The sequence below is a fragment of the Sinohyriopsis cumingii genome, chromosome 15, assembly GCF_028554795.1.
Source record: "Sinohyriopsis cumingii isolate HCF-2022 chromosome 15, ASM2855479v2, whole genome shotgun sequence".
NCBI lineage: Eukaryota > Metazoa > Mollusca > Bivalvia > Unionida > Unionidae > Sinohyriopsis > Sinohyriopsis cumingii.
Window position 1 is genome coordinate 15,353,180 of NC_142975.1, and position 144,179 is coordinate 15,497,358.

At 37.7% G+C, this 144,179-nt stretch overlaps 2 protein-coding genes and 1 long non-coding RNA gene across 4 annotated transcripts in view; all 3 read left to right on the plus strand.

The window, feature by feature from the left end:
* Window positions 1-22,345: 22,345 nt before the first annotated feature.
* Window positions 22,346-79,228, plus strand: LOC149781301 (lysophospholipid acyltransferase 5-like). The gene is made up of 13 exons (XM_089935389.1): window positions 22,346-22,576; window positions 30,042-30,149; window positions 32,582-32,688; window positions 35,377-35,508; window positions 37,037-37,144; window positions 42,395-42,468; window positions 44,291-44,399; window positions 45,661-45,747; window positions 59,003-59,169; window positions 61,141-61,288; window positions 65,175-65,333; window positions 73,029-73,147; window positions 77,751-79,228. The coding sequence occupies exons 1-13, from the start codon at window positions 22,495-22,497 to the stop codon at window positions 77,770-77,772; spliced, it is 1,422 nt and encodes a 473-aa protein (XP_089791515.1). The 5' UTR covers window positions 22,346-22,494; the 3' UTR covers window positions 77,773-79,228.
* A 43,218-nt stretch (window positions 79,229-122,446) lies between these two features.
* Window positions 122,447-129,849, plus strand: LOC149781302 (podocan-like protein 1). The gene is made up of 4 exons (XM_089935391.1): window positions 122,447-122,465; window positions 125,800-125,868; window positions 127,159-127,206; window positions 128,145-129,849. The coding sequence occupies exons 3-4, from the start codon at window positions 127,186-127,188 to the stop codon at window positions 129,516-129,518; spliced, it is 1,395 nt and encodes a 464-aa protein (XP_089791517.1). The 5' UTR covers window positions 122,447-122,465; window positions 125,800-125,868; window positions 127,159-127,185; the 3' UTR covers window positions 129,519-129,849.
* A 5,468-nt stretch (window positions 129,850-135,317) lies between these two features.
* LOC149781303 (uncharacterized) overlaps window positions 135,318-144,179 on the plus strand; it is a 37,789-nt gene continuing 28,927 nt past the window's right edge. For both annotated transcript variants that reach the window (XR_016414670.1, XR_016414669.1), the window contains exons 1-3: window positions 135,318-137,126; window positions 140,152-140,363; window positions 143,389-143,600. This is a non-coding gene — a long non-coding RNA (uncharacterized LOC149781303). The remainder of the gene's footprint in view (window positions 137,127-140,151; window positions 140,364-143,388; window positions 143,601-144,179) is intronic.

A 144,179-nucleotide genomic window follows, 5' to 3' on the forward strand; every position in this document is an offset into this window, starting at 1 on the left:
TTCGTTTAAACGCAGAAGCTACTTCAGCAGCTGTTTTTGTTGATAACGACTCTGATTCTTTATATCTACTTGCAACATTAAGGACAGTTAGCGCGTATTGGTACGTTAATCGGCGTCTTCCAAATTTGATAGCATCATGTGGTAGAAATAAAATATCAGCCTGATGAACTTCATTAGGGACGCTAACATCAAAATGCGCGTACTGAATTGTTTTATGAGGTGGTAGTTAAATTTGCCATATTGCCTGTCGGGCTAACCATTTTCAGCAGTTGAACGTTCGACACCTGCCGCCAAAGCGAATTTACTAATCTCTGCTCTACCTTTCCAGTATCCTTTTGGGGAATAATAAATCGACTCCATTATTTCAATAATCGAATGATTAATTACCAGCCTAGGAAACTCCGTTTCCCAATACAAGTTTACACTTCATTGCAGATCTCACCGACCAATTAGCTAATGATTCTTTGAAAGATTTATTTTTTATGGAATTTAGCGCGTGAATTAATTTCACACCTGCGATATGCCGCTGCTGAAGATCTTTACTTTTATAAGCTACATCATGAGCATGATACGCTTTATCAATAGTATTTATTAGATACTCACCTGGTTTTGGTTGGTCTTGGTTATCAAGTCTGATATCAAGTCGGGTTCCAGGTCCACAGTAATTATATCCTGAGATGTATTTTTCTCCTGGGTACTTAGCCCACGGAGTTCCTGGTAGTTTAAAATATTGTTTAGATCAGATATAAACTTAAATTTCTTTGTACCGCATCGTTCACACTTACCTGTAACCGATGACCTGTTATTTTTTGTTGTAATAGTTGTTAGTTCACCTGTGGGGGTACGCGTCCTGCATTTCACACAATATAAATCCATATTATTTAATATATTTCTATAACATGAATGTAGTTGATTTCTCAGCGACAAAAAAACAAGAGCCGGTTAAACATCACGCAGCGTTACCAAATTCTATCCGAATGATCCTAATTGGACCGTCCGGGTGTGGTAAGACGCAACTATTGCTTAATTTGATAATGAGGTGGTTGAAATGGGATAAATTGTATTTACTTGCTCCGTCTGTAGATAATCAGAGATGCTACGATGTACTTAAGAATTTTAATGAAAACTCAGCGCTGTTGGATGAGCGCGGTGATGATGTTATTGAATTTATTACTGACATTAATGAAGCACCGTTTGTAGATGATATTGATGGGTGTATTAACAATTTAGTTGTGTACGATGATGTGATGTTGGATAAACAGTCAAATCCAGCTAGAATATTTTCTCTAGGAAGACATAAACACACAGAGGTAATTTATGTAACCCAGCGATATACACAAATACCAAAACTGATTAGAAATAATTGTAATATTCTTGCTGTGTTTAATGGTGTTGATACACATACTTTGAGAAATATTCATCAGACTTGGTGTAAGGTGATATGGATTATAATCTTTTTTAAAAATTATTTAGTTATGCACAGTAAACTCCGCATGGTTTTATCACGATAAATTGACATGACCCAAGGTCGAGATACCGAGTCGGTCTTGATAAAGTTTGCAATTGATAGCAGTAACGAATGTGAAGTCTCATATTTGGCACTCGATTGGTAACTCTTTCGCTTCAATCATTACGAACCTTTTCTTTTCCAAATCGAGGAAGGCTTATTTTTACGAATAGAGAGTGAGTCAGTTATAGGTTGTTCGCCCTCTCTGCTGCTCGCTCTCTCGTTCTTCGCTCTTGCGTATTTACCTGTTTTTTTTGTGCATGTGTATTCTTTATATACGTTTGTGTTTCTTTTGTTTTATGTTTCTTTCTTTTCTTTGTGCTGTTTTTGTCTTCATATACTATTACATATAAATATGTTCTGTTCATATCAGCTATCTCCTCTAGGCTATGATTTCATCAAAGTTCATTTCGTAGTATCTGTTTTCTGGGTGGAATGGATTCTCACTATCTTCTTTTCTCATTCTTTTGTCTTTCCCCTGCTCTTTGTCATTTTCCTTAAACTCTTCTTCTTTTGGTGTTTTCTTTTTTCTTGAGGACTTCTTTGAACTTGTTATATTCATTTTTGGCGGCGCGTTCTTTTGGGTCTTGCTGATTCTAGGTGTTACCTTAGGCGTCTCGGATTCATTCGTTTTCTCTCTGAATGATGCCTCCTTCAGTTGTAAATCTTTGCTGCCATTGGGCTCATTCTGTGGTTTTGTTATGTTCTTTTAGTTTTTCTTCACTTGTCATTTTATTATTTGTTTGTTCCTCTTAGGAAAGATGGTGAGCTCACTTCCATACATTTGCACTTGTATTTCTCCTTCTCTGTCTCTTTCTTTCCCTTCCTGTATCCGACAGTTTCTTTGTGCGAGGCTCTTGGTACCACATATTTTATATTTTCGGTGAAAAATTCTTCCTTCATACCAGGTCTTGGTTAGAAGACCGTGTAAGCAAAAATAATGTCTTAATTTTTCTTACCTGTTCTTTCTCAGTTTCTATGATCCGTACTACCGTTTTTATCTGATATCCATTTTATATTGCCATTCTAGCGCCATATGTTTTGATGTTAAATTTTTTCTGGAATTTTATTATTATTACTTTTAATGGAATTCCAAAATGTAGACCGTTAATATGTCGATTTTCCGTCTTCTGCTTGATCTTTCTTTTTAGAGGTGGCGGCGTCACTCTTATGACCTTTTGTCTTTTATTTCCGTGGGAACATACATCAATATTGCCTTTTTTCTTTGGGGCATAAGATGTATACTCATCCGTTTCCACTTATATTCACGGCTTCTGTCTCTCTATCTCGTCTAATACATTTCTTATATTCAAAATTGCCCAAGTTTCTGTCATTGCGGGTCTGTCATTAGGCAGGATGTCCGAGATGTCATTTGCTTGGATTGTCTCCAGGCGTTTCGACACTAATAGCTGCCCTTCCTCTGTTTCTGTCAAATGAGTATGTTCCATTACTGGCATTTAGAAAGATTTTGATTGAAGATATTTCACACTATTTTCCTTTATAATATTTTTTATATGTAGTCTTTATGATACTATCATGAGATATATGTAGATCTCTTCCTTCACGAACTGGTGTATGCACTTGAAAGGTGCGTTTTACTCACTTATTGTTCCTTGATTTTGTGAATTCCACTTATTCTTTTGATTCCATTCCTTTTTATTTTATTTGTGAAAGATATTCCTGCAAACGCATTGGTTTGGTTCCGAAAAGTGTTGGGATTTCTTTTCTAGACGGGAGACTTGCGAAGGGTTTACTTAATTGCACAAAACGATGGTTAAAAACTCTACTCTTCTCCTCCTCAATTCCGAGATGTTTTGAGAACAGGCGAAACCATCAGACAGACAGGTCTTGGATTATAGACGTGTGCGCCAATAAGGCATGTACGTCTTGTTTATGCCCACACCGTTATCAGAATTTATGATGAGTGGGAATCGAAACCACACACACACACACACACACTCATCATAGTACAGTCACTATATCGTGCATAAGACGCCAGGTGAGGATTAATGTCATGCACATGACCATAGCCCGGTTCCGTGCGTATAGGCTCTTTGGGGCATTTCGTCTTTGGGGCAGCAGCAGGGAGGGCGAACCGGCTCTAAATGGTTCACGTGTATTTCGCCAAAATACGGCTTCCTGGGGAATCAGAAAAATCGTATTAAAAAAATGCGATATTCAGCGTAAAATAACTCCATCGATGACAAATTGGTTTACCTGTTATCGCTGATGTTTTTTTTTTCTTTGTTGCGTCGAAGAAAAAATGCGCGATTATTCGGTGACAAGTTGGAGGCTAGCCCTCCCTGCTTCTATGAATTAAAAAATTGCTATATCAAATAATGGCCAATATTGGAGAAGCGTATACTACTAGATTAGCTCGAGAGAAGCTAGAAACAATAAATAAATTTCTTCCTGTAAGGGATTCTGTCAAAGAAAAACTTCGAGCAAGACAAGAAGCGCAGGTTGAATTTGCAGAAGGTGCAGAACAGTTATTTAAACCCGTTACAAAAGATACTAGTAAAATTGTGACGGGTATCGTAGGGGATATCGAGGCTGGCAAAGAGGGTATTCTTCACTTATCAAAAAAACTGCGGAGGCTACGGCTGAAGCTGTAGAAGCTGCCAATAAAACACGCGCTGAAATCGATGATGCTAAAAATGTTGTCGATGAACTACCTAAACCAGAAATAAAAACTAGATATTTTACTCAGGAAGTTTACGCGGAAATAATGAAGGATCCTGTTAGGGTCGCGGCGACGGGATATAACTTAAAAACAACATTTACTGAAGCCACAATTTCATAATACTGCAGAACACGAATGGGACGCAAAAGTATTTCGTGAGTTTAAAGATATTCTAAAAATCAGCAGTAAACATAAACCCGACTATGATGATTTTGTTCGTCAAGTTAATCAACTAAGGAGTGTTTCAACACCGTCAGCGAAAAAGCCTCGGTCACGGAGACGACAAGCATCGCCCGACCCGGGTGAAAAATCCGGTGATGGGTTTTCAGGAAGTGGTTTTATTGATTGTCCTAACAATATCATCAATGACGTGCAACGGTTAGAAGTTCTCATAGGAGGAAAGCGAGCTGGGAATAACTCACCAGAAATAATTAATGAAACCGCTGATATCTGTCGACGATTATATCAGGGTGGTATCATGGATGCTAGTATCTACCGAGAACTTATTGATGAGCTTGTTGATGACTATCATAGTGACTAGTTGTTAGATAAATGAATACTTAAATAAAATGATCATACACAATTCTCATCGTGGACCCGTACCAGTCTATGTGGTAAACTCGCGATTACCAAACTATAAGGCAACTTACGGAGACGGACTTGGTGATGTTGTTCAGGGTTTATCCAGAAGGATACCCTCCAAAGTAATACCAATCGCAAAACAATTATCAATGAAAGCTATTGACGTTGTTCGTGATAAAGCTCCTGGCGCTATTGGTAACATTGCAGTAAAGAGTTCTTGGCAATCAAGGACAGACTAGCACGATTAATACGCAGGCCAAAACCACAACCAGTCAAATTACCAAGCACCGAAGTGATGCCTGCAGATGTCAGTAAAGTAATAAATCAAGCCGCAAATCAAAAACTAGCAGAGTTGATAAATCAAGGGGCTGAACAAATAAATACAAGTTTTATATCGGGAAGTGGTCTTCGTTTTAGAAGATAACAAATTATAATAAAATGTTTAAACGTGTATCTGACCCAGCATTTGACATCGATGCACCAATACTCGTGTTGTGAGATATTACTCGTCAGAGAGATTTTGGAGTGGAATGTTCGATGCTATCAGCCGGATAAGCAAAAACGACCCTGTGTCAGTGTGGTTGTTTAAAAGTTCCGAAGACGGTGAGTATGATCAATTTGTAAGACCTAACGGCGAATTATATCGTAAAGAATCTCTCTATGAAGAAATGAGAAAACTCGCACAGAGATACTCAGAAAATACTGAGCAGTTATTAACTAATTGTTTTACAGTTGCGTCAGTTGCTGCCCACGCCGCGAGAGACAGAAATTCATGGAGACCAACACACGCTGAGCTCCTTGAAGATGTCCAGGATAGTTGTATCGAATACGGACACGGCGGTTTGTGGAACACCGACCATAATATCAGCTAGATGATTTCCGTGGACATGGCCGCGTGTTATCCTGGAAGTGTTCTTGGGATGGGCGAGTGTGCTGGATATTTTAAAAGATTTGGTCATCCTTGTCATGAGATGGTAAGAGTATCAATTAATGGTCCATTACCTGATTTTGACCTGACAGGATTTGCTCGTGTAGTGTCGTTTGAATTCACTATGAATCTTCATCCTTGCTGTTATATTTGGTTTGGCAGACACTTCTCGGAGAAACGTTGGGCGCCAATAGTGTTATTACGATATATGCTTGACAGTAAAATATTGATATCGTTGGTTGTCAGTGAAGCAATTATATCATATCGGCCGCAGACTTCGGTTTGGTTACCAACACCGGAGCATATCAGTCTCGATGAAGTCATCGAAGAATATATCCAGACTTGTCCGCGGATGTCATTGTTAATGATGCTCCTAATATTCTTAAGATTAAACTCAACAACAGTGAAAAAACAGCAAAGGATTTTGGTAGAAGAATAATCGGTAAATTTACTCAGGGTGGTGCATATGATTATAAACGGCATCACTCACGATTGATTATGGATGATGTTGAATTAGATTTTATAATTAATGATGCCACTGCGAGAAATATACTTTGTAATCGGGAAGATGCTAACTTGTCTGACGGAACACGGTTAGGCACAATTGTTAGTTACATTAATGGAGAATCACCTCAGTACACACATCTAAGATCTTCGATGCTTGCTTATGTTTCTATAAATTTGCTATCGATGATAAATAGATTTCCTGACACTGCAGTTAGAGTTGCAACGGATTCATTTTATATCGATAAAAGATATTCAGAATTACTGGCTCGTTTCACAAGCAATGATGAATCAAGGAGTTCATGGAGAATAAAAAAGGAAATGTTACATTGTTATTGTGAATCCGCTGATGTTGCGGTTAAAGATAGTTATTGCAAATCAGAATTATCAGAAATGTCGTCGGCACCGTCTGTGTATGATCCAGTATCCAGACACAAAACCGTTTATTTGAACGGGCCGGGTGGTTCTGGTAAGACAACTCGAGTGATTGAATTATTTCGACAGAATTCAGATATGATTGTATTAACACCAACACACAGACTTGCCAGGTAGATGAAACAACGACTAGTTAATTCTTGTACTTATCACAGCTTTTTCAAATACAGCGGTGGTGTGTTGACTTCAGATCGAATGGGAGAGAAATATATTCCAAAAGTTCTAATTTGGGATGAAGTGTGCACAGTGCCATTAGAAACATTAAAAACATTTCTCGATTGGTTATTAACAAAAAATACTGCAGTGGTTATGGGCGGCGATCACGGTCAGCCACCTCCGTTTGTTGGACCATCTCCACACGATTGGTGGAAAAATTTTGTTGATTATTACGAAGTAGTGACTGATGATCACAGATCTCTTGATGCAGAATTAAAGGAATTTAAAACAATGATCAGACTACAAATGAATAAAAGTCAGTGTGAAATTATGCGTAAAATAATTTCAGAAACTTCAATGAGCGAATTTTGGAAAACATGGAGACCAAACGATTTGATAGTGGCAAGTAGAAAGATAGTCAGAGACACACTTCAACAGCAGTTATTTCAATTACACAAAGAGAAGTTTCCGACGTTGCCAGTGCCGTTGTGTTATCGACCAGCTGATTCGCCGTTACAGAATATCGACGTTGATATACCAGGGCAGTCAGGGAGGAAGCAGAATCTCGTATTAAATGATATTGTCGCAGTTGATGTCAATGTTGTTGAAGATGCACTGCGCGCCGATAAATCTCCGTGGACGCTAGGATACGCAATGAAGATACATTCATCTCAAGGACTGACTATCTCTGATACAGTCGTTTGGATCATTGAATGATCGTATCGAGTGGTCAAACTTAGCTTACTTGGCTGTGTCCAGAGTCAGAAGAATATCTCAGCTGCGAAGGATTGTCTTGGATGAGTCAATGGCTGATGACAACGATAAATGTCAAGTGGATATAATAAGAAAAAAATAACTGGTTACAAACAGAGTGACAAAAAAAGTAATCGCAATTTTGACCTTGATGTTGAATTTATCATGACACTAAAGCAACAGCAGAATAATCACTGTGCAAGCTGTAATTGTACAATTTTGTGGCAGTATTTGAGTAATGATCCAAAACAATTCACCGTAGATAGAAAAGATAATCGTCTTGGTCATACACGAGAGAATGTGATGCTGACCTGTCTTGAGTGCAATCGACGTCGGGGTGCTAGTTAAGTGATCTAGGCGGTAATTGTATGTCCTCGGGAATTACTTGTAGTTGCTCACGTGTAAACCCACGTTGAGGAGCAGTTCAATCGAGTTTGTAGATTGCTGGTCTACCAGTAGATCTAGTTATGTTAGATATCTTGTGTGTGGTAATACTCCAAATAGGATCAGTCGCTCTTGTTTTACCTTTTTGAAGTTCACCTGGTTCATATAAATATCTCACTGTGACATCGCCCAGTATTGGTTGTGCTGAAAAATCACGTCGCTGTGGTATATGTTTTTTGGTAATTGCGTTAATAGGTTTCATGTTGGTTGTTCGAGTAATTTCATTATTTAATGCAGCTATCACACCTGGTAATCTTGCAACCCATTCGCGTGATCTCTTGTCCTGAATGAATTCCTTCGCATATTGATATCCAAATAACCGCTCAGCAAGTGTTCGATTAAATCGCTCAACAATTGCCTGATCACGGTGAATTTCAGTACGTCCTCGTCTGATGGTGACATTATGTTGCTTCATCAGCGATGATACTGCACCCCGAAATTCTTTGCCAGGATCAACTTGTAACAACTGTGGCCATTGTAGAGGTCCTCGTTGATAAATTCGTTCAAACGCAGAAGCAACCTCAGATGCTGTTTTAGTCGTTAACGGTTCTGCATCTTTGTATCTACTTGCAACATCAACTACAGTTAACACGTACTAGTATGTAATTTGACGTCTTCGGATTTTAATAGTATCATGTTGCAGAAATAATATATCAGCTTGGTGAACTTCATTAGGAACACTAACATCAACATGTGCAAAGTGAATTTGTTTAGGCGGTGGTTGGTAAATTTGCCTTATTGCCTGTTTGGATAACCAATTTCTAGCAGTATCGCGCGTAACTTTTGCTGCTTCAGCGAGTTTACTAATTGCTGTGGTACCCCTCCAGTATCCTCTTGGGGAATAATAAATCGACTCCATTATAATTATTTACCCGCACCTAGCGCTAACTTACCTTTCATTGCAGATTTTATTAACCAACTAGCTAACCTTTCCTTGAAAGATTTATCAGTGATGGAATTTAACGCGTGAATTAATTTCACATCCGCGAGATGTCTATGATGCAGATCTTTACTTTTATAAGCTACATCATGAGCATGACACGCTTTATCAATAGAATTTATCGGATACTCACCTGGTTTTGGTTGATCTTGGTCATCAAGCGCGCCATGCATTTCACGCAGTATAAATCCATATTCTTTTTATATTATTCTAATGGAGATCACTGACTTTTCTGCTGCAAGGAAACAAGAACCAGTTAAGCATCACGCAGCGCTGACAAATTCTGTTCGTATGATTATTATAGGTCCATCTGGAAGTGGCAAGACGCAGTTGTTACTTAATTTAATAATGAAGTGGATGAAGTGGGACAAGTTGTATTTGGTAGCTCTTTCAGTTGATGATCAGCGATGCTAGGAAGTGTTAAAAGATTTTAATGAAAGTGCAAAATCGTTAAATAAGAACGGAGACGATGTTGTTGAATTTATAACTGACATTAATGAAGCGCCAAGTATTGATGATATTGATGGATTTATTAATAATTTAGTTGTGTACGATGATGTAATGCTGGATAGACAATTAAATCCTGCCAGGATATTTTCCAGAGGCAGACACAAAAACACAGATGTAATTTATGTAACCCAGCGGTATACACAAATTCCTAAAGTGATCAGGGATAAATGTAATATTCTTACTGTCTTTAACGGAGTTGATACGCACACGTTACGAAATATTCATCAGACCTGGTGTAGCGGCGATATGGACATAAATAAATTAAAAAATTTCTTTAGTCGTGCTAAAATAACCCAGCATGGGTTTATAACAATAAACTTACACGATCCTAGAACACGGTATCGAGTTGGTCTTGATAAAAAAATTTAATTCACAGAAGCAGGGAGGGCGAGCCTCCAACTTGTCACCGAATAATCGCTCATTTTTTCTTCGACGCAACAAAGAAAACAACAACATCAGCGATAACAGGTAAACCAGTTTGTCATCGACGGAGTTGTCTTACGCTGAATATCGCATTTTTAAACGATTTTTGTGATCTCCCAGGAAGCCGTATTTTGCCGAAATACAGGTGAACCATTTAGAGCCGGTTCGCCCTCCCTGTTGCTGTTGCATTTCGTTGCTAGACGAGTGGGAATCGGTCCACACACTCGTATTTGAATGTCCGACTCGGATGGAGGGTAGAAACGTCAGCCGAAACCTTAATTGAAACGTTAAAGTTGTAGAGTGAACACATTATGCCCATTTATACGCTGAGACATTCCCTATTGCCAATTCTGTGTAAGCCACAATCGTAATTAAAGTCACGGTCATTAGTTGTAAATTGTCCTATATATTTAATTTAGAATTTTGTATACAAAACGTACTTTCAATTTCCGAAAATTTAAATAAAATAGGTCATAATGACCAAATGAATTTTGTTCAGCCGTGCTAGGTATATTTGGATTAAATTTAGAACGGCGGATACAAGATCATGGTTGTTTATAGGAGTCTTACTGTATTGGGATTTCAAGCTAAATCGAAATCTTTTGATAAGAGGCATGTGGTTTTGCCCTTAAAAGGGCTGGGGTTACACCTCAGAAGTCGGAAACAGGAACGGTTGTAAGTGTTCTGTTCTGACGAACTTCTCTTTCATCCGTCGCTTGTAGTCAATCACAACAACAATATCGCCCAGCACCATGTATACCCACTGGTGACGATATTGAATGTGTTCGATCTGTATACCATGAACTTTGTAGAGCTCATTTACCATTAGTACCAAGATGAGCAGAGAGTAACCAAAGGGTCTTTATGGGTTCTTCTTCTTCTTCTTCTTCTTCTTCTTCTTTTCCACCAGTGCCTGATCTTCTTCACTACATTTTTCTTCTTCTTGTCTTTTTTTCTTCTTATCATTTTCTACTTCTTTTTCAACCTTATCATTCCATCTTTTAATCTGATCCTTTTCCTCAGTGTCCTCCTTTTCTTCTTTATCATCTTTTATAAGCTCCCTAAATATTTTCTTTCCTTTCCTTAAATTATTGATTTCTATTTTCAGTCAGTGGGAGCTATAAGTCTCATGTTCCATCTCTTCCACCATCCTTATGGTATCCATCAGCTCTTGCAACTTGATCGTTTTGTCTACAATATTACCTGCCATCTTTATTATTCAATGTTGAATGGCGCGAATTACTAACGCTTTGATTTATATTCTCCATGGCCAGCTCATTCAGCATGCGTCGTGCATACTCCGGGTACATTTGCAGTTCAAACAGTTTTGCAATTCTACTCATTTTATTTAATCTTGATACATCAACGATGGGTAGCCAGACTGGTAAGTCGGTCGTTTTTATTAGTTTTCGCCCTTACGGACATGTACGACTAGTTAGTGCCCCGTTTGGGGCTGATCGTTTCGAGGGGGAAGGAATAGTGCCACTTCCCCAAAGTATTAGTGCACTCACAGAGTGCTGATTGATTAGCCGACAGGTCGTGGGACAATATGTCTTTTTCGACCTCTATGAAAGACTATCTCGAGTGGGATTTGACCCAACACGCACTCAAGGTAAATACATGTCTGTGTGTCGGTATAACTGCAGGATAAGACGCTTCTCGGGATTGGGCACTGGTCTTATGACGTCACCCCGGTTCCTTGCGTATATGCTCATCGAGGGACCTGATTTATAGACGAGTGGGAATCGGCCCACACACTCGTCTTTTAATGTCCGAGCAGGCAGGGAGGGGGGGGACTCATAGGGAGGTGTAAACATCGCCGGAACGTGCCCGAAACGCCAAAATTAATATTACTAAATTCAACTCAGTTTCTTGTATAATGGGTATTCCCTATTACCAATTCTGTGTTAGTCACAATCGTAATTAGAGTCTCGGATTCAAGTTTTAAATTTTTATATCTTAATTAATTCCAAAAACACGTAGTGTGCATTAATACTTTAAATCAAAAGAAGTTTAGGTCTGAGAGAAAATATAAAATGTTTTGAATGTCAAGTTAGGTATTGTGGTTTTGATTTAGAACGGTGATCAAATGATCATATTAGGTTATCATAGTGTTATCAAGGCGACATTTCAAGTGAAATTGAAATCTCTTTTATAAAATGGCAAGGGCTGAGGTTACCCCTCGGAGAATGGATACAGGAACGGCTGGATATTTTTTGGAGGGCTGAAGCTTTCCCTTCTTCGCCCTGCGTATCCATCAATATCGAATAGGTCTCCCAGGACCAGAAGATTCTATTGATGGTGATATTTGATTGGATTGCACTCGATTGAACTTCAGAAGCTCATTTATCAGCCTCGCCAAGATTGGTATTGGGCAGACACAAAAAGAATCCCCCCCCCCCGGGTGCTGATGTCTGCGAAAGCTTCCTTAGCATCTTCAAATTTTTTCATGCATTTCTTTCTTAGTTTTCCACTGTAGTAGATTCTTGGGTGGGCCGCTAGTATTGTCTGGAGTGCCTTTAGTGAAATATGTAGCTGCGTTTGGCATTTTGTAATAGGTAGGAAAGACCCCATTCGTCAAATTGGTTGGTTACATAGTTCTTCACGTCTGTTTGAGTTGTGGCTTGGTCAGTCTCGGTTGGGCCACTTTTTTGTTTCTTTGGTCCCAGTTTTTTCGTAGCTGCAATTTGTTTTTCTTGCTTTTTATCTGGTGTTGTTCCGGTTTTAGGTCTGGCATCAGTAGTTGTTGACTTTGATGTAATTGCGACTGTTGAGAGTGTGGTAGGTTGTTTCTTGGTACGCTCACTAGTTTTAGTTGTTGTTTTTGTTTCCGAGGATTGGTAGATTTACTTCTAACAATTTTCCCGCTAGGTAATTTGGGGGGTACTGCAGTAGGAGATATCGGTATAGATACTACTGGGGTTGATGCACTCGTGTCCACCTGCTGCGCTATGCTTGGTAATGTTGCTGATACCGATCTTCTTAATTTCTTTAGGTCCTTGATTTTATGCGGTACTGGGATAATTGTAGGAAATGTTTCCTTTTTATCCTCCCTAATGACTCCATTCCACTACTTGGTCTATGACTTGTGATCATCTCCATGCCCCGCTCATGAACCTTTTTCCATTTCTTGTAGAGACCTCAGCTGTTCTTGTTTTCAGCTGAATATTTAGAGGTTATTTAACAGTTGTTAACATCATTCCGTGGGTGTGGGTAGGAGTAAATATGGAGGCGACACTGGTAATCACTTTCAGTTGGGTATATGTATTGACACCTCTACAATTGTTTCTGATGTATTCTTCCCATATTAGCAATAGCGTAGTACGCTTTGCTTGTGCACGAAGGCTCCATCCTGTGGAGATTTGGAGGTTTAACCCTCTTATCGCATTTAACACTTGCTGTGGGAATATGGCTTCCATCGCTGAGTCTTAATGCTTCACGTGTTGCTTGCTGCTTCGTTAGTCGACGACTATAGCCAGACTGACGATCGCTCCACTTTATATCTCTGAAGCACGGTCGTGAAGGAAAACACCCCTTTAAACAAAGACTAACATTACCCACATCACCACCAAAACAAGGACCGCGCGGACCGTAAAGAGACACTCATGTTCACTCTTTCCCCAACAAACACACTTTATTACCATCCAGACATACACCTCTAAATCGAACAAACACACACTATCTTAAAATATAGAGAAACGAAATGTTTACAGGCACACTTCTATCACATCACTTACAAACACACACACACACTATCTCACATGCCAACGAAACGAAGTGTTTATAGGCACACTTCTATTTTTTTACATAAAAGGTCACACTCACAGACAATTTTGGCAGTAGAGTAGTATGTCTTTTTCTAGCTATTCGGAGTAGTGTGGTTGGTTATAAATTGTTAGACAATCTCTCTTATCACCTGGGATTTCGCTCCCGTCTGACTGAAGACTTTCCTACGGGATACAGCCTGCTTCTTTGAAAGGAGAAGGAGAACTCTCTAGCATCCACTCGACAGTCCACAAAGCCTCTGTCTGGCTCCTGCTCTTGATGTTGCTGATGTTGGTGCTTCTGAAGTCTGTAGTATGTACTTCTCGGTCCACTCTTCTTGCTCTTGTTTTATTTCTTCTCTGACAAGCTCTTCTATCAGGTCTTGTGCCACTTTCATCGTCCTTACAGTTTCAGTCTATTCAGGCTTTGGCATCAGGTTTTGTCTGACACCATGCAAATGGACGTGTACTTCATTCAGCTTTGCTGGTTTGGAAGACATCGTTACGAGTTGACGAGTCAACAATGGATGGTCAGAATGGAGAGCGCCACGCTTTATATTTCTCAAGCGCGAACGCGATAGAAAACATCCATACGGTTTTTGGTTGGAACTCTATAGCTCATCTCATGGTGAAGAATGGACAGAAGTAAAAAAGCATAGATAGTGATAAAACAAATTGTTAAAACGAACCACAAACAATACTTTTTGATACATTTTTATTCAACCAACAAACAACCAACAAATAATATAACATCAACAAATTTTTTGTCAAAGAATGTTTTCTGGAGATGGTTGACAACGTTGTGAAGTCAAGTTAGTTTTCCACTGATGGAGGTCATTTGGCCATTGATTATCTCTACGTTGCCTAGCTAAAGACAAGATATATCCATAATGGTCACAAAACAATCTATCTACTTTTTCATAGTTTCTAGAAGAGTATTGATCAAAAAAGTCACTAAATGATACAAGGGATATCCAAGACTGCGTTGATGAAGACAATACACACAATATTGTCCACACACCATGGAATATGTGCTTTGTAATTTCACATTGTTGATCATGTCGTCTGGGTATTTCTTCTCATAAAATCGATCATGTCATCTTCCAGAGGAGATAATCCATACGAATCAAAATACTCCACACAGGCATCGTGGGGGAAAGTATACGACTACCCAGTGGGTTCCTAGGAGATAAATTTCGTCCGTGATGATGACATAAACTTGAGGGTCTTTAGGTTTGCGATGAGGAATTCATCTTTAGCGTACAGCACAGGATTTTTAGTGGGTGGTTCTGCTTCCAAGCTATCCTCCCATTCCATTTCCAAAGATTCTCTACCAGTCAAAGAGGTATAAAAGTCTTCTATAGCTTCTAATAGTCTACAATGGCTTCTCTCAAACTGTTGATTTCTAGAGTGTTGTCGAATTCAACATACAAAATGGCGTTCACCGTTTCGGTTAGAGTTTCTGCAAAGTGAAGTTCCAGACGCAGTTCATCGGATTTTATAGAGTGGAAATGTCCCTCGTCGCTGCCTTGGTTTGGAGTGAAATCAAAGGACCAAAAAGCATAGCCTCTTGCATAATCGTCGTACGAAATGCCGTTGCTGCTGTTAGTCCCTAACTGTCCTGTGAGGTAGTACAGGGACAAGTACGATCTCAGGTAATTCTTCTCGGCAAACTTAGGTTCAAAGGGTCTGGTCCACAAGGTCTTGCTATCGCGACTGACTTCGATCTTGGACACTCTGTAGTGCTTAAACTCGAAAGTTTAAACAGTGACGGCTGTACTTGTACTTGTTGGCTTGGGCGATCAAATGGAAAATGGTAAATCTACGATTCAGTCTCAGATGGATATCTATTTCGTTCAGCAAATACCTTTCTTATAACCACAAGTCCAAATGTAAACGATCCATCAGTTCTAAACTACGTCCTTGCAGGATTTACTTTCGACGGTCGTTAAAGTCCACATTGTGAGGATCGTCAGCTACTGTAAGGACGGTTTTGTTAAACGTGTCCAAATTCGGTAGGAGCTAAGGTTGTCAAAGAAGAGAAGGGATGAAATTCTACAGATTGGGATTATTGCATCGTCATCATAGTGGGTGGCATCGCAAACAGATCCAGTTCCAACTCTTGGTGCATCATTTTTTTCTCCGCTGTTTAATTTTTTTTAAAAAAAACGTGTTTTCTCTGACGGTTCGTCCTTTCTTGGTCATTCTAGCTCTATGTGTGTGTGTGTGTGTGTGTGTGTGTGTGTGTGTGTGTGTGAAGTATTCAGGAGGGGAGTCTTCGTCGTCTCTTTTTACCTTGTCCTTGCTCTGGTGTCAGGGAAGAAAGAATGCCTGACTGGGAAACGTCTAGTGAGTTTCTCGTCGGCCCAAAATGTCTTTTCAAGTTTGAAGCAAGACATTTTTATCTGATCTCAGGAAGACTTCTTTGGGATTTTGTTTGTCGATGATCACATTTATAAGAAATACTTTGCCTTGTCTGGTCGTGCCAGAATCGCTTTGAAAGGAATGACACGCAGTAACGGTGCGGCTGTACATTACGATGTACTCCACCACATCAGAGTACACAACGATCACATTTTATCCTTGATTCAGTTCTCCAGTTAACAAAAAACTTCATATTTTCAAAGTTTTGCTGTCCGAAGGATCACTCGAGGTCAGAGAAGTATCTGTAAGAGGATTATTGTTGTTTTGGTGGTGATTGTTGAGAGACGTTGGTCGAAAACTCCGGTTGTTATCATTAGAATATTTCCGAGAAGGACTGGATAGACGGTAACTGATGAAAATGCTCAGTACAATGGTCTACAATTGTTGGTCTCCTTGTTGAAAACTCAAATTGACAATGGCACTTCGTCTTCCATTTTGTCAATCGTTGTAACTAGGGCAAGTAGAACGTTCCTTTTAATACTTTTCCGTTTTCATGTTTTCTAATGTATAGACGGCAGGATGACGACCACGCACCCGTCCAGTGACGTGAAACAATTCGGTGGTCCAGTTGGGTAAGTAACCTTTGTCGAAAGAAAGTGCTTTTGGTTTTGCCAATGCGCACTCAATCCCCTGTTGTCAACAATCCACCTTTCTTGGGGACAGCCACAGTCAGGGTCGTACCAAACAGGCGCTCAAAGTCGGTCACCTCGTTGTCAGGAATCACTTTTCGGGGGCACATTCGATGCTTTGATGGTAAGATTGATTGTATACTTTGACCAAGTGCGGTAATACGCCGATGCACTTGAGATGTACGTTGAGTGTTTTCATGCGTAAAATAATTCCACATGCGTTCTTTCAACGTGCGATGAAATATGTTGCACGATGCTGGCTTTGGTTTCGGGATTCTCGGTGGTGAGAAAATGAATGTCTCATTGCGTCAATTCTTTTTGGAAAGCTTGGTTTAGAAATTCTGTGCCTTTGTTGGTTTGCCATCAAAGAGGGTGACGACCACTTTGTTTCAACACCAGTTTTAGAGTTTGCACTAACTCATTGATCGATTTGGAAGTCAATAGCATGACATGGATAAATTTGGAAAAGACGTCGATGACACAAAACAAATATGTGTAGCCACGATTGTAATTGGCCAAATGAGAGACATCGGCTAAATCGGCTTGCCATCGACGATCGATGCCCTCCATTCGGGTGCGCTTTCTGGAAAGTTTTCGTCGAATGGATTATTATAAGGTGTACGTAGCATGTTCTTGTAATTGTCATTGCACTAGAGATAAACGGACACTTTTGAGTCGGGTTCTGTCAGCATGATAATATTTATCAACTACTCCGTATACCGCAGGATGGGCTGGATCGTAGTAAATGCTGGCTAACAAATTTTCCATCCTGACTCTTTCTGTCTTTCACTCTTCAATGTGTCACCCACTCTTCACGGATGCTACTCTGGGTAGGGTAAGGTGGCGTTTGTAAACGCTTTTCGTGTCCGACGTGCCGCGGGAGTAGAAGTCGAAGGCAGTGGTGGTGGTAATGGGATGGCTTTTGTCTTGCTTTCTTTTCTCACTTCTGGTTTCCCTTCTTTCTTTTTCACGTCTGTCGAAGAAATAGTGGGCATCATCATTTTAACCTAATCTTTAAGTTATTCTCGTTTAGGTGTACGGGGAGGGGTCAGCTATGACGCTGAGATCTTACTAGGGATGGGAGCCGCTGATGGTGTTTGAAAGACTTTTCGTTCCTCTTCTTCCGTATGGTTGCGTCTGTCTTGGTCACTGGAGGTGTTGGTGATGGAATTTTCATCAGGGTCTTATAATCTTTCAGAGTTGGTCGAGCTGTTTCGTCTGAAGCTTTCTGGTGAAAGAGTTGCATCGTTGCAACAATTGACCGTACCGTTGCCATTTTTCCGTTTTTGACAAATCGCTGAGATCTATTAACAATTGCAGTTGGTGTTCTAACTAGCACATCTCGGTCAAATGAAAATTAGAAGGTAAATGAGGGTTGGTTATTCTTGCCAATGATGATGGAATTCAAACTATCTTTTGTAAGGGACTAAAATCATGTTTTCTCCTTCTATCAGACTAAAAAGGTCAAGTCTGAGATCTTTTGACCGCATATATCTCTTTCATCTTCTTGGTCTTTTTTTTAATATTGGACGCATTTGTGAAGCAGCTCCCATCATGAGTCGTATAGTCATTGTTCTCAACACTCCTTTTACCAAGGGTGCTAACAGCAGATGCACAAATTATAATCTTTGCACCTACATCATCTTTTTCTTTTTGACAGATGGGTATTTTCGATTGGATCATTTGGCGAAGAACGTGTCGATGCTTGGCTAAGAATTCTTTCCAATATTGAGACAAAGGTATCGTCCTTTCAAGACATTCAGACAACATTCGCACACGGTATCGACTACGTCTTTGGAGGCAGTTTGAATGAGCTGTTTTCGCATGGGTGGAGGGGCTTTGGATAGACCGGAGAACACGTCTTGATATTTAGCTAAATGAGGATGAAGTCCTTTTCTTTTCTTTTCTTTGGGGGTAGAAGAGGGATGGTTTCTAGGGGGTGACATCTTTGTTTGTTCCGGTGCACAACGAAATAAATTGAAGTCGATGACTTTGCACACGTGCTTTTATCTTAGTGTTTTTAAAGTAGTATTTTTGGAGGAGATGTTTGAGTATGTGACCGGTCTGTTTGACGAAATGACTGGTTATCGTATTATCACCACAGAAAAATCCTCCCCTTTGGTTACTCCACTTTTTCTTTGGACGATGGAGCATTTTCTCAGAGAGATGTCAATGCTTGGCTAAGCGTTTTATGGGATGCGGGGTCGAACGATGAGCTGTTCTTTCTTTTTCCCTTTCCTTTTTGAACAGGGGAACGATGATGGTGGTGGTGTGCACTTCTGGCGGGTGATATGTTTTTGCGTTTAGGAGCACATAACACTGATACCCATCGTTTGCCCCAAGTCTTTTTTTATAGTGGTGGAATGCTTTGCCACTGATTATCGGTCCGTCGTATCATTTCCACGGCATGCATTATTTGACGTTAAAGGGTTCGCAAGGGACTAAATCGGCTCAGTTCTTGCATGGATAATCACGGTAAACTCTGCAACATTCCCGATCTCTCTTGAACTTTAATTTTGGGGGATGATACTTTGTTAGCAGCTGACACAGCACCTAAAGAGGAGGATGATGTCGCCGCTGAAGAAGTTCCTGGAGACACCGGTTTCCATTTTTTCATCAAATTAGGAAAGTCGGGTGTCAAATTGGGCTTGGGTGGCAACACAAGCAAGTCGAGGCTACTGGAGGTGTGGTCACTGTCGCTGCAGGTTGTGGTTAGGGAATATAAGGTTGCGTCATAGAAGCAGTGCCTCTCTTGCGGGTAGAAGCTGAATTCTGGGGATATTTCTTGGGACTTTTCATTTCCCTTTTCCGTGGACTTTTCTTTTTCTGGGGCTTTGACCTGGTCTTGACACACTGTTCGTTTTCTTCTAGGTATGTTTGGGTCGGGGAGTGGCTTTTTTCTTGGTTAACAGGGAGTGACCGATGATAACTACTAGAGAACCGCTACCTCCAGGTTTCAGGGGCCCCGAGTGGCCGAGTGGTCTAAAGCGCTCTTCGTTACGGATCGCTGCCATCTCACCTCTGTCTGCGGCGGTTCGAGTCTAAGATTCAGCCAATGTGGGCATGTGAGAAAGCCTGCCAGTAGCTTCTCGTGGGTCGGTGGTTCTTTCCGGGGTTTTCCGGGTTCTTCCTCCACCATTAATACTGGCCGCCATGTATAGCCTATCGTGCTGAAAAATGGCGTTAAACCCCACAACAACAACAACAACAACCTCCAGGTTTCAAAATCATTTGCTGTTTGGCTTGAGTGTCGATGTGGGAATCTGTCAGTTGCATCAAGGCTACTTTGTTTATATCCAAAGAGTGTTTGGGTTGATGAGCGATGTGAATGATGCCTTGAAGTAATTGACCTGCTGTCGCCGTAAAACATCGTAAGACTTCTCTGAGATTGGCTTCTGAGGTACGAGCACGTATTTGTGGATTTTGTTCGGAACTAATGCCGTATAAGCCACGATTCAGTTTGGTGGGAGGATGATACTGACGGGACGTCATGTTGACGGTGTGTGAGACAGACCAAGCGTGCCCGACGTTTTTACAGATTTGTTTAGTCGACGGGGACGTGTACACAAGCCTCCGTCTTTGCGCCACTGGGGAACAGATGGGTACGAAATCGCAAGTATTCGGGGGTAGCGGGTTTTAAATCCACAAGTAAATAGCCGTGATGGGTTTGAGTCGTACGCATCAGTCAGCCAAGGAGTTCCTAACTAATTGGCTAAGGCTTGCATTTGCGATTTATCTCTAGGGCTTTTAAACAAGACCACGTAATAAGCATTGAGAGTGATGGCGCGATGGGCTTTACTTTGTTGATACACATTTTGGGTGATGTGAATGACACTGGCATTACAAAGATGCCATACGCGCGTAAACCAGTTTCTTGTCTTCTTCGCCTTCTCCTAAGATGTCGTCGAAGATGACCAGATGAGTTTGGCTGGGGTCCGCTGAGGTGGACGATCAATCAAATGATTTTTTTGTTCGATCAAACGTTTGACAAATTCGGTTTTGCTTGAACCTCTAGGTTTAGCTATAACATGTTAAAGGTATGCAGAAGATACAAGGCCTCCCAGCCAGCACGATCTAAGTTTTCGTCGATGACTCTGAAAGCTGATGAAGAGGGAGAAGAAAAAGCAGATATAGACTCCATTTTGTCGTGTCTTTTTTAGCAGGATACATTCGTCCCACCACGATGGCACGGACTAAACACATCTTGTCTTGAGGGTTGCTAATTTGAACGAGACACTCTTTGGTGATGAGAATTTCGTCCACCAATAAAACTTTTCTGCGTTGACCGGTCCCTTTTCTATCGGTGAGGTGAAATTTATCGTTGGATTGCTGCACGTGTTGAATCTTGTTGATGACTTTGGAAGTTGTCAATTCTGCTGGGCTGCTAAACTCTATCCAAACGAGGGACTTCAAACTGTCGTGATAAATGGAGAGTCTCAAGTGATCGTCTTCTTTGGCTTCACATTCTCATTTCTGTGTGCTTAACAAAGAATCCTACAAATCGGCGATGAACTCCCTCTGTTTTCTTCAGTGATACGTTTCACTTAAAATCTTTAAATTTCACCGTGTATGTGTAGGCTGTTGTTCTAAATTTTCTAGAGTAGCGTGTATACGTCTCTAGAATGTGGTAATAGTTTTGCGGTGTTATTGGTTGTGGCCGTTGGTTTGCGTAGACTCTCTGGGTCTGGATTCTGGCTCACTCATGTCATCTTCAAAATCGCTGGCATGGATATGAGCCAAGACCCGGCTACTGTGCGAGTCGATATGTCACATTTCTGCCTCTTACTTTCTTCTCCTTTCTTCACGAAATGGTGCGATCGTTTCATCTTGATTGCAAAAGGTCAAATGACTACATTTCAAACGCGATGGTCCCCTAGATATCAATTTACGGTTAGTGTTTTCCCTAGATAAAGGGTCAGTGTCTTCCGTCAGAGTATTAATTTCACTCTCAGTTTTTAATTTTACCATTTTTAGTAAACACCACTAAGTTATCTTCTGTTGCATCTGGAACTCGTAGAATAACATCTGTCAACGGGATATTACTCGTCTTTAATTGTCCTTGTTTATCCAGAAAACACCCACTTCATTTTGGTCCACATTGCAAGACTCAAAAGATTAGCGAGTTCATCTTTGACCTCGTCATGGGTTGCATATTTAGATAAATCGCCATGAGGTTATCCCCGAGTCTCACTCGGAGCAGATCTTCAGTAAATATCTACCATTATACTTTAAGATCTGTTTAAAATGTTGGACCGTCTGTTTGTATAAAGATATTGAAATAACACTGGAAGGAGTTTCAACAATAAATGAACTGTACGCACTTCTAAATCTTTCATGTTATTCCTGGAGCTTTGTAATGGAAAAACTTAATTGGTTTCAATAAACTTAAACGATTGCATACGTTGTTGTGTGTACTGACATGTCCTCTAATCCCTGTGACGTTAATCATACTGGGGTTATTATGATGTTATAAAAGAAAATCAAGCGCTCGAGGACAGTTCAAAATGGCCAGTACATGTACTTTGTTCGTAAGTTTAAAAAAAAAAATCTTCCTAAAGCGTGCGAAGGAAAAGACTGAAGATATCCCGATTGAATACTTTTTTTCCCCCTTTTCTTCAGGATACTAATAAAATACAACGCGAAATATATATATTTAGGGCTTTAGCCAGCAACTCTAGCGCCGTAATTGTTAGATTTTCGTATTTATTTATTAGTCACAATGGAACGCAAACGTCACTGAAATTTGATAACTCAAAACGAGGTCGACACCGGTGTTAACAGTCACTCACTGGAGAGTAGCTCGATCGATTAGATGGACGGAATAGTCAAGACCGTTGCTGTCAATCTGGGCACGACTGAGAGTGCGATCCGACTTTTAACCTCCCTCTTTTTAGGTAGGTAAGACTGCACATAGTACTCATCTCCTTCTGCACTCTGATTTATCTACATCGTTAGAGCTTAGTATTTGCAGTCTTGTTGATGTATATACGTGACCTTGCTTTTGTACCACGTGTTTGTGTTATTAAACGAATCAGCAGACCAACAAGTCATTTTTTCATCCCTATCGTTCCTAATGACAGTGCACATGCTGGTAAATACTACTTTATAGCAACCAAACTAGTTGGATACTACATACTTAATAAAAAAAAATATATTAAACCATGGCAACTGTTTCTTTAGTTTTTAAACTTTCAATTTAAAATTCAAAGTTTAGTTGTAAACAGTTTTGAAGTATATTATTTTAGTCTACTTAAATTTAACTTCGGTCGATGTATAGGTTTGGTTTGAGTCTTACGGCACAGAAGCGCACAAAAGGCCCAAGGTCAAACACGTCAGAATAGCATACCATGCAGAGCTGGTCATGCTACAATACTGGTCAGTCAGTCACCTGACTTAAGTGCATTGCAGATAACTGACTGACCTTCTTACCGTTGTAAACCAGAGATATCCATATTTGACGTAACGCAGATTTGGTGAATTTGTTACCCCTCTCTCCCCCTCACATTTCATAACAAAAACACAGACCATTATATGACATAACAAAGCTTTGGCCCACCAACCCCAAACAGCTATCAAAAGCTTGAAATCCTTTTGTATAGAACAACGCACAACAGTACAACACTGCATTTTGAAATTAGTTAATACTAAAAAAATAATCTTGTTATCTTGATCTTTAGACCATTGAAAATTGATGTACGAGAAAAAAAATTATGAATAGGAAAGACTTAAATCCAAGAAATAGAGTTGTAGACATATTATCTTATGAGTTTATTTCTTAATGTTCTCATTTCCAATGGTGTTATCACATATCTGCGTAGTGTACATTTTATCTGAAGATAGCGCTTGTCTTTTTTGTGACATCACATTTTTTCACAACCAGCTATCCCCCAATGGTTATTCAAGTTGGACCCTCCTCAGAACACATGATGTTGTATGTGGACTGCCCCATACATGGCATATTCCTAGACAGTGTTGGGAGTAGTTTGAGACCCCAAAATGGTGGGTGGGTCAGTGCATATGGGCAAAAAGAGCTTTGATGAGTTATATCATGTATTATTGTAGGAATAGAAAAAATCCACAAGATAATAGATAAAATAATAAAGGGATCAAATATGAATATTCAAATCAGCATTTGGAATGTGTTTCATGTAAGTGGTGCAGAGGTCCCACTATGAGTCCAGGACTACCATTTTGGTAAAAATAGGAGTCCCACCAACAAAGTTGCAGTCCCCTCCCAGAAAACTTTGCAGTTTTGAAGAACTATTGGTTGCCATTGAATTTAATTTCTTTATTCTTAATGACACTGAGATATAGCTGTTGTTTGTCCATCAGAGTGAGACCAAAATTTTGTCAATCCAAACACTTAGCCAGGCATCACACACTTTCTTACGCTTGGCTACTGCCCCATCTGAACTAGCATTTCTAGCAACTTAAGCACTTGCTAATGAAATATTTTCCTATTTGTGAAATCAATCCAAACGAAAGATTTTTGTCTTTTTTGTTTATAATTTGATACAAAGTTAAGCTCTGCATCATTATGACATGAAATCACACTCTCAGAAGCCATGTTAGATAAAAGACTTCTGTAAGCTGGTGATACAGCTGTGTTTACTGTACTGCAGTGTTCCGTTAGTGAATTGTATTCACTCGGTGTTTAGTAACTGTTACAAGCCATAAACAAAGTTGCCTGGTGACACTGAGAATATTAAATTTTTAGTATGTTCAATTGTGGAATTTATTTCCCTTTTGTGGGTTGTTTGTAGTAGTTAAAAATGACTGATGTGGTACGTTGAGTGTGAGCCGACTTGCAGACAAGCCTAAAGGTCATGTTATTTTATTGTTTGATTCTGTCAAGCATCCAGTGAGATTTTATTGATGCAGTAGAAGTTTGATTCTCAGAAATTGTCAATAAAGTTCGATTATTTTATGATGAACAGTCATTATGACTTTTGTATTTACTTTTCTTTAATTTTACAGTCAGCAGAAATTTTCTTTCAGTGCTAGAAAACAATACTGTGGATATTTTTAAAAAATATTACGATACCTTAAAAGAAAAGAATACTATCACACAAAATGATATTGTTTTCATGTGTCAGTTTTTTGTTTAAAATATCAGAAACAAAAATGAAATTTGAAAGACAACCCAATATTCTATCATTATATATATATTGTAATAGTATTAATGACAAAGAGACCTATTTAAAAAAATGTATTGAAACCTATAAATTTATTACAGTGTATGAATGAAGGATTTTTGTTGTTGTAGGGTTTTAACACCATTTTTCAGCACACGATAGGCTATACATGGCGGCCAGTATTAATGGTGGAGGAAGAACCCGGAAAAACCCCAGAAAGAACCACCGACCCACGAGAAGCTACTGGCAAGCTTTCTCACATACCCACATTGGCTGAATCCGAGACTCGAACTTACGTAGACAGAGGTGATATGGCAGTGATCTGTAATGGAGAGTGCTTTAGACCACTCAGCCACTCGGGGCCCCATGAATGAAGGAAAGAAATAACATAACAACCTTGCCAGATCCATATGTATTGATCAAGCAAGTAACACACATTTTAGGGGCTCCGAGTGGTCTGAAGCGCTCAGCATTATGGATCACTGCCATCTCACCTCTGTCAGCGTGGGTATGTGAGAAAGCCTGCCAATAGATTCTCGTGGGTCGGTGGTTTTTTCCGGGGGTTCTTCCTCCAACAATTATACTGGCCACTATGTATAGCCTATCTTGTGCTGAAAAATGGCATTAAACCCAACAACAACATACATTTTACATTTTAAATTCGTTTTTGGATTACTTTGTGACATGACGGGTTGTTATGTGTTATGGTTAGGATAGGGTGCTTCCAATATTCTATTTAAATTGTTATGAAAGTCCAACCCAGGCTTGATTTTGGTTGGAAATTTAATTAGTGAAAGATAGATGTAGATAGCCCCCAGTCAGCAATGCCTATGGTTAAATGATTTAATATACAAAAGAAAGTGAAATTCAACAAATAACAATCTAATGATAATTCAATAATCAAATGATTAAAATTTTCAAAGTACTCTCCTTCCGCTTGAATCTGTGATAGCCTATTACAACATTTGATTAGTGTGAGATAGCTTTCCACTTGTCCTGTATTCTACTCATCTCTGTAATCTCTCCTATTCCTCCAATTCCTTCTCTTCCTCCCGACTTCCTCCAAATTCTTTTACCTCCTAGACTTCTCTATACTTCTCCTCCTCTTCAACTCTGACTGCTCTGCTAGTCTTACTTCTCTCTCCCTTTTTAGAGACTTGGGACTTAAATGAACCGGAAGTTCTGTCCCCCAAAACTTCCTTTATGAAGCTTTGTCTTTCCTTAGAATCTATTCTCTAAGTTTTACTGCCAAATTATGAGTGGCTTTCTCGGAGTAACCCTATATTGCTCAGCATCTTCCTGGGCGAGACTAAATTTTCACTTGCTAGTTAGAAGTTATAATTTGGATCGAAATTGTTATCACACCCTCCATCTCAATTCCGATTTGATGTTGCTTTGACCTGATCCAATCAAACTTAGTGGACAATGTCCTTCTTGCTGTCTGTCCAAGTGGGGACGGATTTAGAACATGTCCTGTTTTCCTCTTGCCAGTTCCAGTGATCTTGGGACAAAGCTGAAACACATAAGTGGAAAGTCGCTCAGTCTAATGCCTGTGCCAAGCCAAAATGTTGGGTCTTCTCTCTCGTCACAGTAACCATGCGTAAGGAATTAACTCTAGCCAGCGGCAATGTTTAGACATCAACCATGGATTGGAATAATACCTTGGCTTATACACGACTTACGAACTGGGACTGAGCAAACCTGACATACTTTGATGGTTAATTTAAATCAATAACATGAATTATTGCAATCAAGCTTAAGCTTAACGTATAGTTACCAAAGGTTTAACCAACCCCTCGCCCCTTTTCAGATCTTACAGAATGGGATTTTCAACAAGATGTCTAACAATATCTGTTTAGTCCAAATTAAAAATGGTGCCACTCAGACATTCTTTGTCCACCAAAGCAGCTAATTTGAAATCATTTTATTGCTGAAGAATACCAGAGATGGTTTTAACAATTAGCAGTTATATACATGGGAGATATGGTCTCGTCTTGAATTCCTTGAAATTCTTTTCGTCCAGTATCCGTTGTTTTCATGTGACGTCACAAAACGTGTGTATTTCCATATCCGCCATTATGAGTCCCTAGCCCCAGCACCTAATAACATTGTTCTTCCTGCATAATTACAAAGGCATGTCTCATTTTCTGTAAGAATATAATAATACATCTCATTCTGTTGTGCCTGTCAACCGTACAAAACTGAATGCGTGACTTTTCTACTTGTTTTCTTCAAGTAAAACATTTAAATTTCAACCATCTTTAATTCTTTCATAAACAAACAGATCGATCAATAAACAAAAGTATACACAAATGGATACACAAACAAATATAAACATTAATGATTTTCAGTTTTCATGGGCTGAAATCAGTCATTTGGTTATCGTTCAAGTTAAGAGCTAATTGTTAATATATAATTTCATATTTCTAAAAGCATTTTAGGAATACTTCGTTTTGACATTCAACACAGTTATGTTCCGTTAGGCATGTGTTTCGTTTGAACACACTGAAGATGAAACTTCTTTGAATGGTTATCGCTTTCATTCATTATCATCCTACGTCCATCATCTCCACCACAAATACAATATGTGGCCATTATAATTAAATTGGTTTGTCTTTGACACAAACACCTATTGTAATGAAAAGTATTTGTACATAAAAGTTCTGGCATAAAAGATGCTATGAAATTTTAATTTGTAGCTGATATTGTATCCCGAAAATCATTGTCCTAAAATATTCTTTACAAGCTGTGTGTGTGGGGGGGGGGGCCGAGTGGTCTAAAGCACTCTCTGTTACGGATCACTGCCATCTCACCTCTGTCTGCGTGGGTTCGAGTCTAGGATTCAGGCCAATGTGGGAATGTGAGAAAGCTTGCCAGTAGCTTCTCGTGGGTTGGTGGTTCTTCCCGGGGTTTTCCCAGGTTCTTCCTCCACCATCAATACAGGCCACCATGCATAGCCTATCCTGTGCTGAAAAATGGCGTTAAACCCAACAACAACAAGCTTAGGGATATGATATGAAACACTTTAAAAATGTCAATATTGTCTGTTTGTAAAAAGAAATAATTGCATTTCTATTTCATAGCAATATGCACGATCATGGTTAAACTTCACTATTCCATCTTTCAATATAAGCAAGGGAACTTAACAGCTTTGTTTTTATTTTCATGCTATATGGCCCTTAATTTTAGGTATAATCTATGTATCACTTCGATGAAATAAATGTCCTTATCGACAGTTAAATCAAATTATTATCTTGAATATACATGATGACTAATGTTGACAGAGGTTTGTTAGGGACTCGAGGTGTGCGCGCGTTGCTTTGTGGGTATTTGCGTACTCAGTTGTGACGTCTGTGAAAACAACACATAGTGTCGGTTACTAGGACAAAGCTGTGAAATTATCTGTAAGATCCCCCAAGGTGTAGATATGGTTAACACATTGGAACCTTGGCTAGCAAAGATGTAATACCACCTGCTTATGAAAGGTTACTGTCTCAAGATCCAAAATTGTCTCTTGACCTCTGCAAGTTAACATTTACCAAGACAATTAAGATGAATAATTTTGTGTCAGTGATGTCAGGTTCAAGATCAAATGCTACAAGAATTCATTGTGGAGTTTTGAACATCACAGGCAAAATGAGGTTACAGTGGCTTAATTTTCATACTTTATTGGGAATTTTGAATGTGCCATGGTGTAGCAAATGAGAACAACATTCTGTTAAATTCTTGGAAAGCCAACTTTGTTTTGAAAGGAGTACATGTACCCACCACCACTAGAAATAAGGTCACTCTGACTAAATATGTTTGGTAAACTGTCATTTATACAACAAAGCATGCCATCGTGCCCTTATCAACTGTTCTACATGTATGTGTAAATGTTACATATCAAGCTTCTTTCGAACTGTCATCCCATCATTGTACTTAGTAAATGTTATATGGAGTTTTAAAAAGATATCTTGTGTTAAGTTTGGTACTCTCAAATAGTCATAATAAGCAGACGTTAAATAGACACAATAAAGCAGGCATTAACACATTAACCCCTAGCGACGAGTTAACGTGGCAGAAGGTAGTAGCCTACTGCCGAACTCTGTAGCGTCATGGTCATGCATGATACACTAAAGAGGGTGTTATTATAGAAAGGTAGACAGATGTAGCTCAACAATGATAACAAATACATGTAATCTGGAATAACTAGTTGCACTACAAAATACAGTTCAAAAAATTTTGGACCCGATTTTTTTCTACCCAAAATTCACCTGTGGTCATAATCCGATTTTGTGTCCGGATTTTATACTTTTTGGTCCCAGATGTAAGGCAAAGCAGTATGAACTGCAAACAGACAGATGAACCTTTGCAAAAAGTAGGATAAGATGGGCATTTGGAATAAAGAGTGGTCTCGATACAAAAATAATTGGCTCCGTATAGCAAAAAAAAGAAGAAAAAACTTTTATCCTTCTGTTCATGCGTGAGCCAAATAGCCAATGAAAAATGATGTTTCTAACACAACTAGGCAGTAAGTTATTGAAATATCACCTGGGATTTGATGTTTTTGGATCTATTCAGAAATAGCTTTCAAAATGTGTTTCCTACTCGATTTTCAGGCAAAAATGACAAAAGCCTTCAGGGGTTAATGTGTTAAAGATATTTTACTCTCAGATAGACACAGTAAAGCATTAAAGATATGGTTCTCAAATAGACATGATAAAGCAGGCATTAAAGATATGGTACTCTCAAATAGGCACAAAAAGTAGGCATTAAAGGTATGGTACTCTCAAATAGACACAAAAAGTAGGCATTAAAGGTATGGTATTCTCAAATGACACAATAAGCAGGCATTGAAGGTATTGCATGCATCCATGTGTTGAATCTGTTATGAAATTGGATTGAAGTGGTTCCTTTTGAAATACAATAATAATAATAATAATTATTTATAATAATAATAATTACAAATGTTGCACTTTTCAGATTGTAGATATTAGATAGTGAAGAGAATTATAAGGATGAAAAAAGGAATGAGTCTGAAAAGAACTTGTCAGATTAAGTTACTTGTTCTTGCCAAATGGCTGGAAAAATGTATAAAGCTGGGATGTTTGGAAGGTTTGACCAGATGTTGCTGAAAGATTAATGTTGAATATACTTGTCATTTCTACTATTGTTTAATTAATAAATGCTTATATCTAATATTTTATGTGGTTCATGTATATCTGAATTGTTTAATTTACAGGCTTCCCACTGGGTTTCGTGTACCGAGCTGTTATCCATCGAAAACCATCTCATGTCCAGCACCTCTACTTCACTTTTTGTGGCCTTGCTATTAGTTACTTTAATTTTGGTAAGCGTTTGAAGCATAAATATAGTAATAATATTAATATTCTAGCCAATAAAGTGCATGATGAACAGGTAATGCAGTGGTCACATGGGAACATTAATTTTTGTTGTTGCTTCTTCATGTAAGTGGGAAAAGCACAAAACAATAGTCAGTCTGTTACTTGCTACTGTGTATTTTGAACCCCAATTATTTTGATTGGCTTCTTGTATTATTTCCTGATTGTGTGGAGTAATCATTACCAGAGGACAAAGTACATTTAAGCTGATTAAATAGCAAGAGGATCAAAGTTCAAAAATCTCAGGATAATGTTGGATAGATGATCACAACAGATAAAGTGATACATTTTGAGATTATTAATAGAATATACAGTCAAGCCTGCCCTAATGGTCACCTTTATTTGATAGTCACTTTTCCGTTATCATTTCTCCATGTGAAATTTACACAGGAAAAGTAATGTTAAATTGTCAGCTGTTTTGTGGCTAGTGGAGAGATATTTCCTAACTACACAGTGGTTTCTTACTGTTTTAGATGATCACTTGAAGTGAGTGACTGACTGCTTTATGCAAATGAAGCATTTTCTCAAGAAAGGTCTTCAGTGAAGACATGCCATGTGAATTAGGCCTTCAGTGAAGACATGTCATGTGAATTAGGCCTTCAGTAAAAACCTGCCATGTGAATTAGACCTTCAGTGAAGACATACCATGTGAATTAGGCCTTCACTGAAGACATGTCATGTGAATTAGGCCTTCATTGAAGACATGTCATGTGAATGAGGCCTTCATTGAAGACATGTCATGTGAATGAAGCCTTCATTGAAGACATGTCATGTGAATGAAGCCTTCATTGAAGACACGTCATGTGAATTAGGCCTTCATTGAAGACATGTCATGTGAATGAGGCCTTTTGTAAAGACATGCCATGTGAATTATGATGCTCCATCTGATCAGGTGCAGGACTCACACCAGTTAGAAGAATTTTTATCACAATATCTCAACTTAATTTCTTTCTTTTTTTATTTCATTCTTATTCACTTTATTTTTTAACCCCACTAGAGAAATATTGTTTTGTAGCACATGATCCTGCAGGGCTAAATTGTTTGAGAAAAAAAATGAAAAATGCATTCTGCTTTTAAATTGAATTTATGTTAATTTGACTTAGTATTGTGCCTTTCCTACATTTGCTGAAAGGGTGATTGATCGGCATTATATATTTTTGTCCATCCAGCATGTACATTAGACTCCTATTTAACACCATTTTTGGTCTTAAAATCACCCACTGGTATCTTCATTAACACTTTCCCAGCTCCAGTAATCTAACTTTTTTAATAATGAATTGCTCCGATGGCCTAGTGGTTAGAGCGTCTGCCTTGAATGTAGGAGGTTTCGGGTTCAAATTCCAGCCAAGTCATACCAAACACTTACAGAAATGGTACTAACAGCTGCCTCGCTTGGTGCTCAGCATTAAGAGGTTAGTGTTAGGACTGGTTGGCCTGGTGCCAGGATAATGTGACTGCATGGGACATCATGCTACATGTCTGTGGCATGCTGCCTCAGTGCTAGACATCACTATAAACTGTCACTGCTGACATTGTAGCGATATGACTGATTTTTTTTTTAAAGCTACGTTAAAAATATAAATAACACACACACATACTTAATAATGTTTAAAAATTATTGTCCTAACGATCATCAGGCAGTATTTGCTGAACAAAAATTGTCATCTGAAGATACAGCATGCTGGGTATCAGCTGTATTGGGGTTTTCTTGGTAGCCTAACTCGGACTACTTTATACCAAACAAGCTGTTACTGTAAAATAATTACCATGGAGGGGGTGGGGGCAATATTACCGACTGTGTCATATGATGTTAATTTCTAGATGGCATGTGAGTCTTGTCACATCCTTTTCATTTTAGCTAATAAAAATGAGTGCATGTGTCTGCAAAAGCTGTCTCAGACAAATTCATAGTTCAAAGAATGACAAGGCAACAAGACAAACGACTAATACAATTGTGAGTGCTGAAGATAAAAAAAAACTTCCATATTATATCATTTTATTTTGACTTTCCACCAGTTGTATCATTATGTGTATCATCACAGCAATGAATCATTTCATCAATAATAATATTATTTAAAGAACAATATTGGTTCATAAACTAAGTTGTATCATTATGTATATCATCACAGCAAAAGTATTGATGCATCAATATATTGATGAATCATTTCATCAATAATAATGATAATAGTATTTGAAGAACAGTATTTATTCATAAACTAAGTTTGATAATTGAACTTCCATTCATAGTACTTTGTTAAGAGGCAAGTTTGTCCTTTTTTCACAGGTGTCTGTTTAAGACGGATGTGTATATGCAATCTTTCTTCAAGTTGTACTGACCAGATAAAGTGCCATGTTCTAAATTTCTGTTTCTCTACTGCAGGTTGGGAACTGCTGCATCCATTAATCAACATTTGCGCCATTTGGTTACTGTTGTTGGTGGCTGGTGGCACAAAACTCTCAGTTGGTGTAGCCTTCGTGTTCAATAATGTAAGTAAACGTTTTACAAAACATGGTTTGCAAAAATCGTTGTCCAACAAACTTAGATAAGTTGAAAATTTTGTAGGGCTACTAATAATTATTGTATCAGTACCCATGCAGATTGGATTACCCAACCTAGGGCAAGTGCCTCATCATAGAAATTTAGTAAGTGCAAGTGCATTTTTTAAAAACTAAATATCATCTGTGCTGTCTTAAAAGTAACAAGTTCAGTCCATACTAACAAAGACAGTTTGATCAGGGTACTTGCTATGTGGCAGTTTGAGATTCATTTTAAACATGCCCTGAATGCAAAGTTCAAATTGCCTTTCCATGATTTCATGCCATTCCCACTACCCCTTTAGTTTCAATAAAAGTCGTCAAAAATTGTCAAATTTTGTGTCAGTTTCCATTACAGAGAGTAAGAAGGAAAGTTAGATGAAGAAATTTTGTGTTCTATAATCAGTTTTGATGATCAAAAGTTACACTGCTGTCTATAGAATTCCTGCATAAAGTTAACACATTAGTCTTGGAGAAAAAAAATGACAAGCTGAATTTTTGCCACCCAGTTGGAAGATCAAAGAAAATTATTAGCCATATCCACATCCATTACTGATATGATTAATCATTCTATCTATTGTTTCATCCAATAAACCTATAAAAAGAGGACTTTGTTTTGGAGTCTGTTTTCGACTAGAACTTATCTTCACAGTTGTTGTAAGTGTTGTACAAAAACTGGTAAAGCAAATTCAGAGAAGTTTTAATAATTCTTATAAAGTTTTAAAAAGTATAATGGGGGTAGAAAAATATTTAAAATCCATTATTGTCCCTGGGCAACCAGGTATGAAAAACTGGTTGCCCAGATTTTCTGGATGTCCATTAAATTACTGCAATTGTCCCAGTTTGATGTAATCAAAATTTTTCATAACCGTTTGCCCTATTCATAAATATTGTGTAATACTAGTAACTTTACACAGGTCCTGCTAATGGAAAGTTAAATACTTTTTAAAACTCGTTGAGGTAGAAAAGAAAATAATCTAACAATTCAGTTTTTCTGATAAATCAGTTATTGAAGGGTCACCAGACTTGTCTGTCTGTCAGCTTTTTAGTAGTTGGCCTCCACTGACATGAAACTTGTGTCTTCTATGGCTATCTGAGTCAGTGCACAAAAGCTTTCATGGCCAGACGCCAGGAGCCCCTTTAATTTCAGATTGATCCATCCACTCTTCTAAATAAAGTGCCCATTGGGATTGTAATTTGCCTGAGAAAACTTCATTTGTGCTGATGAAATGCAGAATTTTATTTTCAGGTTGTGGAAAGAGTAGTTTATTTTAAATATTTATCCCCATGTATGCTCCTTACCCTTATGAAGATCATCTACAAAGTCAAGCATGTGACCTATGAATGGTGAAACACATTGCCTGTGATGCTACAGAGGTAGGACAAAAGTACAGTTTTTAAGGCTGTCTACTGCACATACTGTTTTATAGTTGATATCTGCTGTTTATGAAAATTAACTGGTGTTTTAATTCATTAATAAATTCAGCAGCAAATCACCCCCTCCCATAATTTTTTGTGTTTTGTCCATGCATTACAGAAACCACTGCAAAGAGTCTACTGGGATCAGAACTGTTCAGCAGTAATTGTGACCAGTGCAGTAATGCATGGCTGAGTAATCGGATTATGGCAAATGTGCACACAACAAGCTGTTAATTGATTATCCATTTATTAACATATTGAGAGTTTAAACCAAATGTGATGTTTTTTTGGAGGTGTTTAAAGTTATAAAGGAACTAAAGCTGGTCCATGACAACTTTTAAGATAAAAATGAAAGAGCAACCAAAAAATGATTCCCACAGAAAAGTTTGAGTAAGTAGTGCAATACAATTTAAGCATTGAACAACATGAGAAGTCAAAAGAGCAACCATATAAAGCACGTAAAATGTTAATGAATATCAGCGCTGCTGATCCAGTGAGTAAGGAGGACATTGATTGAGCATTGGTCGATAACAGGACCTGTATGGAAACATTGTTATTTGTAGATTATTTAGATATGTAAATAAACACACAATCAGTTTAGTATGATTGTTTCTTTTCATGATTAAAATACAGCAATTGCAATGTTGTGTGACAAATAATATTAAAAAAAACCAGTAGTCCTGTTTGTATGCATGGAATTGGAGTCGTGGCTTATGGAAGTTGAATCAGTTTTTGTGATTTTTTTTTAAAAAGTCACCAGCTTTGGGCCTGTGTTTGAAAAATTTTTGGGAGCACTGAGCTGTGTTTATGATTTACATTATCATTATTCCCATAATCCCATTCACTTTTGAGTCTGACCTGTAAGAAAAAGTAAACTTTCCATGGGGGATTATTTTTATTAGTCTATAAGCCAGTGTAGTATGTAACAACAATTGTGATTGGTTTGAATCATTTATGCTTGCCATGTTCATTCTTTTGAGTTAACCAACACAAACAAGCATCACATGCTCTACAGCAAGTGTCCATGTCTTACACTGGCCAATAAGAATGTGTCCTACTAGATCTTCGGCAGCTAATTTTGAAAATCTTGTTATAGCTGAAGAACACCGATTTCAATGCTCAGCAGTTTTAAGGGAAGAAATAGTCTTATCTTTGTTTGCAAAAAATTATTTTCAGCCAGTAGAGCCAGTCTTGTTTACATGATGGAATTGTTATTTTCAGGGATACTTGATATTGGGTTACCTGCAGAATACAGAGGCCGTTTACAATATCAGCTGGACCTTGGCCCAGTGTGTTCTCACCCTTAGACTAACTGGGGTAGTTGTGGATGTCTATGATGGAAAGAAAGAAGAGGTAATGCAACATTTTACTGCTGTGTTTTAGTGTATTTTATTCGCATTAGATTGATTGATTGGTATTTGTTGGCAAATAAGCACACACAAGACTAGTGCTGATGCAATCAAGAGTAAATTGCTTTCCCAGAAACACTCCACATTTAGTGATATTTGATAGTTGTCCTCTGAATGGTTGTTGCTTGAAATAAATTATTTCATCCTATTTGAGTCATTCTTTCAGTTTGACTGTTTTCATCTCCTGTCAGCTGTAAATATAGCTATTCTTTCTTTAAATTGTTTCCTTCCTTGTTATTCTTTGTTGATTTGCCATTGGATTGTTCATGGGTCAAATGGTTAGGTGCCAAAGTCATAGAAATGGGGTCTTTTTTTAGATATATTACAAATCATAAAACATTAGGGAAACATCCACTACCTCGTATATCCCATCCACCCAAGTCCCTCCTGCCAAACCAAAGATGTTAATGTCTTTTGCGCATGTTTTATCACTAGAAGTGCTAAAAGGTATTCTGCTTACCAAGATGAAGTCAAATGAGCCTTGTATTCTACGGACACAGGGCTTGGTGCCATCCTCTCATTTGTCAGTTAATGCTTCCACTTGTGTCTGGTCAGCACACTTTCTCAAGAGGCCTTGCAAATACCTACATGTTCTTTAGTCTGAGCAACCCTACAAGTTTTCTTGTTACATGCGAGGTATACTCCATCCATTTCCGTACTGAAATTCACTCTATCCTTATTGTATCGAATAATGTGCATCTTGGTCATCTGTTTCATCATATAAAAAAGCCAACTAAACTTATTTCCCTTGAAATTATTCAAAATTGAGAAAAGTTCAAAAACTGATTTTGTTGGAACTTTTGCTGTTGTCTTTGTTATTATATTCCATTACTTTTTGCTATTTTATTTGTAAACTTCAATGCCAATTTAGTGTTTGATGCATACGTTAATATGCTTTTGTCTGATTTTATTTCCAGAAGAGATAATTGGCTGTCACTCATTGGTTATCAAAAGAAAATGTCCCTTTGTTCCAAAAAATGTCTATGTGGTAAGAAGAAGTGGCCTCATTATCAAAGGTCCGCTTTTACAAACAACTGCTCCGGTTGCCTAAGTGTATAGAGCGTCTGCCTTGATGCGGGAGGTCGTGGGTTTGAACCTCAGCCGAGTCATTCCAAAGACTGCCTTGCTCGAGCTCTCAGCATGATGCCCTAGTGCTAGACATCACTTAAAACTGCCACACTGCAGACATTATAGCAATATGACTGAATCTTTTTTAAAGCTATGTTAAAAATCCAAATCACACACACACACACTCCCCCCCCCCATTTATAAGAAATTCCTTGCTGTGCATTTAATTCATTATTGATTTACATCATGACAAGTTAAACACAAGAAAAGTAATCACTTGAATGCTGTTGTAAAAACGTACAGAAATAACATGTTACGCTTCTTAGGGTGTGATTCTGTAGATTCTGCACAGACCGGGGTACTAATATTGGTAAGAGATTTTGTCAGATCTTGTTATATTTCAGGAAAAGTTGACAGCAGAGCAAAAGGAGTCAGCTCTTACAAAATCGCCCAGTCTGCTGGAGTTACTAGGACACACCTATTGCTTTTGTGGATTCCTTGTGGGACCCCAGGTACAGTACTGACAAGAACTAGGATCATTTTTGCTTCAATTCTTTCTGATTAAAAGCCAGTTTCTATGGAGATCTGGCAGGCATCAACCAGGTGGGCTGATTTGACATCTGGCTAATTTTCATAGTGTCTAAATAGATAGTCAGGCCAATAGTCAGACAGCAGTAGGATTGTCAATATTTAATGGATATCCATGCTGAATAACTTCATTGACTTTCAGAATCCTGAAGGCTGCAACTTATTTGCTATCAGTTAAGGTCACTGGAACACAATCCCAGATGGGTGCCAGTGACTATATCTCCTTGCAGTGTAAGTCTAGAAATACCTATGTTCAGTTGAATACGATTCCGGATGGGTTCCAGTGACTATGCCTCCTTGCAATGTAAGTCTAGAAATTTGAGTTGAATCAGATTGTACTTTGATGTAGAAAGTTTTCTCTTAAACACTGGTTGTGCCAATGCAAATCATAATGAACACGGAAAACAATGTAAGGGCTGTTCCATTAAAAAATACATGGGACCCAGGGAAGGCACTTTTAAATTGGGGTACTCACCCATAGATGCAGTTTAGAAATTTATTATCATTTTAATATTAACTTGGTCAAATCAAAGTACCCTGGCATATATTTTTTTTTAAAAAACATCCTTCTCTGGGTAGCATGTATGTTTAAATGAAACAGCCCTAACCAGAATGATTTTATTAGGTTTACTGGTCATTGACCAGAAAAGCTGATGAGATGGCCTGTTGTCAGTTATCACAATTTGCTATGAAACTTTACACACACATTCATCCCAAGGCTTAGTTGATCTAAAATTCAGATGGTGCTACACAGATATAAAATGTGACCACCATATTGGTCATCTTGAAATATTTTTTTATCACTGCTTCTGTTAAATGGATGGTTGTATTAGCATGGGATTTTCACTGAAAGACTTGTGTTGTCTGGTTGGTTCTAAATGTAAATGGTGCTGCTCTGACATCCATTCTAGTAGAAATGGAAGCCATCTTGAAACTCTTGTCATTACTTATGAACAGAAAGTCATATAGACAAAAAAATTTCACTAGATAATTTCTTTTGTCTAGTTGGTTCTGAATGAAAATGATGCTGATCTGATCATCAGTATGGTTACTATGGCAGCAAACTTGAAAGTCTTGATGGAGTATGGTTACTATGGCAGCAGGCTTGAAAATCTTGATGGATGTTCGTATTGACTTGGGGTTTTTACCAGACCTTCCAACCCTTTTGTTTTTACCACAAGGTTTACTGAAACAACCCTTAAACTATAAACTTTCAACAAATACAAAAAAATATGATAAATGTGATCAAATCTGGGTTATGTCTTGTCCTTGTTTGTTCAAGTTTTGGGTTTTTCACATTAGACAAAGATGAGTTGGTCAGGTAACTAGATTAACTTGAAACTAATATAGCAGATGCTTTACATCGTTTTTCACACAAAATACCTGTGTTATCAGACCTTTGCATTTTGTTAAAGCATTGTATGGAATGCAGACACTTTGAAGATAAATGGTATGGTCAGTGTCCTAAAAACGTCCAATAAGCACAGACTTGTAAAAGGAATATTTAGATCATTGGCCATACTTGGAAAAAAAGCATAAATGGCAACAGTTGCATCTTTTGGACATCATGTTTGTTAATCTGAGTATTGCTCATAGCTGGTATAGATAATTTCTGCTACCACATTGTTCTGTATATTTGATTTAATTGTTTATAAGTTTTAAAATCTTTCTATTTTTTGAAATTTCATTATATGTCAAAATAATGTAGTTCTGTCTACTAGCTGCTCATACTTTTTCCAGAAAATAGTTTGACTTTGACTGTTCATTTCTATAAACACATAAGGCTGACCTGTTCTCGACCTTGATTCAAATTTAGTAACAGTCACGTCAACAAGTTCTTTTTTTATTTATTTTTATTGTGTGAGTAATAAGAGTGAGATCGAAGCTGTATTGAATACTTGACCCTAGGCTTGTAAACAACTTTTTTTCTCAGAGTAAAATGATTGTTTCTTATCAAGGATATACAGGGGCTACATAATTTTTTTTATATGTAAACATGATCACGTGATCCTCTGTTTTGCAATTAGGCATTTCCAAAATTGCGCATTACTTAGTTTTAATAGTGATGTTTAGAGGGAGATCTCAGATTATGGGCTTAAAAACGCTTGATGTCAAGTGTTTTCCTTCTGTTGTAGCCAGTTTTTCGAGTTATATGTTAATTTTTCTTCAGATTATTTGGATTCTAAAAGATTAATTCATTTCTCTGGAAATATTTTTGTGCTCATACAGAATTCATGAACAAAGACATTTCTTAAAAATTTTATTTGGATTTCCAAACCATAGGATTATTTATTGTTTTTCTACAAGGAACTGTAGACAACAACATTGAACAGGATATAGTATACGTTATTGCCTTCCATCTCAGATTCTTCGTCAGGACTCGAACTTTAAATCATTAGAACATTTCAGTATTAGGACTTATAAAATTTTATGTGCGGAATATTTTTTTTATTATTTTTGGACTTGATTCTTAAACCATAAGTTCTTATTTTTTTCATTCTTACAGTAATTTTTCAGGGAAATAAATAATTTCTTAAATTTTTCAAAGCTTCTTGTTTTCACTCTTTCATGTGTTGCTGTTTATTCGAGTCTAAACACGTAACATAAGAACATGAATTGAATTAAATGCTTACATCAAGTTGCAAGATCTAGCCAAAAGTAACTGACAATTTCCATAACTAAACCGGAAGTCATCAAGGCCAATGTGTAGTTTACAAGCATTTTACATGAGCTTAATATAGCCTTTGATGTATCGGACCACACATTTAAAATCTGTTTCCAAGTCACCAATACGTCTTTGCTAGCCAAGGTTCCAACATGTCAACCCTGTCTACACTTTGTTGAATTGAACAGATATTTCTGTGCTTCGGGTCTGTGAATTTCATTGGATATGGCTGCAAGCCACCTCATCCAGTCAAAATTAAGTTGTTCAAATTTGAATACTGTTCCTACATGATCGAGACAGTGGGAGCACATGACTTGAATGGACTCATAAATAACACCTGTAATGGCTTTTCTCTGGTACGTAGTCATACTTCTGAAGTTAAACTTACAAAATATCCTTTTGAAGTCAGTTGCCTTCACCATTTTTTGCTGATATACAATGCTTCACTGTTGACACACTATTGGTTAGTTGACATTACTTACTAAGGGAGGCAATTCATGAAGTCCAATATATATTGCTATGACAAAGTACTAAAATATCTGCTTGATCCACCAGTGTGTAGATAAGGTTAACATGTCAGAACCTTGGCTGGCGAATTTGTTGACAATATAACTACAGAATAATTTGATACCCATTACTGAAAATTGCGGAGAAATATTAACTGCCTTACCGAGAAGGTCTTTATAGTGTTGGCAGGTCTGTCAATTAAAAAAGTGCCAATCTGACATCCAGAATGGCTGACATGGCAGTCATTGTGTAAATTTTGTTTGAACTTTTACTTCCTAAACAGAAGGTCCTATCAACATGGATATTTTGTATCTTGTTGTTGTTGTAGGGTTTAATGCCATTTTTCAGCATAAGATAGGCTATACATTGCGGCCAGTATAACTGGTGGAGGAAGAACCCTGGAAAACCCTGGGAAGAACCACTAACCCACAAGAAGCTACTGGCAAGCTTTCTCACATACCCACATTAGCAAATCCTAAGACTTGACCACACGCAGACAGAGGTCTAATTATTCCTAAAGAATATGATGCTTATCTAACATCCAACAGCATACCTGCCAACTCTTATGATTTGACTCCAAGTCTTACTGTAATGACCCTTACATTTTTTACTTGCAGAATAATAGAGAGAAAAAAATGCAAAACTACCATTGTCAAATCCAGATGTTTTCTTGTCCGGGTTTGGGCCTGATCTGGATTTTTTGTATTAATTCAGTGGAGTTGGTTAGGGAACTTAAGTTTACATGAGTACATCAGATGCTTTAAATTGTTTTTCATGCAGAAGTCCTATGTGATCAATGTGTTGCTTGTAGTATCTTCCAAAAATGTTGTCCAACCAGCACAAACATATTGAAGATGAAAGGGATATTCATTCTCTTGTAAAGCTCAAAAGTATAAAGATTAATATTGAGAATCTCAGAAAAAATGCAAGAAAGTACCAAGTGTTGTGTTGATTTGAGTGTGTATATTGGGAGAAATCCAAAGCTGTAACAGCTGAGTTATCCTGGTTCCCTTTAACGAAGAGACTTCTTATGATGTCTGGTAAATTCAGATGGTGCTAATCTTACATGCATTATGACTGCCATAGTGGCAAATTTTAAAATCTTGTTACAGCTGAAAAATATTACTGTTGGTTTCAACTCGGCAGTTTACAAAGAAATAGTTTTATCTTGGATACCAGAAAATTTGTTGAGGCCAGTAAAATGTTTCAAAGACTCTTGTTCTATCAATACTGGTATCCTACACCTCAAAACCTATATATCTGTATTCATCCAATATTATGACCTTGTGTCTATATATAAAGTTTTTGCAGATACTTGTATTTACTAAGGATATCTTGATATGTCAGCAAAACCACACTCTCCTTTTTGTGAAATTTATTAAGCTGGTCTCTGGTTTTATTAAATCTACTGGTCATAGACTTGAACTTATGGGATGGATTATTTTCCATCATCTTTCCAACTGTTAGCACAAGTTTGTTGTTGCTGCTCCACCTAAACTATTTGGGAGATTGGCATAAAACTTGACACACACATACATCCCATGGTTAAGAATCATGTTTTGTCCACCTCGGATGCAGGAGGTCACAGGTTCAAACCCCAGCCAAGTCATACTAAAGACCTATAGAAATGGTACTAGCAGCTGCCTTGCTTGGTGCTCAGCATTGAGAGGTTAGTGTTAGGACTGGTCGTTTTGGTGTCAGGATAATATGACTGGGTTGTTCGTGATGCCACATGTCTGCAGCATGATGCCTCAGTGCTAGACATCACTATAAACTGCCGCGCTGTAGACGTCGTAGCAGTATGACTCAAATTGTTAAATCTACATTAAAAATGTATAGAGAATCTGGTTTCAACATTTTGCAGTTAAAAAGGTCTTATTTTGAATTCTTGAAAAAAAAGATTTTGGTAAGTAGTGTTAGTCCCAAAGAAGTTTAAAAAATGCTTTGTATTTTTTAAAAAAATGAAATTTACTTTTTATCCATCACTATTTTGCTTTTTCAGTACAGCATGAAGAGATACATGTCGTTCACTCAAGGTGCCTTTACAGATAGCTGGAGGGGGGGAATACCTCATAGGTAAGATAGGGATTTTCTCCTGATTAGAAAATTGAATATATGATGCTCTTTGTCAAGACTGGTTAAAGAAATAGCTTGTGTAATTGGCCTCACTTGATGAAGTTAAAGTGCCATAGTATTTGCATTGTCCATCTATTAGCAAGTTTTCCACAAGATAACTTTACTGGAAACTGTTTGATTTTGACCATTCATGGTATACAGCTATATATGGATGAGGCTTCAGAAGAGTTTAAATTTCAATTTTTGTTTTTCAATTTTCAAACTTTTGCCATTAGAGGACTTGTGGCCCCTGAATGTTGTTTCAGCATGGGGGAGGCAAATTCAAAAAAACAATTGTGTCGGTAAGCTTTGGAACATATGATCTAGGTGACAAAATGTGTGATCATAAGTTGCAAGACAGGAAGGTAATCATTTTTCTTGTCTCAAGATACATGGTAACTGTGGTACTTCATTTTGTACAGATGTATAGCCCTTGTTGATCAGTTTGGGGTTTTTTTGGTAAGTTTTGGGACATTTGATCTAGGTGACAGAAAATTTAATCATGTGTTGTAAGAAAGGAAAATAATCATTTATCTTCTCAAGATATATGGTAACAATGGTACTTATTTTGTATAGAGTTATGGCCCTTGTTGATCACATAACAATGAGTCCTTAATGGAGCTGGATTTCAAGCATTCTTTGACTTTTGATTTAAAGGAGTCATTGTTATTGAATGCCAATTTTTCACATTTTAACTTCTTTACAAAATTCTAAGTCTTCATATCAAAACATTTTAAAAATATATTTATCATACTCAGATTCCATCATAAAGAACAGTCACTTCATTTTTGGCCATTCCAGTAAAACAAAATATGGGATCCTGGAGAAGTTACCCATCAGTGCAGTGTAGCATTTTGTGTCATTTTTATATGAATTGAGCAATTAAAGTACATTGGCATATGTTTTTAAGAAAGCTGCCTTCCTGTATACCATGTATGTTTAAATGCTAGAGCCTTTAGCTACTGTGTCCATGTACAAACCTTCACTGTGTCATAACATTAATGAGTGTCTCCATCTAATATTTTATGCATCTAAAACTGAGAAATATTATTATGTGATTTTTATGGCAGCTAATAAATTAAATGATGCTTAATTTTTGCAGCTGCATTCAATCCTTAATCCCACTGATATTGCTAGGAATTTCCTCTTTACCAGGGAATCATGGCTAGGAATTCCCTTTTTACCAGGGAATCATGGCTAGGAATTTCCTCTTTACCAGGGAATCATGGCTAGGAATTTCCTCTTTACCAGGGAATCATGGCTAGGAATTCTCTCTTTACCAGTGAATCATGGTTAGGAATTCCCTCTTTACCAGGGAATCATGGCTAGGAATTCATTCTTTACCAGGGGATCATGGCTAGGAATTCCCTATTTACCAGGAATTCATGGCTAGGAATTCACTCTTTGCCAGGGAATCACCAAAACCTGTTGAAGTTTACATCTGTTAAACATGACCTTGGTTCTCTGAATAGTTTATAGCTGTATGGTGCACAATACTGGGTGATTACTGAGTGGGCAAGATTTGGCCATTTCTTTCCCATAGTATAGATTATGAAATAACTGAATTAGTTTTCAGTAGATGAAACTTCTGCAACTGTAAGAGCAGAAAATTGATTTATATTACGTTTCTGTTGTGCTGTTAAAGAGAGCAATATTGTTGTAGCAAAATTTGCTTTAATCATTTTTTTTGCATATCAGGTTCATGATTCAAATTGCAGATTTCCACAATACGGATTATTTACACAATAAAATTATAAACTTTACACCATTATTGTTTTTTCAGTGTCGGTCCTGCAACTATTCGCCTTTCACTTGGCATCCTATACATAGCTGTCTTCCAAATAGTCAACTTTGTTCTTCCCACAGAATATATGCTGACCACAAATTTTGACGTAAGTTTTGAGAAGAAAATGCCTGAATTTCATTTGTGAAAACAATACAGTAAAAAAAGATTTAAGTCAGAACAATCATTCAGGTTTTAAAAATTATGCCTCAACAAATCAATCAGATGTGTGAAAGTCATGCATCTCTACATTCTTTACTTTGTCATATCTCTGCTATTTAAAAGTAGTAATACATAACCTGCTGCTATTGTATAGCTTACATTTTCTGGTATTTCCAGGTCACCAGTCCAAGCTAAATCAGTCAGTAATTGGAAGTCCAGAATAGAAAGAAATATGATCTCAGTCTGGTTCTTTTATCATAGCCAACTTAAAATTGGTGTCCCAGAATAGAAAGAAATATGATCTCACTATGGTGTCTTTGTCATAGCCAACATGAGATTGGTGTCCCAGAATAGAAAGAAATATGATCTCAATCTGGGTTTTTTATCATAGTCAACGTGACACTGGTGTCCCAGAATAGAAAGAAATATGATCTCAGTCTGGTTCCTTTGTCAAAGCCAACATGACATTGATGTCCCAGAATAGAAAGAAATATGATCTGTCTGGTTCCTTTGCCATAGCCAACATGAGATTGGTGTACCAGAAAAGGTAAGCAGTGCATTAGTAGCAGGTATTATGTCGTTAAAATTAATAACTAAATATGTAGAAAATTGCCTCATTTTTATACATCTGCCTTAAGGTGGAGTGTTTTATGTTATGCTGATGTTTGTCCATTCGTTAGTCAGTTTTGTTTCTTTTGAGTTATTCAGGTTGTTCATCATGTACAGTTACCAAAATTTATGGATTTTCTAGTACTTCGTGTAAGGAATAAGTGACTCAAGGTCACTGACTCCTAGAAGAAAAATAATTAAAACTTAATAAAATTCTTCTTCGCAGACTAAGATGAAACTATCTTGTTCTAGTTTACCAAGTGGATGAATATTTTGTATGGTTAGGTTTGAAAATTAGCTGTAGGGCAAGGTTAAAAATTTCCATTTTTTCTCACTCATTTAAATTGATTTCCCTGCTGTTACTTCTTGTTTCAAACAAAAACCTGCCTTAAAGTTTACTCTTCATTGGCTAATCAAATAATTACTTACAATTACATTTAATGAATGTGGTCCTTAAGGAGGAAGGTTACTACACAGTATGACTTCCCCCTCTAAAGGGAATACATTGAATGTAAGTTTGCACGAGGCCATGAAACTGTTAGAAGGTGAGGAGCTAAATGGGTATTGTTATATTTTTTCATCTTTTCTTTTCGTTGCAGGACTTGAGCTTACTTTCTAAGTTAGCCTACATCTTATTATGGGGTAAAAATGCAATCAACAAATACATTGGCTGCTGGATGGTTGCAGTAAGTTGAATACATATTCACTATATATTAATGGATGGATGGACGTTGTGACACCATATAGGTTAGGACACCATAAATCAATTTTATAAGTAATCTTTCATGCACTATATGTTACAGGACAAATCTTTGGTTTTGAGTTGCAAGTTTGTGGGTAGATTAGCTGGTGAAATGATTAATAAAAGGGTATCAATTGAAAATGAAATCATTTCAAACTTGTATGTCCCAAAATGCACTAAAACTGATATTTTTTTTCAAAATCATAAGAAAGCTGCCAATGTTGTTTCTTTACACATGTCTTCCTAGCTGCAAACATTTGAAAAAATTTTGATAAATCTAGGGGCAATATTGGAAACTCTGCATGGTTGTAGTACATTCACAATAATGGAAATTCAAACAATTTTACATTCTCATGCCACTGTTCCAATATAGAAATGCATATGGACTAAGATGTGCTTGACTGTTTCGTTATGGTATTCCTTACACAGTATGCTAGTGTCTGTATTTATTTGGACTTTTATAATTTGAAATATTAAATATTACTCACTGTCGAATGAAGTGTACATAAATGTTGTTTACCTTTGATTGTTTACTATTAATATATTTCTTCCGTTTAGGTGCAAGTCTGAATAACTCTTATGCATTATATTTTGTGTTTTGCTGTACACTGTTTGCATTTGAGCCAATAATAATTCTGGTCCGATTTATATTTTCCTTTTTTGTAAGCCAGATCTAATTCCCAAATAAGATTTTCTTCATTATCTGCCACTTCAAACCCCTTAAATTGTAATGGCAACAGTTGCTTTATTTTTCCAACCCCTTGATCAAGCTGCAGTTTTGATACTTGTTCAGTGTCAAGTGGAGTCCTATATATTCAGTTAACAGTTTACCTGAACTTCATGTGATCATGCCACACAATTGACACCTATTCATTTGCAGCATATGCTTTAATAGATTTCACAGGATCTATTCTTAGAGTGTCACTTAATTTGCCCCAACTGTTCACTGTCCCAACTGTTCACTGCCCAAACTGTTCACTGCTTTAATTCATTTTCAAAATTCTGTTTATATCAGTAAAAGAAATGAAGGTCGTCTTCCATAGGTCAGCCTACTTTGTAAATTAAAACATCTGCACACTTAAAACAATTCAAAGTTGGCTTCCAATAATAAACTAATCTTTGTATTTTGTAGCCTAATGTGAAACAAGTGTTTCTCTCTATCAGGTGTGTTTATTCACCAATCTAGCTTCTATTATTTGCCTCCTAGTAGTTATACTAATTTGTGCAGGCAGGCATTGATGTCGGCAGGGTAATATCATCAACAGCATTAATTGTCTTGAATACTTTTTTTTAACATGCTGGCAGATATATTGTCATTTGCACTCGCAGTGAACGTATTTAATAACAGTTTTGTTTGGGAAATATTGTTATATTGTTAACATGGAAATAATACACAGTTGGTTATTTTGCACCATACCTTGAAGTAATCGGTTCTCTCTCTCTCTCTCTCTCTCTCTCTCATTTTCAGTTTGATGATATATTGAAACTCTTGAGGACAGCCAAACACAATTTGTTTATACATCTTCACTTCAGTGAACAATATTATTGGACAGGAAAAAAATAATTTATTTTATCTTGTCCCAAATTATATGATAAATACTGTAGCTTATAAGTAGATGATGTTTATTAGCATTTGCGTTTGTTTTAGAAGTGAGAGATAATACAAATCCAACCAAAGTTAGGCCAAACTGTAAACAACAGCAGTGAAGGCAATCTGATTAAATTTTTGTAGCATCAGAATCTTGAGATTGTATATTCTGATTGATCACACAAACCAATAATTAATTGCAGAAGGGGTGGAGATGTACTTTTTTATTGTTATTGTGGTGGTTTTTTTTGCTGAAAAATGTTGCTTCTTGTCCCTTCAATGCTTCAATACCACCTCAGCCATTGAATGGAGATCACAGGGACCCAATTTAGGGGAGATAACTTTTGCAACTTCTAGGGATCTTTCATATATCATTTTGATAGGAATTCTGCTTCAGTATGGAATTATGTGCATACTGGAAATGTTGCAGTTTTGGGTGCTAACTTTTAGATGTGTCAGCTTGTAGAGATCAACAAGTATAATTTCTGAAAGATGCTGTAAAAGATGATAGTTTCCTGACTACATGTATTTATATTATTTTGATTATAGTAGCACATGAAACAAGTTACTTACCTCGCTTCTTTGTGGTTTTCATTTATCTGTCTTCACACTATCTGGAACTTTTCCAAAAATATTTGTTCCACTAATTGAATAGCTCTAGCATATCTTAGCTTTTTTTGAAAGATAGTAAGATCCCTTTTTTCTTCACTGAAATGCTATGAGGTGTGTACCAAGCACTATTGCCGAAAGTATTTGTTGCTCAAGGAAATTTTACAGAATCAAATAGAAAGGTGGCACCTTTTAGAGTGACATCTAAATTAGAATTAATACAGTATATTTGCATTTAATCATAACAAATACTGCAAAATTTTAAGCGTAAAATGATTATAGCCTTTGAACTGTTCTGTTTGACACTGTCTTTAGTAAACATTTGCCAGTAAGCCTAGCATATTAGTGAAAGAGTTTACTGGTACATGACCCAAATCTGTTAAGGAATATCTCTCATTTATCACTTGTGATTGATTGTTGCAATTCAAAAGTTTAGCAAATCACATGAAAGCTCATTTCTTCAATGAATACCATTCTCAGTCACTTTACTATTAGAGTACTACATTGTTAATCTGCCCCTTCCTGAAAAGATGAAACTTTTTGTCTTCCCATCTAAATAACATAAAAGCAAAAGATAAGAAACTTGTCCAAAGTAACCCCCTTTCCACAGTTACACTTGCACCATATGTTTACCATTTCACTGTGTTCGAATAACAGTTCTTCACATAAGTCTTTTGATATTCATCAGGATCATCTTTAATTCTATCCATTTATGAAAAGGTATTGTGAATTGTATATTATTTTGAATTAAGGTCATTACAAGCTGTCCACTTTATTTGGTTATCGTTATCTAGAGGGTGATCACCCCATGTATTGTTGCCCAGATCAAGTAAATATTACTATAAAGTGTGAAACTTAAGATGGAATAAACAGATCTTTGAGCAGATAAATAGAACATGAAATACAACAGTATAATCAATTACATAAACAACTGTGATAATACATTACATTAGCATGATACACTTCTCATTTGCAAAACCACTTCGATGGCCTGGTAGTTAGAGCATCTGCCTCGACAGCGGGAGGTCATGGGTTCGATCCCCGACTGAGTCATACCAAAGACTTACAAAAAAGATACTAACAGCTGCCTCGCTTGGCGCTCAGCATTAAGAGGTTAGTGTTAGGACTGGTCGGCCTGGTGTCCAGATAATGTGACTGGGTCGGACATAATGCTATGTGTCTGTGGCATGATGCCCCAGTGCTAGACATCACTATAAGCTGCCACACTGCAGACATCAGAGTGATATGACTGAAAAATTGTTAAAGCTACATTAAAAATCCTAATCACACACACACACACTTCTCTTTTGAAAAAGAAAGAATTGGTTCATCATAGAATTGAGTGAACAATCGAAGTATTGCTGTGTACAACTTTATAACCTGCTTATTTCCGGTTCACTCCAACTTCACTGTGGCTGTTCGTTTTGGTCCTTTCTCTTTTTTCTTCTCCAAACTCTATTGTCTCGCCTCTTTCCTGCCCTCAAACTTTGTGTGGGTAGGTGGATACGTAAGTACTTATATACTTGGATAAATAGGTACATGGATACGTTAATGAAGCTATTTCCCCTTGTGCTTTCAAGCTTTGCTTGCTTCTACCGCCAGTATTGTGTCCATCGACTTTCCAGACATCCGGTCCCTTGGATAAATGTTTTATGAGAGAATTTCTTCTAAAATCAATCTCGGAGTCTCCTATTTTTTTTTCCTCTTGCAGGAAAACTTAGACTAATTTTTGCAATGGGGCATATTAAAACCAAGAAATTTTGTGTGGGAAACATGCCCTTTATTTAGTGTAACCAATCAGGGTTAAACATATCTATTGCCTTTTATAACTAGGTGCCAAAATTGCGGTCAGCCTTACTTCTAGATTTCCACATAACTGATTCTGGACAATTTCAAATCTGACATGTCCTATACAAAGATCGAAGTTAACCCTTTCCTTACAGGCTGTCTGCAGGGTAGCATCTAGGACGTGCGATCGTGCAAATCTCCCCCAAATTTAAGATTTCCCACAAGATTTATAATTCTATACGCGCAAAATTGTGCAAAAATTAAGAATTGTTTGCATTTTTTTGTAAATGCGTTATTTTATTTTATTTTATTTCGCTGTAAAATTCCTGGCAAAAATGTTGTACTTGTATTGTTGTAAATACATCACATATTTCTGTGTGTCATGTGCTCAATTATGATTGGTTATAACAAAGGTCAAAAGAACACGTTTGATACAGGCTTGGTGGGATAACGTGTTCAATGGCTAAATCAGTTCAATCTCAGACTTTTTCATTATTTTAGCAGTAACACTTCTAATATGAGTCAGGGTGCAGAAGTTTCTGTCAATAGGCATAATGACAGCAAACACGTTTCCTCAGGCTAATCCCATATCGGATGATGCTAGTGATGATGTGCTTAAAGATGGCAGCAATGAAACTAAGGGTCCATCTAATGCCAGGAAAAAAGTACTCTTTCAATTCAGACTGGAAACAAAATTGACCATGGCTGGAAATTAATGGAAAAAAATTAGATGCTTTGCAGATGGTGTGTAAACACTGGCAAAAAAGGTTCTTTCACACTTGGAAATGCAAATTTCAGGACATCAACCCTTGACAGACATGTTGAATTACCAGCTCACAAACAGGTGATTCAGGATTTGAAACTTAAGTGATAATCTTAAAACTACATGCACGGCAGCTATCAGCAAGAAATCTGAATCAATTATTCGTGCCATATTAGTTGCCTTGGTGAAGGAGAATATGCTTCTCACTGTTGGATTTTGTTGACTCTCTGGGTGTTGGTGTTGGCAACATGAGAGTAGGAGAAAAGGCAACATACTCATCAAGCGCTTCTGTAGAGGAATTTCAGGTAAGTTCTTTTATTTTATTTACATTTTTCCATTGAAATTTAGATAGAAAAATGTTGTATACTAATAAGCAATCAAAACATGATCAGTTAGGTTCCAGTCAGTGCATATCTTGAGGAATCCCTGTGTTACTAAAAATAGCACCTAGCATTGCGATTGGCCAATGAAATTGCATTCGGTAGCTAGTCATAACTTCTTGTCATCGTTTAATGGTGGAAAACGTTTTTCTTTTTTAATCAATCTGGATTATTGGTACCTGTTTCTTTTTTCATGAAATTCTGTCCTGTCTAGACAGGTCACATTTCAGTATCACTTTAACGAGTTTTCGTATGTTTGAAATGATGATACAGTCTCTACAATAATTTCCTGAGTATGTAAGGAGTTGCTGTCGACATCGTGATACAGTACACTAGTCAGACAAATCCCACCACTTGAAACTTTTATAATGCTTTAGTAAATAAGTTATTATTATTATTATTTACTCTAATGATCATTGCAGCAAATGACATTGACCCTGATCTGCTTATATCACAACTGTGCATATGTATGATCCCATTAATGATGTATATGATACTAACGTTTTTTGTTTTTAAAATTGTCATATACAGTCAGGCATAATCACTGACTTCATTACTGTAATTCAATGACTTTAATTAACAAAGAGAGAGAGACTGTAGTGACATATTATTTTAGCATTTAAACACATTGATGGGATTTCTTAAAATGACTGAATTTTCACAAAGCAACATCCTTAGACATTCCATGTTCTTGGATTACAGTTCATGCACAATTTTTATCTGATTATGCTCATTTTACTTGTTTTCTTTTTTGTAAATATATTTGTTTTACATTTCTCAAATACTTTAATAATAAAATAATACTAATAATGATAATAAAATACTTTTATACTTTGATTTTTCATCAAGCTTTATTTTTTTCCAGGATTGCATAGCAACAGTGATAGAATCTGAGTTAATGCAGAAAGTATGATGCAGTCCATTCATTAGCATCTTAATTGATATGAGTACAGACATATCAAATACCAAGAAGCTGGTCATTTATGCCAGAATCATTGAACCAACCATGCTTGTTTCTACAACTAATTTTCTTGGTAATGTGTCAGTGGAAGGCCAGTCACACACTGCTGAAGTTATTTTCAAACAAGTTGTCCGTTTCTTGGAAAGGAAGGAGATTCCTCTTGAAAAAGTTGTAGGTTTTCTCAGTGATGGAGTATCAGTGATGACAGGTCACAAAAGTGGTGTAGCAACACAGTTCAAGGAAAAAAGGCCTCACTTGATCAGCATTCATTGTATGGCTCATAGATTGAATTTATGTATCTCTCATGCATCGAAAACATTCCGTACCTCACGGAAACCTTTCAAGGCACAGTTAAAGACTTGTACTATTATTTTAATAAATCTGCTAACAGAACAGCTGAATTGAAGGAAATCAAGAATGTTCTGGACAGTCCTCAACTAAAAGTCAGAGAGGTGCATGAAATAATATGGCTGGCATTTTATGATGCACTATATGTAATTTTTCACAGCGTGGGGGGGGGATCTCGTGGATCTTTTTAAAAAGAATAACAAGACAAAAGAGTGTCAAGAATTGTTGAATAAATGCATAGACTACAATTTGTGGCATGCATGAATATTATGATGGATATCATACCTCACTTAGCACAGTTAAATATGCTTTTACAGAACTCTGACTTGGATATATCAGCTGTTTCATCAGTATTTTGAATTCTACCTTACAGAAAGCAGACATGGGAAATCCTATCACCAGACCTGTATGTCTGAAAAATTGAAATCATCTAAGGATGGAGACAAAACTGAAATCACATACAATGGTGTTGAACTTAAGTTACACAGGAGCACATTGAAAAAAGTTTCAGATGATGGTTTAACCTTTGCCACGAGTTTGTTATAAATTTGCAGGTGGAGATGGCAGCAAGATTTCCAAAGAGCAGCACACAGGTGGCAACAGCATTTGAGGTTCTTGGTCTACGTAACCTCACATTCCTATCTTCTGAAGAACAAGAAATGTATGGTTATGACCAGATGAAAACTCTGTGATCATTTTGGTCAGGAGAAGAAATCAAAAGAAGCTATCAGTCCCCCTTTGTGTGACCCAAAACATGTTTTGACAGAGTGGTCTCTTGCTAAGACTATCATTAAAAGAGAAATGTACCCTAGAGACAGAATGTGCAGACTCTGGCAGATTGTACATCAACATCATGCAGACACATTTCCAATTCTTCTTCAATTAGCATCAGTGGCCATGGTTATGCCATTCCAAATCGTTGACTGTGAGAGAGGATTCAGCAATCAAAGTCAAACCAAAACTGCTGAAAGAAGCCATCTAGAAGAAAGGGTTTTCAACAGACTCATGATGATTTCAATTGAAGAACCTCCTCAGAGAGACTACAAGGCATTGGTAGAGTGGAGGATGAGGAAGGACAGGAGGCTATTTAGGAAATAGTGATCATATTTGCAGAATAATGTAGTCACAATTATAGTCTCTCTGGATGCAGATGTATGTATGTTCCAGTTAAGAGTTAACTGTTATAGAAACTGTATAATTACTTTCCCTAATTCATTTTGAGCTTTGGACTTTTCTGTAAAAATTATTTTTGTCATCCATGAAAGGAAAATATGTGCTCTTCAGATCTTTCTTAGTATGGATTTGTAACCAGTCAGAATTGAACATGTGACACACAGAAAGTACATGACACTTTTTTTAAGATTGGCCAGAGGAGTGACACTGTTTGCAGTCTGTGGTTTGATTCTTTAATGGTTAGTGTGTAGATAGAATATTGTTATTAGAAAGCATAAGACTCTGATTTCAGTTTTAAGTGTTATACTATAATATACAGAAGACATGATATGCATTTAGTGCACTTATTATACTTGTAATTGCTCTTTTGAATACATTGAGGGTTTTTCACACAATGCTGGATGGCCCCACTTACGGCTATGTTGGCCCCCTCTTTTTTCAGATTCATTGGGGGCAAGTACGCACATTAAACAAATCCTTGATACAACCCTGTGTCTGACAGTTAAATAAATGAAGGCTTAATTAAGAATCACTTCCTCTCATGACAGACATTAAAAATCATTGCATTATAGCGATTTAACATGCACCTGTCCCCATAAATCAAATTAATTTTTTAGATCGACAGAAATTTGCACCCATACATATATAATGGTGATGAAATGTGGAAAATGCAAAAAAGTTTAAAGTCAGCAAGGCAGTTATGACATGTGCCTTGCTTTGCCTGATTACAATTTTGCAATTTGTGATCAGAGGGAACATAGCCTATGCTGATGTGGAAAAGATGAAACCTGGTCTGTGGTGCCATGGGAAGATTAAAAAGGAGAGAAAGAAAGGCAAAGTCATTGGATTGCAACATTCCGAGTCTCCATCCAAGAGCCTCATCTATGGATAGTGTGGTGGAGGATACTGTGATGGCATCTCCCCCTCCTAAGATTTTTTTTATCCATGTTGCTATGGACAGTCATGTATGGCCAGCTAAAGTAAGAGAATTGGGTGTCTTTAGATAGCTGTACCCATACCAGGCATTACTTGAGTCAAAGAAGGGAAGATTTGTTTAGAACACGACTTAAGCAGTTGGTTATCTGCTTCATGATAGTTCCTACATTCATTGCATTTTTCCAGTACTGGCTTGGATTTGATGAGATGTTTCATTCAGTTTTGGGCAACCTATTGGGCGCAAGTTTTGCAGCATACCCAATTTCGCCTGTCAGTTGAGTATCTGGAATATGATAGTAACCTCTCCAACATGCTCTATCAGTTGTTGTGCCACTTGCTTCTGTTCCATTTACCAACCAGTCGTCCAGCCCGCTATTTATACCAAATAACTACTGGAGCTCGGTTGTATCGACAGGCCATGCCACACACAGTCCAATAATCTATATGTATAGAGAATTTATGGGGAACAGTGTAACTAATCTAGCCCTTTCATGGTCTAGCAGTCTGACCATCTGACCAATGACCCACCATTATAACGATCTCTATGGTCAGAACCTCTGTAGATGTTGATGGTGAGGATGAACACATTCCTCCATCCTCAAGCAGTTGGAAAAAAAAAAAAATCTCTGATTTGTTTCACACGAAATCTTGGCCCTTGAGTATTCTTCTGCTTTTTTCTTGGCTCATACAAGTTTCTTTTTCATCATGCTGGCTCTGCACATACTTGGACATGTACTGTGTGGACATTCCACACATAAATAGCAACATTGTGGTGATAAACATGTCAACCCGAGAGTTCGATAAGGTAAATTGACAGTGTTTGCACAATTTCCAAGCTGTTTTGGTATTGCGGTAGCATCATCATTGATGCTTGATTTGACATCATTAGCAATTTTTCATCTGGCAGAGAGAAAAAAGAGGGCAATGAGCATATATGGTAAGTGTACAGGCTACACTGAGATGGAGATTAATTGATCACCCAGAACTAAATTTATGGCGTATTGCAACTTATGATTTGATGAGATGCCTTTCGCCACATACCTGGTGGGGTCCCTTCATCCCATGAACTTTCAAAGGATTTGTATATTTCTTTGTTATACTGTGAATTTAAAAACTACCCATCTTCAGCTCTCCTTTCTCAGACACAGAAGGGTGGGCTGTGGATGCTTGGGCAGATGGGATTTAAGGCTAAGTTCAGAAAAGCAGGGATCCAAACTGCAAGTTATTCTCATAGTCCAATTAAGATGGGACAAGTGATGAGTAACAGTCTGCTTGAAATAGTGATAGACATCCCTAGAAAGATCCCAGCATTCTGCTCAATCTGCTTGCAGGGGTTTTGTTCCTGGCTGGAATGGCTTCTCCATGCCCGGCTCTTGTCAGGAGAGCCATGTTTGGAAAGTGAGTTCCAGCCTTCAGTCATGGAGAGGATCTCACATGCAAGAAGGCCCTCCACTTTGTAAGCCCATGAAGGGAAGCAGTTGGTATTCAGGACTGGTCAAAAGGACAGCATTGTCTCCTTGGATGCCTCAGTCTCTTAGATGACTAACTATTTTCTGTGGCTTTTCGATGACAAGTGGTAACTCAGATTACTAGTGAGGGATATTGCTCCATTATTTCTGACATTAAGGCATCATGGTGGTGTGAATATAACATCACAACAAGGATCTGTTAGATATGCTGGAATTTGAAGAGCCCTAAATCACTCTCTCATCATGGAATCATTCATGGGTTATAACTTGACTGAACTCGGAGAAGTTTGAACCCATAGCCAGGGCCTCTTTGAAGCTGCTATCTTACAAGACATGCTTTCTGATAGTGCTAACCTCACTGCACAGGGTGAGTGAGTTGCGTGCCCTTTCAGTGGAACCCCAGCCATTTTCAATTCAGATCTGATGGTTCTGTTGTGTTAATGACACAACTGGGTTTCATAACTAAGGACTGATTACTATCTATAATTAATCAATAGTTGCTTATGTTGGCTTTCTCCACTCAAGTACTTACCTTATCTCAGGAACAGATAGATACACATTGTAAAAATTTGTGAAATTATAGCAGTCTTGGCGAGCTCCACGTTCTGTTGTTTCAATATTAGATATAATAGAAGCCATTGCCTGGCATGCACAGTCAACCCTTTAATGTTTTATCTCTGAGATCTAGTATTACAGAGACAGTAATCAAGATGGCTACCAGATCTTTTTGTGGTCGGCACAATTTCCTCGTTCTGGTTTTAACTTTTAACTGGATTTGCAGAAATTACTCTTATCAATTCTTCAAACATTAACATGATTGGGAAATGTATTCGAAGAAGAAAGACAGTTTGTAGTAGTTTATATTTCTCTGAGAATACTTACCAGACCACACATTACTGGTCCCACATTGCATCTGAGCATCCTCATTGATGTATTGCTTCTTTTAAACTGCTGTCACCCAACAAGGGCAAAAGGGAGGTAATTAGTACAAGTTTCTTCCCTTTGGCTTATAGTCTATAGACATGAAGACAAGATTTTCGTCTTACTGGAATTGCAGGATTCAACAGATAGTGAAGAATATATTCCTAATGTCAGTGTCATCAAACAAGTAATTTCAGAGAAATAATTTACTAAAATATTAGCTTTTTGTCAATCTTGGAATGACATTTTTTCTGTATGTGTGTGTGTGATTACGATTTTTAACGTAGCTTTAACAATTTTTCTGTCATATCGCTACGATGTCTGCATTGTGGCAGTTTATTTCGATGTCTAGCACTGGGGCATCATGCTGCAGACATGTAGCATCATATCCCACCTATTCACATTAGCCTGACACCAGGCCGACCAGTCCTAACACTAACCTCAATGCTGAGCGCCTAGCAATGCAGCAGTTAGTACCATTTTTATAAGTCTTTGGTATGACTCATCCAGGGTTCGAACCCACAACCTCCTGCATCCGAGGCAGACACTCTAACCACTTGGCCAGCAGAGAGGTCCATTTTTCTCTGTAAAACTCTGCATTATTCAAGTTGTCTTGGAGAGGTTTTAGATTTTGTTTATATATATCCCAGTTCTCCATGTTTGTGTTTCCTTTCCATTATGGAGGTGCTGGATGATTACATGAAGGCAGACATTTTACTGATGGTGATCAGTTCTGTACTGTTTAAGCGGACATAGAGTTCACAAATCACAAACCAAACTCTCCAGCGATCTTGACCACTCGATAAATACTTATTCTTGTGGAAGTTCAATGCTTTCCATCAATGGGAATGAGTTTGTGATCATTGTAAATTTGTATTGATGCCAGGCTGTGCAAGTTTGCTTATCATGCAAAATTTGTATGAATTTGCACTCCTGGAAAGCAGTGATGCAAAAGAACTCCCACAAATTAGTTCAAAGTCATGCTACTATTTCTTGCATTGATTCTCTCAAGAGTTCTGGCTGGTCTAATCCATTCATGGATCCCGTTGAATCCTCTTTCTTGGAGGGCTCTCTCTCCACATCTGGTGCATTCAGTGGGTCACTATGATCTCATTCTGGCTGTTCAGTCAGAGAGTGTGCAAGATCATTATATACTTTCAAGCGATTGACATGAATCACAGCTCTCTGTACTGCAGTCACACAACAGATATGTGTGATTGGCTCCAGTATCAAGGTTATAATATGGTAGAGTCCATTTGGTGTGGAAATTTTTATTCTGACATGTACTTTCAGATTGTGTAAATTCAAGACTTCAGGACTTATAGCACAGTGTGAATGAATGATTACATGTATAAACTACTTATAAGTTTATTGAGAAATGTCTACAGTTTAATGTTTATCTTACTTCTTATTTCATTTTTGTGTGGCAAAAGCCTTTTGTTTGCACTAAAGCCACAGCTTGATATTTTCGTTACCATTGCCTCTAAAATACCGCTCCGGTGGCCTATTGGTGAGAGCATCTGCCTCAGATGCGGGAGGTTGTGGGTTCGATCCCGGCTGAGTCATACCAAAGACTTACAAAAATGGTACTAACAGCTGCCTCGCTTGGCACTCAGCATTAAGAGGTTAGTGTTAGGACTGGTTGGCCTGGTGTCAGGATAATGTGACTGGGAAAGTTCCAGTTTCCTTCACACTGATAACTTTTATCATTTAGGAGAATATTCAACCCTTTATGCCATTATTTTGCCTGGTAGGAGGTGCATTGTATACATCCTTCATAGTCATCTAACATACCATCTGTCATAGAATTTTGTTTCCAAAAAGATTTTGAACGAGCTGGAGACAGGCCAAGGTCATTTTACGTCTTTTTGTCACCTGTTAAGAAGACTACGGTCATTTTATGTCCTTGTGACCCCTGTTAAGAAGACTATGGTAATTTTATGTCCTTGTGACCCCTGTTTGACTTGGAACATTGCACTTTAGATGCATAATTTTGGTCATAGCTTCCAAGTTACATTATCATTTTTCTAGTTTTTATCATTAATAGTCTGGGAAGCTATACTATTTAGTTGCCTTTTTATGTCATAACATATGAAATGTTGAGTACCAGAATTGTTTGTTTACCGTTGGATAAATGGTGTGGCTTAGAATTGTTTGTTTACCGTTTGATAAATGGTGTGGCTTAGAAAATTTTGCTGCACTTGAGGACTACATATTTATGACAAACCTGAAATTATCTAAATATGTACTGTTTCTATTTCAGGAAGCAAGCTGCATTTTGATTGGTTTATCCTATAATGGAAAAGACATTAATGGAAATGTATTATGGGATGGATGCACCAACATGAAGCTCTACCAATATGAAACATGCACAGATTTACATCATTTGGTAGATTCATTCAACCATAACACTAACAAATGGATGGCAAGGTAAGCAGAATGTTGATATGACATGTGTAAATACACAGAACTACATCTGGCTTTCATTTCCTTGTAATAAATATAGTCCAGTGCCATCAAAAACCAAAGCAGACAAGATAGTTATAAAAGTTTAGAGTTGAGAGGATCAGCTGAATACCATTACATTAAAATGACACAGAGACTTGCAAAATGTCTGAAATTATTTCCAAGAAGCATCTCCCTTGTAGTCTAATAAAGAAAAACGTTGCAAACAAATATATAAACATGTCAATTTGAAGGGAAAAAACTGATTTTGAGTAAAAACGTTTACTAGGTAGTCCAACCTATCCTAAGGTCACCTGGTCACAACAGCCATTCTAATTTCTCCTCACAAAATTTCCTCTATAAATATCATGTAATCTGTGGTCACTGGAGCTTATCAGCAGTAACCACTCAAGTATGCAAATTAAAATTCTTTGCTTTGATAAGCAAGGCATAGTATGTATAATGGTATATTACACCTGTCTACAACGCCACTTTTGCCTTTTGCTGTAGACAGGTTTGACAGTATTTTTAAAACTTTCTTTTTGTCAGATGGGTTGGAATATTTGAATGCTTTTGTAATTATTGACTGAGGAAATGTCCAGATATCTTGTCCGTGTGTTCTACACATGGCTTCAGCAAGGAAGGATCCCAGTAAGGGCAATGTCACCACATTCCACAACTGTCTCATTTTTTACCCTAAATAGGCTGCATGGGGCTAGTGCAATCTAAATATGTTTTTTCTTCTTTGGCATACTCTAAAACTCCCCAAAATGCTGAAGAGACAGAGTCTTGGAGGAAGAGGAATTCATAGTCTGTCTACCTAGTTCATGGACTATTACAGACGTACTAATAAATTCAGTTAGAGAGCTGCAGTGGCTCAGTTGTTAGTGTGTGGGACTCAACAACTGAAAGTGTGCGGGGTTGAATCCCGCTATTGGACCAGTCTGAGTCAGCTACTGTGGTGTGTCCCTTGGCAAGGCACTTGATTCCAAATTGCATTGGAACTAAATAACCTACTAGTGTTGTTGTGTCATAATGCATCAAACCAAATCAAACCTAATAAATTGCATTGCTTTCATGGAGATAAAAATTTCTGAATCATTGTTACTCAGATTTATTTAAAAAATGTTGGGTTTTTTTGTGCAAAGAATTACTGTGCATATGATGACATATTTAGTGAGGGAAATAAAGTCAAAGTTCAGCACTTGTTATATCAGATATTGATACAGGTGAACTTACCGAAGATGATTTAAGTAAATGGGACTGCCTAGGCATGGTGGAATCGTGTCAGTGTTAATGTTGAAAATCCTGACAGTGAGAAATGAAGAAAATGTAGTTGAAATTCTTACAGCAGGTCTAACTGGAATGTGTTAGGTCTCCTTCACCACCTTAAGAACTTGACAATTCACAAAGATGAGTGTTATTTCATTAGTTTACAAAAGTAAAAAACAATGATGGAGAAAACCATAGTTCATTAACTTGATTGGCAAAAGCAGACATTGTTTGATCAATATTTCTTAAGACCATGACTTCATTGAATGCTTTCGTAAATTAGTTGTACAATTGATACTAATTTATATATATCTGCATTAATTTGTCTTTTGTTATTTTAATGTACAGTATTTTCTGAGTGCATCATACTATTGATATATATGTGTATTGGATTTAGTTTTCTGCGCCATATGTTGTTGTTTTTTTTAATCATATGATGTGCTGACTTTGTAATTAAAAAATGTATAAGTTTGCAATAATATTAATTTCATTTTGATAACATGCCCTCTTTGTGTAGGCATTCCTCTTGAAAGTCAAACCCTCTGAAAAAAGGACTTAACATCTGTGTTGTCCAGTTGTCAGAAATTTCACTGTAGAGAATGCTGTTCAGGAGGAGTCTACGTAATCACAGATCCCCAGGGATGTATATATAATGTCAGCAATATCAAAATTGTACATTTGCAGGTATGTGTTCAAGAGATTACGCTTTCTTGGAAACAAGCAGCTATCACAGATAATTACATTGTCTTACCTGGCTGTCTGGCATGGTATACACTCAGGATATTATATGAATTTCTTCCAAGAATTCCTTGTTAGCAACTCTTTGGCAGAGGTAAGCACTACATTTATCTTATTAATATGTTTTTAGTTCCCCTGGTCATAGACCATTTGAATTTACGGGATGGTCCATATCCAGTATGGCCACCACATTGGCCATCTTGAACAGCTTGTAGCTACTTCTTCAGAATGGATGGTCATATCAACATAGCGTTTTTATTGAAAGACTTTTATGAAGTCTAGTTTGTCCGAAATGAAAATGATGACAATCTGATTCCCAGTATGGCTGTCATTGTTAATGACTTTAAAATTTTATTTTTGGTACTCCCCTAAACAGAAAGTCATGTTGTAATAATAATAATAATAATAACAATAATAATAATAATAATGAGGACTTTGTATAGCACCTAATCTTCAGAAGCTCTAAGCGCTTTACAACATTAGACAACACCTATAAGGTAAAAAATCATATACAGTAGTCCCCCTCTTGAATGGCCCCCATGCCACCCGCTCCTTACGGCCAGAATCTGTTGGCACCAACGAGTTTGTGTTCAAAAGTACCCCTCACGAAAGGCCACCCGGCTGATGCGGCCAGCATATTAGTGCAATAATATAAAATTTATCCCTCACAAGTGGCCGCATTTTATTTTAATATGTATCCTGAACCAGTATTTTATTCATAATGTGTGTTAAGTAAACCAATTTCTGTTTCCCAATGTCAGGTTTTCGTTACTGAAAGAAATGTTGAACTAAAGTACATGTACCACTAAGGTTAATATTATATCATTTACGCCTCATGAGAAGCCACATTTATTCCATAAAGACGAGAAAGACTCAAATTTTAATCCATACAAAAGGGTAAGTACATGTAATCTAATTAGCCTTACTGCTGTGAAATCATAAGATGTCTGGTTTAGTCACTTTGATAATTGTTAAGATTACAATTATTGAACAGTAGTAACAGCTGAGAAGTGGCAGTATCGATGTACAATACCCAAGTCAGCAGGAAAATGGTTTGATAGCCTTTATGGCTTCCCTTAGTTGAGCTTGTTCACTTTGATAATTAGTGACTATTACAGCTGACAATAATTGTCAAAATAACATCGTAACGGCCACGAGGTAAAATCTGTGTGACGTTAATGGTACATATCAAAGCCATTTTGGCTTCTCTCAGTGTAAAGAAATGTATAAAAACAATAGGGTACCAGACTGTGACTAACGAATCACGTGACAAGATCACTTCCTTCAGTATTGTAGTTCGCAATATGAATAACTTACTGCAAAAAGATCAACATGTCATTGAGGAAAAGAAAAATTCTCAGTTTAGAGGAGAAAGTAAAAGTAATTCATCTGACCGGGGTGGGGGGGGTCGAGGATCCTTGCAGAAAACTGATGTCGGAAAGATTCTGATAAACAATATCGTTGAAGATAAGGAAACAATTCTGCAGAAGTGGGAAGGTGAAATGGATGGAGAAAGGAAGATTGTTTGAGCCAGGAGATGTTTGTATTCTGATTTCAATTACAAGAATGAGCAACAATTTTGTCAGTTGAATTGGGATATGACGACTTTACTGCAAGTAATGGATGGTTGTACAGATTTCAAGTGCGACACAATATTAAGTGTTCAGTCCTTAGTGGAGAATCAGCTGATGATAATAATGAAGTTGTCGATGATTGGAACAAAAGACTAAACAATATATGCAGGGGATATGACAGCAAGGATCATTTTAATTGTGACGAGACTGGTTCGTTTTTTAGACTGTTACCAACAAAGTGACAAATGATGTGATCGGTAACATAATTATAAAGACAGTTTTAAAACGATATCAATGGTTATTCATAGCATTCTTTTGAAAATGATGAAACGGTTTGTTTTACATTTATTTCACAACATGCATGTGGTTTTTAAATGAAAATATTAAATGTTTTAGAATTAAATGTACTTGTGACTTTCTTCATATGTATTTACTATTCACATTTGTCATTCCCCTCTAGAAAGGCCACCCTCATTATAAAGCCACTTCCCTGCTGCAATAGGGGTGGCCTTATAAGAGGGGGACTACTGTATAATGATATGATTACAAACACGAACACCGTGAAATTAGAAAACATAGAAAAAACATGCTGGGAATATTTAAGATAGGAAACATTGTTAGGTCTTTAAGTTTGTTCTTGCAGATGAAATAAGTGAGTTTTGAGAGCATTCTTGAATGTAATCACTGTGTCTTTGTGGCTAAGTTCAGTTTGCAATTCATTCCACATTGCTGGGCCCTGGTATGCAATAGAATGCTGTCCATGGGACTTTGTTTTCATAGTGGGAATAATGAGTATACGATTGTCAGAAGAGGGGCGTAAGTATCTTGCTGGTGTGTACACATGGGTGAGGTCGGATAGGTATGTTGGACTAGAGTCCGTCAGTGAAACGTAGCACAGAGAACAAATTTTGTGTTTGATTCTGGATCGAATGGATAGCCAATGTAGGGTACAGAGCAGCGGGGAGGTGTGCTCTGATTGTGGTACTCTAAGTATGATCCGAGCAGCTGTGTTTTGAAGTTTTTGAAGTAGATAGTGAGATGAACCAGACAGAATTGAGTTACAATAATCCAGTCTTGAAAGTACTAATGAACACACAAGTGTTTTAGTGGTATCAACTGAAAGATATTTGCGAATGGAGCTGATGCGTCTCAGCTCAAGATATGCAGCCTTGCATATGTTCATGACATGTTGGTGCAATGTGAGAGTACTGTCCAGAGTAACACCTAGGTTTCATACTGATTGTGTGAATTTAATGTTGTTGTTGCTGATATTTATTGTTTGAGGTAAAGGATGTGAATGAGAAAATATTTGTGTTGTAATCAGAATGGCCTCAGTTTTATCATCATTTATCTGCAGCTTGTTACATGTCATCCATGATTTCACATCAGAAATGCACCTCTCTGAATGAAAATGACTGGAACTCTTCTTATGGCGTCTTGTTGGTCCTAAATGATGCTGGTCTAATATCCAGTGTGCTACAATTGAAGCCATCTTAAAAATCTTATAACTACTTCTTATGAATAGAAAGTCGTATTGACATGGAGCTTTCACCAGAAGACATGATGTTTAGTTGGTCCTCGATAAAAATGGTGCCAATTAAATGTCCATTATAGCCACCTCAGTGGTCATCTTGAAAATCTTATGACTGATCCTCCAGATCGGATGGTCATATCAGCATGGGGTTGTCACAAACGACTTATTTTCTCCGGATGTCTGGTTCATTCTGATTGATAATAGTGATGGCTGCCCCAGTGGTCATCTTGAATCTCTTGTCGTGGAAGGGGTTTTTAACTAGTAGATTACTTAGGATGTTTAGTTGGTTGCAGATGAAAATGGTGCCATTCTGACATTTATTTTATCCAACAAGCAGCTAATTTGAAAATATTGTCATCACTGAAGAAAAGGTATTATCTTAAATTCCTGGGTATTCTTTTCAACCAGTACTTCAAGGTACTCTCATTAATTCTATAAGTTTGATTGAATAGCAAAACATTACAAATAATTTAATTTTGTTGCAATCTTTGAATTGAATGAGACAATAGAAGATATCTGCAGTTTAGTTACACATGTTGTACAGTTTTTAGATGTTGTAATTCCTGTACATCTGTCTAAACTTTTCCTAAAATTTTACCAGTGTCAGAAACATTTAATCAAAATTTTATCTTTGCCAACTTCACTTAGTGCCTTTGCATTTTTTAAGTGCCTGAAGTTGCTTTGTTACAGTAATTATTGTTAGCCTATAAACAAATACTCATTGAAGACATGACCTTTAATGTTTAATGTTCAGGGATTATAATCGAGACGATAAGATAGTAAGTTGGTTTGATATGACATACTTTTTTCATAATGTACCATGTATATTTCACAGATATATCATTCACAGTCATTTTTGCATTTCTTTTTAGTTCATCAAGTTCTCCCACAAGCTGCACATTTTAAGAAATATTAATGACTCTACAACACTGAGGCCACTAGTTTGGCTTGTGAAGAAAACCACAATTGCATTTTCATTGAGCTATGCACTAGTTAGCTTTGTACTATTGTCATCCGATTCCTATATGAAGGTAAGTGCTTGCAGTTTATTCATAACTAATTTGCATTTTTTGAAATCTTGTTTGCTTTAGACATGTTTATTAAAAACTATAGACATACTTCTTGATTGACAGCTGTACATGTTTTTGTAAAACTCTAGACATACTTTACTGACAGCTGTACATGTTTTTGTAAAACTTTAGACATACATTACTGACAGCTGTACATGTTTTTGTAAAACTATAGACATACATTACTGACAGCTGTACATGTTTTTTTTATTATTATAGACATGTTTATTAAATACTATAGACAAAATTTCTTTATTGACAACTACATTTAAGTCTCTTGGGTTTCTCAAGTCTAAAGGGTACAGAAGTACCTACTAGGCTAACAGCTACATCTTAATTACACTTGCATAAGACACTAGCTGTAATGGAAGGTGTATATAATGATAGTTATACACTGTTTTGTACACATTATATATGATAAAATTTTGAAAATAGTAATCTTTAGACAATAAAACCTGATTGATTCATACATCATATTCTAAATGCATTCATAAAATGTCAATGATGGAAAAAATTTAAGTGAATTTGTTGTCTTTCGCCATTTGCATCACACGCAGATTAATTGCAACTTTTGTGATATTGCATCCATTTTGTTGACGTTCACTAATAAAATCGCCAAGTTCTTTCTCCAATTCAGGCAATAAAGCGATCCCAGTCTGATGTGCCTCCTTTGTTCTTGGCATCTTTTCTAATGCCTCTTTGCTTTTCTTCCATTTCCGTACTTCTTTCATGTGTACACAAAATTTGCAGCATGTTGCAGCACAGTTATTTGCTTCAGCATAATCAATAACTTGAAGTTTGAACACTGCATCATAAGCAGAACGCATTCTATTATTTCCATCACTGTTCATGTAAACCATTACCTTCAGCTTCTAGTCGTAATAAACATTTAAACCATTGCCTTCAGTTTCTAGTCAGAATAAACATTTAAACCATTACCTTCAGTTTCTAGTGGAATAAACATTTAAACCATTACCTTCAGTTTCTAGTTATAATAAACATTTAAACCATTACCTTCAGTTTCTAGTTGTAATAAACATTTAAACCATTACCTTCAGTTTCTAGTGGAATAAACATTTAAACCATTACCTTCAGTTTCTAGTGGAATAAACATTTAAACCATTGCCTTCAGTTTCTAGTCAGAATAAACATTTAAACCATTACCTTCAGTTTCTAGTCGGAATAAACATTTAAACCATTGCCTTCAGTTTCTAGTCAGAATAAACATTTAAACCATTACCTTCAGTTTCTAGTCGGAATAAACATTTAAACCATTACCTTCAGTTTCTAGTGGAATAAACATTTAAACCATTGCCTTCAGTTTCTAGTCAGAATAAACATTTAAACCATTACCTTCAGTTTCTAGTCAGAATAAACATTTAAACCATTACCTTCAGTTTCTAGTTATAATAAACATTTAAACCATTACCTGCAGTTTCTAGTCGGAATAAACATTTAAACCATTACCTTCAGTTTCTAGTGGAATAAACATTTAAACCATTACCTTCAGTTTCTAGTGGAATAAACATTTAAACCATTACCTTCAGTTTCTAGTCGGAATAAACATTTAAACCATTACCTTCAGTTTCTAGTTATAATAAACATTTAAACCATTACCTGCAGTTTCTAGTCGGAATAAACATTTAAACCATTACCTTCAGTTTCTAGTCGGAATAAACATTTAAACCATTACCTTCAGTTTCTAGTCGGAATAAACATTTAAACCATTACCTTCAGTTTCTAGTCGGAATAAACATTTAAACCATTACCTTCAGTTTCTAGTCGGAATAAACATTTAAACCATTACCTTCAGTTTCTAGTCGGAATAAACATTTAAACCATTACCTTCAGTTTCTAGTCAGAATAAACATTTAAACCATTACCTTCAGTTTCTAGTTGGAATAAACATTTAAACCATTACCTTCAGTTACTAGTTGGAATAAACATTTAAACCATTACCTTCAGTTTCTAGTTGGAATAAACATTTAAACCATTACCTTCAGTTTCTAGTCAGAATAAACATTTAAACCATTACCTTCAGTTTCTAGTGGAATAAACATTTAAACCATTATCTTCAGTTTCTAGTCGGAATAAACATTTAAACCATTACCTTCAGTTTCTAGTCGGAATAAACATTTAAACCATTACCTTCAGTTTCTAGTCAGAATAAACATTTAAACCATTACCTTCAGTTTCTAGTTGGAATAAACATTTAAACCATTACCTTCAGTTTCTAGTGGAATAAACATTTAAACCATTACCTTCAGTTTCTAGTCAGAATAAACATTTAAACCATTACCTTCAGTTTCTAGTGGAATAAACATTTAAACCATTACCTTCAGTTTCTAGTCAGAATAAACATTTAAACCATTACCTTCAGTTTCTAGTCGGAATAAACATTTAAACCATTACCTTCAGTTTCTAGTCGGAATAAACATTTAAACCATTACCTTCAGTTTCTAGTCGGAATAAACATTTAAACCATTACCTTCAGTTTCTAGTCAGAATAAACATTTAAACCATTACCTTCAGTTTCTAGTTGTAATAAACATTTAAACCATTACCTTCAGTTTCTAGTTGGAATAAACATTTAAACCATTACCTTCAGTTTCTAGTTGGAATAAACATTTAAACCATTACCTTCAGTTTCTAGTTATAATAAACATTTAAACCATTACCTTCAGTTTCTAGTCAGAATAAACATTTAAACCATTATCTTCAGTTTCTAGTGGAATAAACATTTAAACCATTACCTTCAGTTTCTAGTCAGAATAAACATTTAAACCATTACCTTCAGTTTCTAGTCGGAATAAACATTTAAACCATTACCTTCAGTTTCTAGTCAGAATAAACATTTAAAGCATTACCTTCAGTTTCTAGTCAGAATAAACATTTAAAGCATTACCTTCAGTTTCTAGTCGGAATAAACATTTAAACCATTACCTTCAGCTTCTAGTCAGAATAAACATTTAAACCATTACCTTCAGTTTCTAGTCAGAATAAACATTTAAACCATTACCTTCAGTTTCTAGTGGAATAAACATTTAAACCATTGCCTTCAGTTTCTAGTTGGAATAAACATTTAAACCATTGCCTTCAGTTTCTAGTCAGAATAAACATTTAAACCATTACCTTCAGTTTCTAGTCAGAATAAACATTTAAAGCATTACCTTCAGTTTCTAGTCAGAATAAACATTTAAAGCATTACCTTCAGTTTCTAGTCGGAATAAACATTTAAACCATTACCTTCAGCTTCTAGTCAGAATAAACATTTAAACCATTACCTTCAGTTTCTAGTCAGAATAAACATTTAAACCATTACCTTCAGTTTCTAGTGGAATAAACATTTAAACCATTGCCTTCAGTTTCTAGTTGGAATAAACATTTAAACCATTGCCTTCAGTTTCTAGTCAGAATTAACATTTAAACCATTACCTTCAGTTTCTAGTTGGAATAAACATTTAAACCATTACCTTCAGTTTCTAGTCGGAATAAACATTTAAACCATTACCTTCAGTTTCTAGTTATAATAAACATTTAAACCATTACCTTCAGTTCCTAGTCGGAATAAACATTTAAACCATTACCTTCAGTTTCTAGTCGGAATAAACATTTAAACCATTACCTTCAGTTTCTAGTCGGAATAAACTTAAATAACTTCTGATGGTAGTAATATCCTTTTTATACTTCATTTTGTGTTTTTTTTATCCGATTGTATTGGATAATTATTTATCATTGTTTTGTTTTTTTACTACTGGTAGCTTGATTCCGTTAATAAGATATGGTTATCTCTGGTGACATCATTGCACACATTACTATTTAAAGCAGGTTTGAAAACCATGACCCCCTGCCTTATCTTACTAAACAATACATGAGATAGTCTGTATGGATTACACATTCATTGCAACATAACAAACCTATGATTCCAAGGCATTATGTATCATAGGTTAAGCATACTGGTAGTTATTGTTTCTGCAGCTTTTAAACCTCATTGCTGTTTAAACAACTAATAAATCGAAGATGATCAGCACTGATTGCGGGTGCTCAGTTTTTTTCAATACATCAAGTACACTTTTAACAAAATGTATGTGGCTGCCTTTTACTTCCAAACACACCCATCAAGGAAATCTTACAAATTATATTCTGAACAATTAATCACTTCTTGCCTACTTACCCTTTCCAGGCAAGCATATAAAATAAACCCAGTGGAGTCTCTGTTGTTGCTTTAAAACCAGCGTACATTATTTTTACTCTCGATACAAACAAGTTTCTGTTATAAAAACCTTTAGAATCATAATTCCTAACTATGTTTATTTAGTTTGTTTTCATATCTTATTAACACTGAAATAAAGCTAGTATGCATTTTGTAAGGTACCATAGATTTTAATGATCACTGACTAAGAGAGAGTTGAACACCTTGATTGAGAGATTATTAATTTTTCAGTTCTTTTGGAAAAATAACACATACAAACGTGGCTTTAATACATGTATGGCTACATTTTCTGATGGATGGACATGTTTCAAGTAGAATTCAAGTACAGTAATGTCAGACCTGCTAACAATTCGATTTTGTCAGAATTCTTGCAAAAATTGCCCAACAAAGTACAGACTTACGGAATAGAAGGAAAAACTACAGAAATATTATTGTTGCTGTAAGATCCGGATAACTAGCTCGTCCATGTTAAATTTGACTCTGGGTTTCATATTTGCTGTAGTGGAATTAGCAGTAATAACTCAGATGCTTTAAACTGCACATATATTTTCATGCAAAATATCTGCAAGATCAAACAGATGATCATAGAATTTTTTAAAAATTGCATCCAGCTACTGATACAGTTAAAGAGGAAAGGAAAAAAAACAACCTCTTATAATGTTTTAATGATCATTTCAGAAGAATAAAAAGGAATATTAAGATTGTTCTGAAAAACAAGGAGGAAGGACACAGTTATGTTGTTGTTGTTGTAGGGATTAACGCCATTTTTCAGCACACAATAGACTATACATGGCGGCCAGTATTAATGGTGGAGGAAGAACCCGGGAAAACCCCCCAGAAAGTACCACCGACCCACGAGAAGCTACTGGCTAGCTTTCTCACGTACCCACATTGGCTGAATATGAGACTCAAACCCATGCAGACAGAGGTGAGATGGCAGTGATCCGTAACAGAGAGCGCTTTAGACCACTCGGCCACTCAGGTCCCCCACAATCATGTTAACCCTCTGGTGGCCTAGTGGTTAGAGCATCCACCTCTGATGTGGGAGGTTGTGGATTCGATCCCTGGCTGAGTCATACCAAAGACTTAGAAAAATGGTACTAACAGCTGCCTTGCTTGGCGCTCAGCATTAAGAGGTTAGTGTTAGGACTGGTCGGCTGGTGTCAGGATAATATGTCTGGATGGGACATCATGCTACATGTCTGCAGCATGATGCCCTCAGTGCTAGACATCACTATAAACTGTCACACTGCAGACATTGTAGTGATATGACTGAAAAATTGTTAAAGCTACGTTAAAAATCCAAATCACACACAATTATGTTTATTGGACATCACATGTCAATTTGAGTATGTCACATGGCAGTAGATATGATTGCCGTCATTATGTGAAATGAAAATAATTTTAAGACTTGCATCCAGTCGAGAGATAGCAACAAGCCAATAAACTGCAGAGGGTTTGGAACTGAACTAGAAGTAAATAAGGTCTATGTGTACTTTGCAAAATTTTCAGATGAACATAATGTTTACCATCGATGTATCAAATTGGAAAACCAAACTTTTTAAATGTACATTTTCCACAATAGCAAAACACATAGATGCCAAACATTACACTTTTGGCATAATCAGTATGCTTTATTTCACCAAATTATGTTTTGCATTGGCTTGTATATGGATTACACTTTTTTGGTACATTAAAAAATAAGATAAAAGTAAAACAATAAAAAGGTTTTTTTTTGTCATTTTGATTATCATCTCCTTCATTCCACTTGTATCAGTTTTAGAATATTCTTAAAAAGATGACTGGTGTCTAAGAATAGAGTAAGAATACATTCCTTATTTGCTATTTATTGCAATCGAATATGACCCATTTCCAAGAAAACAGATCGGTTGATAAGCTAGTTAGTTAGCAAACTAGTCTATACTTTTAAAGAAATGGTGCCAGATGTTAAGCAGAATGCTTTATGGTGTGAATTGTGGATGTTATTTGATGGAAAATGTTATAGCAGATGGATCTCATCAAACATGTCAGATCAGAAAAAGAACAGATCAACGCCAACTTTAATAGAAGAATCTAATAATATAGTACGGCAGTCTGAGTGCCTGACCATGATCATTGCAGAATTCCAGTTCACAAACATTCAGCTAAATTTACACATCTGGACTAGTTAAAGTGAGTGTTGAATATAATTAATTGTTCGTATTTTGTGTTCGTATCTGGATTTCACCCTTTGTGACAGGAATTTTGACCAGGAGCAAAAATAAACATCTTTTTCATATGTACTGTAATTCTGGTATGTAATATATAGATTACACTTTTTCTGCCCAAATTTTTTTTGTGCAGTTATAATAATAATTACATTTATACCTCTCATGGTGTTGGCAAACAGATGATACTTTGTTACACCTTACTAAACACAATTCAAACTTAAAAAAAATCAACTGCCTTACTGAGACAATCTTTTTAGGGTCGGCAGGTCTGTAGTGCATGTTTTTCATTTATTATCCCACATGTAAAGGTAGACAAAACTTGACTTCATGACAGCACACGTCATGTGAGCTATGTGGCATCATTAGGCATGTGATCTTGTCTTAGGCAGTCTACAATAACAATATATACTAATAGTCAACCAAAAACGTTTTTAAAATCCATTACCCCATGGATAAACTGATCCTGCTTCTTCCAGACTTTTTTCTACTAAATTATTTGGCTTATACATGAGCATATACAGTAATACTTCTTCATCACTTATGCCCGTAATGTACAATCCATGGTCACTCTAATTATACATGATCATCGTGTCAAAATTTTAATAATAGGCACAAAAGTAGATGCAAGTGCATTCTGTGAAGAAGTGGACAGTCTCTTGTGATACATTTATTTATTTTTAAAAGTAGATACCGGTAGATACAAAATGAGTAAGATGCTTATTAACATTCCTAAAGAAAAGTTGCCTATCCTGTCAGACTAATTTGTAAAAGATATAACTCTCGACCTGAAACATTTTTCACTGGATGTACATTTGAACTATTCTTGAGTTTTTATCCCAATCTTTTTTTCTTTTTATTATTGACTATTCTGTGAAATGGTGAATCAAACAAAAATATAGTGTCAAAGTAAATACATTATAAATTTCCAAAATGGAAAAGAAAGATGTGAACTAATTATGTATAAATAGAAGAATATAATTCTTAAGTAAAGGAATAATACAGGCAGTATGTTGATCATAGGTATAAGTGACTGGCAGCAGAGAAGAATTTGCAGCTCCCGAATGACAAAGGGGAGGCAACTCTGGTAATAAGTTAACCAGCCAATCACGATAGGTGTTATGTGCATTAAGTTCATGTTATGATGTAAATAATATCCTATGTTACTTTGTTTATGTTGTAGAAATGGTCATTATTGTTAACATACACATGACTGTCTGATCATCATATTTACAGGTGTACAGATCAGTCTACTACATAGGGCATCTGTTTCATCTTGTGCTGCCTGTTGTTTGTTTATTGCTGTCCATGCTGCTTTCCAAACCTTCCAGTGTCAGTGGAGTATACACAAAGAGGTACACATTTATCAACATCATATACTTATACTAAATGATCTTCACTTTATCTAAAAAGGATCAAGCTCTGAATACACTGCTAGCCGTTGCTGTATCAGCCTCAGATCATACTAATGCATGTTTTCCAAGTTAACAATTGCAGTATAGTGTGAATATACCTACCCAGTTGGGTCAGTTTATTCATTGATTTATAATTTCAAACCTGATTATGACATGGGGGGGGGGGGGCTAACACTATTATCACCTGCAGATTTCATACCAAACAGAAGTTCTCAGTGGAAAAGATGACCCTGCTTGTAGGTCATTTCCATTTCTTGTACAAGTCTATTTTCGGTGAAGGGGTAAATACACAACTATAAATGTTTGTACATAGAAGGTAAATACTACATCGTCTTTTTCTGATATTTACATTGTGAGATGAAGCAAATGGAAAGAATGATAACTAAAAATTTGCCTTTCACGTGGATTTAACAAGCGGTGTAATTTCTATATTAATGTGTGCAAAGGGCTGTAACTCGCAACTCTCAACTTTATGGTAATTGATGGAATTATCCAGCAGTTACTGAATAGGATGAACTACATCACTGTTATTGTGTTATACCTTACTGAAAATTGTTCAGACTTGTGGGAAAACATAAATAACCTTACTGAGAAAGTGTTTTTGGTTTGGCAAGTCTGAAAATATTAAAACTTTCAACAATGACATCTCCAAAACAAAGTGCTAATCGGAATGGGGCCGAAGTTGATAGAACTAATCTTGGTATTAAGACCTTTAATAATTTTTATAATGATGCCTATCTGGCACCAAATCTGGCCAGTACTACCACAAATTGAAAAACCTTTTGAATTCACAAGAATTTAACTGAATTCTATAGAAACTATCCCAGCATAAATACCTTTTGAATTCGCAAGAATTTAACTGAATTCTATAGAAACTATCCCAGCATAAATACCTTTTAAGATTTTCACCAATGATGATACAAAATGTCAGCCTTACTAAAAAAAAGAAGAAAAAATTGACCAATTTGACAGAAAGCAACCTTGCATAAATAAACAGAAGGCAACCTTGCATAAAGGCCTTTAAAATTTTTAACTGCTTACCTTTTGCTGTGACCTTATATATACATTAAGCTCTCCAGTTCTGCATGTAATAGCCACACGTATTTAAAGGGGACATGTTGCATCTGATTGGTTGAACTGGTAAATACTGTTGAGTTCAATATTTTTTAACTGATCTTGGTCCAGCCTGCTAAGTGAGCTTATATTGTCAAGATCTTAGAAACGAGCACCAGCCACATATATGACTGAGGTGCTTTTTAGAGGCATCAATTCTAATCAAATTTGTATACACCTACCCAAGTTGGCATTTGTCATTTTGTCTGTGCTACTATCTGTTGTCAATTTTGTTTCCACACAATAACTCTAGTCTTCCGCTATCTACAGTTTCTGATCTTTTTGGATGGTTTACACTTGTCGTTAGAACTATACTGATTTCACTGTCAGAGGTCAAAGTTACTGTGATCGATAGAAAGAACAGGGTTTCTGCACCAGTAATTTTCTCTGTCATTTATGGTTACCAAACTTTGTGGATGGCTTGCATTTCAGGTAAGGATAAATCCTTGATTTTGGGGTCAAATGGTCAAGGGTTACTATAAATGACAAGAAAAATGTTTTCTCCACAATGATATGTTTTACAATGCATTCCTGGACCAAACTTTGTGTTGAATTTTACATTGCATTCCTGGACCAAACTTTGTGTTGAGTTTTACATTGCATTCCTGGAGTAAAATTTGTGTTGAGTTTTACATTGCAATCCTGGACCAAAATTTGTGTTGAGTTTTACGTTGCATTCCTGGACCAAACTTTGTGTTGAGTTTTACATTGCATTCCTGGACCAAAGTTTGTCTTGAGTTTTACATTGCATTCCTGGACCAAACTTTGTGGATTTGTTGTACCATGCGTAAAGAATAACCCTGTCTATTCTGGAATCAATAGGTCAGAGGTCAAGGTCACTGATTGAAATGAGAAAAATGTTTTTTTTTTTTTAAATAATTTTTTTGACCATATTCCTTTTGTATGACTTGCACTATGGCTAAGAAAAGATGTTTATAGAGTTTTAAGTCGAAAAGTTAAAGTGCAGGGTAATTTGGGCTGGAAAAAAACAACATGGTTTTTGTATGCTAACTTTAATACTAGACCACATTACCTTGATCAAAGCTTTTGGAGAGCTTGCACTTGATGTATAGAAGAGACCTATTGATTTTTGGGTCAAAGGTCCAGGCCATTACTTATGGTTTTAAAAAATGATTTTGCAAAATATATATTTTAGTGTATAGCAAATTTTGACCAAATTTTTTGATGGCTTGCACCACCTAGAGGAATGAAATGCATTTTTGATTCTGGGTTATGGATATCAGAAGTAATAGTCTTTGTAAATTTAATAAGAAAATGTCATACCTTTGGCATAGTATCCTGAAGACCTTGACCAATGATCTTTTTCATAGAGACCCATCTGTATATAATCAACCATGCCCTACAAGATTTTACATTGAGGACTAATTAACATGGGGCGGCATATGTTGTGCCATTCATTATACTCTTGCTATAAATTGTGCCAGTCACCATTATCTACAACCTCAATTACAAACTGTAGGGAATTCTTTTAATTTCTTCTAAATAATTGCTTAATAGAATTTGGCCAAATTTGAAAGAGAGCATACTTGCATAAAGGCCACTCCATCACATTGTGCCATCATGTTTACCATCCTTGGATAACCTGTTCTGGGATTTTGCCCAAACACATTTTCGCTAGTTCTCATTTGTTTCTCAATGTGCTTGCCCTAACGACCCAAGTTGATCTCAGAATAAAAATCATGGAGGAGCAATTCTCAGTGTGCTTGTCCTAATGACCTGAGTTGATTTCAAAATAAAAATCATGGAGGAGCCATTGAGCATACCCTTGCCATTTTCCATCAGGTTGAGAAAAAAACCTTGGATGTAATTCTTTGCCATATATTTGGAAGTACTTTCATTTACATAGTGCAGTATGGTGGTGGAAGGAGACAAAGTTTTACAATATGAACATTGTCTGCCTTTTCTATTCTTAGAAGTATGTCCAAGGTTATTTCTTGACCTAATGGAAATGGCCAGTCTTTGTTTTGACTGATGATGTGCATGTTCTCCATCTTGTTTCTGTCTACTCCTGCCTCCTTGAACCTCATTATCTAACATTGGAGTCCATTTTTCTAATCTTATTTTGATGCAATGTTTGTCAAAAATAGAATATATGATTTTAATATCGGGATCTTGAAGCATTTTGATAATGAGTAAGATCAATACCTATTAAGGAGGTGATATTGCCTAACTAAACCCTTCTAGTGAACTGATCAACTGTTAGGTAAACAAGACTGGTGATCTTGTTTGAAAAATTACCAATACCACATTTCTCTAGTTTAGTCCCCATTTTAATCCCTATCAAAATTTGGAACACCAGAATTAAATAAAATTTAATGTACAAGAATTTTTTGATACAAACTTTAAAAGATTTTCATTTTCCAAATGTGCTATCTTTTGAGGTGAAAAAAAAATAACAAGATAACTACATACATTATACTGAAGTGTGAAGGATGCAAAATTCCAGTCACTCTTAGATGTTTACTTTTTGTGTACAAAATGCTTAAGCAGAAAACATTATGCTGAATTTTTTTTAATATCTAATTAATGGTTGGGACTCTGTTGAATATGGTAATTGCAGGAAATATGTCTCCATTATCAATAGAGAAACATGTTATTCTGTGTTATGTAACATGTCCAATCCTTCAAACTGGCTTTTTCCTGGTGATGCCAGGTTTGATGTTGAAAACCATTAATACATTACAAATTTATACAGATATATATATTAATTGTGTTTTTTTTTTAAAGCAGAGTGAAAATTTATTGTCCAGTTATTTTTTTTGTTCTTAAGACTTTATGATTAGTTTCGATCAGGTTCATTTCATTAGAATTAGAGCATTTTAAAAGCAAAGAAAATAAAGATTCTATTCCTTCATGTAACTTGTTTGTTAAACATCAAAATGTCTAGACCTGAGTTGGAGTGTGCAATCAAGCTGAATGTCATTGTGAACATGGAATGCTTTCACTGTTCCATAACATTTGAGAAGTTCAGGCTCAAGTTTTTAATCCCTAAACAAGATGGAAGACTTGGAGTGCATCCAAGTTCATAACCCCTAAAGCAGATAGGATACTTGGAGTGCATCCAAAATCATAACCCCTAAAGCAGATGGAATACTTGGAGTTCATCCAGTTCATCTAAATTAAGGGAGTTAGTAGAGACTTTGAAAGTATGAAACTTCTGAAAACTCCTTGATGCTAACTTCACATAGATCAAATACAGAGAAGATTAAAATAGTTGGACCATAGTTACGGGCTTTAAACATATGTGAGTTAGGAGTGTTTATCTGCTTCTGTAGGGAAAGACCAGGCTCATTCTGTGTACGAGTACTGCGATAGTCTTTTGCCAATCATTCAAGTGAAATGGGCTCAAAATGTAGTGAATGTTTTTTTGTATGCATAGATTACAGTACATATTTTTCTGTATTTTCAGTGTTGACAAGAAGACCAGCTGATACAGACAGACTGTGATGATGATAAAACAAGGTTCAGATTGACATGGCAGTGGGCCTGGATCCTGCCTTGTTTCACTCAGTCTCTTTTTAATCTAAAAAAGATGTGATTTAAGAGCTATATTTTTTACAGGTATTTGTCATCAATGAAAATTCTAAGGAATACTATGTCATATATATTTTTCTACTGAAATGATGTAATAAAATTGAAGCTTATTATCAAAATACTGTAAACCTTTTACTGGGAGTCAAATTTTAACATTTATTTTCATCTTTTTACATTTTTATAATATCTTGTATATTTGATGGATGTGTGTGGTGCTTATTATGACAGAATATTCGTAGAGTCAAATAGCATTTCCTGATCAATCAAATCCTGTTGAACCTAACTGCTTTCATCCAAGTTATCAGAAAGACTTTCCACTTGCTGTTGCCAAGGGTTAGTTAATTTCCCATATGCAAGCTAATATCCAGACATAGATGAAATCTGCTACTGAAATGCAACATGCTTAGGCACAGAATTTGAAAATTAAAATGGGCAAGTAAAACTGAAATGTCCCCAAACCTGCAGAGTTAGTACAACTCAAACTTGTTATCCAAACTCCAGTCATTTTGTTAAGTTCAAAAAAGGCTTTTCTGTATTTTATATAGTTGAGTGTGTGCCTGTATTGTGTAGTGTAATGGAATTGAAGGTTCTTTTTATACCCTCAACCATATCTATAAAGGGGACATTTAGTGTTGCCCATGCCCCTCCATCTCATTCTCTTCCATCAAGTCATTTCTGCCCAGTAAATTTTCAAGCACTACATTGATGGTTGAAGCTAAATTTTATAAAAGGTTTCACATAAAGATCAAGGTCCTTGTACATTTTTGCTATTCTTCAACAAAATTTAACAGAGTTAGGGCACCTGTTCGATTTAAAACGATGCCTTTCATTTGCATCATATTGTTGGTGTCTGTGTTATACTGATATGCTTTACTCTCCCACTAAAAGGTAACTAAGTACAAGGTGATCCCTTTTGTAGACTGGTTATGAGAATTGATTCTGTCTGAATATTTAATAGTAACATGTATAAAATGCCTCCCTATCAATAAGCAGTCCATGTTTATGGCTTCATGGTCATAGTGAGAGAGTGGTTTTAAGAGAGACTAGAGTTTATATCCTATGATGCAGCGTTTGAACATGTACACTTTCTGTATGAGATTATAGTCTTTTTATTGCTATGCTAAAACGTTGAGACTTGGAACCATTGTTTTACACTCACCTGATGTTTTTAAATTATTTCTTTATGCCCTATTAGAACTTGATATATAATTAGAAGTTTGAATATATTTTTGTTGTTCATATAACTAATGAGTTCTTGTTGCTATGGACAACAGTTTTGATACACCACTTAGTTTTGTTTATAGCACCAATAACAACCACAAATTTAACAAAAAAATAAAGGATAAAAATTTTTGTCTCTTTTTATTTTGTCTCTTTTATGATGTATTTATGCTGACTTTTATTACTGGGGATTGGCAAGTTTTATAAGTATATATTTATGAATTTCAATGTACATTGTAGATTCAGGGTAATAATTTATTGAATGTCTCTTATTATAAGATTTGTTTAAAGGATTTTGACTATTTAAAATTAAAACGAGTGAATATTATATATTATCTACCACACAGCATTCTCGTGGGTCGGTGGTTCTTCCCTGGGTTTTCCAGGGTTCTTCCTCAACCAGTTATACTGGCCACCATGTATAGCCTATCTTGTGCTGAAAAATGGCGTTAAACCCTAGAACAACAACAACAACATCTACCACATAGCAAATGCAGTGCACTGTCTGATTGGTTAAGGGTCAAAATTTATGAGGGTGAATGGTTATGGGTCAAAATTTATAATGGTGAAATCCATGCTGCATAGTAGCGTTTTCATAAATTTATAGCAATCTGTGTGTCATATGCTGTGTCTGTCATTATGCTCCCATTGCTTACAGAGGGGACAGCTTGATTTGGTCATGTCTGTCCATTCATTTCTATGCATACTCTCTGCAGTCCATCAGTCTAGAGACTATGGTTAGCAGGACTGCACAAAATCCTTTCACTGTAAACACACAGAATTCAGCTAATTTATTTATACATATATGCAGAAGATTGGATTTTCAGGACATTACAGCAATTTTAAATGTTCATTACACCTTTATGAACATTTTCGACTTTTGACAAAAACCATGTCAACACATTGAATAAAAGGACTACTTAGGAAGACTAATGAAGTTTTAAAGATACATTTTTTTAATTTGTAGATTATCTAAATGGATCTACTGGCCACTGCAGCAGTTTTTAGCTCATTTGACCATCGGTCAAATGAGTGTATAGTATTGCCCTGTGCACATCCATTGTTTGTCCAGCAATGAACCCTTGTTTGTGAACACTCTCAAACTTTATTTCTAATCAGATTTCAGTTGGACTTGGTATATAGGCTTCTATCATCATGATCTGAGATGACTTCAGTTAACAAGGCGATGATCATCAGATTTGCTTGACATGTGAACAATGTCCAGGCCATAGTGTGGAGCAGGATTGAATCATCTAAATGTTGGCGGATTTTGCTTGTAAAGGGTAAAGATCAAGGTCACTGGCTCAAGAAAAATGGTTTTAACAGATTTTTCAGTTATCTACATAGAGAACAATTAATGCAGGTGTACTCGTATTTGGAAGCTTATAACATCAAGATCTCAGTATCAAACAATGAGTTCGTGGGATACAAGATATGTTATAGGTTGGGGCAAAGGATAAGTGGCGGTAGAGGAATCGAGGGCTCTTAGCAAATTTTCCCAACCAGTACCCTTTTTGTTGCCTCTTCCATCGAAGTAACTGGTATCATGAAAGAGAATATTCACATTGTATAACTGTGGCTTTCTTTCCAGGGTATATAAAATAAACTTTTTTTTCTTCTCCCTTGCATAATGGTTTCTTTGTCTTTTAGCTGTACTGGTGATATACCAGAAGAGCTTACACAATGGCTTGTTGTCCGTCATCCATCCATTAACACAAATTTGTTATTGCTTTTTCTCAGAAACTACTTGGAGGATTGCCATGAAACTTTACAAACATTTATTCCATGGTCTATATGGTCCTAAATGAAATTGGTGCTGCTTGGAAATCAAATATGACTACTACAGAGGCCATCTTGAAAATCTTATCACTACTCCAGTTTAGATGATTATATCAAGATAGGGTTCTACTAAAAGAAGACTTGTGATTTCTAGTTGTTCCTGAATGAAAACTGGGCCAATCGGACATCCAATATGGCTACTGTGACAGCCATCTTGAAATCTTATTATTGATACTTCTCCTGAACTGATGGTCATGTTGGCATGGGGTTTTCATCAAAAGACCCCTTGTAATGTGTAGTTGGTTTTAAATGAAACTAGTGTTGACTGGATATCCAATATGGTCACTGCATTAACCATTTTAAAAATATTTATATCAATGCAAATGGATGATCATATCAGCATGTGGTTCTAAGTGAAAATGGTGCTGCCCTGACAGTCATATCAGCATAAAGTTTTCACCAAAGGTCTACTAATGGTGTCTAATTTATCATAAATGAAAATGGTGCTGATTTTAGATCTGGTAACCACTACAGGAGCTAATTTGAAAATCCTGTAACTCAAGAATATCAGATGGTTTCAGCACTCCGCAGGTAAAGGGAAGAAATGTTATGTTTTACCTTTGTTTTTAAATTTTGTATCATTTATAAAAAATAAAATCATTTCTGACATCATAATTCATCATAATCCTGTCTTCAAAATCTCTTTTGCATCTCATTTGCTCATGATGGACAGTAACGTAATGCTTAGTGAACCATACAGTTCTGCATAGTTTTGCCACACATTTTAAAATCCTGTAGGAATTTATTTTCTGGAACCAACTCATTGTGATAAAACCAGTTTTGTGGTTATATGTGACAAGTGTTGCCAAATATATGGCTGATAACACTATGGTTTATATCTGTTCATAATTTGTGGAAAATGTTAGTACATGTATTTGGGGATAGGTGGGTTTGCAGTGATTCCTATGCCTTTTTGTAATTCAATATTTCTTCCTTTTTTTCATTTACAAGAGGATACAATATATTAATCTTTTCAATGTCTATTTATATTTAAATCAATTTTGAAAATCTATTTACTCTCTCTGTCTTTGTTATCTTGAGTTTTCCGAGTGTTAAATTTTCATTTTTCTCTTTGCAGTATATTTTCTTTCATTGTTGATACATAGATAGCTTGATAAAATACAGCAGTTTTTAAAGCCTACCTTTTATTTTACTTGATAAATTATTTGATTTAGAAAACTCTCTCTCTCTCTCATGGCTAGATAGATTTAAGTGGAGATGAAAGACAGTATCTCGTATCATTAATCAGTGTTCCACTTGGCTTTGCCTATTGCAGCTTGGTTGTTCTTTCTGGGGGTTTTCCTGGGTTCTTCCTCCACCGGTTATACTGGCTACAATGTATAGCCCATCTTGTGCTGAAAAATGGTGTTAAACCTGAACTCTGCCTTTCCATGGAATAACAGTTTTAGGTACCCCACAACCTTGCCCTGAGTTCTCAGAATCCAAATTTAGAATATGGGAATGACAAGAATCAGCATGATGCCCCAGTACTAGACATAACCATGAACTGCCACACTGCAGACATTGTAGCGATATGACTACTTTAGCAATCCAAATCACACACACACTTAAGCTGTATTCATGCAGAATTATCAAACTTGTTGATTATATGCATTTCTGTTGGTACCACACACTTGCAACAGAGGTCACTGATTTACATTTCACATTTGACTGGCATAGATTCTGTTTTTGCCTTTAGCCCATGAACAAATCAGACTTTTTGTGCAACGTATATACATGTATACTGTTTTCAAGATTCATGAATTGCTTGGTGATGGGATGCAGCCTGCTGAGCAACTACACTCTTATCACAAAGCAGTTCATTTTGACCCATATTTTCCACCTCACCGACTTGTGTTAAATTTTGTGGCAGAAAGGCCAAATCTTGTGGCTCCATTGTGTATCATCTGTCATCTTGTGCTGTATGTCATGTATTGTTCATATGTTTCTCATGAATACTGTTAAGTCCATATTTCTGAGCTTATTTCAGTATGGAATATGGGTTTATGTTTCACAAGTTTGAGTGATATCAATGCATATTAATGAGGTGATCTTGCATCTGATTGGTTAACCTGGTTGTCACATAAGAGATCGTATTTCATATTTGGAAAATAAGCTTATATCCAGTAATGAGCAAGACCCACACACACCAGTGAGGTGATCTTGTATCTGACTGGTTATTACCACTTCCAATTTATCAGGATCTGTAATGGCTTTGATAATGATGACAATACTTGCAAATTATTGAGGCAATCTTTGATTTAATTGGCTGAGTTTGTAGCTCTCTGAGGCCAGATTTATGAGCCAGTTTTCATCAGCTCTGGAATATTTATATTTTACAATATTTTTAATTTTTTAAACACGTACGAAGACAATAGGGGCCCCGAGTGGCCGAGTGGTCTAAAGCACTCTCCGTTACGGATCACTGCCATCTCACCTCTGTTTGCGTGGGTTCGAGTCTCAGATTCGGCCAATGTGGGTATGTGAGAAAGCTTGCCAGTAGCTTCTCGTGGGTCAGTGGTTCTTTCCGGGGTTCTTCCTCCACCATTAATACTGGCCGCCTTGTATAACCTATCGTGTGCTGAAAAATGGCGTTAAAACCCTTCAACAACAACAACAACAACGAAGACAATATAGGGAAAGCTAACATGAAACTTTCGTCCTCTCACGAAGGATGTCATCGTCAGTCTGCTGGTTCCTCTATATTGTTTGTGTGTGTGGTTGAAAAGTTAAAAATATTGTCAAATATGAATAATATTACTACTCAGTTAAGCTTTCAACAAAGTAAATTTGGAATACGCTTATATCACCAAGATCATGGGCAAGTCTGATAGTGAGCAAGATCCATGCATATTTTTAGGTGATCTTGCATCTGGTGTTGTAGCAAGAAATTATGGGCCCCCTTTGGGTTTAGCCATTTCCACATTTTTGGGGGGTTTCCACCCCACTACTTTCATCTGTTTGATGGAGGAGCGAGCCTAAGGCACTATTGCATGGGTATAAATAAATTGCATGGGTTCAGTGGAAATTAGGAGTTGGTTTCTTTCCTTTGCCAGCTAGAATGTTTTAGCATTTTTATGTCGAGGCAAAGTTTGTTGTTATTTGGCAGCTTCTGGAGGGAAATGCATGAAACATCTTTTCCTCCTCAATAAAGATTCAGCTGATATTTGAGCTTCCATTAATTGGAGGTGGGTACATTAACTATCAACAGACCTTATCATTTGATTGTCAATAAGGACATTTCATTAATGAAAATTAAAACCTCTAATATTCAAGCCATTCCTACCTCATGGACCTATCAAACTCATTTGTCTCTGGTGTATATGATAAATGCCATGTTTTGGATGCAGGTGCATATTTTCTTTGGGTCCAATTGTCCAAAAATGTAGCCCATATGGATACCGTCTGGCAGTAATCTCTTTTACAGTGTGGGCTTGTCCCCCCATGTTCGTTTTTCTTTCACCAGTTGTGGGATCATCAGCCTCCCACCAAACTGAAAAATTCAGTTGTACAATAGTAACAGGTTACATACAACTGATATGAAAATGTGGTATTGTGGGGTGGGGGAACTAATTTTAATGATGATGCAATGCTAACATTTTGCTATAGCCACAATCCATCTTCCCACCCCCACTGATATCCCACTAGTCAGGCTAAGAATGAATTCTTGTGCTATGGTATTTTCTATCTGGAAAAGGGTCAGCTTCACAATATTATATTAAATCATTAAAACTAGTTTATCCCCCTCCACACAAAAAACCTGCATTTCTCAATCAGCAAGGAAAGTAACATTTTCAGCTCAAAGACATTGACCTTTGACTTAACATCCCCCAAATTAATAGACTAATGCATTAACCCATGGATGACACACACATAAAATTTCAGAATATTATACAGGCAAATTCAAATTATGTTGTGGTAACCACCTCATCATGTTATGACTTCCAGCACGTTTAGTAAGGGATATAAATATACCTATTTTTAATCACAAGCAAAACTATTTTGCATTTTCAAAACAAATATGCTTCCACTGCAAACCAAAAAGTCCAACTTTACAAAGTTCATAGGTTGTTATAATGAAAAGAAAATCAAAATCCAGCCACAATTTGAACCTGTCTTACATCAGAATTCTCAACATGAGATATCTGATTGGTCAAAGTCATCACATTTAAATTCCAACCAGTCTTATATCAGAATTCTCAACATGAGATATCTGATTGGTCAAAGTCAAGTCACATTTAAATTCCAACCAGTTTTATATCAGAATTCTCAACATGAGATATCTTTAATTGGTCAACGTCAAGTCACATTTAAATTCCAACCAGTCGTATATCAGAATTCTCAACATGAGATATCTGATTGGTCAAAGTCATCACATTTAAATTCCAACCAGTCTTATATCAGAATTCTCAACATGAGATATCTGATTAGTCAGCGTCAAGTCTCATTTAAATTCCTTCCAGATTGCTGAGTTGTAGACTTAAATTCAAGCCAAGACTAAAGTTGTGTTGGTGAAATCCAGGCAAGGTGATCTAAATATGCATAAAAAACATGCCCACAATCTTTTATTTCTCTACCTTAAGTGCTTTTTGCTAACTGTGCTAACACGGTTTTCACACAAAACAAAATATTTTAAAAATTCTGGATAAAATTTTAAATATTTGTTCATGAAATAATATGAATAAAAATTAAATCAATATATGAAGATATGAAGATACAATGTTGCAGCTAACCTGGAGTTTAACTTGCCAAATTTTTTGATTTCCATGTCAATTAATCAGTGTTGTCTGCTTTTTTATCCTGTATCTGTGTCGAGTTAAAATTTTCAAAGAACAAAAACAGATGTTACCACTGCTCTGAGCTGTAATTTCTGTTATGGTTAACATCAAGTGCAGTTTTGCTATGCATTTAAAGTTTGTTGAGAGTAGCTGTTTTAATGCTTTGACATGCATCATGTTATAGGAGGCTTTTATATTATGAAGTCTGCCTAAATCATTCACAACGCATGTCCATGAAGTGTTTTATTGTTAAAGGAATGAACCACATCATTTCAGCTCAAGTACATAACTGCTAACATACTGTTACAATCCAGGGGTCTTTAATTGACCGAGTGGTGTCAAACCCTGGCGCAATTCCCGCTAGAAGTCATAAGTTAATCCCAAATTTCCAAAGACTTGGCATGCAACTAAAGTTGTAAATTAGAAAGCCCCACGTGTCCGTTCTATACATAGTTTTACTCTAATCAATGCAAGACCACAGATCTCACAACCTGCCAAATATATATCAACCGCACATCTGCATGGTTTCTTGTCGTTAGGTTTCCATACCGCCAGCAGTTCATGACATAGGAACTATCCCCTTACACAGGGAACTAGTTGAACTATGCCACCTTAGGCCAGTCAATTTATGGTTTCCAGGCACATTTCGCCAGTACAATTGCATCATATTTGCCACCATGGCAACATAAACGGTATCTGCGGAGTGCCTTCTTATGTATTCCTTTGTCTAATTTACAGGTTTCTTACTGTAAATACTGCCACTGCAGTCACACCACCAGTGTACAACACTAGATTTTAATAGGGACTATGGTACTCCAGGGTTACTGATTTGGTTTTGACCTGAATTCACTACTAGTGAACCATGACCTCATGGAAAGTCACTAATACTTCACTCAGTGATGTTTGCTCCTAGTAATTGGCTAATTATTTCAGGCTAAGGAATATTTCCATTGCAATGAATTCCAATGATCACACAAGTAATCACACAAATCTAAGAATTCCTTTAAACGAGGCACAATAACCAAATGCACATACTTACACAAATTTATTACACTATTTAAAATCTCCGATTACCAGTTCATTTCACAGAACTGTTAAAAAACATCAATATCAATGATCTCTCATTTATTACTGAACCAGTCTACAACAATGAAAACATTTTACTCCTGAACATTGTACATCTTATTGATTTCAGCCTCTTTACCAAGTTTGATCAAACTTCAAACATTCTTGTATCATCAGGATGTTGGACTGTTTTGAAAATGAGCAAGCTCCATGCATGTTAATGAGTTTACTCAGATTAAATGAGCTTATTACCACTCTGGAAACCATAATTCTAATCTTTTTTTAAAATCAAAATTCGAATATGTGTTTACATTGCCAAGATTCTGGATAACATTAATAGATGGCAAAGGAAAGACACAGACTCCTAATTTCCATTGAACCTTATATACCCATGACAAGTGGATAGTGCCTTAAGTTCACGCTTTCATCTTGCAGATGATGGAAAAAGTTGAGGGTAAGACACTCGAAGGAAGTTTTATGCAAGTACATAGGTTTTAATTGCAAACCACAAGTTGTAAGAGAGATTCCAATTTGGCCATTAGCAAGAAAGACATCAGTCTTCGCAGCTTCAAATATATTGATGGCCAGGCCTTTAAAAATTTGAATGTGTCAAATAGAGATACCCTAAAGTCTTTGATAGTAGCATTGTTTCTCTTAAAAAATCAAGAGAATAAAAGCAGTCTTCTTTGCTCGTAGAGGGACTGATAAGGTTGACACTTTTCCTACTGCACCAATCACAAAAGATTTTTCACTTGGCATCATAGATGTTAGACCTAGTTCGTCTACTGGACTGAACGATACCCGTGACAACTTTGCTGTAAACATGTCTTGGCAGAGAGATCATTTGAGCCAAGTGTAAATATGGAGAATCTGCAGCCTTTTGTGTACTAGAGAGTCCCAGTGCTGCGGCAGGAGGTCCGCGATCTTTGGGGCCACTGAGGGCTATACAAATAACTCGATCAGTGGAGCTCTTTACTGTTGGATCATCCTTAAGAGTGGGAAGGCACAAGCAAACAGACGATGCCACTTCAGGCTAAAAGCGTCCACTACCCTGGACCTTTGGTCCACTGCCCTGGACTTTTGGTCGTGAACTAGGGAAATGTAAAAGGGGAGCTAGTTTATTAATTTTGCCAAAAACAAATCCACCAATGGTGTTTCCCAAATTTGGAATAGGAAATCTGTTACAGATTGGTGCAGAGACCATTCTGTGACAACTATCTTCCCCTTCTTGACAGACTGTCCACCAAAATAATCCCTTTGCCAGAAACGTGTCGCACTTGGAGAGTAATCCCTTCTGAAGGAAGGTCCAAAATGCCATGCAGAGAGAAGGTGCATATGTGCCTCCTGGTCTCCTGAGGTACTCTACCACCAATGTGTTGTCGGAGGAACCATCATGCAGCAAGCTCTTATTTTGTTCACGCATCTCTGAAGGGCTGAGAAAGAACACTGCCTTTTTTTCTTGAAATTCTTCCTGGGTCCACGAACCCTGGAGAATAGGTTATTCAGGCTCCAGACCATGACCCAACCTGAATCTGATGCGTCTGTAAACAAATACAGAGACGTTATTGGTCATGCATGGGTCCCGATTTTGTCCAACAAGTCAGATGATTGTGGAAATCCAGAATTTAGATAAATCTTAGCGTTCAGAGGGACTCTATTCGGTTTCGATGTCGCAAAAGGAGAAACTGGAGAGGACACAAGTGCAGTGTGTCTATGGGAATCAGATCCGCTGCAGAGTTCAAGGTCCCCAACAGAGAAAGGAAAAGACGAGCCAACAACGTGGTCTTGGCTGTCGGTGCCTCCAACAGGGACATGATCTTGTCGACTCTGTCATGAGGGCCACTGGCTTAACCGCTGTTATTGATAAAATCTTAAGTATAAGCTTCGATTTCTCTTGGTTTGGTAAAATACCCATCCTGGTTGGTATGGACCAACAGCGCGACAGATCTAGGGTGATGGAATTTATCCAGCCATTTTGCATCCGCCAGTATTCGAAATATTGGAGGAATGGGATACAAAGAGACCTTAAATGGGCTGAAACTAATCCCTCCTTGACACTGGTACACGTTATGGCAGTACGGGCAAGGAGAAACATCAGATCGCAAAATTGTAAGACATCCCCTTTCAAGCAGCAGGAGATACTGCCTGAGATGTGGAGAGACAGGGATGTGGAAGTACACATCATGAAGATCATTGGAGACTGTCCAGTCGCCAGGTCTTATGACATTCCTGACTGAGGTTGTGATCTCCATACTAAAAGGTTCCTCTTTCAGAAACCTGTTTAGGGGACAATTAGAGAAAACGCTTCCTCTTTTCTTTGATATCAGAAACATCCGGGAGCAGAGGGCGAGAGATTGGTTGTTGAACACTCTCAACTGCAACCTTCCAAAGAAGAGGGTGTATCTCTTCATTTATTCGCACAGGATTCAAATGGTGGAAGAGCATAATGGATCTTACTCGAGAAATAAAGATCCAGAAACCGATCCTGGCATCTACCTTTCATAATAGAAATGACCCAAAGTTTGACCGTCATGCCAAACAAAATCTTCGAAAAGAGGTTTAGCCTGCCACCTACGGGAACAAACGAAAGATGAACACGCGTGATGAGAGGAAGCGAGCCTCTAAGGCGGATAGCCCTTGCTAAGAAATGGGCATTGGCCCACAAACTTCTTGCCCTGGTCTTTTTAGGTTCACTTGCCGTGACGGAGCTCTGAATTGGGGTTATCACTTTGGCTGGGTCTGCATGACTTTGAAGAATTTCGCACATGATGATTTCACTTCTTGCACGGTATCGATGGGCTAGGATTGGATCCGAAGAACAGTGTTGCTCTCCAAACCATAGAAGCCATGGAGGGAATGATCCATCCGAAAATGTATTTGCTTGCACGGGAGCAGCTCCAAAAGGTTCTTACTTTATCTTAGCAAGACACTTAATGCGCCCAGAGCAATATTGCTAGCGAGGTGGAGTAGCTTTGCCGATAGAGCCATCGACAAGGATAACTCATGCCTAGATGTCTTCACCACTACTTAAGCGAATGCTGATTGACAGCTAGCAACAGAGATTCTTCAAGGAGGAATCTGAAAAAAATGTGGGCGAGTGATTCCACGGTTACAGGTGACATAGTCTTTTGTTCTAAAGTTTCCGGTGTTTAAACTGGACGGTAAGCCCAGATCTCCGTGGAAATACCAACTCGTGCCGATTCGGCATTCAAGGTGTAACATTTAATGGCCAAGAAGGGGTATGACTGGTAGAGAGTTAGCCCCAGACAATTTCTCCAAACTAGAAAGGACATTAGTGTCACCAGACCCTAAAATAGTGGGACACATATCACGGGATAGAAGACGATAAACATCGTTAACCTCTTTGTCGAAAGACCAGATCTCTATCTCCTCTGCCGTCTTGACTAATGGATGGGAGAAGGCAGGGAACCAGGAGGGATGGATGCCGCATCGGCCTGTTCTTTATCTAACCCGTGCGAATGAACGATGACACACAGGACGTCTTTATGATCTCTTTCTTTGGTAGCAGGACTATCAGACCCAGTTTCTCTCTGTTGCTAGGGAGACTTGTGAATATGAGGCACTTGAATCCGCGGAGCTAGCGGACTGTCCATAGCACGAGACACGGAAGATAGGTGAGAACGACTCTTTACCCTCCAGGGACGTCTGGGGGAAGAAAGTCCGTCCTCCTACCTCTGGTTTGGCCCAACGTCGTAAGAGGAAGATGTAGGTCCACGTCCTACAGCATGGACCTCTCTATGATGTGACACATGCCCTGAATTCCATAGCTGCATGAAGATAAAGGGCAAATATCTTGCATGAGGTGGAAAGTCTAATATCATGTCAGCGTTTAGATGGATTTATTTCCTCTTTTGTAATTACATATTTGTTTTTTGGCTTGGTCGCAGACCTCTTCCGACCATATACTGCAAATGGGACAACTTTTTGTCTGCTCGCAACCTGAATGAAAAGGCAAGTTGGGCGAGTGTCCAATGGGGTTTCTTGTGGCCATACTAATCTATACCCTCTTTAGCCCTTGCTGGAAAAAATACTTAAACAAGATTATTGAAAATACTCTTGTATAAGTTTCATCTGAAAATCTATTATGTGGACTAAATCGGCAAGGACATTTTCTTGGTGGTGTCTCACGAAGTGGAACAGTCGATGATGTTTAAATGCATACAGATAAGCAATGTTAAGCTGAGTACAGTAAATATAAAGATATTAAAAAACGAAATAGTACTTAAGTAAAGTTAAATATGACGTCAACCACATTTTTTCGAACTGGAGGTGTCTAATTTAGCAAACAACCAGCTCGGTAAGATTGTTAATAAGAAGGAAAATACTAAGAAATACTATCCTATACTAATTTCGAGAATGAACTGGTATTCGATAACTAAACACACATTAAAAACTGGCGTGTGACCTGCTTTCAAAGACAGAATTTGCATGTCATATATAAGGTAATTTGAATTACAATGAATCGTTACTGGAATGAAACAATATAGCTCAATACCCACCCGAGCAAGAAAATAATTCCCAACCAATAATAATTACGCTGTCACCTTTGTGGGGTAAGAACCTAAAAGGGCGCTTATACAGAATGTAACCAGAACAAAATGAGAAAAATTCGAGAGAGACAGATAGAGGGAGCTCATTTCACATATAAATAAATACGCATGATCAAGGGTAATTCCACAGGATGTGAACAACGCACATACAGACAAAGCTCAAATCGTGACGTGAAAACGAAACGAAGGCAAATTTTCTTTAACGTAAGCTAAAAGTGACTGTAATGTCTGCGACCGGATAAAGAAAGAAGGACAGTACGCATGAGCATGGTATCCGTGTATTGGACTAGGGGCGTCATCATACATTAGGGGTATTTTCCTCCCGTAAAAGAGCTAGCTACAAAATAGCAATAATTCACGAATTACGTGTATTAAAGTAAAGTTTCTTTGGTCTAATTTCCACCACACTTCATCTGAATATTTTATTTTGTCAGGGACAGCTGACAATTGATTTTGAGACCAAAAGGTAAAAGGGCAAGGTCCCTGGATCTGATACTATAATAGTTTTGGATTCTGCCAAATACGTCGACTGTTTTGTGTCCAATTTTCATCAGACTTCATAGATACTCTGAAATTCGGGCAGTGACATATTTCCATTGATTCTGGAGCCAAGGGGTCAAGGTCACTGAAGTAAAGTGTCATTTTGGGTTCCACATTATAAATCCATTTTCAGTGAGTTTCCTACACGATCATTTTATCAACTTCATACTTTAAGAAGGACAGCTCCCAACATAGTCTGTTAATGATAGACCAGAGGTCAAGGAATCTGGATGTAAACTTGCAGAATTATGTTAATTTTCCATAGTAATAGCTAGGGTTGGTCCGGGTGGGGGGGGGGGGGGCATCCATTCTTCTGATGAGTCTATATGTGTTTATATCGTAGAATACACGTACATTCTATCATTTAAAAAAATTCATACCAAAAACCATTAGATAGTCCTTATAGATGGATTAACAACAATGAATTTTGCTTAGAGTAGTGGAACGATTCAGATTTAATGTAAAATTATAATCATATAAATATAATTTCGAGTTCCAGGAATAAATTGAAAGTAAGAGAAATACACATCATAATATCAATATAAGCACAATTCCCCGAGGGGAAGACAATTTTCAATATGACGGTGTAAAAACATAAACTCCAGTCTACTTGTATTTATTAATTTATTATATGAATACATGCCAGTGTGGTTCATTTAGTTATACTTGGAACACACGTCATAGTACCTATAAAAATAAAATCTGACTCACGTATTATAAGGATAGTTCCTTGAGGTCAGATTGTGATAGCGATACGTAACCTTCTGACTGTTTGTCCTCGTGTCATGTTTATGTACACACCAGCGAGGTCAGTTCACGATGGTCATGATTGAAACAGACATTATGGTGTACATTAAAAGTAATCATGAATACAGGAATGAAAAGATGGTTCCTTGAGAAGTCGGTTCATGACTGTGGTACATAAACTTGCGTCTGCTTGTTCTATCATCGTATATCAATCCGATTAAAATCATATTTCCACTGTCCTACGAGAAGATCTGACAGCGACCGCTTAGGGGTCATACTATGGTGACTTGTTATTAACATGATCGCTCATTTTATCAGCCAATCAGATAAGTCTTATACATTTGCGTTTGGGAGACATATGATGAGCACCAAAGTGTGCCTAATGATTTGATTAACTTTCAAATTTCTGAAAGCTACATTTCGATTAGCTAACTCGAAGGTCACCAGAACATAAGCTCCAGTGGGTCGCTGTCAGATGTTCACGTGTGACAGTGGAAATCTGATTGTACACATAAGCGAGGTCAGCTTACAATGGATATTCATAGACTCCCGAAATATTCTTATTTCATCGGTGTAGACTCCAGTTACGTCAGATTATTATTATTATTAATTTTTTAAAAATCGAATCGCAGAACATAAAGACGGCTTTTGATTAATGCCAGTTTATGATGGCACACCATAAGTTTATGTCTACGTTTGCTAATTTTCTGTGTATAGATCAGCGCAGTCAGTTCGCAGTGGTGGTATTCGAAACAGACATTATTGTGTTCCTAAAATCAAATATGAATCTCAATTTTAGTTCATACACTTTTTGTCTACGTGTCCAAACATGAAATGAATACACACCGTTGACTTCAGTTTACAATCACAGTACTTGAAAACACATTACATTAGTAATATAAGGAAAATTTGAAACACAGATCGTAGAAATATTTCCTTGAAGTCAAGTCAGGGTGGTGATGATATAGATTCTTCCATCCCCCCCCCCACTGTCCCTTGAGGTCAGTTCATAATTGCAGTACATGTCCATTGACTGCTTGTCCTAACACTGCAGGCATACACACTAGTGAGATCAGTTAGAGATGATGGTACAGAGGATTTAATATATTTTTTTACCCTATATTTATACAGGAATGGCAGGCAACAATTCCAACATTTATGAAAATTTTATTTTAAGTTGTACAATACCAAAGTCACTGTGACAGATAGATGAAACATGGTTTCCGCACGATACCATTAGTTACGCTTTGAAAACTACCAGAATATTGAAAAAGTTGGTTTTATTATTGAAAAGAACTTGAATTTTATTAACAAACTCTTCGAATGTTGCCCAGAACTCTTTGAAAATATCTTAAGGAATTTCAAGCACATTAACACTGAATACGACTGATCACTTTTGCTCAAACTGTATTAATATATTTTTCAAAGACATTGAATAGATGAATACATACAATGGGAAAAATTGGGTAGATGAAATCACATCTCACGGAAATATTGTACTTTTTCTTGTAGCCTAATGTAGTGGATGGCACAATCTCGTTAACGCAGATAGGCCTGCAGTTTTTTATGGATTGCCATTAAGCCTGGTAAATATAATATGTATCGTCCTAAAATGTGCACGTTGAAAAAATCATAATTGAGTAATCATTTTGAAAATTCATATTGACAAAACTTCTCGACAAATCATATTGAAAAATTATTTGGACAACTCATATTGACAAATCATATTGATGAATCATATTGACAAATAATGTTAACAAATAATTTTGACAACTGATATTGTCAAATAATTTTTTTTTGTCTTGTGGCTTAATAACATATATGATACATGTTGGTATCCGTTTGTCTCGAGAGGCGATGGAACTGCACCCATTAGACATGCCCCGGTTAGTGGTTGTGCAGCGTCTGCTGTGACTATGTAGTCCAATACGGGAGTGACAGTCCCTGCTGCACTTGAAGGGTGCGTCTGGCGTTGGTTGGAGCTGCTTCTTCTTCCTCTGCGATCGTCTTTCATCAGATAGCAAGCGTAGTTTGTCCTCTCCGGCTTTCAGACCAGTCATCAGAGCATGTCGCCAGCTTCATCTGTCTAGAGCGAGCTCTTGCCAGGTGTTGACATCGATATAATGGGCTTTCATGTCGTGCTTGCAGACATCATTGAAGCGGAGATGTGGCCGTCCGATCGACCTTTTGCCAGAGGCGAGTTCCGAATAAAGAATGTCTTTGGGGATCCGTCCGTCATCCATCTGACGTACATGGCTCAGCCATCTGATGCGACGTTGGCGGAGGAGTGTGACCATGCTGGTAATCTTGGCACGCTCCAGCACCTCGTTGTTTGTTACTCGATCGCTCCAGGTGATCCTGATTATGCGTCGGAGGCATCGCATGTGAAAGGCGCTGAGTCTTTTATCTTGTGAGGCGTACAGAGTCCAGGTTTCACTGGCGTAAGTAGTGAAAGGGGATATTATAGGGTCTATGGGACTTATCATTAAAAATACCCTTGGGACAATATAGGGTCTATGTAAATTTAACATGGCCAAAAACCCTTGGGACAATATAGGGTCTATGTAAATTTAACATGGTCAAGAATCGTGGGACAATATAGGGTCTATGGGAATTAACATGGCCAAAAGCCCTGGGACAATATAGGGTCTATGTAAATTTAACATGGCCAAAAACCCTTGGGACTGTATAGGGTCTATGTAAAATTGAAACAGGGAGGGTCTCTATGTTTTTTTTTAAAAAAAAAAAAAAAAAAAATAAAATAAAAAAAGGGGTAGGCAATGGAAAGGCTATCTCTTTTCGAGAAATATGGCTGGCCCTGAAAAGGGCCTTTGGGTTTTCTTCTTCTTCTAATTTCTTCTTTTCCTCCACCAAGTTCTTATTTTATCTCCTACACTCTTCTTCTCTTTCTTTTTTTTCTTCTCCTCCTCTTCTTTCTTCTTCTCTTCCTCCTCTTCTTTCTTCCTCTTTTCATTTTCTTCTTCTTTTTCAAATTTTTCGTTCCATTTGCGTATTCTTATTTTTTCCTCTTCATCCTCCTTCTCCTCCTTTATCTCTTTCATTACACCACTAATCTTGTCCTTTGCTTTTCTTAAGTTATTAATTTCCATCTTTACACGATGGGGACTATAGGAATAATGGTCTTCAACCAGTCTTATTAGCATCTGTTCCATTATTCCTAAATTGTCTAAAACCTCTTGCAAGGTTTGCATCTTGTCCATTTGGTTACAAGCCATCTTCTTTGCAGAATGGTTCCAACGAAGAACGTGGTGGGTTCTTATACTGAAAGCGCGGACGTGATGGAAAACATCCCCCTAAAAAACATAAAATTGATCTTACCTAGATCATGACCCAACAACGCGCGGACGTGAAGGAAAACATCCCCACTTTTCTCATTTCATATAATATAACCCAAACTATACTCTCCACATACGCTAAGAAACAATAAAGAAACCCATAATCTACTATTCACACTAAATTACTTTATTAGTTACAAACACAAACTCACAATCACATACACTTCCACTATTAATAAAGAGTTAGTGTTTATATTCACACTACTCTACCTACACATTGGCAAATTGATGGTTATTTCTTTTCTAGACTATTGGGTAGCCCTTAAAAGGGCTGTTTTGTTTTGAACTTCATGGACACCTGGTTAATGGTGGCACCTTCCAGGCCTGGCGCCACATACACATCTTATCCCCCAGTTACTTTTTACCTTTTGGGGGGAGAGAGCAGAGGCAGGATATGTCGCTTCAGAATCCCAATTTTCGCTCTCTGGGATTTTGAAATTTCTTCTCTCCTTTTCCTCCTCCTCTTCTTTGTTTCTTCTTTACTCTTTATATCTTCTTTCTTCTTCTTCTTCTTTATATCTTCTCTCCTCCTCTTCTTTGTTTCTTCTTTCCTCCTCTCTTATCCTTCCCTCCTCGACAATGGCTTCCGCGGCCAGTTCATTTAATATGCGCCTGGCATATTCCAGATGCACATGAACCTCCAACAGTTTCTCAAGTCTCGTGTTCATTTTTTGGTGTTGATCAATCAACAAGGGTAGCTGGACTGCCGAACGAGTTTCAATTTATACTGAAAGCGCGGACGTGAAGGAAAACATCCCCCTAATAACATAAAATTCATCTTACCTAGATCATGACCAAAAAAAACAACAACGCGCGGACCTAAAAGAAACACTCACTCACTTTTTTATGCTACCCATCACTATTTTAAAATTTTTTATAAATCACTTCAATAGACTATCCACATACACAAATCAATCCAATCTAACCCCAAATATACACCTCAAACACTAAGAAAAGATATCATTTTAATCTACTATCCACACCAACTTACTTGAGCTCTTACTAACACAAACACACCAATACATATCCTCACATTTTTAAAAGCAAGAGTTAGTGTTTATTTTCACACTACTCTACCTACACACATTGGCAAATCGATCATTATTTCTTTTCTAGAGTATTGGGGTAGCCCTGAAAAGGGCTGTTTTTTTTTGTTTGCTATGGCATTCTTTTTTTAGTTTCTAAGAATGCGATGTCCTCTGAGGATAGACTTTCTGGCGATAGGCCTGCTTCTTCGGAAAGAGAAGAAGAACTCTTTGGTGTCGATACGACAATCGACAAAGCCTCTGTCAGCTTCAGGTTGCTGCTGCTGTTGTTGCTGCTGTTGCTGCTGACTCTGAAGTCTGTACTTCTCTGTCCATTCTTCTTTCTCCCTGTTCATTTCTTCTCTGAAGAGTTCTTCTATCAGGTCTTCAGTGATTTTTAACATTCTCACATTCTCTATTTCTTCTGGCTTTGGTATCAGACTGTGTCTGACCCTATGCAAATTCACGTAGGCTTCGTTGAGCTTAGCTAGTTTGGAGGACATCTTCGTAGGAGGATGAGTCGACAATGGATGGTTAGACTGGGAACAAACCGGTTCTTAAGTCAAAGCGCGGACGTGAAGGAAAACATCCCCACACGGTTTTTTCGAGCCGCAACGTTCATGAGAGGGATAGTAAGAAATGAAAGAGCATCAATCCAACATTCTTATAGCTGAACAAAAGACAAAAGCATTTTTTCAAAACACAACATTTTTTATTGAAAAATCACTTAACACTAAACAACAACTCTAACATTTTTAACAATATAACATCAAACAATTTTGTTTCAAATTACAAACAATTTTTCTCAATTTACAACCTACCTTAAACAGGGCTGACAACGTTGTGAATGAAATTGTGATTTCCACTGTTGGAAATCATTAGGCCATTGATGGACACTACGTTTCCTAGCTTGAGACAAAAGATAAGCATACTGGTCACAAAACCATCGATCTACTTTCACATCGTTTCTAGCAGAAGAACGAGGATCAAAATGAGTCACTAAATGTTCTAAGGAATAGCCCAGGCTGCGATGATGCAGAAAATACACACAGTACTGTCCACACACCAAGGAATCTGTGCCTTGTAATTTCACGTTATTGAATCGGGTGGTTTGAGCATTTCTTCTCATAAAGTCAATGATATCGTCTTCCAAAGGGGGCAATCCGTACGAATCGAAATATTCCACACATCCTTCTTGAGGAAGGTAGACGGCTACCCAGTGGGTTCCTGGGAGATGACTGTCGTCCGTGTTGATCACGTAAGCTTGATGGTCTTTAGGTTTGCGATGAGGGAGTTCATCTTTAGCACAGACGACAGGATTCCAAGAAGCCGTATGCGAACTGTGGTTCAAAAGGTAATAAAGTTCCCAGGTATCCATTGTTTTGTGTTTTTTTTTTCTTCACAGGTAATAATAAGTCGTCAATTCGATCCTGACTTTTTGCTTGAAAATGTCTGACGAATAAACGGTTATTCGTTCTGTTTCCTCACTCTGATTCAGGAGAGCTTCGATACGATGGATCTCTTGAGTGGTTAATGGTGGACAAGAATGTTCACGCAAGTCTTTATACCACTGGTGCAACACGTCTTTGTCCGAGATGAGACTCCAAGCTTCGTCCAGATACTCGTCCAATTTTTCTTCTTGACTTAACATTAGGCATTTATCGTGTTGAATTTGACTGGGATGATCGTTTTGACATCCATAGCAATTTTTCTTGATTAATTCTGTTATTTTGTCGACCAAGTGTTTATCAAAACAGGAGACTAAATGGGCTTCTTGTTCTGGCCATCTCGACTTCATCATGATTACTTCTTCTTTTTCCAGGGTCTCCTCACATTCCATGTCCAAAGTTTCTCCACTAGGTAAAGAAGGATAACAGTCTTCCATGGCTTCTAATAATCTAGAATGACTTCTCTCAAACTGTTGATTTCTATGGTATTATCGAATTCTGCATACAGGATGACGTTCACTGTCTTGTCCAGTGGCTTTGCAAACTGAAGTTCCACACGAATCTGGCCGGATTTTATAGGGTGGAAATGTCCCTCGTCGCTGCCTTGGTCTGGAGTGAAATCGAAAGCCCACAAAGCATAACCTCCGTCATAATCGTCGTACGTAATACCGTGACTGGTGTTGGTTCCTAACTGACCGGTGGCTTCGTACAGGGACAAGTACGATCTCAAGTAATTCTTCTTCTTGTCACTAAAGTCAGGTTCGAAAGGTCGGGTACACAAGGTCTTGCCATCGCGACTGACTTCGATTTTCTTCACGTTGAAGTGTTGAAAGTTGAAAGGATTTTTTTTGAATGCTCCGTTGAAGGCTTCATTCTCGACCATACCAAGAATTAAACGTTTGGGTAACTGTCCTTGAAACAGATGATCTTCGATCATGGAATGATGTTGAGCGGGAATGGTGAACGTTTTCACTTCCACGCGACGTATGGGATACTTGGCGGTCGTTCTGCTCAACGTTTGACTGATTTCGTTACCTACTTTAGGTAACACTTCCACGCGTCGTACGTAGAGTTTGGCCTCTAAAATTTGGCTTTTGGGATTGCCACCAGTAGTAGCATCACTATCAGCCAACAAATGGAAAGCGGTACTGCTACGATTCAGTCTCAAGCGAACATTGACCCCGTTCAGCAAATATTTCTCTTGCAACCACATGTCCAAATGCAAACGATCCATCAGTTCTAAACTCTTTTCACCTACGATTTTCTTTTGTCTTTCCCCGAAGCCGTTATTGTCTTTATCTAGCTCGTCAAACTCCTTCGCTTCGTCAGGTTCCCATAGCACACAAGCATTGAGATGAATATCCTTGGCATCTATTCCGTACGTCAAGAGATTTTCCAGGTAGGCACGGTAAGGGTAAGTATCCATGCTGCTGCTCACCAGTTTGTTATTCAAGTACAAGTCCACTGAGCTGAACAAGGAATGCATGAAATTGTTGACGGGAGCTATATTCTCAGTGTCTTCTACTGAACCATTATTCTTATCTAGAACTTGGACTTTCAAGTACAAGTAACTGCTATTCAGATCGATGTAATCTTCGGGCTGTCCCTTGATATCAAACTCGATGGGAGCGGAATCAATCAATGAGGAAACGGGATTAAATTCCACCCATTGGGATTCTTGCATCGTCATCATCGTGGGTGGCATGGCAAACAGATCTAGTTCCGTCTTGGAACAGGCGCAAGACTCTCGGTGCATCATTTTTTTTTCTGTGTTTCAATAATCGAAAACGTCTAAGTCTCGAACGGTTCTTCTTTTCTTGGCCTTTCTAGCTTGAAGTCTAGTGAAAGGGTGTTTTCCTCGTCGTCTCTTTCTGCCTTGTCCTTGCTGAATGCCTGACTCGGTAGCGTGCAGGGCATTTATAGGTGTGTCTCGTCGGCCTAAAATGTCTTTGCCCGTTTGCAGCAAGACATTTTTGCCAGCCCTCATGAAGGCTTCTTTAGGGTTTTGTTTGTCGATGATGACATTTTGGAGAAATTCTTTGCCTTGCGTCAGTGCCGCATCTTTCAAGGCGTGCAGTCCGCGTGTCACCATCGGTTTCAACACCGGGGCCACCGAACGAAAGGCCGATTTTAACATGTCTCCTAAACCGTGTCCTCGCTGTCGTGCGACCCCTCGGTACACTGGATACATGACTTACTTACGAGTCGTGAGAAAACCGTTTTCGAAAATGGAGTTTCACCGTGACTTTTCCTTTGGTGAATGGAATATTTTGTCCCAGATCTCCTTTTATAGTAATGTTGACCGTGTCCAAATACGACTTGCTGACAGGCAAATAGTGAGGATGGACAAATTCGCGGTGGACGTGGCAAGTGTTTCCACCTTCCTCGTCAGCGAGCGTGGCAGAATCCACTTTGAAAGGAATGACACGCAGTAACGGCACGGAGGTGTGTCCCACTACGTTATACTCCACCACATCGGAATACACAAAGATCAAATTCAGTCCTTGGTTCAGTTCTACCGGGGTACGAAAATACTTGGCAAAAGTCTCGTTGTCGAAAATGCCTGATGAATCGGGTTTTTGTTCTACTTTCTTCCTCAGCTCCATGTCACCGCCCAACATGTCAAACAATTCAGGACAAAATAAAATGGTCACGATTTTACTCTGCTCAAATTTCATCAAGAAGCGACGAGCTACTTTGTGGTACTCCATGGTGACACTGTTGTTCTTGACCTGCTCAAAAGCTTTCCCAAACACGCCATTAAACCTGGAGGCTACGGCGCTGACCAAATGATGACCACTAAAATAATAGCCTGCGGGAATGAACAAGTGGTAGGTCCACGTTTTAGTGATGTCATTATAGATTTTCTTGTCAGGTATGGTTCTCTTATTCAATTCCTGTTGCAATGGCACGTCATGAACTTCCACCGTAAAAAAAATTTTGATTGGGAAGGACATTGAGGACTTGGGTCGGGTGAATCATTTCCACTAAAGCCACTTCCCAATGGGCTTCGTGATCTAAGGAGATGGCCTGAGGTAATTTAGCCGTGTAACAGCACAACGTGTTGTTGGGAAACACCTCCATGGAACTGTCACTGGGTAAGGTTAAGTAAAATTGGTTTTCGTGACTCATAATTCCAGAGTTCTGTGGCTGTCCGAGGGGTTATTACTGGACGTCAGAGGCGTGTCTCCGCCCAAAATGGGGTTCTGGTTGTGGTTGGACTGGTGACTGACACTGGCACTGGACACAAGGTTCCCGGGGTTCCCGTTCGAGGAGAATTTCAGGGAAGGATTAGGAAGCAGGTAACCGATGCAACTGCTCAATAAAATGGTCCACAATTGTTTGTCTCCTTGTTGCAAACTCAAATTGGCAATGGCTGCCCCGATGACACAATACACCACGAAGATTTGGCAGAAAAAGACGATTTGCGTTTTAGGCACACGTTCTCCACACCACACCCACAAGGGTTGTTTTTGTAAATCTTGCACAGAAGAACTAGGTGAAGAAGGAGTGGTCGACGTAGCTGCGTCTGCTGAGTGAAAGGGCATGATGGTCACTTCTTCTTTTTATAGTCGATGACTTGCGAAGCGTCGATCCAAGAATCGAAACTGGGTGGATATCCTTTCCAACGTACTTTGACTTCTTTTGACACGTCGTTTGCCCACTTTACGGGTTCTGCGTTCGAGAATGCTTTCGATGTCGTACACGTCGTCTTCTTTTTTGGTCACACGTTGTAACTCGGGCAAATAAAACGTTCCTTTGAGTACTTCTCCGTTCATGTCTTCCAATTTATAGACGGCAGGATGACGGCCATGCACTCGTCCAGTGACGCGAAACAATTCGGTCGTCCAGTTAGGTAAGTAACCTTTGTCGAAAGTGCGTTTGGTTTTGCCAATGCGTACCCAATCTCCTACGACCAACTCTCCACTTTTCTTGGGGACAGCCCTCGTCGGGGACGTACCGAACAGGCGCTCAAACACCAGCACTTCGTTGTCGGGAGTCACGTCTTGCGGGGCACGTCCGATGCTTCGATGGTAAGATTGGTTGTACGCTTGCACCAGGTGCGGTAAGATGTCGATGTACTTCAGAGTGTGGTGATGCGTAAAATATTTCCACATGCGTTCTTTCAAAGTGCGTTGAAAACGTTCCACGATGCTGGCTTTGGTTTCGGGATTCTCGGTGGTAAAAAAATGAATGTCACGTTTCTTTAATTCTTTTTGGAAAGCTTGGTTCAGAAATTCGGTGCCTTTGTCCGTTTGCCATCGAAGAGGGTGACGACCGCTTTGTTTCAACACCCGTTGTAAGGCTCGCACGAACTCGCTGCTCGATTTGGAAGTCAAGGGCACGACCCAGGCAAATTTGGAAAAGACGTCGATGACACAAAACAAATATTTGTAGCCACGATTGTAGTTGGCCAAATGAGAGACATCGGCTAAATCGGCTTGCCATTGATGATCCATGCCTTCCACTCGGGTACGACTTCTGGCAAACTTGCGTCGAATGGGTTTATGTAAAGTGTAGGTAGCTTGTTCTTGTAACCATCGTTGCACTTGAGGTAAACGGAGACTTTTCAGTTGCCTTTTTGGCAGCACGATACAATTTTTGAACTCCTGCGTAACCTGCAGGATGGGAGGGATCGTAGTAAATGCTAGCTAAGACTTTTTCCATTTTTTGTGTTGATTGGTGTGTTAATAAGGCACCCACTCTTGGAGGATGCTACTCTTTTTCTCTTGGGGTATTTTCTTGGATTGCAATGCTTTGCGTGTGCGACCGGCAATAGGTGTCGAAGAGGAGGAGGATGTCTGAGCGGGGGATATCGGTTCTTGTTTCACTTCTGTCTTCACTTCTGTCTTCACTTTCTTTTTCTCTTGTGAGGAAGAAGGGGTGGCCATCATCTTTTTAATCCATCCAATTCTGGAGGTAGGTGGTGTTGTTAACTTGCGTACTTTTTCTGGTGGAGTTTGAAACCCTTCTTCTTCTTCTTCTTTTCCTTTTTCTGTCTTGGTCACTGGTACTGGTACTGGTACTGGTGATGGTGCTGGACTTTTCATCAAGGTCTTAAAATCTTTCAGAGTGGGTAGAGCTGTTTCGTCTAAAGCTTTCTGGTGAAAGAGTTGCAGTCGTTGCAAGAGTTGACCGTACTTTTGCGATTTTTCTGTTTCGGACAAATCTTGGCGATCCATCAAGGACTGCAGTTCGTGTTGTAACTGGGACATCTCGCTCAAATTGGGATTGGGAGGTAAATGCGTGGTGCGTTGTTCTTGCCACCGATGGTATTCCATCCATCGTTTGTAAGGCACTAAAGCTAGTTTTCGTCCTTCCATGGGGTTGTCAGGGGTCGATTCTGAGATCTTGGGACTTTCGAAGGCCTTTTTATCTTGCTCCCACCAGTCCTCCCAACATGGTTCCCAAGACTCCTTTCAGTATGGGGCCTAACAAGAGAGGCAAAATGCCTCCACGTTGGACCAACATCTTCTTTTTTTGACGAATGGGAATTTTCTTTTGAACCATTTGGCGAAGAACGTGACGATGTTTGCCTAAGCATTGTTTCTGGTGTTTGGACAAAGGGATCGTGCCTTTCAAAACGTTCAAACAACATTCGCACACGGTATCGATGACCTCTTTGGAGGCCGTTTGAATGAGTTTTTCTCGTAGGGGTGGAGAAGCTTTGGACAGGACAGATAACAGGTCCCCATGTTTGGCTAAACGTTTCTTTTTCTGGGGGCTTCTTTTCTTTTTTCGGGGTGGTGTCTGGTAAGAGGAGGGTCCTGCCACTGGAGAAGTTCTCCTTGGGGACCTGGTCTTTTTCTTTTTCTTCTTGGGGCTTCATTGAACTTTTGTCTTGGGGATAACTTTGGGGGCATTAGGATCCCATCTTAAGAGTGAGCGAATGATGACCCCTCCTAGAGTACCGCTCCCTGCAGGTTTCAAAATGATTTGTTTTTTGGTTTGAGTGTCGATGCGGGGATCGGCCAGTTGGACCAAAGCGACTTTGTTTCGATCGAAAAAGCGTTTGGTTTGATGAGGAATCTGAATGATTCCTTGGAGTAATTGACGTGCTGTCACCGTGAACCATCGTAAGACTTCTTTGAGAATAGCTTCTAAGACACGAGCTCGTGTTTGTGGATCTTTTTCTCGACTGATGCCATACAAGGCACGAATCAATTTGACGGGAAGATGCGACTGAAGGGACGTCATGTTCACACTGTGTGAGACAGACGAAACAGGGTCTGAGGTTTTTATAGATTTTTTGATGGGGAGTGAAATGAAGTCGAGGACGGAGACGTGTACAGGACAGGCCCTCCGTCTTGGCACCAGTGGTGAAACAAGTGGGTACGAAATCGCAAATCCTCGGGAGTGGTAGGTTTCAAATCGACGAGTAAATAGGCGTGTGGCGTTTGAGTGGCATCGTCGTACGCCTGAGTCAGCCAAGGCGTTCCTAACTGTTTGGCTAAGACTTGCACTTGCGATTTATCTCGAGGGCTTTTAAACAAGACCACGTAATGTGCATTGAGACTGATGGTGCGATGGGCTTTACTTTGTTGAAACAAATTTTGGGTGATGTAAATGACACTGGCATTACGGTGATGCCCTTTGCGCGTGAACCACAATTTAATTTCTTCTTCGTCTTCTCCTAACATGTCGTCGAAAATGACCAAATGGGTTTGACGGGAGTCAGAGACGATGCCGTCGTCTTCTTTAGGAATGCCTTCCACAAACACGATGGAATCGCCTTGACTTTCTCGCAGGAGGCTGTACGCCGATTGCCACTCTTTGTAACACCACACGATCCGTTGAGGGGGTCGATCGATCAAATGATGTTTATGTTCGATCAAACGTTTGACGAATTCGGTTTTGCCTGAACCGCTAGGTCCAGCAATGAGCATGTTAAAGGGATGGCGAAGATACAAAGCCTCCCAACTGGCACGATCTAAGTGTTCGTCGATGACTTTGACAGTAGAGGAAAAGGGAGCAGAGACAGCAGAGGTAGCCATGGTGTGAGAAATGTCACTTGTGACACGAAAAAACAAACAAGACAAGAGTTTATATACTTTCTTCAGAACACGTTTATTGAATGTTTTTTTTCAAACATGAATACGAAAGACAAAAATACATAAAAGCCAAAGGCTTAAGTACAAGGATAAAAGGCACATGATAACTATGAACGTGGAATAAACACAAGTGTCTGTACAACATGTTTTGGGAAATGTTCTAACCAGTTCTATAGTAGGGGGTAAGGTCACACAAGTGTCCTCCCGAAAGGGTCTTTCAGGTCTGTTCACGACAGTCCTGTCCTGTGTGACGGGTTCTTCTGGCACCGTCACTAACACGGGTTGAAAAGTAACTTTTTTCCTTGAACAACTCTCGTGCATATTGGGCCACTTCTTGGGTCCAAGCCTCAAAACCCCATTCTTTCCAGGCACGTACATCTGTCCAATGGGGATGTAAGTCACAAGCTACACACACATCGTCATACACGTCTTGGGTAGCTAAAAGCTGACGAATCTTTTATTCCTGTTGAGGTCGAGAAGTATCCAGATGAAACCGCAAGGCTTTGAGCAAAAGGAGTTTTTCGTGACCATTTAAGGCCATTGACGTGGTAAGTACTGATCGTAAAGAGTCCACAAAGAATCGGCTGGTAAACGAAATCCCAGAAAACAAGTCACTAAGACACACACCACTTGTCGTCCCAAATTGAATGGATACAGTTCTTGTAATAATTGATGGTAATGATCCACGGTTTGAATATGGTCATTGAGTTCCTTCCACGGAATCTATTGGATGACATGTGACATAAACCGTGGCATGGCAGCCTGTTTTTATATTCTCTTTTTTTCGGATGCAATACACGTACTTTCTAGCCAGAGATCTTCGTTCTCCAGTAGCGAATCTAAATCTTGCATACTGTAACCGAAACGTCAGAGTTCGTTTAGGTGTTTCCTTCTCCTCTAAGTAGATTCCACGTAACAAATGTTTGTAATCCTTTAACTTGTCTTCCTCAATGCGTTGCACTAGGTGAATCTCGAAGTAACCATAATCATGAACATGTCGATCATTAGCGACATCAAAGTTTTGAACAATGTCTGACCATTGAAAGAATTTCTGACGAATCAGTTCTCTTATACCATCCAGGTACCAGTGGTTAAAGATCTGGTGACGTATCGGATGCAATTGTTCTTTACGTTTGACTTGTATTTTGACCAGCTCTCGGTAAATCCTTTCTCTCAACTCCACAGGCAAAGCACGAATGTTCTCTTGTAAAGTATTCATGAATAGGTCAGTCCGTACAATTCACAAAAGTAATCCACATAGTGAGTAATTTCTGACCACTGCCATTCAGGGTAACGTCCAAGAATGTCACTGAACTCTTTTGATGTAAACGGTCTAAAGCGATACAATAGGAGGAATGCACCCTTGACCCAAAGAAATCTAACACACTGGTTGACTTTTTTCACTTTCCTCTTATGAATTTCTCGACACAAAAGTTCTACAGTGACCCATTGAGATTTCACTCTGGCAAACCCCTGCCAAACTTCCTTGTAAATCTTCTCTTGTAGTTCTTTAGGTAATGATTCAATATCGTTTTTGAAATGAAGTTTAAATGCTGGTCTCGGTGATGTCCAACATTTGACTCCTAGTCAATCTGGTTTCTTCTTCGTCAACGACATGGTAAGTTACTTCAATGTCTCGGTCCCACTAAGGGTAAGTAATGACAATTCGGTGACCATCGAGCATGTTCTACGTAGGCCGAATCTTGCGGTTCCCAGTGGTGAAGTGACACACCGCAACTGAAGCACTTGACTTTATCTCCTTCGCCCAAGTAGAAAAATCCGGCTCTGGCTAATTCTTCGGGGGTCGGTCCTCCCAGATACTTAGGCCATTTTCCTTTGAACGATTGAAGACGATTTTCAAAGTCGCAGTATTCCGACAAACGCACAGGGAACGAATATTCGTCTTTCACATGTTCGTTTCGATGAGGGTTAAGTGACATAGGTAGGAGTTTGCTCAGGGCTGGATGACATCCGTAGGGGGGTAGACGTGAAGGTGAACATTCCCCTTTAAAACGAAACCCAGTAAAATGTCCAAGAGGACGAGCGGCATCACTTTCGCATCCCTCAGGTTTGACACGCACAGCATCCCTTTCCATGATAGGGGTAGTGACACTAAAGTTCCCATGATGCTTTACGGCATCGCTCAGGTCACAAGGTACAGCATCGTACCCATCGCAAGGCTCACAATCGCACTCGTCTGCAAACTCCGTTACGCAATTACAATGGTAACCACATGGACAATCGCAGTTTCCTTCCGGACATTTTCCGTCGCAATGCCTGGGTCTTATCCATCCAGTATTAGTCACACTAGAGGAAGATACAACTTTTTTACAATCCCCAAACTGGAACGATGTCTCTTTCAAAGTATTCATCTTGTTCGCTCGGTCTTGGTAGTCACAATGAACTATCGATCTTGCCTAGTGTTCCTTTTTATATACAGACCAATACCGACGTGACCGTACGGTAAGGTGAAGTGATTGGGAAGTCGCACTCGCTTCTGGTATACAATTTGATAGACTTTTTCCAAGGGTCGACTGACGATGTGGTGAGTGGGTAAACGTACAATCTTGTTCGGTTGATAGGTGGTCACTTTAAAGTTTCCATCCTCTCCCGATTGCAAGACTTCTTTCAATACCCCAAAGTTGACCACTCGACTGGTACGATAATTCAGAGTCAGTCCTTTCACTTTGCACGTAGTGTGCACTTCTCCTTGTTTGTCCCGGTATTCGTAGCCGTAATTTTTGGGACCGCCACTGACGAAACTTAGAATCTTGTCGTCGGGATGCTCGTCTGTCCAGGCTCCTAAACGGTCTCCTTCGATGTTAGGGTGATGTTGAATCGGGTGATGGATGTAAATGCAACTGTCCGTGTCAAAGTACAGGACGCGTTCTTCTAACAGTTCTAAAGCTTCGTACAATTTTAAGCGAGCATGGGCTGTCACGTAAGCCGCAATGATGACATTTCCAAAAGGGTCGTCTTGTACAAAGTCCAGATCTTCTTCGTAATTGACCAAGATCAAATTCTCTCGAACGACGTCCACGTGTTTCATGTATTTGGTTTTGTCGTGAATCATCTGGAAGTAGCGGGAAGGTTCTGTCAAATATTCCGTCTTGGGTAAACACGGTCGTTGTGCCATTTTACCCCACAAGCAATTTAACATCACTTTGGCAAACGATCGCCTGCCTTCGTTTTTCTCGATGTGGTCTAAAGAGATGCCTTCTTGTTCGTAGTATTTCTCTTTGAATTGTATTTGGTCTTCAGGAGTATGACACCAGGAAGGATAGCCGCTGGCTTCTTGCTTCAGTTTCAAAAAGGCATCCACGTAGTCTGCGAAAATGCCTTTCTGCGTGGGGTCACCCTTGTGGTATTGTTGTGTCTTGGGAAAGTGGCAAATTTCGTACACTTCTAACAGTTGGTATCCCATGTCCAGAGCTTTGAACAATTCTACGCTGACCCAGGTTCCCGTCAAGGCACGTTCTTCCTGGCTGTGATGGCAAGGTTGGTCTTGGTTGCACGTTTCGGCACAAGTACGGCACAAGGGAAACATCAGTTTGCCTTGACAATGGTGAGGTAACACGGGATGGTATAGGTTCGTGGGAGGCAAAACTTTACACTTGATCAAGCCTTCGTATTGTCGAATGTTTTTCAGGTCGATGTGTTCCGTCAGCAATTGCGGGTGCCCTACAGGAAAGCGACAATATTTGCACACGTAGGGATACAGCGAACACACGTCCAAGTATTTGATTTCTTCTCCTTTCTCTTCGTCGGCTTGGTACAGCAAACAGGTGGCATTGGTCCTTCCTCCGTACAAACTATCTCTCGGGTTCAGCGGGTCCATGAACTGGTAACTTTCCACGAGGCGTTTAAACTCGGGATCGGTTTTCATACGGTGATCGTACTCGTGTTCCCACATTTCCACCACTTGGTATCCTTGCTGTTCTAACTTTAGGCGTCGCTGACAAGTGTCCTGGTACAAGTCTTCCATGGTTCGTTGCAAAAACTGATTTTTAGTGCCACGGTCAGGGTAACAGACGGGACATCCGTGAAATAAGCAACCGTTAAACTCGTACACGATCTTGGGGTTTTCTAAGTCCCAGCCATCGACCGAATACGTTCCGATGGTCTTTTCACCCCCTCCGTTGCGGGCATGTTGAATCCACTTGTCTTCCTTGTCGCACAAGTAATGTAACCAACGTAGGGCTTTGACCGAGTATTGACGTTTGACAAAGTGGGTCGTTTGAGGACTGATGACAGCCACGGTGTTTTCAGGCATGAATCGTTGTCGATACACTAAGGAACACGCTTTGGCAATGGTGCAAGCTTCTTTCAAGGGATCGACCCCTCCGTGTTCCATGAACAGTTCTCGAAATTTTCCACAGCAACGTCGTAAAATGTCCACGTCGGAACGACAATACTTTAGCATTTCTTCCTGAAAGTCGAAAGGGTCCGAAGCATGAGCCTGGTACCAAGCGTAGAAAGCTTCTCGTTGTTCGGTACGCATGTTGTCGGGGTCGTAATAGTGAGCCTCAGGTAAATGGGGTAGAACGGCGTGTTGATTGGCTTCCGTATTGAAAAAGTGTGGAAAGTACCCTTTAGCCATTTCTGTCATTCCAAACGTTTTAGGCATTCGACTCAAAGGCATGGCCAAGTAACTCATCGAATCTTTAAACTGTACTTGTCCCACTTGCATGAAAATGATTTTGGCTCCGTTCAAAGTCACTTTAGGGCGCTCGGTGCCTTGTTCCGTATAGTGCCTCAAACGAAACTGTCCATCGTATCCGGAGAAATTGTGAGCCATCACTGTGGCATGGCGATGACAATCTCGGTAACGTTCGATGTCCTCTTGGCTCCATGTCTTGTCGACGGGGTCTAAGACCCATTGGGCAAAATCGGCTAACGTGTTCGGTCCTCGAAAGATTTTTTCACGCCCTCCGGGAATCTTGCTGCAGTGAGGGCAATGACTGAAGATAGGTTCTTGAATGCACTTCTCGCACGCTCGATGAGCCACGCAGAAATTAGGAATGTGAATGCCAGTCTCTTGCATGCATTCGAAATCGAAAAAGATGAAATTGCCTTTCTTCTTGTGACCGTCCTCTTTCTCTGGTGGGGGTTGGTATTTTTGCACGTAACATTGGTGTTCCAAGTCCACGATGTGGTGACAAATGTGACATTTTTTCTTTCCTGAACATACGTGTGCCTTGGTATTATTGGTACGTATGACTTGTTCACACGTAGGGTACAATCTCAGCAGTTGACAAGCACATTTCTTCTGTGAACCTTGCGTTTTCAGATGTTGTTGGTAACAGATAGGGCTGACAAACGTGCGCAGACAAGTCGAACAAGGCACTGGTTCTTCGCTCAGACAGGGTGAAGAGGCCAAACATCCTGAGCATTTCAATCCACAATGCTTGTGTTGCTCTCGATTATTATAACCATGGTCACATTTCTCACAGTAATAACCGTATCCCAGGAATCCGGTGATACTGGTAATGGTATCGAAATGTTCATCGTGATGATAAACATGAATGTATTTTCCGTCCTTAAAATATTGCCCTCGAAACAACAGAGACCCGCGCACTTCTTGAGGGTGCACTTTCAAAGTGTATCGTGGAGCTAGGGCATCTTGCAATTTTTGCATCTCAGGAATGCCACAGGGTGTGTCTTTGGACATGCCAGCTTGTCGTAACAGGAGTTCTGCTTCACTTCGTTGTTTGGCTCGGTCCGATTGTCGAATGTTCTCCCAGTCTCTTTTCCATTCTGCCGTGTCGTTCTTGTTGGCATAGGTTCGTCCCACCACGATGGCACGGGCTAAACACATCTGGTCATGAGGATTGTGAATTTGGACAAGGCTACGCTTAATGCTGCGAAGGTCGTTCACCAATAACATCTTTTTGCGTCCGGTCCCTTGAGGAGGAGAGACGTGGGTCATGTCCAATGTAGCTTTTCCATCGGTGATGTCAAACTGGTCATTAGATTGTTGCACGTGTTGAATCTTGTCCATGACTTTGGAAGCGGTCAATTCTGCAGGGGTGCTAAACTCGATCCAAACAGGGGATTTCAAACCGTCGTGTTGTATGGAAAGTCTCAAGCGATCGTCTTCTTTGGGTTGACATTGTTGCTTGAGTGTAGTGAGCAGAGAATCCCACACTCCGGTGATGAACCCTTCTGCTTTCTCTAACGGTACTTCTGACTTGAAATCTTTAAACTTCACCGTGTATTTGTAAGCCGTGGTTCTAAATTTTCTAGAGGAACGCTTTTCCGTCTCTCGAATGGAATAGTATTTTTCAGGGTTGACTAAGGGTGGTGAACTTGGTTTAGAGGTTTCTGATTCTGGTTCACTCATGTCCTCTTCAAAATCACTGGCATGAATTTGTGCCAAGATTTCAGCCCTGGTACGAGGCGATAGATCACGTTTCTGCCTCTTACTTTCTTCTTCTTCTTCTTTCTTCTCGAATGAATTAGATCGTTTCATCTTGAAAGCAAAAAGTCAAATGACTCAAGTTCAAACACCATGAGCTACTTTATAGTCATGGCAAACCAGCGTATATAAAAGGGTGTGTGTCTTATCCTTTCACTATTCATTTCACTCTCAAGCCGAGCACAACGATGGAAGAGACTAACCAGATGGAACGTTTCGTCAGAGCTTTGCGAGGGGTCATTAGAAAATTCTCTTCAGACCAGCCTACGGACTACTCTCCTTCCTTTAGAGATAAAAGTCAAGATACTTGCTATATCTGTCAGAAGAAAGGGCATTGGTCTTCAGAGTGTCCAGACCGTCAAAAAAGAACAAAAACAGGGACTAAAAAAGACAAAAGTCAAGATACCTGTTATTATTGTAAAGAAAAAGGACATTGGTCTCCAGATTGCCCAAAAAAAAAACAAGAGGAGTCAGAAGAAAAGAAGGATTCTTAGAAGAAGAGAGGGATTCTTCAGAGGAAGAAGAGGAAGAAAGAAGACAATTCTATTTACAAGTGGCAAAGAAACAGGAGAAGAAAAGAAGAAGGGAAGAAAATGAGGAAAAGACGGTGAAGAAATTTAAAAAACAGAGAGACTAAACAAGGAGAAAGAAGAAGTCAATGAACTTTTTATTAAAGTGTTGTGTTGTGAATTGTGAATTGGATTGTAAAAAAATGGATAAAAGAATAAATGAATGATATAAGGTAAGTGTCTTTGAGTTTTGATTTTAAAATAAGAACGTACACTCACGCACTCATACATAGACACGTACTATATGGGTAAAATGGGTGGGGTTTATTTTTTTGAGTTATTGGCAAACTGAAATTGTATTTCTTTTCGAGAAATGTGGGTGGCCCTGAAAAGGGCCTTTTTTCTTCATGGTGAAGGGGTGAGTTTAAGCAATCAACTTTAACTGCCTTATGCCTTTGCCACGGCCAAGGCCTACTTCTGGACTGCGTAATGTTGATGATGATGATAATGATTGGGTTGAAATCACTAAGGGTGGTACGGTAGGCTTAGTCACAGGGTTGACGTGTTTAGCTCGGGATGGTCGTATTCTCTTCGGTCGTGATAAAGAAGTCTGATACATTTGTTTCAGACTTCTTAACTCCGCTAAAATGTCCAACAGTACCGTGACCGTTTGATTTTCACCCTCTTGTTTCTTTGCTGCTACTTCTTCTTGCTGTTGTTGCTGTTGTTTTTTTCTTACCTCTTCTTCTTGTTGCTGTTGCTGTAGGAGAAAAGCCTGTTCCGCTTCCTTTTGTCGTTGTATAAATTTCTCCAATTCTTCTTTCTGTCTCTGTCTAAAATTCTCCACTTGCGGTAATGAAGAAGGTAACGAAGGTTCCGGAACAAATTCTTGCGAGGAGAGAAAATCCACAAAATCCCAATTCACCTCTTCTGAAAGTAAGTCCGGGTTCCCTTGGGCGGTCTCCGCTGCTGGTGCACCCCATTGGATCGTTTTCTGAGTTTCCGTCATGTTGAATCACTGTCGCATAGATTGACTGCACACAAGCGCTAGCAAATCTATATAGAGTACGTGACGTCACAGACTGCTCTCTTCGGATTGGATGCGGCTGGCTGAATTTTGTGACGCGTGTTCGGATTGGTGAATGAACTCAATCCGTTTCAATCCTACCTCTGCCTATAAATAAGCGAAGTTCACTGCATTGATTCACCTGTTTCTCGGAGCCTCAAGATGTGGACCGACGTTCAATCTTCAACCCTTGTGTCAACAATGATGTTCAGGACGGACATTCTCATGTATGTCCGGTCCAAGTGGACTGTTGTTGATAGGACAGATACAAGTCTATGGATAAGGAGAGTTTATATAGAAAGACAAGGATGTCTCAAGAGGGTACTTGTGTATGGACCGGCAGTTAGAAGGAGTTTAAGAAGAAGAAGAAGATGTGACAGATGCCATCTATGTTAATATTAATATTAACATAAACCCAAAGGCCCTTTTCAGGGCCAGCCATATTTCTCGAAAAGAGATAGCCTTTCCATTGCCTACCCCTTTTTTATTTTATTTTTTATTTTTTTTTAAAAAAAAAAATAGAGACCCTCCCTGTTTCAATTTTACATAGACCCTATACAGTCCCAAGGGTTTTTGGCCATGTTAAATTTACATAGACCCTATATTGTCCCAGGGTTTGTGGCCATGTTAATTCCCATAGAACCTATATTGTCCCACGATTCTTGACCATGTTAAATTTACATAGACCCTATATTGTCCCACGATTTTTCTCCATGTTAAATTTACATAGACCCTATATTGTCCCAAGGATATTTTTAATGATAAGTCCCATAGACCCTATAATATCCCCCTTCACTACTGGCGTACATGAGAGTGCTTAGCACGCAAGCAAGTTACACGGTGATCTTAGTGTTCAGGTTCAGCATGCTACTGTTCCACACTCTCTGCGACAACCTGGAGAGAGTTGTTGATGCCTTTCCGATCCGCTTGCTGAGCTCAGCATCGAGCGAGAGGTTGTTGGTGATGGTAGAGCCGAGGTACATGAACTGACTCACCAGCTGAAGTTCGTAGTTGTTGATGATGACGCTTGAGGGGTCCGCGTCCTGAACCATCACGTTTGTTTTCTTTAGGCTTATGGTTAACCAAAACTCATCGCATGCTTTAGCAAAGCGGGCTATCAGGCGCTGATGGTTACTTCACGCACTTTGCTCTATGCCTTCAGTCGTGCCAGGTTGAACAGTCTGCCGTCTGATCGCGGGTGCAGGTAAATCCCAAAGGCATGCTTGAGCAGGACTGCGAAGAAGATGCCGAAGAGCGTGGGGGCAAGGACGCAGCACTGTTTAACTCCACTTCGGATGTCAAAAGGGTCGGATGTTGATCCATCGTACTGCATTGTGCCTTTCATGTCATCGTGTAAGGACTGGATCATGCTTAGCAGCTTTGGAGGGCAACCAATTTTCGCCAGGATTGTGAAGAGTCCGTCTCTGCTAACCAGATCGAATGCCTTGGTGAGGTCTATAAAGGCCAAGAAGAGGGGTCTGTGTTGTTCTTTGCATTTTTCCTGCAGTTGCCTGACAGAGATCATGCCGATTGTGGACCTCTCTATGCGTAACTCGCACTGCGATTCTGGGTACACTCTGTCAGTAAGCGTCTGCAGTCTGTTCAGCATAACGCGTGCGAAAACTTTACCCACGATGCTGAGAAGTGATACGCCCCTGTAGTTGTTGCAGTCGCTTATGACGCCCTTGTTCTTGTACAGGGTTATGGTGTTAGCGTCACTCATGTCCTGAGACACTGCACCCTCGTCTCAGCACTGGCAGCGGAGGTCGTGCAGGTGTGTGCGCAGCACGCTACAACCGCACTTGATGAGTTCTGCTCTAATGCTATCCTTCCCTGGGGCTTTACCTAGGGACAGTTTCTCTAAGGCCTTTAGTTCGTCTACAGTAGGTTTCTCGTCCAGTTCGGCCATGAGAGAAAGGTTTTCATTGGCGTTGAGGGCATCATTGGTCACGTGGTTCTCTTTGGAGTACAGTTTGGAGTAGTATTCCACCCAACGCTCCATCTGCTTGCCCTTGTTGTGGATGGTATCGCATGTGGCATACTTCAGTGGTGATGTCACTTATTCGTGGGATCCATTGCTTTCTTTATGCCATCGTACATGCCTCTGATGTTTTCAATATCTGCTGCTGACTGGATGCTCTGACAGAGCTGAAGCCATTATTCATTGGCACACCGGCCTGCTAATCTCTGCACTTTGCTTCTGGTAGACCTGTATACCTGTAGTGTCTTCTGGCAGGGGGATCGCTTGTATTGCAGGTGAGCACTGTGACGCTCTTCTATGGCTGGCATGAGTGTGGCAGAGTTAACCTCAAACCAGTCATTATTCTTTGATTGCTTCTTACCAAAGCTCCGTGTGGCTGTGCTGTACACAGTCTCTCTGATGTGATCCCATTTTTCTTTGGCACTGCCGTTTGGGGGTTCTGAATCAAACGTCTTGGAAAGAGCATAGGTGAATTCCTCAGCCTTGTCTGGATATGATGTTTTGCTCACATCCATGCATGGTTTACCCTCTTGCCTAGAGCGGTGGATTTTCTTCGGCTGAAGCTTCATTTTGCAGCACACCAGCGAGTGGTCGATGTAGCAGTCAGCACTGTGGAAGGTACGGGTAAGAAGCACACCCTTCATAGCTGACCGTCTTGTAAAGATTAAGTCCAGCTGGTGCCAGTGTTTAGACCGGAGATGCCTCCAAGACACTTTGTGCTGTGGCTTTGTCTGAAAGAATGAATTGGTGATGATGAGGCCATGGTACGAGCACATCTCTAGAATGCGCTGCCCATTCTGATTCATCTTCCCAACACCAAACTTGCCAAGACAGGAGGGCCAAGAGTCATGGTCGGCACCCACCCTAGCATTGAAGTCGACCAGCAAAATCACGTTCTCTTCCTTGGGAATTTTGTCGATGAGCGAGTTTAACTTATCGTAGAATTCATCCTTGGTATATGTGGAGGAGATTAGTGTTGGAGCATAAATGCTGATCAGGTTGACAGGCCCGTTTATGGTGTGAAGGCGGAGGGATAGCAGTCTTCCATTTCCTTGTTGACAGGGTTCTATCATCCCCAGCAGAGTGATCCTGACAACGAATCCAACACCAAACTCTCTGGTTTCGTCGGTGCTCTTTCTTTGCCAAAAGAATGTGTAGTTCTTTTCTCTGAGGGACCCGGAATCTGGTAGTCGTGTCTCCTGTAGTGAGGCGATGTCGACCTGGAGTCTTGCAAGTTCGTCGTTGGTGACTAAAGTCTTTCGAACATCACTGATTGTCTGGAGATCATCTGAAAGCCCAGTCAGCATGGTCCGGACAGTCCAGGAACCTAGCATGAGGATTGAAGGTTTCCTTGTTGGTTTTCTTTTGTTATTTCTTGGTGCAGTAGTTGCAGTTTGCTTGTCAGGTACTCGCGTACCATAAGCATTACGCACCCAGCAAGGCAAGCGAACTATGGCAGGGCGGCACCTTTTTGGCTGGGGTCTGCCCCGTTTGAAGCTGGCGGTAGCTGTCCAGTGACACCTCTTGGTCTCTCCCACCGTCAGAAGCAACCCATGGCGTCTGGCTCTACGCCAATCGAGCGGTTACTTATAACCGGTAAACTGCTGATTCCCGTGTTGTGTCGACGCTGTGGAGCGAAGCTTGAGTGTCCTCTCCAGGGCGCAAGCCTGGGCAGGGTGATATGGAGAATCGACTGTTGCCCATTCAGCTGATCCCCCCTCCCACGCAGCTGATGGATCCAAGGGAAAGAACAAGCCGATACGTCACGGCACCAGCTGCGTTGCAGGAGTTGCCGAGATGACACTGAAATCAATGCCAAGTCGCCTTAGGGACTCCGTCTCCGGATTTTCTGTTGAGGTTTACTCCCTTAACCTTCCCCATGAGAGGGTATAGTCCTAAGGCAGCGAAGGTTTGAAGTCGTAGTTTACCTTCTCCTAGATGGGCGACCACTCAAGGTTAACGAGCTCCATCTGACCGAAGCATCTGGTTTTGAGGTGCCAGAAACTCGCCTGTCATCGCTTCTTCAGTCAGTTTAAACAGGTTCCGCCACTCGTGAAGGCCTGGAGCTGGATTTGGTTGTCAGAGGCTCTACCAGACGCAAGCCATTGGGAGATTTCCAAGGGAAGTGGGTGCTTATCTCCCACATCCTCCCCCGGCGATGACAACCCTTGGAACCCATATATGATACAATATCGTAAGTATAACTAGTTTCGCAGTTTCTGCTAGACTGCCATGAAGCTCGTGTTCATGATCTAAAGATTTGCATGTTGATAAATCACTTTGTCCCCGCAGTTTTTGTTAGATTCTCTTTTTGCCTTTTTGTCGTGTTACAGTGTATGGCACAATCTCGGCGCCTCTGGGCCTACCATTTTTAGCTCACTGGACTGTTAGGCCAATCACTTGGACCACTACATCTTCCCTAGCTAAGGTTCCGATATGCTAACGTATCTATGTACATGATCGAGACAAGGGGAGCACATAGCTGAAATGCGCTCATAAGACAACAATTTTCCACTGCCGGTCCGTGTTTACACAAACACATCCTTTCTCTCAAATACACCTGTAATGGGTTCCCTCTGGCATGTATTGATACTTCCGACGTTAAACTTACAAAATATCCTCTTGATATCAATTGCTGTCACCATTTTACGTCGATATACATTGCACAGCTGTTACACGCTATTGGTTAGTTGGCATTACATTCTAAGGGAGGCAACTCATGAAATTCAAATAGATATCTCTAGGCCAACGTACTGAAATATCTGATCGATCGGCCAAGGTAGATATGTCAACCTATCGGAGATGGAAACGTCAAAATGCCTATTCTGATCTAAACTTGAAATAAACTCGACTCAAATTTGATCTGAGCTGAAAAGGTTTGACAAAGTTTAAAATCTTTATGAAACATCTTCATTGTCTCTAAATGTATTTAAACGCCATTTTACTACATGATTCTTCAAAGTGGTCAGTATTTTTCTTCATGCGATAAATATAATCTTCCTTTTGTTTTCAATTAAAATGAATTTTATGAAACTGGTTGAATAAATACAATCTTTTGCTTGCCAAGGCGCGCAAAAGATAGAAATTATTCGATTTGTTTCACACATTTTATTTGATATGAACACGTATGTTAGATTTTATATTTCGAACCAGTTCGAAACAATTGGTAAATTAATCAAGTAACGCGCGAAGAAGCAGAACAAACACGATATTTATATCAATGCTCATGTCAAATCGAATCAACCAGACTTCCCAGTGGCTTCATGAGGTGATTTAAATCTCTGCCATTTCGAGAGTCTGGTAAAATGTTTTATTATATATGAATAATACTTTTCAGACTCGAATAAACGTAAACGTTTCGGTCGCAATTTTTAGATGCAACTAAAGAAATACATTGAAATACCGATGTGTTTCGAATTTCTCGCTATTCAACATGTATGCTGACATACATTCTGCAATCATTTCGGTCAAAGGGGAAGCCTTGTTCTTGCGTTTGAAGGAACTCTTTTATTGTAGAAAACTGATGACGGGATTACGTCGTGTTTAAGTAAATGTGACACCATCTGATCACCAAAAATACCCTACTACGACACTGTATCTTATTAGCCAAGCAAATGTTTTTGCTTAAATTTTGGGAAAACATTATTCTGTTGTTACCTGGAAAATTCAGGTTTTTGCAGAAAACTCTGAGATGTTCAGAATATTTGTTTTTCGTTCAGACCCTGACCTGGAAAAAGCCAAAGTGAAATAAAAACGAGGTGCCCCGAATTTTGAGACGCAAGGCAGCACTTAAGTATTAGCTGAGGTAAATTTAAGTAACAACGAAAACAAAGCATGCCGGTTCACATATTTAAGACTAGCAAAAGTAAAAAAATTATCATTCAGGAAGAATTTTGTAAAATCAAGTTACACTTCTACGTGATGTTTCTTAATTGGTATGGTTATGCGAATCTTTAAAAGAAGCAATACTGATCATTTTTACATTCAAGACCAACTATTCAATAATGGGTATACTGTTTTAGCATTTGATTGCACATGCCATTAAATGGCGACTATTTGTTATATTTCGATCCTGAAACATCCACATTCCTTCGAACGTAATTATACACAAGCCCCGAGAAATACATGCGACAAAATCAATGTTAAAGTGCGTGGACAGTTTTGGATGACGTCACTCAGAAAGGTGTGATCCATTACAACCCGAATTAAATTTCGTGCGCTGTGATGACAAAATGAAAGCAGCACGGGTCAAAACTAAAATCGTCTACCCTGTGATTTGTTATGATTCGATCCGACGTTCTCTTTTTCTTGACCCAGTTTATTACCTGACCACCGTCATAAAAAGCCCATTGCGATCCACTAGTTTCGTCTCGAGGTTGTTGACTACATTTACGATACAGAGCATTCAACAAACAGGAGTAAAGCATCGTCGCTAGTCAAGATTCCAATATGCTAACCCCAACTGCTTCAAGGTAGATACAGATAACACATCGGAACCCTTTGGCTAATGAAGATGGGAGTGAATAGACTTTTGTTAAATAATACTAGTATTCAGTTTTGGAATTAACAATTAAAATTTAATTTGAGTAAATGCACAAGACAACGTTGACATACACTGTAATACTGTACAAGATTTTATTATATGCTCATTTAGTTCTCCGATAACTTTACATTGTCGGAATCGTTCTGTATTTTACGATATTGCACACCTTCCTATTGCATTCACGTGCAGGACACGTGTGCCCAACATTGTGTTAGGAACTGCTTTGTAAACAAATCGTGTACACTCGTGTAGCAGACGCTTTACGTTATGGTTGATTAAATTTGTTTCTGAATGAACTAAAGTAGATGTTTCGTTGACTGCCACATACCAGCTGCTTTGACACATTCCGCGTTGACTTTGTGCTAGAATGTTTCGGATTTAGGCTAGCCAGACATGGTCTTTACAAATAACATCCGAAAAACACTTTCATATTTTCCCATACAAATGCAGTAAGACATAAACTGTCTTCATTAGCTGGTAATAAGAATGAAAGAAAATATACTTACAGTTTTACATCCTGAATTTCCTCAGAATGTTCTTTCTTAGTTCTGCAAATCCGAATCAAATGAGCCATGTCATGGGTTATCACGCTCGATTACACATATATAAATTATATTGTAATTTCGACTATATTCCAAGTGCAATTACATCCTCCTTACTGCACTCAGAATAAAAAACAAAATTATATTCCATAGCGTCTTTTTGATAATTGCAGTTGAAAGACCTCATATTTTTCCCACACTATTATTTCAAACATTCAATGACAGAACAGAAACACACTTGTCAACACGCTACTGAAATCCGATATAATTCATGTAAAATTGGCACAGATAAATCCAGTCCATAATCACGAAATTTCGAATAAACGACAAAAATACAGATCAAATGGAAAAGTTGTTGTAATGCGCATTCATTCATAATATGACTCTAGATTTCAATTTTAAGTAGACAAAAACGACATTTTTCTTTCGAAAGTTATGTTTAGCGCGACTAAGTTCAAATGGATTTTGGCGGAGTTATGTGCGCATTAATAATGTTGTTGTTGTGTAATGATGAATCTGCGCTTGTGTATTTAGTTTGGAATACGGCATGCATTCAGGTACTTTGTTTCTTGTAGTGTATTTTCGTTTATAAAATTAAGTCTTGGGTATAATAAGAAAATGATGATATAATAAAAGGTTGCTGCATTTGTTTGGGAAAATATGAACTAGTTTTGTCGGATGGATATACTGCACGCCCAATGTCGTTCATATTTTCCCATTCAAATGTAGTAACCTGTGAATATTAGCATAACGTCATTTTTATACGTCATGCAGGTGTGTAGTGCTGTGGGAACACTTGGCAACGGCGGTCCCTTACTTTTATTGTGCGTTCCATTACTTTTGTGGGCTTGCCATTGTCTCCACCCCATCTGCGAAGCATGCGTTCCTTTTTTCTTTATCGCGTTCTCTCACTTCTTTATTTATCTCTACACCACTGACGTCATTCACAATATATCAAAGATGTCAATAATTGCTAAATGGATGCGATCAGTGAGTATTCACATCATGTAAACTATCCACAAATGGACGCAAGCTTTACATTTTTTCCTCAGATATCTTCTAATTGCCTTTGCAGATAAAGCTTGGGCAGTTCGAGATTAATCTAATCTGTATCAGACAATTAGAAATGGACAGTCTACGACTAATCAGACCCGTGTGTTGCGGAGATCCCACGGAGCCACACGAGATTCTGTTGGTTGGTTTAACGGTACTTATAATACAATGTTGGCTATATTATGCCAAAAAAGGAAACTAACAGCATTTCCTAGTGACACGGAGAAGCATTTGATCCGAGCTGACCTGGACTGTATTAAGAATCCTACCTTTTATGAAACGAGCTACCACGGTTTATGAGTCATGTTTAACGAGACTAAGTAAACTTAAAAAATAAACTTACTAATGATGTCTTGCCACTGATTTATAGAGCTTATTGGCGCTCAGGCGGTTATATTTCTGGACTAATGGGAGGGCGTGGGGTGAGGGTGTGGTGTGTAAGCTTATATAGGCAAGACATTAGTGACATCCAAGTAATATATAAATACACTTTTGAATTACAACCAATTCCGTCATCAGACGTGGATACCACTTCCTTGAGCGTTTAGGTTCTACCCCACAACGCTTTCCAGTGCTGTGCAGACTGAGTTGATCAGACTCATCCCGCAACCGATTTGTTTTACGTCGCTCTACACTCTTCCACCTAATCCAATGTGTTTATTTGGCCTGTTTGCCAAACTTCGTGACTAAATTCCTGCTGCATGATCCTGTAAGCTGCATCCTATTTCCACCAGTAGATTCCAGGCCTTCAACCAATTCTGTTGGCACTCATGGATGTGTGGCTGATACTTGACCAATTACCTGCTTGGTACCTCCTGACCACAGTAGATTCTCAGGTATGGAGTTGGTATTACATATGTCTCTTGGTAAATTCAACTGTCCATTTACATCTAAACATTTCCATATACTGCGCTGTTTCTTGCTTCAGTCTATTGCCTTTGTGTCTCGCCGCTTCTCAAAAATCAGAATGTGGGACCGCTTTCACTTGATGTTTCTTTTTCCTGACTATATTTAAACTGGCAGCAGTCTCACCAAGCACTTGATCATGGCGTTAATGATGATGACCATCTGTCAGATAATGACAGCACGTGCTCTAAATTTGCAAGTGTTCCACAAAGTTTACATACAGTTTGGGTCATCAGTGATTCCCCAAGTCTTGAGATTTATTGATGTACGGAGTACGTCATTCATTAAGCGTAAGAGAAAACAGATATGTGGGTATCAACTCACCAGATGTCGCTCCAATAGTTTCCTGGACTTTGCAGCTTCCCAGTCCAGCCTACTACTGCTTCCTCATACCAACAAAGTTTATTTGCAAGACATCGTCTTTTGTAAGATGTCCTGTTTTCGGGAACATGGCACTCTTTTCTCTGATGCTTGCTGCTGCCTATGGAGGTATTTTCAGACTTCCCAGCAGCCTGAACCTTCCCGTTCCTACTGTGCCTACCATGTCATCGTATTTCATTCTTTCTGATTTTTCAAGTGCCTTTGCTGTCATCCACTTTCTACATACCCATGCCTCCGCCGCTGCTTCTCTCGTCTTCTCATCGGCACTGTCTTTCAACGTGATCACCTGCCATTGAAATCAAATGTTATTTATGATAGTGGTTACTTAGGTTGGCTGACGGTACTGTAAAAGCCAATACTACTAACGCTCCCATACATCGACCCAGATATATTTTGAACATTCTTTTAAATGTTTCTAGGCCGTCAATGGGACGTGGCATATTCGAAGTTGCATAACGATTCTAGGTAGAATTCCATGCTAAAAACACCAGGCATTGAACTTCCAGTGTTGCCCACTAGTGTCGATGGATTCCATCTAGTGCTTGGCTTTTTAATTCATGTCTAACAAACTCTCACTGTCATTCATGTAGTCCTTAAACCACTTGCTGTGACTCTTAACTGGCTGCTCACTTAGTTTTGGTATTGCTTACTCACCTATTTTGAACCAGATTTTCTGACTTAGATGGTTTGAATTTCACCATGACTCGAGTAATCAGATCTCCAAGACAAGACCTTCTAGCATCCACTTACCGTTTGGTACTGACTTGGATGCAATTACATATCGTCCATGAAGGCCAATGTTGGAAGCTGCCGAACTCCAGGTGACATAGTTGGTCTTCAGTTCATCTTCTCTGTTGATTTCAAAAGGAGATTCATCGAAGCTGAAAACAGTACCACTGAAAACATACAATCAGTTATGATGTGAGCTTCTAATCCGTACCATGCTGTTGTCGAATCTGATATGGTGAAGTGCATTTTGAAGTTATTGATGCAGTGCTGAAGCATATCCCTGAACTTGTCTGGTACATGATATTTCTCTAGAGTCAGCCATATTCGTTTTCGAGGTCTAACCGCAAAATTGTCAGCTGGCCTTTGTTTTACTTTGGAATCCTGGATAATCTTAGTTAAGATTATTGTGTGATCAAGGTAACTATGTACTCCTAGAACTCCACTTTTTTGAACTGGAGTATCGATGTACTTGTTCTCCGGCATGTATTTCGTCAGACGCCGGGCAAAGATATCAAGGCATATATTCCTTTCCCTGTTTAGAAGGGATATTATCATGAAATGCTTGATTCCTGTGGAATTCTCTTACCTTTCTTCAGAACAAAACAGCATCATAGGATCAGCCAACTCTTTGTCAACTTGTCTCTTTTCAATATGACCTTTATTATCTTCCAGTGTTCTTTAGCTAATCTTGGACAGTGTTCGTAAAGCGTGTAATGAATACAATTTGGTCAAGGGGCTGAATCTGCTCTTGTCCTTCAATTGGAACTGCTGGTTCTTCTGGGTTTATAACTTTGGGCTGATGCCCAAGGTCATATTAATACGGTTATCTTAAATCGGATGGTCTAAGCGTGGTACCATTCTGGGTACCATATTTCTGATCCCAATTGTATTAAAAGGCATTGGGGATTTATTTAATCGTGATCTTCGACAAGTTTGATAATAAACGGGGTCCACGCATATTGCTGCATACATTGCTGTTCTGTAAAACACCAAACCAAACCATATCCTCAGACTAGTAAAATAGGTCAAATTGACATGATGCATACATTCGTGGATAGTATACACGGGGCCATGTGTAACGACTCTAGCTACTAAACTATGTAACAGAAAGTATCGAAACAACAAGTTTAGTGAAATAATTGTATTTCTCTAAGTTAAAAAGTGAAAATTTAAAATACACTTACATTATTGTGAATTAAATCCCAAATAATCCTAAATGTCCTATCACAAGTCCACAAGTATAGAATGTTCAGAATGAATTCCAATAGCACTCAATGACTCGATATATGCCAATGAGTCCTCGATAATACCATGGTAGTGTCTTAGTCCAAAAAGGTCAATGGGTACTTTGTAATTCCTATGATAGTTTGTTTTAAAAATCTTCTCAAATTGTAACTAAACAAATCCATAAACCATGATCATAGATTCCCAAAGATCGAAACCTGAACTGAACGAATTGTGTTTACTAAATCATATGTATGTATGTATGTATGTATGTATGTATGTATGTATGTATGCATGTATATATATATATATATATATATATATATATATATATATATATATATATATATATATATATATATATATATATATATATATATATAACTCGTGAACAAGATCAGGTCTTGAGCTCAAATTCAAGTAAACATCTTGTTTACTTCTTAGAATCAGAACAACATTCAATCACGGAAAAGAATTAAGCACATAATACAGAGATACACCACACTATGATTTCCAATAATACATTAACCATTAGTGAACTGGTCAACAGTTATGTAACCCAGGTGAGCAATATCAGGCTCACGTGGGCCTCTTGTTTATTCACAGGTGGTGAACACGGGGATTTTGTTTTCAAAGTTAATTACCTATATTGATTGAATGTATCTAAACTGTATTCCAATATTGCTTTGAAATATAGATATGAAACTGCATATATAAGATGTTGCATTATCCAGAAAGATAAAAGTGACGTGAGCATTGGTTTGAGTTTTTGGTTATTTGATATCTTTACGGTAGACTAAGGAACGCTTTATACAAGTTTAATGAGCTCTTGTTTTATGCAACCGAAATTATGTTGTTATAGGTTGAGATAGAAGAAGTTCATTTACAGATCTTATATACAGGACTTCTCATGTTCTGTTCTATAAATAGCTGTGTGAGATGATAACCCCTTGAACCTGAAGGTGTTTACCAACTTATGAAGCGGAACACAGTTTTCCAGTAAGTAACGAATTTTGTAATGGACTGCTTAATATTGGTGAATTTGTGCTGTTTGTAACTGAACTTGTTAAACCGATTAGTATAGCGTGAAAATCACTTTTTAGTCGTATCGAGCCATCAGGAATTTAAAAAGAAGCTTATCTCACAAACTTCCATTATTTAGAAAGTTAACCTGTATCGTGACTGCGAAACTGCGTTGTTCTTAGGATGGGCGGAGACTATGACCTTTTTATCAGAATGCGATAACCCCTGACTAAGGGGTAAGATGAATGCAATCCGATAATTGTCTCTACGTCAACAATTTAAAGACGAACCAGTGAAAGCGGAAGAATCAAAAGCAGAAACGTTTAAAATCTATGTCAACCAATGAATTTAAAAGTTTAATCACTTTACTGGATTGGACGAAATTTTGTATCCCCGATGCTCTTGAAGAAGCTTCTGGTAGAAGAAAAGACTGAGGACCTACCAAGGACTTACAACCATAATAATACTTGAATATGCCAGAAAAGCAAATCGAACCCGAGACCTCCCCCCCCCCCCGTGTACAAAGATTAACTTTTCATATATGCAGGCCCTTAATTGACACCTGCCCAGGTATGACGTTAAAATATTCACTATCATTCCTCTGAAACTTTTAATATAGTTACACATCATTCAGGAGACGACCTGGTTTGTCTATATTAAGTACAAAATGAAGAAAAATTAATCTCAGTTTAACCACCACATGCAATTAGACTGTGCCATTTGTCTCCTTGCAAAACCTTGTCGAAAAAATCTTTTCTTATCACACATGACACATTAGGGGGCACTGGGCGTTTTAAGGAATGGACTCCTGTAGTGTAGTTATTTTTGACATAAGCTCTGGAAATATTAACATTTTATTTTCTATTAGCCGATTCTAAAAGCTTTGAGGGTGTTTAAATATGAATTTAATGATAAAAGCATAGACCAAAGTGTGATATTAAATGACATTTGTTTCTTTTCTAACCATTAATCTTACAGACGCTTTTGTGTACTAAGACGTAGTTCAATTAAAATTATACATATATCAACCACCCTAACGCCTCATTCCTTTGCTGTTAAAATTATCAGTGCAGGAAAGTTCAATTTACCTTAAGCTAGAAATGCATTTGAATTCACATGTTTAAGCCTAGACCGCAATAAACGACCAGTCATGACAATAGATAATAAATGCCTATGAGAAAAAAAAGATATATATAAATACAAATTTACAAATGTAGTCCGTCTATTTCTAATTCAGATATTCATTTTTTCATTTCAAACTGGAAGCAAAAAGAGGCGGCTTGGCGAACGAATATGTCTAAACTCAACGTAATAGTAAGTATTTCTTTAATATATAATGCTACATTGATTTGAAGTTAATGTTATAAATTATATTCTTTTGTCGAAACGGGAATTGTGCCGTTTTTCCAATTTTTTATATATTTTACAATGGTAAACAATTATTTGGGTCGAAACATGCTCCCAAGCATTTTAATCACTAAAATTGTGTGTGCGTGTGTGTGTGTGTGTGTGTGTGTGTGTGTGTGTGTGTGTGTGAAATTGTTTAAACCGTTTTGGAATATTCGAGCATAAGAGAAGATCTTTGTTGACTTAAAGATACGTTTGAGTCGCTATAGGCAATTAAATGGGACATAATTTAAGAAAAGTTGATTATTATGCCAGAAAAAAGTATTTATCTTTACCAGGTATTTCTGTTTTTATCACCTACATATACCCGCAGAAATTTAGCGCTTTTTAAAATTGTATCTCTTTGTTACCTTGGCGGTGCGCAGGTAAAAAGTGAATCTAAACTTACGGAAGCCATAGTAAGTTACTATGTACTATCAGTCAGTCAAAACCAGTCATATATGAACAAGGTCTAAATCTGATAATGTTTGAAAAATAAAATGAACCAAATTGGATACTCGGTGTGACTGACATATCGGAAAGAGAAGATTAGTTTACCATGATCGTTAAACTTAGTAGCTAGATTATACACAGGTAGTCACATGCTTCGCGAATGTGATGAAGGTTGTTACGACAAAATATGCAAATTTCTTATAAAAGAAAAAGAAATTATTCGTGATTCCAATCACTCTTTTATACTTCAGCATGATGCATGTAGTCCTTATAAGACCAGAGTTTACGGTTATATATGGTGAATATAGCGAGCTAGTGTCATTTACAGTAGTTACTAAAAGAAGGGGAAAAAATCGTTCAGCAAAGGTTTCTTTAGTACTCATATTATTTCTTTCCATTTCCTTTTCTTTCAGGTGCTTTTGACGCTAGTTGTGTCTTGTATATATAACCAAGGCATTTCTGGAATCCTGATCAACACGAACACGAAACACTGTGCTGCGCCAGCGCCGTGTTTTTGCGCTGACAACATGATATATTGCAGCGGAGGTGAACTTAAGTCAGTTCCTGTCTTCAACATCACGGCAGATACCTCGTCCAACTTAGTTCTTGATATGTCGAACAATGTAATAACACAGATTCCTGCAGGAGCTTTTAGGAATCTTGGGGGTCACAGTTTGACAATTGTGCTATCACATAACTCGATTTCCCACATTGATGATCATGCATTTGATGGCGTGGAGAACGGTGTCATTTCTTTGTCTTTGGACGGCAACTCTCTAACAGCTCTTCCTTTTGCCTTAACGAAACTGACCAGACTGCGAACTCTTTGGATTAACTCCAACCCTGTTGCAACCTGTAATGATACCATTCTGCTAAGCTTAGGAAGACGGTTAGTGTCCTTTGGCTTAGGAGCCAAGGAGATGCAGACCTGGCCCAGTGGGATGAAAAACTTTATGCTTCTTAGGATTCTCCATATCTATAGCATTAATACGGATATTTTGCCACCGTCCGCATTCCAACCCTTTCAAGGCCAACTGTTGCAACTCCATTTGGTGGCCACAACGATGACGCACGTGCCACTGGCGATCTGCGACATGCAGAGTTTGACGACGCTCGAGCTGAGAGATACGTCGTTGTCGTCTTCTGACAGTCACTCTATCTTCCCTCAATGCACACATAACCTCACTCACTTACAGCAGTTTTACATCAACCATGACGACTCTCTCGAACATTTTCCTAGCCTTCCCAAGTACCTGCCAAACCTTCAAGTGGTTCAGGTTATAGACGTTGAACGTTTAGAATTTATAAAAGAAGAAGATATTATAGAATCTAATACAAATCTTCCTTTCCTAAAGATAGAAGGATGCTCTCTTCAGCATGCTCCGTCTGCAATCGCTAAATTTTCGAAACTGCAAATTTTATCTTTGCGAAAGAATAAGCTGGTGACGATAGACACATTTGACTTCCTTGATTACCCTTCCCTCAAACAACTTGATCTTTCAGAAAATCCGCTGATGTACGTGTCGCCGGAAGCGTTCGCCAATCTGACCTCACTGACAGAACTATCCCTTTCTCGCACGAACATTACGACCTTGCCGCGAGCGTTGGCCGGGATATCCACTCTGCAAACGCTGGAAGTTCAAAATACCAAAGTGGAATGTGGATGCGATCTGGCGTGGATGAAAGGATGGGTTAATAGAATTAACATGACCAAATTACACGGCAAGTGCTACGAGCTAGACCAGGATATTGCACAGTTCATTCAGGGCGATTTCTCGTATTGCTAGTAGTATCAAGAGCAATACGATCCCTGAATTTATATGCAGGCAGACACTTAAATAAAAGACAGAAAATTGAATCAAGTGGTATAAGTATAATCGAGTTCACCGTTTCTGGATGCTGTTTCTGTTTTAAAACTTTTCAGCAGTGAACAAGTGTACAGTGGAGATGCAAGTAAATGAACGAAGGTGAAAAAAAAAAAAAAAACAAAAAAAAAAAACGCATTTCAAGTAAATAAATTTCTTGCAGAGAAAGGTGTATGTTAACGATTGTTTTGTTTACTTGTCGTTTCATGTATCGGACTAAATCGATAATAAATTTTGGAGAAAAAGTTACAAATTTAATTAATATTTGAAAATACACTTTCAAATCTTAGAATATACACAATCACATTAATCTAAAACTCAAAGTACGTGTTAGAGCCGCCCATCACTGAATTAGTATAATACACGTTTTAGTACTGGATAAGTCTTTTTAAATTATTTTAATGAAGTGAGATTTTCTTAATTCAAACGTTTTATCATTGACCATCCATATTTGTATAATTTATAGGTAATTTGAACAGACTAATTAGCAAGCATACCGATTTTAATCTTTTAGCAAAGAAGCAAAATTTGTACTCTATTAGCGAGACACGTAAGGTTTCGCACACAAATGTCCCCCCCAATATACATACATATATATATATATATATATATATATATATATATATATATATATATATATATATATATATATATATATATATATATATATATAAACACTCTAGATATGATACAGCGAGAATGTTCCAAAAAGACAGTTACTGGATTAATTTTACATATTTAGTTTTATTTATCTATGATAAAATGCATCGGGATTAGATGTAAACACTCTTATGGAGTCTATTTCCAATGTCAAGAAAAATATTTTTCCAATAAGGGGAAAATATTCCTTAAGCATGCGTTTTGATATTAGTTTGAAAAATCAGTATGTGTATCATTGATTCAGATAAGGAATCCAATTTCTCCCCATTAAGTAATTATAGTGTAAAAGTGTAAACAGATCTTTGTTTATTAAAGTCTTGCGGTCTTTATTGCTGTATTGTCATTTTGTACTGACGACCGTTCCGCAGGAACGTACCCAGAAATCATAGAAACAAAATGCAAGACAGTCGATAATAACCTATGACGAGTAGTACTTGTGTGTATGTAGAAGTATCTCATCTAGGCTGTCATTAGGTTGCAAATAAGAAAGTGAGACTGATATTTGTCTGAAACTCATAAAGCTAAAATGTACCCTTAAAAATCTTACAACACAGACGTGTTTCTGGGAAAAGGGTTTAATTTTAATGTGTACTCATACCTATTCATGTGGCCTGGGAACAAGTCATCATTTGCACTGACTCTGTTTATGTTACTCTGTTTATCAAATAAATGTGCTTCTTTTGAAGTTTAAGTTTTGAAATATTAACAACATATTAACAACTGAAAATTATTTAGATATTATTTAGGAAAACCTTTCGTTTTTGTTATTTCAACTATTAATTATTTTACTTAATGAACTATACGGCCCGAGACAATGTGTAAATTTGTGTACGCAGCACTTGCACTGGAAAGTTTGCCCACCTCTGCGCTAGAGCTTTAAACATAATTTCGTACTCATACAGCTTTACATACCATTGACAAAATTAATCAGTTTCACTTGCCACTGACAAAACTAATTGCAGTTTCACATACCACTGACAAAACTAATTGCAGTTTCACATACCATTGGCAAAACTAATCGCAGTTTCACATACCACTGACAAAACTAATTGCAGTTTCACATACCACTGACAAAACTAATCGCAGTTTCACATACCACTGACAAAACTAATTGCAGTTTCACATACCACTGACAAAACTAATTGCAGTTTCACATACCACTGACAAAACTAATCGCAGTTTCACATACCATTGGCAAAACTAATCAGTTTCACATACAATCGCTGTTTCACATGCCACAAACAAAACTAATCAGTTTCACATACCACTAACAAAACTAATCAGTTTCACATACCACTGAAAAAAACTAATCAGTTTAATCTACCACTAGATTTCTAACCATTAAACAAAGTCACACACAAGGCAGTACCTAATGGCTTTTCTGACTGATTGGATCATGGATGGGAGGGTAAGGACTGCCCAGAACATTTTGTTATGTTTCAGCTTGAATTGAGAGGCTGTCTACAGTGCAGTGAATAATGTAATGACATTCAATTCATTATTTCTCTCAAGAAAAGGGATAGAATGCAATTTTAAAAATAGTGTTGCAGTGGACATTATAGCAGCCAGCAGTATAAATAAGGGTTGACTGGAACGAGTTTTTCTCGCCTTTTTCGAGTTAAGAGCTTGCACGTGAACTTGAAAGTGGTTTGCACAAAATCGATAACAATAAGCTGATGCAACTGTAGCTGACGACAATTTGTATGCTTGATGTTGTAATAGTATACTAAAAAGCTTTACAGCGCGGAGCTAAGTGCACTACTCAGACTTAACAAGTTCCGATATTTTTTTTTAAACGGATAATTTCCATTTTAGCATTATGGGATAACGGACTACATGGACCCAAAACACAGTTAATTTTACTATATATTTTCTTAATATTTCTTAGTATTGAACTTTCCACTCTGTTACAATCAATACAAAACATATGTTAATCTAAAATACCTTAAAGATGACTTCACGGTGAAGTTCTTGTCATAGGTTCACCGGCATTTTTTGAAAAGCTGGACTGTAAACAAGCCAACGTACAATGGAACACAAATTTCACTTCCAAATCATCACCAAGATCTTATTACTCACTGTGCGCTGTCGACGAAACACATACAGACAACCACACCATAAACTCCTATTCTAAAGAATAAAGAAATACCTTTAAATCCACACTAAGAATGCCTAAATCTAAATCACCACCAAAAAGGAGACAGAAGAAAAAATGCTCAAAAAATAGACTGGGACTAAATTAGTGGGTACTGAACCGGAACTATTAACTGTGGTCCGATTCCAAATGCAAGACCTTCTTGCCTCCAAAACTGAAGATCTTGATAACGTGCATAGGCAACGTCCCTTTGAAAAATAAAAGATTTGACATGCTAGAACACTTTTATGAAGAATTTTACTCTCTCTCTCTCTCTCTCTCTCTCTCTCTCTCTTAGCGAGTCACCACAATAACACAAAGTAAAGGAACCAAATTTGGAACTATTTTGTTAAGCTCTTTACTTTTTTCATATTCTTTTTTTGGGGGGCACCAGACAGATGCCCCCCCCAAATATTAGCCAAAGTTTATAATATGGTTATATGTATTTGTTACCCACAAAGGTGTGTTGTTTGTGTTGTTTAAAATAATTTTAAGAAACTTTTTATTTAGAAATTTGGAGTAGGGTATTTCTAAGTTTTCCTAGTGTGTCTATAGGGTTGTTCCTCCGAGAGTGATTTCTATTATCCTCTCGGATTTCCTTCCCTAGTATTTTATAGACCTTGCTAGGGTCACCTACGTCCCATGTTTGCTATGTGTGTGTGCTATATGTTCTGAGTCCTATTTTTGTGATTCATGTTAGGACATCAGCTGTGCCAAATTTGTCAAAACCCATTTGTCTTATCTTCTCCCGTGTTTATATTTGCATCGGGAGTGTTTATTTAAAATTTTGAATTTTGGCGAAGAGTGTTATTTTGTATATTAATTTGAAATCCTAATGGTTTATGTGTGTGTACCTAAATTTATCACTCTTGCATATAAAATAAGATTGAGACTATGCTCGAAATGGGGTCTATACTTTCTTTATTTGTGTATGTCTCTCATCTCGAGGATGTCCACCTTTTATTTGAATATTATGTCAAAAAAGCCAGAATGTTTTCTACCTGTAAATGGTCTTCCCTTTCGGGGTATTTTGCACAGTATGGAAACTGTACTATTGTTACTAGGATAGAGAGAGAAAAAAAAGAAGAAAAAAACCTAAAATTAATCTAGTTTAAATGTTATATTTTGAATGTCAAGTCCACGAGATTTTCTTTTCCAGACTCTTTCATGAGCCTGTTCACTTCGCGTAGCGCCATGTGACGTAGCCCCACGACGTCCTTATCTGTACTTTCCTCATGGTGGACATTTTCATTTTTTATCTATAATAATACACTGACCACATTCCTTCATGGTTGAAACTATAAAGTTAGTTATTTGATATAGGGTGTTTTTATTGTAGCTTCCATCGAGGCATAATATATTCTGTGGTTTATATATATTGTTCTTTTTAATTTCAGTCATAACTTTTTCTCTATTTCCTTTAGTATATGTACATTGTAGTAAAGTATGATATTTATTAAATGGACCTATTTTACACAGTGGACATTTTGGCGGTACTCTGACCATGTGCCGTCTCACTGCAGCCTCTCCCGTCAACCACGCATTATGCATGTATTTGAAGCAGAGGCTTTGTACTTTACGCACATATACGTCCGTCGGCGGTGAACAATATCCAGAACTGGATAGTAAATCACCAAATATCAGAGGCGCATATTTAGAGGCGATTGTGCAGAGCGGTCCATCGCCTAGAGATACGTCACAGTATCCAGCTAGAGCTGATCTTGATAAATGTTAGACAGTAAGGAAGAAAGTACAGGTCCTCGTGCAGACAATCAAGAAATAATAATTTACGTATTATGCAGAGACTACTTGCTTGTAAAAATGCGCTTCTTCATGTTCTTTCTTTTAGGCAGGTTGGGACAATGACGTAGATGACAGTGTTTGTACGTGGCTAAAAAGCAGACCAGAATAAAGCTTTAAACATTTATGTGCTCGTGTCCGAAGTACAAAATCTTAACTTTGTGGTTTAGAGCTTCAGATATTTAAAATATTAACGTAGCTTTAAAAAATTTAGTCAGATCGCTATGATGTCTGCACTATGGCAGTTGATAGTGATGTCTAGCACTGAGACATCATTCCGCAGACATGTAGCATCATGTCCCAGCCAGACATATAATCCTGACACCAGACCAACCAGTCATAACACAAACCTCTTAAAGCTGAGCGCCAAGCGAGGCAGCTGCTAGTACAATTTTTACAAGCTTGATATTAAGTTTCTTGGTTGTTGTTGTTGTTGGGTGTTAACGCCATTTTTAAGCACACGATAGGCTATACGGAATTACATCACAATTAATACTTCCAGTTCAGTACCCACGAATGTAGTTCTAGTCTATTTTTAGAACATTTTTTCCTCTCTCATTTTGGTGGTGATAGAAGAGTTTTATTTATGCATTTTTGGTAGGGATTTAAAGGTAACTGTTTATTCTTGATAATATGAGCTCAGGGTGTTGTTGTCTGTATGTATTTTGGCGACAGTGCACAGTGAGTAATAAGGCCTTGGTGATGATCCGGAAGTGAAATTCGTGTTCTGGTTACATGCTGTTATGTTGACAGTCAATAATCTAAAAAAAGAGCAGGTCAACCTTTGACAAGAACTTCACCGTGAAGTCATCTTTGAAGGTATTTTAGATTAACATATGATTTGCATTGATTGTCACACAGTGGAAAGGTCAGTACTGAGAAACAAATGTAGAGAACATATAGTAAAATTAATTGTGTACTATGTCCTGTAAGGGCAGTATTGGAGCAAAGTTTAAATTGGCATAAAATCTTTATTATTAAAGATAGACACATGAAATTTTAATATGTCATGTATATTGACTTTTAAAATATAAGAATGAAATTAAAAGTAAAAAATTAATTTTTATTTTAAAAATTTTAATAAAATTTTAAAAAAATTAAAAAAAATAATTAAAAAACCCCTAAAATGCACATATATAATATTTTTGGGAATCATATTAAATGTTATCAGCATGTATATATTCCTACACCATATAAAAGCTCCAATGTTGGATTTTTGTCACATTTTGTCAGAGAAAATATCTTTATAGTCAAAATGAGACCTTCATTAAAAATACATGAAGACAAAATTATAATTTGTATTGGCCATTCAGACTATTTATTAGGGGTCCAATCAGTTAATTTATGTGTTTATGATGGGGTCACTTCCTGAGTAACAAACTTCTGCTTGTATAGCCTTCAGTAATTGTTTATAAACATAGTTATAAGGTATTTAGTGAGAGGACAGCGATGAAAACTTTATACTAGAACCTACTCAAGTTCTCTACTAAATCATTTTAAACTGTCTGAGAATGAAATACAGGTCAAAGGGATAAAATATGCTTCCCCCAGGTATATTTACCCTTGGATGTAAGAAAAAAGCAAAATGATGTAAGTTGAATACAAAATGCATTCCATTTTATTGTTCAGTTAGGTTAAGATATTGATTGGTGTAGTGCGGCATTGTGGCCTATATGATGTTATGGGAATTCTAATGATCCATCTTGCTTTATGCATTATTAACTACTAATACTATTTGTTAACTGACACTCTAAAGATTACATAAGAAGCATTCAAACAAATTATTTGAATTTAACTTTGTACATGGTTACATATCCCACATGTACAAATATCCATCCATTTTAGAATGTTTGGGATCAAAAGTTCACATTCAGTACATCATATAGGCTGACATTGTACCTATAGTGAACCTGTAAAGCACATTTATGGCTATGTGCACTGAAAAGATCCCAAAATGTTATTTTCATCATGAATATGCCTATGTATGGTAACATATTTCAATTTAGTACTTTGACAGAGTGCGGTATTGAAACATCAGCTGATATCTGATTCCATTCAATCAATGAGCTTAATAATTGGTAACCAACACTCTTCAAAATACCATATAAATGTTCAAATAGATAATTTGAATTATGTTTGCACATTTGATCTTAACAAGTACATTGTATATGTCCCACATATGCAAATTTCCATCCTTGTTTACAAGTTTTGGGGATGAGAATTTCACATTTAGCTGATGATATAGGATTTATTGGTACTTATAGTTGATTTGTATGACCACATTTGGCTGTATTCACTTGCAATATCCAAAATTTTTATTTCCCTCATGAATAAGAATGCTTATAGTAACACATTCTAATTTAGTACATTGTCACCTGACTTTCCTGTATACTGGTATGTAATAATGTTTACACCAATGATCAAACCTCACCGCCCCAACATTGCCTTAAACTTTATGATACATAGTCTACCTGATTAGTTTTTTAACTTGTAAATGGCTAAATGTGCTTCTAGAAACCTCATATACTTTTAGGATGAATTTAACACTTTAATACATGGCCATTGCTTCACATTTCTGAGTGTCACTCTGTCAAGTTTAATATTTTCCCCCATGCTTGCAACCTTAATGTTAATTTGAAATCACCATATCTAACACAGTTTAACTTCATTTACATAGATCTTACTGTTTTCTAGAATTAAGTGAAACATATTGGATCTTTTCAGGTCTAGCCTGGTATCTGGAACAAAGTGTTAGAGTTGGATTAGCTTGGAAGCTCTCCTGAGTAGTCTGGTGGTAATAGCATGGTTTCATAAGGGCATGTGCAGTGTACTGCCATAAGTGACCAAGATTAGTTCATATCACCACACTGATATATGGCACCTCAAAGACATGGCTTAGGTTTTCATGAGAGAGATCAGCACCATTTTTCAGTAAGGTAGAACCTCCCTAGAAACTATTTTCCTGTCCCATTGCCACCTTTTGTTGTTATCGACATTGAAATGGAATGCATTTTTGCTATAAAACATGGTAGTGGTCCCATTAGAACTTTAAATCTGAATGTGCTATTAGTTATGGAAACAACTGCCTAAGTACCTGACACAATAAATGTGGAACATAGCACCTGTCAGTGTTTCTTTAGTGTGTACACCTATATGCATCTGGACAGGCATATTGCGGTTTGCTGCCAAAATCACTATGAGCTATGATGCTTCACTACCCCTGGGGAAAATGTTATCAGTTATACAGACCCAAACTACCATTTGTTTTAAATATCATTCATTAGTCAACTTTTCTGTCTAAAATTTGTCAAACTGTGTTTTAAAACTTGTATGAAAATTTAAGTTTTCAATAAAATTTAGTTTTTAAAATTTAAATGTTAATTTAATTTGCCATTAAAACTGAATTTATCAACATTTGTAATTTTCAAACATATTTTCAGACAGGGCTTATCTTGTATCACAATTAGGTTTTTACTGCATTGAAAAATTCCTATAATTAAGGAAGATATAGCAAATTTAGTTTTGGTTTCTCAAGAGCACTTGGACCAGAACTTGCACCCTGTGGAACACCAGCACTACATACTTTCTGACAGGTGTCACATGTTTTCCTTGCAAGGAAATTCAAAAAGACTTCATGTATAAAGTTGAAATAGGTATAGCATGCAAATATAAAAGTTTGACTAAAATTGGCGTAAAACATGTAGCCTGTCAGGAATTACATCACAATTAATACTTCCAGTTCAGTACCCACGAATGTAGTTCTAGTCTATTTTTAGAACATTTTTTCCTCTCTCATTTTGGTGGTGATAGAAGAGTTTTATTTATGCATTTTTGGTAGGGATTTAAAGGTAACTGTTTATTCTTGATAATATGAGCTCAGGGTGTTGTTGTCTGTATGTATTTTGGCGACAGTGCACAGTGAGTAATAAGGCCTTGGTGATGATCCGGAAGTGAAATTCGTGTTCTGGTTACATGCTGTTATGTTGACAGTCAATAATCTAAAAAAAGAGCAGGTCAACCTTTGACAAGAACTTCACCGTGAAGTCATCTTTGAAGGTATTTTAGATTAACATATGATTTGCATTGATTGTCACACAGTGGAAAGGTCAGTACTGAGAAACAAATGTAGAGAACATATAGTAAAATTAATTGTGTACTATGTCCTGTAAGGGCAGTATTGGAGCAAAGTTTAAATTGGCATAAAATCTTTATTATTAAAGATAGACACATGAAATTTTAATATGTCATGTATATTGACTTTTAAAATATAAGAATGAAATTAAAAGTAAAAAATTAATTTTTATTTTAAAAATTTTAATAAAATTTTAAAAAAATTAAAAAAAATAATTAAAAAACCCCTAAAATGCACATATATAATATTTTTGGGAATCATATTAAATGTTATCAGCATGTATATATTCCTACACCATATAAAAGCTCCAATGTTGGATTTTTGTCACATTTTGTCAGAGAAAATATCTTTATAGTCAAAATGAGACCTTCATTAAAAATACATGAAGACAAAATTATAATTTGTATTGGCCATTCAGACTATTTATTAGGGGTCCAATCAGTTAATTTATGTGTTTATGATGGGGTCACTTCCTGAGTAACAAACTTCTGCTTGTATAGCCTTCAGTAATTGTTTATAAACATAGTTATAAGGTATTTAGTGAGAGGACAGCGATGAAAACTTTATACTAGAACCTACTCAAGTTCTCTACTAAATCATTTTAAACTGTCTGAGAATGAAATACAGGTCAAAGGGATAAAATATGCTTCCCCCAGGTATATTTACCCTTGGATGTAAGAAAAAAGCAAAATGATGTAAGTTGAATACAAAATGCATTCCATTTTATTGTTCAGTTAGGTTAAGATATTGATTGGTGTAGTGCGGCATTGTGGCCTATATGATGTTATGGGAATTCTAATGATCCATCTTGCTTTATGCATTATTAACTACTAATACTATTTGTTAACTGACACTCTAAAGATTACATAAGAAGCATTCAAACAAATTATTTGAATTTAACTTTGTACATGGTTACATATCCCACATGTACAAATATCCATCCATTTTAGAATGTTTGGGATCAAAAGTTCACATTCAGTACATCATATAGGCTGACATTGTACCTATAGTGAACCTGTAAAGCACATTTATGGCTATGTGCACTGAAAAGATCCCAAAATGTTATTTTCATCATGAATATGCCTATGTATGGTAACATATTTCAATTTAGTACTTTGACAGAGTGCGGTATTGAAACATCAGCTGATATCTGATTCCATTCAATCAATGAGCTTAATAATTGGTAACCAACACTCTTCAAAATACCATATAAATGTTCAAATAGATAATTTGAATTATGTTTGCACATTTGATCTTAACAAGTACATTGTATATGTCCCACATATGCAAATTTCCATCCTTGTTTACAAGTTTTGGGGATGAGAATTTCACATTTAGCTGATGATATAGGATTTATTGGTACTTATAGTTGATTTGTATGACCACATTTGGCTGTATTCACTTGCAATATCCAAAATTTTTATTTCCCTCATGAATAAGAATGCTTATAGTAACACATTCTAATTTAGTACATTGTCACCTGACTTTCCTGTATACTGGTATGTAATAATGTTTACACCAATGATCAAACCTCACCGCCCCAACATTGCCTTAAACTTTATGATACATAGTCTACCTGATTAGTTTTTTAACTTGTAAATGGCTAAATGTGCTTCTAGAAACCTCATATACTTTTAGGATGAATTTAACACTTTAATACATGGCCATTGCTTCACATTTCTGAGTGTCACTCTGTCAAGTTTAATATTTTCCCCCATGCTTGCAACCTTAATGTTAATTTGAAATCACCATATCTAACACAGTTTAACTTCATTTACATAGATCTTACTGTTTTCTAGAATTAAGTGAAACATATTGGATCTTTTCAGGTCTAGCCTGGTATCTGGAACAAAGTGTTAGAGTTGGATTAGCTTGGAAGCTCTCCTGAGTAGTCTGGTGGTAATAGCATGGTTTCATAAGGGCATGTGCAGTGTACTGCCATAAGTGACCAAGATTAGTTCATATCACCACACTGATATATGGCACCTCAAAGACATGGCTTAGGTTTTCATGAGAGAGATCAGCACCATTTTTCAGTAAGGTAGAACCTCCCTAGAAACTATTTTCCTGTCCCATTGCCACCTTTTGTTGTTATCGACATTGAAATGGAATGCATTTTTGCTATAAAACATGGTAGTGGTCCCATTAGAACTTTAAATCTGAATGTGCTATTAGTTATGGAAACAACTGCCTAAGTACCTGACACAATAAATGTGGAACATAGCACCTGTCAGTGTTTCTTTAGTGTGTACACCTATATGCATCTGGACAGGCATATTGCGGTTTGCTGCCAAAATCACTATGAGCTATGATGCTTCACTACCCCTGGGGAAAATGTTATCAGTTATACAGACCCAAACTACCATTTGTTTTAAATATCATTCATTAGTCAACTTTTCTGTCTAAAATTTGTCAAACTGTGTTTTAAAACTTGTATGAAAATTTAAGTTTTCAATAAAATTTAGTTTTTAAAATTTAAATGTTAATTTAATTTGCCATTAAAACTGAATTTATCAACATTTGTAATTTTCAAACATATTTTCAGACAGGGCTTATCTTGTATCACAATTAGGTTTTTACTGCATTGAAAAATTCCTATAATTAAGGAAGATATAGCAAATTTAGTTTTGGTTTCTCAAGAGCACTTGGACCAGAACTTGCACCCTGTGGAACACCAGCACTACATACTTTCTGACAGGTGTCACATGTTTTCCTTGCAAGGAAATTCAAAAAGACTTCATGTATAAAGTTGAAATAGGTATAGCATGCAAATATAAAAGTTTGACTAAAATTGGCGTAAAACATATAGCCTGTCAGGAATTACATCACAATTAATACTTCCAGTTCAGTACCCACGAATGTAGTTCTAGTCTATTTTTAGAACATTTTTTCCTCTCTCATTTTGGTGGTGATAGAAGAGTTTTATTTATGCATTTTTGGTAGGGATTTAAAGGTAACTGTTTATTCTTGATAATATGAGCTCAGGGTGTTGTTGTCTGTATGTATTTTGGCGACAGTGCACAGTGAGTAATAAGGCCTTGGTGATGATCCGGAAGTGAAATTCGTGTTCTGGTTACATGCTGTTATGTTGACAGTCAATAATCTAAAAAAAGAGCAGGTCAACCTTTGACAAGAACTTCACCGTGAAGTCATCTTTGAAGGTATTTTAGATTAACATATGATTTGCATTGATTGTCACACAGTGGAAAGGTCAGTACTGAGAAACAAATGTAGAGAACATATAGTAAAATTAATTGTGTACTATGTCCTGTAAGGGCAGTATTGGAGCAAAGTTTAAATTGGCATAAAATCTTTATTATTAAAGATAGACACATGAAATTTTAATATGTCATGTATATTGACTTTTAAAATATAAGAATGAAATTAAAAGTAAAAAATTAATTTTTATTTTAAAAATTTTAATAAAATTTTAAAAAAATTAAAAAAAATAATTAAAAAACCCCTAAAATGCACATATATAATATTTTTGGGAATCATATTAAATGTTATCAGCATGTATATATTCCTACACCATATAAAAGCTCCAATGTTGGATTTTTGTCACATTTTGTCAGAGAAAATATCTTTATAGTCAAAATGAGACCTTCATTAAAAATACATGAAGACAAAATTATAATTTGTATTGGCCATTCAGACTATTTATTAGGGGTCCAATCAGTTAATTTATGTGTTTATGATGGGGTCACTTCCTGAGTAACAAACTTCTGCTTGTATAGCCTTCAGTAATTGTTTATAAACATAGTTATAAGGTATTTAGTGAGAGGACAGCGATGAAAACTTTATACTAGAACCTACTCAAGTTCTCTACTAAATCATTTTAAACTGTCTGAGAATGAAATACAGGTCAAAGGGATAAAATATGCTTCCCCCAGGTATATTTACCCTTGGATGTAAGAAAAAAGCAAAATGATGTAAGTTGAATACAAAATGCATTCCATTTTATTGTTCAGTTAGGTTAAGATATTGATTGGTGTAGTGCGGCATTGTGGCCTATATGATGTTATGGGAATTCTAATGATCCATCTTGCTTTATGCATTATTAACTACTAATACTATTTGTTAACTGACACTCTAAAGATTACATAAGAAGCATTCAAACAAATTATTTGAATTTAACTTTGTACATGGTTACATATCCCACATGTACAAATATCCATCCATTTTAGAATGTTTGGGATCAAAAGTTCACATTCAGTACATCATATAGGCTGACATTGTACCTATAGTGAACCTGTAAAGCACATTTATGGCTATGTGCACTGAAAAGATCCCAAAATGTTATTTTCATCATGAATATGCCTATGTATGGTAACATATTTCAATTTAGTACTTTGACAGAGTGCGGTATTGAAACATCAGCTGATATCTGATTCCATTCAATCAATGAGCTTAATAATTGGTAACCAACACTCTTCAAAATACCATATAAATGTTCAAATAGATAATTTGAATTATGTTTGCACATTTGATCTTAACAAGTACATTGTATATGTCCCACATATGCAAATTTCCATCCTTGTTTACAAGTTTTGGGGATGAGAATTTCACATTTAGCTGATGATATAGGATTTATTGGTACTTATAGTTGATTTGTATGACCACATTTGGCTGTATTCACTTGCAATATCCAAAATTTTTATTTCCCTCATGAATAAGAATGCTTATAGTAACACATTCTAATTTAGTACATTGTCACCTGACTTTCCTGTATACTGGTATGTAATAATGTTTACACCAATGATCAAACCTCACCGCCCCAACATTGCCTTAAACTTTATGATACATAGTCTACCTGATTAGTTTTTTAACTTGTAAATGGCTAAATGTGCTTCTAGAAACCTCATATACTTTTAGGATGAATTTAACACTTTAATACATGGCCATTGCTTCACATTTCTGAGTGTCACTCTGTCAAGTTTAATATTTTCCCCCATGCTTGCAACCTTAATGTTAATTTGAAATCACCATATCTAACACAGTTTAACTTCATTTACATAGATCTTACTGTTTTCTAGAATTAAGTGAAACATATTGGATCTTTTCAGGTCTAGCCTGGTATCTGGAACAAAGTGTTAGAGTTGGATTAGCTTGGAAGCTCTCCTGAGTAGTCTGGTGGTAATAGCATGGTTTCATAAGGGCATGTGCAGTGTACTGCCATAAGTGACCAAGATTAGTTCATATCACCACACTGATATATGGCACCTCAAAGACATGGCTTAGGTTTTCATGAGAGAGATCAGCACCATTTTTCAGTAAGGTAGAACCTCCCTAGAAACTATTTTCCTGTCCCATTGCCACCTTTTGTTGTTATCGACATTGAAATGGAATGCATTTTTGCTATAAAACATGGTAGTGGTCCCATTAGAACTTTAAATCTGAATGTGCTATTAGTTATGGAAACAACTGCCTAAGTACCTGACACAATAAATGTGGAACATAGCACCTGTCAGTGTTTCTTTAGTGTGTACACCTATATGCATCTGGACAGGCATATTGCGGTTTGCTGCCAAAATCACTATGAGCTATGATGCTTCACTACCCCTGGGGAAAATGTTATCAGTTATACAGACCCAAACTACCATTTGTTTTAAATATCATTCATTAGTCAACTTTTCTGTCTAAAATTTGTCAAACTGTGTTTTAAAACTTGTATGAAAATTTAAGTTTTCAATAAAATTTAGTTTTTAAAATTTAAATGTTAATTTAATTTGCCATTAAAACTGAATTTATCAACATTTGTAATTTTCAAACATATTTTCAGACAGGGCTTATCTTGTATCACAATTAGGTTTTTACTGCATTGAAAAATTCCTATAATTAAGGAAGATATAGCAAA

What these genes read in the sequence shown, in the direction of transcription:
- LOC149781301 (XM_089935389.1), top strand. Translation starts at nt 22,495, where the DNA reads ATGGACGGAATAGTCAAGACCGTTGCTGTCAATCTGGGCACGACTGAG. An exon ending in GATTCCTTGTGGGACCCCAG is followed by an intron (nt 37,145 to 42,394) that starts GTACAGTACTGA and finishes TTGCTTTTTCAG; the next exon opens with TACAGCATGAAGAGATACAT. An exon ending in TTAGCAACTCTTTGGCAGAG is followed by an intron (nt 61,289 to 65,174) that starts GTAAGCACTACA and finishes ATTTCTTTTTAG; the next exon opens with TTCATCAAGTTCTCCCACAA.
- LOC149781302 (XM_089935391.1), top strand. Translation starts at nt 127,186, where the DNA reads ATGTCTAAACTCAACGTAATA. An exon ending in TGTCTAAACTCAACGTAATA is followed by an intron (nt 127,207 to 128,144) that starts GTAAGTATTTCT and finishes CTTTTCTTTCAG; the next exon opens with GTGCTTTTGACGCTAGTTGT.